Source organism: Vanessa tameamea, chromosome 10 (assembly GCF_037043105.1).
Source record: "Vanessa tameamea isolate UH-Manoa-2023 chromosome 10, ilVanTame1 primary haplotype, whole genome shotgun sequence".
In the NCBI taxonomy this organism is placed as follows: Eukaryota; Metazoa; Arthropoda; class Insecta; order Lepidoptera; family Nymphalidae; genus Vanessa; species Vanessa tameamea.
Window position 1 is genome coordinate 6,956,737 of NC_087318.1, and position 144,179 is coordinate 7,100,915.

The 144,179-nt window shown below is 31.2% G+C and overlaps 6 protein-coding genes across 19 annotated transcripts; 3 read left to right on the forward strand and 3 right to left on the reverse strand.

Annotated features, from left to right (window-relative positions):
* Positions 1-31,109: 31,109 nt before the first annotated feature.
* LOC113395048 (large ribosomal subunit protein mL46) lies at positions 31,110-33,144 on the reverse strand. The gene is made up of 6 exons (XM_026632629.2): positions 32,969-33,144; positions 32,727-32,889; positions 32,516-32,649; positions 32,000-32,142; positions 31,761-31,886; positions 31,110-31,297 (listed from the first exon to the last, which is right to left on the reverse strand). Exons 1-6 carry the CDS (start codon positions 33,027-33,029, stop codon positions 31,151-31,153), a joined length of 774 nt encoding a protein of 257 aa, XP_026488414.2. The 5' UTR covers positions 33,030-33,144; the 3' UTR covers positions 31,110-31,150.
* Positions 33,145-34,235: 1,091 nt separating this feature from the next.
* On the forward strand, positions 34,236-35,469 carry LOC113404166 (large ribosomal subunit protein uL6). Its single transcript, XM_026644984.2, has 3 exons — positions 34,236-34,302; positions 34,506-34,754; positions 35,111-35,469. Exons 2-3 carry the CDS (start codon positions 34,514-34,516, stop codon positions 35,440-35,442), a joined length of 573 nt encoding a protein of 190 aa, XP_026500769.1. The 5' UTR covers positions 34,236-34,302; positions 34,506-34,513; the 3' UTR covers positions 35,443-35,469.
* Positions 35,470-37,560: 2,091 nt separating this feature from the next.
* On the reverse strand, positions 37,561-68,245 carry LOC113401984 (disks large 1 tumor suppressor protein). Of its 14 annotated transcripts, none has more exons than XM_026642350.2 (22): positions 67,979-68,244; positions 65,149-65,280; positions 56,638-56,753; positions 55,119-55,223; positions 54,000-54,053; positions 52,119-52,148; positions 50,902-51,126; positions 50,573-50,653; positions 50,250-50,501; positions 50,029-50,170; positions 49,390-49,688; positions 47,793-47,926; positions 47,256-47,375; positions 46,870-46,993; positions 46,384-46,492; positions 44,432-44,473; positions 42,664-42,732; positions 40,982-41,131; positions 40,277-40,449; positions 40,083-40,192; positions 39,911-40,002; positions 37,561-39,631 (listed from the first exon to the last, which is right to left on the reverse strand). In XM_026642350.2, exons 1-22 carry the CDS (start codon positions 67,995-67,997, stop codon positions 39,525-39,527), a joined length of 2,685 nt encoding a protein of 894 aa, XP_026498135.2. In that variant the 5' UTR covers positions 67,998-68,244; the 3' UTR covers positions 37,561-39,524. The 14 variants fall into 14 exon arrangements, with proteins under 14 accessions (XP_026498135.2, XP_026497977.2, XP_026498047.2 ...); XM_026642192.2 differs by having other exon boundaries at positions 49,390-49,700; XM_026642262.2 differs by having other exon boundaries at positions 50,902-51,132.
* A 4,228-nt stretch (positions 68,246-72,473) lies between these two features.
* LOC113403104 (calcium/calmodulin-dependent protein kinase type 1-like) lies at positions 72,474-78,331 on the forward strand. The gene is made up of 2 exons (XM_026643581.2): positions 72,474-73,470; positions 73,785-78,331. Exons 1-2 carry the CDS (start codon positions 72,599-72,601, stop codon positions 73,999-74,001), a joined length of 1,089 nt encoding a protein of 362 aa, XP_026499366.1. The 5' UTR covers positions 72,474-72,598; the 3' UTR covers positions 74,002-78,331.
* A 65-nt stretch (positions 78,332-78,396) lies between these two features.
* Positions 78,397-83,565, reverse strand: Slh (SLY-1 homologous). Its single transcript, XM_026643351.2, has 11 exons — positions 83,375-83,565; positions 82,943-83,102; positions 82,407-82,708; positions 82,231-82,320; positions 81,250-81,499; positions 81,006-81,164; positions 80,582-80,757; positions 79,886-80,156; positions 79,626-79,761; positions 79,159-79,368; positions 78,397-78,565 (listed from the first exon to the last, which is right to left on the reverse strand). Exons 1-11 carry the CDS (start codon positions 83,400-83,402, stop codon positions 78,455-78,457), a joined length of 1,893 nt encoding a protein of 630 aa, XP_026499136.1. The 5' UTR covers positions 83,403-83,565; the 3' UTR covers positions 78,397-78,454.
* A 4,933-nt stretch (positions 83,566-88,498) lies between these two features.
* On the forward strand, positions 88,499-107,855 carry LOC113403018 (chitin deacetylase 1). Its single transcript, XM_026643469.2, has 12 exons — positions 88,499-88,659; positions 93,079-93,182; positions 96,309-96,420; positions 97,535-97,662; positions 98,135-98,277; positions 101,147-101,189; positions 101,691-101,867; positions 102,082-102,220; positions 103,799-103,902; positions 104,916-105,058; positions 106,547-106,768; positions 106,892-107,855. Exons 1-12 carry the CDS (start codon positions 88,611-88,613, stop codon positions 106,971-106,973), a joined length of 1,446 nt encoding a protein of 481 aa, XP_026499254.1. The 5' UTR covers positions 88,499-88,610; the 3' UTR covers positions 106,974-107,855.
* Positions 107,856-144,179: the final 36,324 nt, after the last annotated feature.

A 144,179-nucleotide genomic window follows, 5' to 3' on the forward strand; every position in this document is an offset into this window, starting at 1 on the left:
ATACGTGAGACGTTTAATTACCATACTCCATCGTATATACAGTTCTTATAACCGGAACATTGTTAGTTTTGTATTTATAAAGAACAATATATAAAAATAAAAGATAATGCTGCAAAACTTCGAATTGTGCGTTAAAAGCGCTGCTTGATGTTAGCTAGGAAATATTAATTTGTATTATCAAGTATAGCACGACGCGCGAGCACTAATTTTATATGATAATATCAAATAGTGCTTTGACCCGTCGCAGTTGACTTTCACTATAATAGTTTACGTCAATATTACGCATTACTGCATAAATACAACGCCATAAAATAAACAAATTACCTAGTCAATAATAAAATACCATCTGTTAGTGATTAAAAACACTTAAATTGTAAATCGTACGGACGATCATCGAATAGAAACGAGAGGTTGTTTTGCATTAATTATGTACATAGTGAATATTCGATTAGTTAGTCTGTCCAGGTGCTCGTTGTCCTCGGCGACGGTGTGTCTCTCGACTCGAGTTACCGTACACGCACCCACCTGCGAGCCGCGCACCACCAACACTTGCGTCATTTACAAGTTACAACTTTAAAATAATAAAACTGGTTTTGATTGTGATCTATAAGAAGGTGGATCGACGATTAATGTTCCCAGCACACCTGGCAGACCCCGTGCTGGTATGACATTCGATACCTTTACGATCAATATTGCTGTTCAAAATCCATATTCTACTAATAATTACGACTATAACAATTATGAATATATTTGCAAAACGATATAAATTTCAAATTTACAAATTAATCGCTTTTAGCATTTGCTAACACGAAATAAAAATATTATTTTAATTATATTAAGACCTGATCCTCGACGTATCGAATTTCCTAAAGACGTTTTACTATGAGAACAATATTCTTTACACATAAGTATTATATTTCAACTAGTTCATGATATCCGATCGAGATATAATCATTCTATCACATATTCTCTGTTAACGATACTATTTATTATATATGTATGTTTAAATTTCTACGTATAATTACTGACTTTTAATTTTTCTTTGTTTCGTATTTAAGTTTTGTAAAGCTAACCAAAGATTTCAATACCTCGCATTCTTTTAATACAAATTAGGTCTTTTAACTCATTATTAAACCTTAGTTGGCTTTCCATGCACGTAAAAAGAGACATGTATTTTTTTCAACAAAGAGCGCGGAGCAACGACCTGCCCTTATTTGGAGGAGTCAGCGCTAACTGCGAAGGCAACGTATTATGATGAAGCTGCGCAGGCTGAGCAGTCCACTGTGTATGAGCAATGCAGGTACAGTGCCAATTTTAAACGCATCATATGAATATATTCCAAAACATACTCCGTGGATAGCACACTTTAATTAAAAGTAATATAAAAATAAACTGTTTCGTTTATTTATCACGCAACTCTACTTTTTTAAAAACTACGCATTTTTATCGGCTGATTTATAATAATAGTCGATTCTAGAAAAACATAAAAATCTAATTTGAATGGTCTATTAGCAGAGTTGACGTGAGCTTCACAGGTGTAGCGGCAACCTGTTCGATCTCGAGATCATGTTACACTAGGTTTCACATTAGGAAATTTATACGATGTCTCGTATGACTACCGATGCTGTTAATTATTATTTTATTGACGAGATAAATTATTATAATTATTAATTGATTCCGAGAATGAAGTGCAAAACAAAGTGATTCATCCACGTTTATTCTACTGCGGCCCGCCCAGATGTGCGCCCGCGCTACGGGGAGTGTTGATTATATTAAGTGACATTTCATTTTAATTCATCGACATAAATCTTAGACATTACGAGGAGCATTATCGTAAGTTGCAGGTGCTGCCGCACCCCGCTATAAGCTAAAGGTCTTCGCATATCGGCTAACGCGAAACGACATCGTGTCTGCCTCAGACCTCGGTAATGTTTCGATTATAATCGTAAATTATTATTATCTCATGACCGACTGACACGCTTGTTTATAACGTTCATAATAATTATATATCGATCTATTATATTCAAACGAATACCCCGCTCGATATTTCATTCCTTTAAACAACGTAGCAAGTTAGCTGATATTCGCATGATTATACTTTCCCCGTTTCTTATCAGTAAAGGTTATGGACATTAAATTTAATATATTACATTATAAAGTACAGTCTATACGAGTGAAGTGAATTCAATCGTATTGTATTGTGTGAACGAATAATCTAACTTATTACTAAATTTCTTACAAGTCGCAGCCGGTTGGTGTAGCGTTGCACTGGACGCTGTCACTTTTAAGCATCTACTTCATACATTACCATGTATATTTGTATGTCAATATAGTTAATTTGCATAAACGAAGCGAAGGAAATATTACTTATGCACCAAGTACGACATACCTGAGCTCGCGGTGCGTTTCCATTTTGCAATAAAATCAACACTATGATATGCTAGTACCGACACAAGTTATTAACATAAATATTTACGACTCTGTAGCGAATCATGACATTTATACATTGGAGATTAGAACCAGGTACTCCTGGAATTCTGTAATCTAAACAATAATATACCTTGTTGAAATTTTCTTTATAAACAAGAGTAGGTAGCGGAAGCATTGGTAACAAGTCTAGTTTGATCAATTGTTTTAGGAGAAAATACACCGAAATACAGTGAACCGTCGTTCTCTAGGACTAGGACTTTTCAAGTATATGAACTAGAGTTAATGTCAATTCACAGCTGCATATTTTGATTCCTATTTAAATATGTAAAACGATTTAAATTTCAGCTTTGTAAAAGTAAATTAGCTTGTTTGACACTAGTTCTGTATATATTATTTCCTCGTCGATTGAAGTCTGTGACATAACCGCAACGCTTCGTCATAATTATAATATTTATATACTTAATAATATTAAAGTTTCACTTTGTTGACAACCAAGAAGGAAAAAATCACAAATAATTAAAAAAATATATATATTATTTAAAATACTGTGAATATAAATTCATAATTATGTTTCGATATCACTTAAGATATTTTTTTTTATATTTAAATTGTTAAAATATTATCATAGCAATGCTAATAATAAATTAAATTATAAAATCTAAAACTATCTTAACATCAATAGACAAAACAGTAAGAATTATTAATATATAAATATAGCGTAGTAATGCAAGCTCATATTAATGGTTTGTTAATATTGTATAAAAATCTAAGTTACGACTTTCTAATAATAATAATATGTTTTAAATCACCGGTAGTGCTGTGTACGAGCCTGTATGTGTAGATACCATCCACTTTTCATATATTCTACCACCACACATTAATTATTAGAATTGCTGGATTCCGGTTTGAAGGACAAGTCAACCATTGTGACTACAGACACAAGGGACATAATATTTCCCAAGGTTGGTGGCGCATTGATGCCAATGTCTTTTGGTAGTGGTGACAACTTACCAACAAGTGGCCCATTTGGCAGTATGCCATCTTATTTTTAAATGAAAAAAATAAAAACTAGCCTTAAAAACTAGAATGTGATAAAATTTTAAGAAGTATTATCTAACGATAAAATATCATTGATTTCGATTAAGTTCATGAATAAAGAATTTGATTTTTTGAATTAATTAGCTACTACCAGCGTCGGTATCACATTATACGGTTATTTGGTTTCGTTTAACCATGGTGGTGTTAGCCCTAATACTGGCACAAGCACGCGCAGTGCAGTAGCGACCTTGTGGCGACGGCGCGGACGTGGTGTCGAGTTGCAGACTTGCGGCCACATTTCTGCCGTTCGCCGCCTCCACCTCGCCGCGCGTGCGGTTCGTTTGCGAAGGAATGCCCCCATCATTTGATAGCCTGACTTAACATTTGATACACTCTCGGCCACATAGTTGAAACGCCGCGAATGCAGTCAACGTAACTAACTGTTCAAGAATCCATGAAAGGTTATATATAGCCTTACCTAACCATATAAGGTTAAGCGACCATCGACCATCAAATCTTCACACGGTTTTAATTTTGGTCAATCGTCGTACATAATTGAGGTATCCATTAACACTTTTTTTAAAATAGGTAAATCTTTTGGAATTTCGATACTCTTGAATGTGGAATATATTTACAGTTGATATTAATGCACGGAACTCCGGGTATTGGATTACGTTTACACTCTTCGGATTTTATTTGGAAACATTCGGTAAGAAAAAGGAATTTTATCTATCTTTGTATAAAAATATAATAAGGCATATTTAAATTATTCTAATTTATTGTTAAGTAATTGCAAAATAAGGGCTAATTGTAATGAGAGATGATACACTATTCCTACAATTGGCAGCCAATGTTCTAAGTTTCTACCAAACTTTATAACATTATACATATTTGCAAGTGCGAATGACACCAATCTGTATCAAACAAGTGCAACTATTACAGTATATAAGAAGAACGTCTATTAATAAAACTGATAGTGCGTATAATGCCAAGCTTTGATTTATATATAAACGCAATATTTCATATTCTCTAAATGATCCTTCTAATTACAACTTATGGCAATAAAATTAAATCATTTTTACATTCCATTGCTATTTTAAATCAACATGCAAATATTTAGTAATAATCGCCATTACTTGCGCAAATTGTAAATACATTAAACCACTTAAACACCTGAAGCCGTGCTCAAAATATTTAATATTTGTTTCTGTGTGTACATAATACAAATATAAATATGGCGATTGAATCTCATAATAAATCAAATAATTAAGTTTGTATAGGTAAGTATGTTACGCACGCGTTTCTTCCAAATAAAATATACTTAATACGAAAAACGGCACGTTAAATATTAATTCACTGTCATATAAGATAACATCCGTTAAATACCTAATTAAACCAAAGGTTCGTTATAACACATAATGAAGTAGTTTACAATAATAACCGTAATATGAGCTTGTCTATTTTTAGCCGCGATCGTTGCACTGGTTAGTAACCGCAAGTGATAAATAATACAAAATGAGCTTTTCGTGGTGCTATTACTCGGTGTTGGACACATCAGCTATTTTACGACTCTGCCTTAAATCTACAGACTAAGTATAGCGTTTAACCAAACAAACGCATTACGTTTAACTCTTATACTTTGTTTTTTTTTTTCTGTAATGATCCTTAATATCACAGTGAAGTTACTATTACAGTACATTATAACAAATATTAGAATTAGATCTCACAAATAATTTTAGATCTCACAAAATTGAAGGTTTCTGTTAAGAGACAGTGGACGCAAAATCGGATGTTATTTTTTTTTAAATTATACATATCCATACTCAATTATAATATCTATACATATATTTAAAAACAGTAATAATATATATAACTGGTATATCACCAAGTATGACATTTAATACTAAATTCGACCAACGAGAGCAGCAAATTAAAAGTTTTAAATTAGTTTATTTATATTGTGTATATTGATTTAATGTAAAACAAAATATAAAAACAACGATTATGATGATATACATAAATATATTATTTCTTTCTGCTTTACTGAAATGATCTTAGGTATACATAGCTGTGAAAAGATAAGATTCAACTTTAAATAACATAATGATTCACTCTTCCACTTTGTAGCAGGTCTGGCCAGTCAAAGTATGAATCGAGATAACTTTAAAGGGTTCCAAACGGAGGTCTGCCGATCGATCATTAGAATTTATTTGTTTTTGACGGTGACAAGACGCAGAGCGGGTAGTGGTGGACAAGTTTCGGCTTTTATCTTTAGGTTGTATCACACCATTCGTCATACTGTCACTAAGACAGGGCACAACGAAACAATCAAAGCACCCGCTTGATAAAAACGATGGCTCATCACGGTCTATCGGTTCTAGTGGTTAATGCGAATAAAATATTCGTTTGTTCGATTGCTTGATGTATTCTAATATCCGTTTTGATGTAAATTTATTATATTTAGTAGTAAGTGTATATTACCGATACGTTATAATCGGTAATCGTTAGAAGCTATAAAAATAAATAAACTTATTAAATACATATTATTCGTTAGATATCGTCATTTTTAGTATTATTACTTCGAAAACAACTCTATAAGATTTAAATATTTTATCAATATTTACAAAAACAAAAAAATATATATGAATAACAACTCAACTACATAGTTCTCGAATATTTTTTGGCGTAGTATTACGTACGACTTTTGGAATTATTTGTTGACCAAACCGCTTTACATTCTTTAGCAATATGCGACAAGATACTTAAAACTACATTTTGATTGCTTTGCTCCCATACATTTGGCATCTGGCTTGGCGCTGCTTGTAAACGACGTGGAAAGGCTTCGAATAACTTTAACGGTGACCTACCTCCTTAATCCTCCGTAAGAATACATTAGCCGGCAAAACACCTGCAAGCCAACTCTAGTGGTAGTCACTTCCAAGCCATTCAGTGAGCCTTTTACTTGGGCAGTCGCAAGATGACATCTAGACGTACTAACAAGTAAGAAAGTTATTATAAGTGAAATTACGCGTATCTAACTTTTCCTTTTTCATAAAATACATTTTTTTTAATTAATAGTAATAATGTACGTATTATATTTGAATTCGTATGTATCTCATTTAAAACAAGAAACGAAATTTTACTGTCAATTCATATAATGTTATGATATAAAAAATAGACCATCTGATGGTATGTGGTGCACACACACTATCCTTAGTCATTTTCGCTGTATGCGATATAAATCATTCTAGACATCGTCAATACGCCGCCAACCTTGGAAACTGAGATGTTATGTCACTTCCACTTGTGCTTATAATTAGGCTGGCTCACACAAACCGATATACAACAATTTTAAGTATTGCTGCTAGGCGGTAGATTATGTGATAAATGGATAACCTACCCAGACGAGCATGCATGGGCGGAGTCTTTTAGACCGAAAGCAATTGTTTTGTTCCTGACCTCGAACCCACAGTGCCCCAGTCGGCAACCCAACTTTCGGGATGTGTGCTATGTAACCCTACAAACTTCTTAACTCGGGATATATCTTGACCGAATAACCCAACACTTTCTCAGCCGTACAAGCTATCCACTGGACCAGCCAAGTAATTCGTAAAAAATAATAAATATATATCGTATAATTGTTTAATTTTGAGAGCAGAGCAAGATGGGATATTTAACGTGTGAAGGTCAATATAAAAAAATATTTTTGTGTCTATATTATCTTTTTTATTATAAAAATCACTTTTGGTAATCAGTCTTCAAGGATTAAGTATAATAAGGAGCATATGGTTACTTTACGTTACTAAATTATTAGAACAATATTAATTAAATATGTTACTTTTAAAAATATTTTATGGTAAAGGCATTACGGTTTGGAATGAATCTTATCTTGTTTCGTGTCCAGCAAAGTGGAACAGGTATTTGCACGTCAGATTTTATCGAAGGCAAGTTTTGCATACCGCAGGCCATGTCTATAAAATACAATACATTACGAGCAATCAATGGCTCCCGTGTTACGTGTATATACAGTTTTAATAATATTCGATTAATAAAAGGCTCAAAACCAGCACTGAGAAAAAAAGTAATAACTCTGGATTTAAAAAAAAAATTAATAAACTTAAGCCTTATTTATGATTATTTTATTGTTGGTCGATTACATTGCCTTCAAAATTCGAGAATTGTATGCGAAAACAAAATTAAAAAAGTAGTAAATGTTGTATAAAATTTGATTTATATTTTATTAAGTAATCAAAGCATGATTCCATGGAATTAATAAATTTTTTTCGTTGAATTCAAATATTTATTAAAAATGAGTTCATTATAATTTTTATATTACACCTATAAGAATCGTAGTGGTACGATGAATAGTAAGAGAAACGGCTTTTGAACATAACGGTACAGTTTGTTGGCTATGATTATATAAACAATTTTGTTTATATTTTGGATAATATTTCCTTAAATTAGGGGTTTACAAAATATCTGTCAAGTTACTTCCATCAACTAAAAGGCGTTAGGATTCCGTCCGTGAAAGAGACTAAGTACCTACATGTATTTTCTGAGAAGATTTTCAATGTTATGTAAATCAAAATATATTTTTAACTAGGCTCCTAGAAGCGCTTTGGAATTGTTATGTAATATTAAATGTACAGATAGTTTTGATGACATTTTTTTTCGAGCCCAAAGGATACTTAAAACCCAATATACGTAACCCATATTCCCAGCAAACAAATTGAGTCAAGGGACCAGCTGCTCGTGTAAAAAATAAATAGTTACTCAGGAATTTTATAAGTTTACTAATTGTAGGTGATAGTGATTAGAAATTTGTAGCATACTTACCCAACTCATTAATTGCCGCCTTTCCAAATAACATGGAATCGAATCCAAAAACATCGTTATCTCTATTCCCACTCAAATCACGGAACAATAAAATTTCAAAGGTCTAAGAAAAACGGAGCATCACGATAACCATAAATTTGAGCCGAAACGGATGGGACAAATTTTTATAATGGGCCTCCCCCATTTGGTCTCAGCGCCGCGTTAATGACAGCCTAACAGTTTGTTTTAACGTCATTATAGAAGTGTATCGGGCATTCCATCACAGGTACCTGCGTTGAGCGTAGATATAGATACACATGTCGGAACATCGCGATGTTTTGATACGACATTCGATGCTCCTGGTTTCATTGATTTAGACCTATGGATATCAGATTATACTTATTCTGTTACAAGTTTAATCCAGCTATTTTCAACACAACTAAAAAATATTATGTAATTTAATGATTGTCAATTTTATTTTATTTCATATTTTTTTAGAAAAAATGAAAAAAAGATTCAGTCATTTTGGTTTGTCAGAGAACAGATATAAGAAATATGTCAGAATAAAAAAATGAATAATTATCTGTGTAGGCCAGTTGGTAGTAGAAGGGTCAGCGAGGCGGCCGCGCCCGCATCGGCTTCCCAGCAATATATCCGAGAGACAGCTACACGTATTTACAATTACCTTATCTCGCTTTAACTCGGCTCCTGACATCACGGGACAAATATTCGTGATCGTCAGCCAAACTTATTGGGATATGCAAAACATTTATGATTTTTTGCCCAGTACCACTATTGGTAACAAGTAATCGCTATATACGTCAACCCGTCCGCAGGCTTAATAGCTATATACACATATATATTCTATTCACATAAATTTAAAATTCTTAGTATTACGATATGTATGTGTGTACATAAATTATGTTTTTTATTGGACGTATTAACAAACCGCCTAATTATTGAAGTGCCCCCCATTTCACGCAATATTGGATCTTTTCTTTAAATATATAAAGAATACATTTTATAACATTACCAGTATCTACTTTAACAGACCCCTACACTACACCCGAAGGCCACATCTAGTCTTCCTAGATTGCTAGTATTAATACTCTACAGCCTGCTAACAACTATATGGTTTTTGTGTTTTTTCTTTTTTTGTCTGCGTTTTTTCAACATATTTGTAGTACACTACTGAGCTGAGTGTAGAGTGTACCAGTACTAAGTAAAATACTTATAGTAAACTCACTATCTGTACAATCCAAATTCGCGCAGATAAAATTAAAGTCTATTTAAAATAAGGAGATATATCAAACATTATAATACATTCATGGCCGAGTCAGGCGATACGTGACTGTGGTAATACATCTTACCGCACACTCCGCTGTTGCTTGTTCTTTTCTTAAGATAAGAATTAATGCCGTGTGACAAAAAAGTAAACTAAAGTAATTTTTTTCTTTTTTTAAAACTTAAAAAATAGTTACCGTGACGTATCTACAAAAAATTGTTTTCGCGGACTTCATTTCTGACTTTTGGAATTTTACAAATTGCAAATACAAAGTTTTCTTTTACATCGTTGTCATTTGTAGAGCGTGTGCATAAGATTTTCCTACGGAAGTTCAATATAAATCGGATTATAAGTTTTTTGTGTGAATCCGGATATAACAAACGAACAAAACTTATCACCTTATCATTTTAACAATATTATATCCGAATTTAATAAATAATACTAATTATTTTAAGGTGATGGACATGATGGAGAAGTTGTGTTAACGTACAAGTAACATTAACTAACACTAAGGAAAGTTTTTTAAATGATGTAACACTGACAAAATAATAATTATTTTGTTTGTTTTTAATGTGCACGAAGAAATGTGCTGAAATAAATCTCATCAAGGGTACCTATACCAAAAGGTATACTTATCAGTATTAATATTAAAATTCTCAGTTCTCGAGTCTACGTCTTTTTTGTTTTCTGGCACGTACGATAAAGTGATTATTAAAATAAGTAAATAAAGGATACAAATATGTTTTTCGTAAATATTAATACGCTTAAAACTTTTTCACTGTCATGATCAACCTCACGCAAACATAATGCTGCATATACAATTTATAAATTAAATAAAAACAAAAGAATCTCGCTTATTTTTAACCGACAATATAAAACCTCAATGTAAAATGAAATACAAAATTCCATTCCTACCGTAACTCATTATGACCCTAAAATAAAAGAACTAAATATAAGGCAAAACCGCATGCCCACCGCGACCAGATCAAAGGTGACTTTTAATTGATTTTAGGCGAACGGGCTCTCTGGAGATGGTAAAGAAATTGACATTTCAATGGCAAAAAAGGAAAGGAGTTGCAACGGCGAGAGTGGTCGTACGGCAATGATTTAGCACGTCTTCGGCGCAGAGCCAAGCCCGGGTTCCCATGGGAAAACGTCCGCAAATATTGACACTACAGCAACATGTTTATATGCACTTAATGCATCGCTCACATTTTTTTACATTTTATTTGTTTTATGCGAGCGAGGCAGACGGAACGTCGGCTTCTTGTTTGAGTTCTTTTTTGTCGTAATTCTATTTAGCAGGTAATATCTTACGTCCGTTATTAAATGATAAAACTAAAATTGCGCCTCGTTTCAAAGTTTAGTTTTCCAATTACAGAATGTTACGTTTTACCAAGCTTTATTTAAATTATAGTATTTACATAACTCATAACTTTTAATGTTTCCTCCAATCATTGATCTATAATATCTATTATGGGATTGAACATGTTTTAATACTAAATCTAATTATTATAGGGTATGAAAGTTGGAATCCGTATCACAAAAATCAATCCCAGCCGCAAATATATTAAAAATTTAACCATAGATAAAACGTGCCAACGAACCGTATATCTTAATATAAGAAATATGAAAATCTTAAGCAAGGATCACGGGTTCAAGTCCGGAAAAAAAATTACTTTTCATGTATTTAAATTCTATATATTATTATCTCGCGCTAAATCGCGAAGGAAAACATCGTGAGGAAACCTGATTACGTCATCTACGTCTGCCACGTGTATATTCAACAACCAGCATTAGAATACCGTATAGGAAATAGTTCTTAATATTATCTTTAAGCGGATAGAAGGCCCATGCCCAACCGTGGGGTATTTACGCACCGTTAATTTTATAGTTACTTTAAGCGCCTACATTCGTACTTGCCCTGCTACATATGGAAACGTTCCACGTTTAACCACTAATCTAATATGTCTACTAGTGTCTACTCAGTGATTGTCAAATAAAAAAAATCTATCATTATGTTATTTAGTTAAGATACCATTAACTTTTTCTTATTGCAAGTCATAAAATAAAATAACTTCTAATATAGTACCAAAAAAAAAAAAATTATTTACAATTCGTGTATTGATTTAATTAAATGTGTAATTTGCCACTACATTTTGGATATGTTGACTTATTTATTTATTCCCATAGGTATGCAGAAATCATACTTTTCAGCGCTCAAATTAATAATTCACAATACTAATTGTTTTAAATTTGTTTTATTAATGACCCGATAAAACCAAAAAAATAGTTCAAATTAATTCTATATTTATATAAACAACAAGCTAAAATAACTTGCCATATTAAATTGTACTCTTACTCGTTATCTTATTAATTTTACATAACATTTATGTTAAAATAAATTCTATTCTTTTATTAAACTCTAAGACTCGGTTGGTATTTTACTTAGATATAATTTAACTAGTATCAATATTTTATTAGTGTGATAAAAAAATATATTCCAAGATGGAAAAATCGGCTGAGAGAAAATTTGTAGAGAAATCATTGGGACCCAATTTCAACAAAGGCTACAATAGATTTGTTCGTTTAAAATTAAATTAAAATTAAAGTAAAATTATTACCACAAAAACATTAATTGTTTTTTAACCTAAATAAACTCCTAAATTAATCAAAATGCTGATTAGACTTATTATTATTTGCACACAATAATTAATTTAAATAAAAATATTTCACGAATTTCACTTGTTCGTGGCCGTATCTGTTACAAATTTATTATATGTTAAGGCACCCATCACGGTGTGAGGGACAGCAATTTGCGGTTAAAATAATGGGTCAAAATTATTATGAGTTGTCCTTGGCGTGTCCATATGGGAATGTGCAACTTATTGCGTCACGTCCCCTCTAATTATTAATGTCGATGTGGATGCACAAATTATAGCTTTTCGATGCCGACTTCGAAGTTAAAACGAATAAAACTTTTATACCTTTTGGCCCAATTAGGTACTTTGTATATTTTATTTTGTTCTAATTCGCTTCAAGCTAATCTTTATATCGATGTTTTTTTTCTATTTGATATTTGGGTTAAGTACCTTTTGAAAAGCTTTATTTTTAATAACAATGAAAAATATCTTCAACGAAACAAAGGATTGGGCCATTCAAAGACATATCTACATATTAGTCGTAAGATGAACATAATTAGGTAGAATCGATTTAAAAATAAAAACAAAAAGAGATTGAAAGAGTTCTTGAATCAATTTGAATATAAAACATTTTAACGTAAATAAACAACAATACACATATCTCTATTCTAAATCTATATTTACCTATCAAATCGTGTCGAACTTAAGACATCAAAATCAATTATTATTCTCGAATTGGATTTATCTCTTGAGTTATTTATCATTATAATCTCGATCATAAAATGAAAAAGACAGAATAACTTATTTAAAATGCTTCAAAGGAGTGTGGACTCTGTAAAAGGGGAATAAAAGATACTTATTCTCTGCTAAAGGTCGATATGATGCTTGGAGCGATTTCGATTTGGGATACATGAATGCGTGCAAAGGATTTGGACTGTTTACGACTTCGTGGGTGGTTGTGGGCGTGTCGATCTCTGGTCTGCTCACACTCAGGGTCACTGCATATGTCCATTTCGTTTCACGGCCGCTCCCACAGGACCTTCTTGTTAAGATATTTTTTGTTCCTCTCATCTTGCCTTAAGAAATGGTCAGACGGGCAAATATTTACTCACGATTTTGAAAATCTTATTATCATACTACCAGCTTGGAGAATGATTCGTTATAGAGATTATCGTGTTGTATCATTCTTGCAATAATGTGGAAATTTGATGCACAAAGGTCGTATATAATATTATATTTAGACAGATAGTTATTATATTATTTTGATTAACCTATTATAAATAATACAATAGTAGCCGGCCCCTTACACTTTATTTAGGAGCTGATTGAAGCCTTAGGTATATGTAAAAAGTTTTTATATTTTGAAAAAAATCATGAATATCTATGATTATATTTAGTGTTTTCTTAAAATAACACTCAACAGGTAAGTAATATTGTAGTTGAAGGTGATTTTTATTTACCTAGGTATACGTATCAATTAAGTTTTTAAATAATAATAGTTTTGAACTTAGTAATTTAAACAATTTTATATCTTTCCATATCAAAATTTACAAATACAACGGTTTAAAATTATTAAAGTTTAAGTAGAAATACCAACTATTAATGTAGTTTTATAAATAAATTATATTTGACACTATTGTCTACTACATACTAAAGTCTTAAGCTATCAATTGTTGCATTTTTATCGAAGATAGTTAGTTACCACTCAGAGTTAGTTTATTTTATATATAGAGATAAATCATTTTTTTCTGACTGACTGTACTGATCAATGCCCAGGTAAAACCAGCGAGTCTGAAAAGTTGAACTTTAGAATCATTTGGATATCGTAAGCATAATACGCTAAGAAATTATTTTTTGGATTGTTTTGGAAATTTTAGCTTTAAATAGAGAAAATGCATAACTTTTTATAAATTGTACCCGCACGTAGTCGGGCCAGGATATAATATATATCAATACTATTGATACAAAACTTATTACATTATTTAAGACTAAGTGTTTGAAATATATGTTATAGATATCCATTGATATTCTTCGTTAGTAATAGACGTATGTATATTAATTAATTTGTAAATATTGTTATACCGGTCAATAAAATGTACGAGTAGTTAGACTTTTTAAAATAATTATGCAAGGTTATTTCAAATTCAAAAAAGTTTTTATTGAAATGACAAATATATTAATTTATAATAGAGAACGTATGATTTAGTTGAAGTTCAACGATTTCTTTGGGGTTTTAGCGGCCGAATCCAAAGACGAAGATGAGGCGGACCGCACGCAGGCTTGGCGATAAAGAAATTATCTTCTTCCCAACTAACGAGCCACGCACGTATCTAATTGGTACCCTGCCGAAGCTCTGATTCATTTATACGTTCCACTCTAAAATGCGTCGAAAATTAATGATGATCTCATACAGTATCAATAAAATCGTGTAAGTTTCGTCCTTCGATATCTGAAATTTGTTTTTTAAAATAATATATATTCCATAGTCATAATATTTAGTATTTGTACTTATTTTTATTAAACATTAATTATTAATATAATGGAGTTTATAATGGTTCATAGAACGCTTGGTTGGTAGACTTTTCATAGTTTTTGGAATAGGATCTTATTTCTCCCTATTTTATAATATAACTATTATATTTTTATTGGAATTTAGAAAAAAAAATTCGATATCTACAATTAAGCGTAACTCGAGATATTAAAACAACATTTAAAGCCTAAAACTACGACGCATGATAGAATAACTATTGAATAATTTATTCATCGTCGCTTAATACCGTTTTATATAAAATATCCTAATTTGAAATTATTCGCAATCTCCATACCCAGCCTTAATATAAAATGTACAATCCGAATTGATCGGTTGCTATGAAAGCATCAATGAATAGAATTGTCTTTTTACCAGTTCAAACATGTACATACATTTACCGTAAGTACATTATAGTTAAGCTGAAAGGTAACTATCCTTTCTAAAATATATCTTACAAGGAATCTGCCCAAGGGTTTATGATAATAAAAAACAAATGAGTCATTTAAAACTGAGAGCATGAATCACAATACTTAACCGCTACCTTCTAACGTTTCACTGATAATTTGTTGATAACATTAAACGTCAAACAATAGTGCGTCGCAGAAGAGGGCGCTCCAGCGGTGCTACTTTTATGAGAAATACAAAAAACATATCGTGAGGATTTAGATATTCAGCACGACATGAAATACTTAAAACAATTCTTTGTAAATAAATACACAATGGCTAATGGTTCTGAGTACAGGAGCTCTCTGAGAGCGCCGCTGGCGCTTACAGGACAATGGCGATTATCTAATTTTCAGACAAAACACAAACACGGGGCTTCTCGACATTAATCTATAGTGAAAAAATGACACTGACACTCGGAGAAAGTTAAGGAACGCACAGAGATGTAAGATTTTAAGATAACGCGGGCACACTTTTTTCAAATTATTCAATACACGGTATCTTTGTTTAATAATCATAGATGTGCATGAGATGTGCGTCATGCTCGGAATTTCAAAGACTTAATTAGTCTGACAAATTTGAAGTATATTACATGAAAATTATACTGAAATGAAAAAAAAATGTGATATACCTACTTACTTACATTTATAAGACTAAGACGAAGGTATTATTTCTTATCATGACGACAATTATATAAAAATAGACAAATCGGTTTACATAAAAAATGGTCTGTATATACATTTGCGATAATTGTTACGGAGCATCAAAAATAAAATAGCAATGCAAAACAGCTACAGCATACCGATGTGCTGACGCACGGCAGGTAGGTACAGACGCGCGGTCAGTTAGCGCCACCGCGCAGGGTCGCACCATAGAGTGTAAAGGATGGTGGTGCTGACACGGTATTTCGTCTCTTATAGTACAATCTCTGTGTTCAAAATAAGCGCCACCATAAAAAAGTCCCGACGGAAGTAAGCTCACAAAGCAAATACCAACGAGCAAAAAGTTGACGAAAAAAACTGAATAATGCGGTCGAGAGGCAGTGTGGGCTTCGGCCGCTCTTGTAAAATTTATAACAGCTCTGTTTAGTTTACCTGCTTGACTTCGCTTTTATATTGTCTTGTAATTGAAGGCATTTGACGATGACTTATTAATTTATTGAACGTTTATTGACAGTTTCTTTTAAATTTTTATTGAAGTGCTAAAACGTTCGTCATGCTCAGCCTTTGTCTTTTTTAGGATGCTTGCGCAACAAATTTAATGATAATTTTAATTTACTTTAGAATAGTTTATGCAAGTTTGTTTGTAAATATTTGATTATCAAAATGTACAATATAAATCTCTTATCTACATTATGATTACCGCTATTTTATTGTTGTTGTCGTTAGTACTCTACTATTATGGAATATGTAAATAAACGGGAAATCCTATCTATTTGCACATCAAAAAGTATCTTACATATAATATATCACACATTATATGATGACGTAACAAATAAACCATTTTACTATTATCTTTTAATTAAACCTACTAACAAAACTTGTACAAGTACATACAATAAACGAATAAAAAAAAAACAAACAAAATCAGAAAACGAACAAAAATATTGTTTCGCATCAAAAATAACGACTTCATACGATAAATACTAATTTCACATCAAATCAACTGTGTGGTTAGGTAACTTCTGTTTTCAGGATAATCCTAATAAAAGTTAAGTTTATGACTGGTAATTAAGACTGTTTTTTGAAAATGTTGACATTCATAACATTTTAGTAATAAGATCAAGACATCTTATTATTTTAATTATTTTTTTTTACACTGAGGCAAACAATAAAATTAATCTGTTCAAATTTGCAATTCATGTTTTCAACTGCCTTAACAGTATAGTGGTATATTATTATTAGACCACATATCGCGATATCCTGGGTTGAAATTTCTGGGCCAAAAATTGGGCCTTTCTATAACGAAATCCTCGGTAGCATCCCGGATTCTGAAAGTTGGCAACCTTTACACTATCGTACATTGAGAAGCACGTAAAGCCGTTGGTTCTGCATCTAAACTCTCTAGCCGCGTCGAATTTGCTGTCGAATTGGATTATGAAAATTAGGGAATACACAAACTACATATGTTTCCGCGCATATTTATGAAATACAATGTCCTGCGCGATTGCTTAATCGCACTTGAAAATAGTCTTTGTTATTACATTTCGCCTAAAATATATATAATATAAAAATACCATCGACACATTAGTATATTGCTTAGTAAATAACAGGGATATTCGAGTATGTTATGAAATTACGATATTTTCTGGGCCTTTTGGTTATTCTCAACGGACTCAAGCCATTTGCCGCAAGCGTAGGGGATATTTTAATAGACAAGCATTTGCCTAAACAGAGTCTCGCTCTTCATTTCCTCAATCTTCGTGCGTTCAATGCGATGGAATTACAGTCTGACTTCAGTAAGTTTAGGCGTAGGACCAACATCTTTATGTGGTTTCGGCGAGAAAGTGTAAACACGGGTAATTGGAAAAATCCATGCCGCTACTAAAAAAGTTCAGGCTGAATATGAAAGGCTATAAATTATTTAAATAGTATCAGTAGCTAATTAAAAATATATATCTTGATGAAAATATATTATTGTATACGCACTAAGCTAGAGAGAGACGCTAATGCTTAATTTACGAACGATGAAATACTTAAAATAATTATTATTATATAATTGTATAATACATTTGATTCGCTTCGTATAATACATTTTAAAGTTCCTATTATAAATACTGTTTAGACACTTCTTCGACAATTTTTCACGTGATCGTGATGTTAAAGAATAAAAAATTATACTAATTTCTTTCAAAACAAGAGTTTATTATATACATATATGAATTTTCCAAGCCAAATGAAAATAAACAACACAAAAGTCACCTAATAAATATTATTATTAGCTTTTTATAAGCTGTGTTTAACCAAAGATCAAAACAGTGTATATGTTAGCCAGTATTCAAGCAATACTACGTATGTTCTTTTTTCAAACTCACTTATTGTATGACATTCGTTAAAAGTACGGAAAATCACTATACATGGAATTTTTTATGATGAAAACCTTGATTAAATGCCTATAGAATCATGTTGTGACGACGTATATATAAATTACAAACAGCAATGACAAGGTTCATTAATTCGCTTAGACACGCGCAAAGGGAAATAATATAGTAATTAATTATAATGTAAATTATTATAGATAAATTATATTGCTAATATGATAAGTAATACCCCGCAAACACGTTAACAATTGATTTGCATTGAGCGAAACACGTTCAGTCTTTATTAAAGTCATTCTAAATGTATGGAAAATGTTTAATTTTAGTAATATGTTTAAAGATTGTCACAACTTTATGTAACTTAATGCTGATAACAAGTGCTTTCTTACAAATTAGTTATTAAGCATTTGCTATATGAAAAAATATTAATTATTATCACAGATAATAAATAATTGACACAAACCAATCATGATCAAGTCGTCTCTAGTATAGGGTTTTTTAAATATTTTTTAAGAATACTCTTTTTCGAACGTACGTTAACAGTCGTTTACATCGACGTGTTTAAAAGTCGAATAGGTGTCAAGTGTTAAGGTAAATGTAATAAAATACAATAACGCGTCCGCAACATTTCTTCGGTACGTCGCCCGCGTGTCTCGTAAGCTGTTAAAACACCGAAAACCATTACTATTGCTTAATATGTTTTCGAGCGGTTCTAATTGATATTGTTTGCTCAAAATTTTTACTCCAGAAACGATAGTGTAGGACATGAAAAAATATTTTCAAAAAGTAGTATATTGGTGAGCGTTCGAGTTCTCAGTGGCACCTGCAGACGAATGTGCCATTTACATTGTAATGCACGTACAACCTCCAACCAGTTCGATTAGGAGGGGAATGCTGTCTACATACTTTCTGGGCTCTGTAAATGATTAAGTTTTGTCAATACGTGATGCGTAAATGAAATAGTATGGTATTATTAACTGTTCGTATTCATTTGTTTTTTGAATCTCATAGATTAAGAATTATTTCTTATGTTAAATACATATGTTATTTTATTTTGTTTATAACATAATAATTATTTAATTTGAATTATCCGATGTTGGTTAATTCTAATTTATGTGCAACGATGTGCAAATTGATTTAATTTTGACTTGTTTTATTTTTGACACTATAAAATATGTATAATTAAATGTCTCAACAAGATTAACGGTCTGATATGAAAGTTTTAAGTAAAGAAAAACTTAACGGGACGAAAAAATAAAAAAATAAAGGTTAGCTACTTAAGGGTCTTTTAAAACATCTTCACGAAACGTTTACACGAATGACAATAACGAAACATGTGTACACAAATACGTGATTGATTCCGGTGCGGGGTGAGGGGTAGGGAGGGCGAGGTGGCTTGAGACAGCGGCAGTGACCGCTGCAGCCAGGTGCGTGCGGCCATCGACACCATAAAATTAATAACCCGTCGAGCCTCCTAACCAATGCACTCTTGAGTCCCATGTGCACTTCACACATGCCGAGGAAAACGGTCGTTTACCGCTTAATATTGTAACTGTTTACGTGACCTATATTTCATCTGAGTTATCAAATTGTTGACTGAGGCATACGAGGATGTAAACATTATTAAAAAAACCCATCTATCAAATGTCAATTCTTTATAAATATAATTCTTATATATTTTTGTATTAAATAAAACGTTTTTTTTACAAACAGTATAAAGCTTGATTTTATATGAATCCTAACCTTACCTTATATAAAATCACAGGTGATGACATAATTAAAATTTAAGGAAGGAAAAACAATTTATTAGTATGAAAAGGCTTTTAAGTCTTATCGAATTGCTTAAGTTACTGCGTTCTCGGAGTTATGTCTCTTTATAATAAAGAATGTAATTGAATTTTTTCTACATTTTTTTAAAGTTAATTCTGCTCAATGCATCCGGTGCTTCCATCTCCTATACCTAATATCAAGATTGCGCAATGTTTATATATAAATATGACTTTAGCTCAAATATTTAATCGCATTTACTAAAAGTAATTTACACTGATGAAGAGTTAATAGTAAACAACCATTCCGTTAGTTTCTACAAATGGAATTATCATTAAATGTATCCTTTCAACGCGTTATGCTTCATTCAGGCTGTTGTGTTTTAAATTTGAATTTAATAGCGGCTCAAAGCACAGACTGATTTGATCCGACAGCAGCACGGTAGAGGCACGGCTGCGGCGCGGGAGGGGATCGGTCGGAGGAGAGGACTACGCCGAGACGGTTAGTCTGCCTGATAAAGAAGGATTTTATCCGCTCGATTTAGCATGAAATTGGAACACAAAGTGAATAAAGCCACAAGATTGTAAACATTATAAGGTTCCTCTTTTTATTGCGAGCTTCGGCTTATTTACAGTTTTTTCTTTTTATTGGTCGCTAGTGCCCACATCAAAACCCCCTATTTATTACCTTGTTAACTGTTGTTAACGAACTCGTCTCTCGGTGCCAATTCGGCGTTTGCGATGCGGTTAATTGAAAATTTATCGCTTTTTCCCTACGAAGCTAAATTGATTTGAGAGTTAAACGATCAGTAAAATGTAATTCGTAAATGAACATTCAGACAACTACAAGGAATGTAAAAAAGGAAAAGTCTTAAGAATCTATTTTATACAGAATTTTAAAAGCTCGTAAATGGAGGCGAGTGTAAATCACGAGTGCCGCTCGTTCCCACGCGGCGTTGCGTCGCTTCTACCAGAATGAATGACTCACTGAACTCGAAGCTCCATTTCCACAAGTCATAGTGCAATTAATAATATACGGCATCCTGTCGAATTATCTCTCGTCGTGGCAGGGGTCCGGGCGGCTTTAATTTACCACAATGGAAGATGGTTCTGAGAAGCGTTGGCTGGCGAGGCGGGCCGATTCTTCGACGAAAACAAACAGAAAATAATTATCATAAAGATGAAGAGCGGCCGCTCGAGCCTCGCCGCTGCTAATGGGAGCCCACCTGGCAGCGTGCGCCCCGCGCCCCTTCTACATACTACACGCTCACACATTCCATGTCGTACCACATGCTACATAGCCATCCAGTCAACTCATCTCCGCCAAGGAATAAAGGCGTGATTGATTTTTGATACGAGACTTCTTTTGTTTGTAGTAATTTACAATCATATTTAATGTATTCTTGTAAATTGTATTACAATTTTTTAAATCTTAATATATTATAAAAAATATTAGTTGATAATGTTTCACTAATTGCAATTGCAGTCTGCTCTTCATATTCGTTATTAAATTGTCCTGAATGCAACAATATATTATTTTTTAATTAGATCTACACGTTATTCGTGTAGGACATGGCGATTAGCTTAAACGCCATTTAATATTAATTCATTATCTGACTTGGAAAAAAGGAGTTCCAAATTCGACGCATCTACTTATTTAAGTATGTAGATGTTTACACCGATTAGGCAAAAACGACTACAATGATCTGGATGATTTAAACTTTATTTGAATTATTGGGGCCTCTGAGGACGTATATATCTTTCTTTGACGTATCTATGTACTACTGAATACAATTTTAAAATGACAGACTGACATACAACGCTCGGCGCAGCACAGCCCAAGCCCTTGGTCTAACGGGTTAAAAATATTCACAATAAATCCTTATACGTAGTTAAGCTCTTAGAAAGAATTTTTCAAAATTTATCTCCTTAAGGGTTTAACTGGGGGTGAAAGTTTGTATGGAAATTTATTATTTCTGATGAAATTCATATTTCTTATATGAAAATAATTCAAGAACTTAGGTTGAAAGTATGTTTGTAATGTTTGCAAGTTAGAATTATGTTTCGTCTTCATACGGGTATAATGAGGGTATATATACAACTTTATTATTTTCAAAGATTAAAGAATAAACATAAAAAGAAAAATTCTTGTTAATTTCCGGCCAGGAAAGTTGAAAATCTCGCCTTTTTCTACTATAATATGCATTTACAGATAAACCTTCCTCTTGAATCACTCTGTTTATTGATGAAACCGCATTAAAATCCGTTGCGTAGTTTATAATATCTAAGCATATACGGCGGGATGCGACTTTGCTTTATACTATGTAAGATAGTCGGTATAGAGTTTTTGACAATTCACCTCTTAAGATGATGAAATTGGAGACGAAATTTTGTACATAAGAACGACATTATTTAAGTTAATAAAAGGAAATAAATGTTTAAGTTCTCGTCTATGATCAAAACACAGCTGTTACAGCATTTTTGAACATTAAAGATGGTATAATTGGAGATGAAAGTTCGTATATAAATTCGCTATTTTCTGTATTTGAAAAATGATAATCATTGTTTTGTCTTTCATTTACGAGTATAAGGTAGTCAGTATGTGTGTAATGTTATTGAAAATTTACTCTTACAGGCGTCATTCATTTGAGCTACATTGATTCTTTTTTTTCTCGGTAAATGTTACCGTATTGTTTAATAAAAATGTTTATATATTTGAGGTGCGGGCAAAAACTAGTCATTTATATTTCATGTATTATTTATTAATACAGTGTTAAAAAGAGCTTTCAATTTATTTATTAATAAATATAAAATTGTCTTCGGGATTTTCTAATAGAATCGAATATCTTGTTGTACGAGTATAATGTTTTAATTAGGTGATATACCCTAGTTTAAGCTGTGTTTACAACACAAGTAGATATGTATGTTTATCTTTAATAGTTATTAAGTAGAATGATCATGAGATACAAGGTAACGTACTTATTTTTAATTTCCACATCTAGGCAAAAATAGTAGGTAGGTAAATATGAATGATTGATTTTCTACTTAAGAAAAAATAACAAATTAATTGCCGCCCTTCAACACACGTCGATAATACTACCAGTAGTCATCTGAATAAGTAAATGAAAGAATTTAATTGAAATATTATATAAGATAATCATAATAAAACAACCTTTAGGGTCGTGTGTAAATAGGATAAGTTATTGAGTTGATTAAGCAAGTTTTAAAATTAAAACTGACAATTAAAAATTGAAATTAGAAATAGGTACAACCTATTTCTAATTTCAGGCGGAAAGAACACAAACAATGAATCTACATAACGACAAAAAAATAGGAATTTAAAGAGTTAATGAGTAAATTGACTGAAAATACGATGGAGATGTACGTCTAGTTTCAATTCCCATGTATTATATTATTGAACAATATTACATTTTTGATCAAAAATACCTACTTAAGATGATCAATGTAAAACTAATGATGAACAATATCTATACCACGCAAGGTAATTATAACTTCTGTATATGACATGCTATTATAGTACTTATTATAGTACTCCATTTAATTATTAGATAACAGAGCCGAGATGGCTTGGTGAATCTTAACTAAACAAAAACATTTCGATTTTTCCAAAGTCGCGGGCTCAAGTCGGGCAAGTAACACTAAGTTATTATCTTCTTAATTTATGTTTATAATATCTATACATCTCGTGAAGTCACGTCAGTGCAGTCAAATATCATAAATATGAAATCTGCTTATTAAATAAAACTCTTTCACATGTGTACATCTTAAACTGTGTTTGGGCAGCATCGTGAAATAAAATCCAATTCAGAGCTTTCAGAGCATTCCAAAATAAACAGAGATTAATTTGACTAGTATTAATAATAGTAATATACGCACTTACCTTCAATTAAATTATTATTATTAATAAGCATTAGACGCAGATACTAGAGCTTATTTCGACCTACCTCATAGAAAATTTTCCGAACATGCAGGAGAGCCTCCGCTAAGCAATGAGTGGAGCAGAGCACCAAAAGGGCTTCTGAAAGTCACAGAGTGAAAAAGGCCAGTGACATTAGTTCTTTCCGACTACTTAGCGGAGTAAAATTAATGTAAAAATAAAATAATAAGTACCTTATTTATGCATATTTTAATCGCTGATTTCTGAACTATTATAAACCGTGCGTCATAAATCAGTTCCTTCCCGAACAACCAATATTTTTTTAGATAAAGTTTATAATGACATAAAGAGGTAAGTCTTCAAAAATATATATTAACTATAACTAATATAAATTAATATAAACATTGTTTGTGTGAGTTTAAATGATTGTGTAAGTAACTGTTTAATGTTTTTGGATGAGCGTGTATATGTCCGTTTATTTCATTTATCGACAGTTAAGAGTTCCTCTACTTTTTCATAATTAAGCTGATTTAACCCAAGAATTAGTTTTGACTATTAATTGAAAGATGGTCACCTCCATAGTTATAAAAATATGGTTTATCATAGTATATTATGTAGTTGCAAGAATATTGTTACCGTGCAATGTTTGTAACTTTATGATTGGACGAAGGGAAGCCATTTCTGTTCATTAGGTACTAATTTCAAATCAACAGATATGATATATTATCTAAAAGCCGTTTCCAGGAACAACAAGTTATATTGTAATGCATTTAAAACATAAATTTTATTACTACTAAATGAGCTAGAAGTTTATAATAATAATTATTATTATTGTTTATAATAATAATTAGTATTAACTTATATTAATACTTATTCATTACTGATCACTGTCGTATACACAACCGTATGCAACATCCGAGATTTTAATAAAAAAATGCTTATGCTTATGGCTTTAAATTGGGATTAATAGTCTTAACTAAATCAAAACAACATATAAGCAAATTATCGAAAACAGTTCTCAAGTAAAACTTACTTAGCTACTTATTATTTACTGAGAAAGAATAAACAACAATGAATGGCAAAAAATATATATTTCTTCAAGTTTAAGTTATCGAAGGTGGCCGCTACTTTATCTTAAGAATGTTCAACCAGGGATAATTTTTACGGTACTTTTTTAAACAAAACAATGTTCATTGTATTTGCATTAAAATAAGAGGCGTGGGACTGTGATATTTTTTTGATTTTTAAATAGCGCCAATGATAACATTTAACAGCAATATTGCTATTTTTCAGTATAAGGTATATTTACCTAAATTTTGTTCTTCAATCACGAAAGAAAATTATTAATGAATTTAAACTTAGTTTTGTATATTTTCGTAATTAATACTAAATTACACAAAAAATACGTAATTATATTATTTTTTTAGATATATACTATGTACATAGTTTTAGTATTTTAGTTACAATAAAAATACCAAGGACTATTTGCTTATAATCAACAATATGTTGAAGATAAGGTTAAAGCTGAGTTACAGTGTTAAAATTATCTATTAGAATATTTGTATTAATTATGAATTTTGATAAAAAATATCTTGCTGATTTTAAAGCATTAGAAAAGTTCGATAGGAACTTGAATTTAAAAATAACTCTTGTTGTTTTATTAACAACTGATAAGTGGTTTTAAATAAAATAAAAGCAAACAAATATTTTAAGAATAGTTACATGAATACGAAACTATTCTAATTATCATCACATTAAAAAAGGGCTCGCTTAAATGATAAGTCTATATTGTCAACAGTTTGACACTGCGACCGCCATCGACCTGTGAAAGGCAGAGATAAAATACTTTACGGAATTCCTTGAGGGACTAGTTGGTATACTGTTTTTCTTATTATTTTTTCGGCATCAACGTTTCAGAGTTGTTTTTGCAGAAATTCCACTTCATATCGGTCGGGTGGTCCATTAAAACTGGAACAATGGCCCACTCAGTTTCTATTACCAATTTTATCTGTATTTAACGCAGCTTATGTGAGTTCTGTCGGTGTTTTTTTATGTTGAGCTAACGATGTGTAGCCATTAGCAAGATAATGTTTTCTCGTAGGTAATTGTAATTCTAGATTGTATTGTTTCCTAATCCTAACGGCTTCAATGACTATTCCATAATCTTTCTTTAAATATAATCGTCTTTGACACGATCATAATTAAATTACAAGAATGTAATTAAATGAAACGAAGATATCTTATGGAATGCCCGATACCTTATCAATTGATACATTCAAAAGAAAATATTGGTCCAAATAATCCATAATTTTATTCATTACGTTGATTACAATCCCATTCCAAACAAACAAATCTTAATAATTTACATAACCATTGAAACAAAAATAGTAATTTTTAATATTACTTATTGTTGAGTTATTGTTGAACTGTATATGGAATTTTTTTCATTACAAGTAAATCATATCCAAACTATCATGAGGTTTTTTTTTAATCGTAGTTCTACGATTTATGTTCAAATTAATAAATAAAGGTTTTTTGTATGATATGCATGATTCTATTAACAATTATGATTGCCACGGTTAACATATCACCGGAAACTGAATGATGAACATTTAGATTATAAAGATATTCTTATCTTAAAACAAAGGAATGCGTAAAAGAAATAATTATTGCTTTATTGTAAGAATTTTATCAATTATGTTAGTCCAAAGCCACGGGAGGCAGCCACAGCAGGTTGTCTGCCCGACTAACGTGGAAATAGCTCCTCTTTGTAGGTCGAATGAGATACATTTACTTAAGTTCGTTAACGAGTGAGATGTTTTATGAAGGAATAATAAAATTATGTAAATACTTCATTTCAATTACACATGATTCAATGCATGATTCAATGAAATGTTAGTCAACAAAGCTTTAACTATGAATTAGTATGCAGGTGAATATTACTCGAAATAGACAATTTTAGTCTAAAAGGAGGACTTAACATTACTAAATGATGACAGGAAGAGAAAAATAATAAAGAGAAGAAATATAAACAAATTATTGTTATTTATCAAACATATGATGCAGACATGAACAAACAGTAGTACGTACTCATTACAGATATATTTTAATAGCACAGCGGCTGTTTTTTATAACTGTTTATATTCTACATCTTGAAACTAAAACATTCCTTCTGATGTTTACTTCCATCACATCTCCCACTCTCAAAACGTCTTAAAACAATGCAGTGACCAATTGATGCAATGTCGAATAAACTTGTAAATGTTTATTTAGTTTTCATTGAGAATTATTTAATCTTACATCGTGCAAAACGAAAAACAGCACGCCGCGATGTTTGTAAACGAATACGAAAAGACGGCCAAGAGCCTTGAGAAGTGCAGCCAACATGTTCCATCCTAACCCATTTACACAAGGTAAATTAAACTTTCATCACAACGCGATAGAATTAAACTTCAAAAGTAAATTTTATTTTATTTCTTCCTAAATATAGTATATAAATGACCTTTATAGCGTCACTAGTAAGGTTCAATTTAGAATCATATATCAATATAGACCTGGAAACTTCGGTATTGGGCATCCAATTTGTTTACCGATAAATCACGCTCATTGTTTGAATAAATTTCTATTTCGAAGCATTACCGTGAAACATTTGCCACGGGATTCGCGTTAAACACTGTTTCATCGTAAACGTGGGAAGTGCCAGCTTAATGCGCACTTAAGAACATTTTGTGTAATAACAATTTCCATCATAATATAATATTGTTAGAATTGTTTCTTAATCTAAACATAAAGGAAGTCAAACAACTAAATATCTCTATTTTAGTTACTGTACACACGTAAGAGTTTAATTCAATATTTTTAAAATATTATAAGTAATATAATAATTCTATAGGGTACTACATTATTTTATTAAGCTTATTGTTATTTATTAATCTTTATGGAAATTTTTCTATTACTGTACATATATTTAAAAAAAAACTTTCTTCAAAAAACAAAATAATATATCTTTTTTTTCATACCTCATTTTGATGTGGATATTCTGCTGATATATAATCTAATTAGCTATTATAAAATAGAAAAGGGAAGTGTTTATTTCGAATTTGCTATGTAATTTAAAATATTATAAATAAAAGAATCAAACACACATAATTATGACACATAAATATTATATTAACAAATAATATGTGATGTAAAAATAATAAGCGTATAATTCATTAAATACCATTATTTCAATTTGAAAATTAATTTCAATTATTATATTGGATTTTGTTTCATGGATGTTACCAATATTAATTAATTACTTACATGTAAGTTGTTTAATAATTACATGTAGTTTATGAATGAGTGGATATGATCCAGTGGTTACAATACGCGAATCCCACAACTGTTCTCATAATAAAGATACCCACATGTGTTTAATGAAAATCTGCCACCACTAACGTGTATTTACAAATCCGTATTAAAGCACCGTGGTGGAAAAGCTCAAGTCTATCATCCATAAAGGAGGCCTTTGTCCAACAAACGATCATTTGTAGACTGTTACTTTTCTTATATGTAAATTCTTAATAATTAATATTTATATAGTTATGTTGATATGTTACTGGGCCTTAAATTAATATAATAACGGTTAATGTATTTTTATATACTCTAGGTTAATAACAATGAATGAGGGCCTAAATGGAATTCGCCCACACCCACTACATCGGCTTCCAGATATTAAGAACTAATTGAATAAATCTTTATTTCATTAAGTAATCTATACATACATATAATCAAATTGTAGCGTCTGTTTGTAATATTAAAATAACCGTTTTTTACTAAATGCATATGCATACACGGTACATATACCAAAATAACATTTTTTCAATTTTTGTCTGACTGTCTGTATGTTTGTTCCGGCTAATCTCTGGAACGGCTGGACCGATTTTGAAGGGACTTTCACTAGCAGATCGTTGATGTAATAAAATCGCGGGCACAGCTAGTCAATAATAATTTAATTGAAATTAAATATTTTTAAATACGGTATTTGTTGTTTGAATTTCCATATTTACAAAAAGGACTACTAAACAGATTGATAAAAAAACAATTAAAATTGTCCTGTAAAATATAGTAGTTTTCAGGACGGATATTTCCACAACAGCATATTTATTTATTTTAGATAAGTAGCAGGAACCATTTTTATTTTTATTACATATTGGTTCAGCCGGTTCGATCGTTGGTCCGTGAGAGTCGGTATCGGCGACCGGCGTTAACACGTTACGTACGTTACGGCGTTAAGTACGAGCGATGACACTTGATATAAAAGTCTCATATTAAAATTTCAGGTCAAACATAAGCTTAATATCTATTTAATCGTCCATTCGTTAACAACTTTCAATTTTGGTTTTAATTGTAAATGATGTCACACGCACCACCTAGATGTCCGAAAATCCACAACAGCGGGATTTTTAAGACACTTTCTGCCTCGCACAACCACAACGTTTTCTGAACCGATACGACTTGGGAACCTTCAAGAAAAGAGCGTACTCCTTCCTGAAAGGCCGGCAACGCACCTGTAAGCCCCCCGGTGTTGCAGATGTCCATGGGCGGTGTTAGTCACTTTCCATCAGGTGAGCCTCCTGCTCGTTTTACCGTATACCTTGTTTGTTTCATGTTGTATATTTTTCAAGAAACACGTGGCCGTATGGTTTTGGGAGTACAAACAGTCGTATTTTTTTTTGCTAAGAATTCTTTTGACTTTGTGGCAGTAAAGAGTCTAGTCTACAATAGTAATAAATAGGGAAATATTATGGAATCTTTAAATTAATTACTTCTAATATTATTATTAAAATATGAAATTAATTTGGCTAATAAACTTCCATTCTATCAAATATTTATGCACAACTTGCCTATCGTTAGAGATTTATTTCTAATGTTCAACTCATGTTTGTTTCATGTTCACTCTGTTAATACTCGTTTTTACTCATGCTGCCGAGGTCTAAGACACAATTATCGTATTTATAACATCGAAATACCTTTTTACATATAGTTGTATGGGATGAATTTACAAAAATGCTGTAATGATGGTCTTTTACTCATAAACAACAAGCCAAACATTGAATTCTTCATCTTAAGTTTCTTACGAATAGTTAGAAAGAAGGTGACACTCTACCACAAGTGTGCCGCTTGGGGTCACACGTTTTCCTGCGTATTTAATACTTCTATTTCAGATTGCAGCCTATGTGAAAGCGGAGTCAACGATCAGGGTAAATGACATGGTGTCAGCACCTTTCAAACTACAAAAAGAATCGTATTCCCTCTTATTTTTAAAATCTACGGCGAATACATCATGTGCAAAGCCCTAGAGGAATGGAATAGAGGCTTTTTCTTTGGCAGCAACTTAATCAGCAACCTCCAATTCACCTCACTGTTTGATTCCTCATAGCAGGAAATGGCTGAACTGTTTGGAAGAGTCGAGCGCGGAAGTGAAATGGTTGGTCTTTCCGTAAATAATATAAGGAATTAAGTCATGATAGTAATTCGAGCTGAATCTCTTACACGAACAGAACCTTGATTTTGTAAATGAGTGTTGTACCCAGGATCACATAATATAAGCAATTAGCCTGTGATGGAGAAATAAGAACTGGAGACGTACGCCAAAACAGCAATGAATGAGTTAATAAGAATCTGGCAAAACAGGAAAGTTTTGAATACCACCAAGACCAGACTTGTGCAGGCTTTGGTATTCTCGATATTTCTGTACGTTTTCGAATCATGGTCTATCCGTACAGCTAATCGAAGCTTTCGTAATTTGGTGTTATAGAAGAATATTGTGCATACTGTAAACAGCAAAAAGAAACAAAAAATCCTTTCTCAACCAAAGATTACTCAGATTATCCACTATATGCTATCAACAAGTCGTTAGTTACTTTGGTCATATAGCCCGGAGACAACCAGACAATCTGGATTAACTGGTTGTTGTATCCTAGATCGAGGGTAAAAGATCTCGCGGTCTTCAACCTGCTGGTCTGGCCAGATTCAAAATATAATGGGACTTAATAGTCCGATTGCCCTGAGATAAGCTGAGGATAAAGTGGTATGGGGAAACTAGTTGACCTGCTTAGGTTTACTGTAAGTTTACTGTAGGTCTTCACATCAGCGAAGTGAACTAATAAAGCGTATGAAGAAGAATATGTAAATACTATCAGACTTATAAATACTTTTCCTTGGATAAAAAGACATATGTATTTGTTGACTAATATTTATTTCTAATAATTCGAATTAATCTAATATGTTTCCTCGATCAGGAAACTTTGGACAGACTTATTGTACTTTTCTGGTAATACTTCAGCTAACTCATTCCTTGTTAGCCAATTGGGTTTTGACTTCTTATCAGTTTCACCAGATTCAAAATTTGCATAGTAGAAGAATACCTGGAAATACAGTTTAAATTAATACATATCAAAATTATACGAACTTTCCATTGCACAGGACAAACTCCCAAAGGAAATACTTTAGAGGGCACTCATTGGCCAAATTAATTCTTAGAATTTTCTTACATGCCGGATTAGTTTCCCAGCGCGGTAACTCTAGTCATGCGCATAGATCAATGAGGAACGAATAATTTGTTCCTTAGGAGTCTGTATCATTGAATGGTGGAAAAGTAGTAAAATTTTATGTCTACCAGTCTGTGTCTACCTTTGTTTAGTTACTATCTATGTGAGAATAGTGACTAGGCAGAATATAATTACTTTTATGTATAGTGAATGGTTAAGCAAGTCTTATATAAACTAATAGTGATAATAACAAAATAATAGTATTTCGAATACTATGTCAATAATGTATATCAAACTAGAAGGGTTTACCTTACATACACATATAAAAAAACTATCATACCTTAGCACCAATTTTGCCATTAACTTCTGAAGGATATTTATATTTATAGAAACCACTTGGAGCATTTGATAGAAATTTTACTTTAATATTGGAACCACAGTGCTCTAAAAGGGTACGTTCCGCTGTCTGAAATAAAAAAGAGGTACATGAATGTTTAAGAATCTAGCTGCACGCCATATTTTTCCAATCAATTTAAAATTAATAAAAAGTAATTATTAATGTATTTTAAATAATATTACCTGTCTTAAAGTCTCTCCTTCTGTCCATACTCCGTGAGGTAGAATAGTTTTAATATCATTCCCTAATTTGACTTGAGTTACAAGCACCAGATGCCTTTGAAGAGATCTATCATGAGTACTTTTATCGCCTTTTTCATCTGCTTCTGCAAGAGTAATTAAAAAGGTACATGAAATTCCTGCTTAATACATCAATTGTCTTAATTTAAAGCACATACAACAACAAAGCACACCTTATTTCATTATTTTATATCATATAACTTTCTTAAAAATGTAGCATGCATCTTCTGGGACAAGTTTTATGTATCATTTATTAACATTTAAATATTTATTTTACCAAGAAACAACAATACTAAAAAAGAAGGAAATTCAATAGGGAAATGACATGATAAATTATTCAGATTGTAACCAATTATATGCCACATGAAACTAAACTACTACTACTACTACCACTAATAAACAAACTATAGATCAAAAAAATAACTTAACTTAAATATGTAGACAAGATTTTCTAAATACCTGTTTCAATATTGGCAAACTTAAAACTATCAAATTCTTCCTTAGATGCATCTTCAAAATCCTGAGCTGTTATTTTACTGACAATATCCAAATCAACATCTGCCGAGTCATTTTTAAGGAGTTCTGCTTGTACTCTAAAATAGATTTTTTATTGTAAATTTTAAGCCAATCATATTTATGATCACTTATATTAATTTTGTTTTTAACTTACTTGTCATTCTCTTTTCTAATTTCGTGGTTTGATTTAAGACTTTTTTCGATTTCAATTGTCCCCAGCATGTTTTTGAACTTTTTTTGAATATCGTTGAGTGGTGGGGTAACTACCGGTAGCCTTTCGACACATACTCCCGCTACTATATCCCAAGACGATTTATCTGCGAACAACATTCAGATATATTTTAACATTACTTTTGTCGCTTAATTACACAGAAAATATAACAATATTAACATTACCTCGAACCAATATTCTATGACTTAAACAGATTTCCGAAAGAAATAGTTTTCTTAAAAACATCTTAATTAATACGGAAATTGCTTAATTTCGTATTGCTATCTTAACCTATATATTTAATATTTATATGAAAAAATTAGAAAAAAAAAACTATATAATTATAATAATAATGACATTGACATCTGACAAAATTGACATAAGATTCAAGAATTGCTAGAATTGAAAATATTACACATATATCGTAGAATAATATATTAATTCAGTCTTATCATTTAATCCATATTTTATAATTATTTTAAATTTACTCTAGACTTATTTAATTCGACAATAATACAATTATAAAGGAGACGATTAAACTCCATTGTAAAAACTAACAATTACACAAAACAGACATCACATTGGCTTACATCTCTCACACAACACATATACTCACACATAATATTATTTTATATTGTGATTTTTTTAAGTCAATAGGATTTTACATATTATGAAAATTCAACTAACTTGACGAATTTAAGATACACTGATTCGTTTTCCCTCAAACTGGAATAAAACAATACTAAATATTGCTGCTCGACGGTACAATATGAGTGAGTGGTACCTATATAGACGGACTTGTATAAAGCCATAAGACTCTACCACCAAAAAATAATTAGTCATATTGTAAATAATGTTATTCATATTAAACATCGAGTTACGTCGGAATCGTTACTACTATTCGAATGAGTTTGTATTCAATTAATAGTATACAATGAAGTTGGTTTTTATAAAATTAACTCTATTGTATATGTAAATAAAAGTAATTATTTCATACGTCGTCTATGGATAATGTACAAATTTTTGCGGCCAGACAGAAAAGGAGACTATTTAAAGTAGCAGTACTGATAACTTTTTGCTTGATGTGAAAGCTAACTAATATATTATTCGTGAGTTTCTACAATTCTCAGTTTAACTCAGTTCATATAATTTGTATGTGAAGTCGGACTCAGCTTGTAGGTGATTTTCAATTCATATATACATATATGTGATTACTTTGTCTTGTACTAGCGTCTTTTGATTATTCCAAGCTTACTCGATTAAGATCCAAAGGCTTTACTACGTAAATTTATTTTATAAGAAACATTATTTATGAAAAATTCTTAACTCTGAAAAAAAAAATTTCCTTTTATAATTTATAAAACTTTAATGAATTAATTTTTTTTTTATATAAAACACTTAATATTGTTCGAAATTAATCGATTAAATTTCGATTTGTTTAAAATAATCGATTTATTTTTAGAACACTGTCAATCTGGCAACATCTTACGATCTTTTCCGGCTCTCTGTGTCACTGAAAGTAAGCTATTTCTATAATCTGAAAGAAAAAATCGAAAAGAATCCTTTAAAAGTTATATTAAATTTTGTGTTGTGATGCAGATTTCAATTAAACTATATACCGCACATAAGTTTTGGGGAATATTTCAATGTTTTGTAATAAAAACAATATTCTCCAATGACAAAATCGGATAGGTTATGTTGATCTATGTTTTATATTTTTAGGCCTCAGCATGAAGCAAATCGTTGCTAATCAAAAAGTGAAAATCCCTGAGGGGTTGACTGTTCATGTGAAATCAAGACTAGTGACAGTGAAAGGCCCCCGAGGAGTGCTGAAAAGAAACTTTAAACATTTAGCTGTGGACATTCGCATGGTAAACTCTCGGTTATTGAAAGTGGAAAAATGGTTCGGATCCAAGAAGGAACTTGCTGCAGTAAGAACAGTATGTTCCCACGTTGAGAACATGATTAAAGGTACGTAGTGTAGAATTTGTTTTTAATTTAGCCTCAAATTTTAAAGTTCCCTTAATTTAAATTTAATCTAACATATTTCTATATGTTACAATGTGTTGTTATAATCAGCTTGACTGTTTTTAATATTTTGTTCTGTATTCCTTCAGTGATATGATCTGAAGATGAATTAGAATTAGGTTATAAAGTGTATATTAAGTTATTTCCAAGTCACAAATAAGAATATTATAGTTGTTTAAAAGCAATCACTGCTATGAAGTTTCACTTAATTATTACAATAGTGTTTACTGTATGTACACAATCATTTGAAAGTGATCAAAGTTATTGCAACTCCTAACCACATCTATTTCTCTTTGCAGGTGTCACTAAGGGATTCCAGTACAAAATGCGTGCTGTATATGCCCATTTCCCCATTAACTGTGTCACCACTGAAAATAATTCAGTTATCGAAATCCGTAACTTCCTTGGAGAGAAGTACATCAGGAGGGTAAAGATGGCTCCAGGTGTTACTGTTGTCAACTCCCCGAAACAGAAAGATGAACTTATCATTGAAGGTAACTCACTCGAAGATGTTTCTAGCTCAGCAGCACTCATTCAACAATCCACAACTGTCAAAAATAAGGACATCAGAAAGTTCTTGGACGGTCTATACGTGTCCGAGAAGACTACTGTTGTAATGGATGAGATATAAGATCATTAAAGTTTTAAGCTGAACAAATTGTTTTATTTACAAATTATATTTTGATTCCAATAATAGATTTCTACTTAATGTTATAAGTTAATTCAATAATGAGTTTATAATTGAAATATTTACTATATTATTAGTGTTTCATGTGGAAAGAATGTTTTAATTCAATATATCCTATTCAAAGAAGGAGTAATGATAGCCAAACTTTTGAATGGTGCATGTGGCAGACTAACATCTATGTTTTGTTTTAACTGTTAACACTGTTGTGTCTCTGAAGCAAGTATTGCTGTGTCAGTTGCTTGTCCTGCACTTACAAGTCTTCTGTCATGTAGGGTTGCTGTTGTTATTGCAATATGAGGTGAGGGAGAGTAGTGTACAAAAGACTTAGCATACATTGTGTGCTAATCTATTTAAAATTATATTATTTGTTTTATTTAATGTGCTTGTCCAAATAAATAAAATATTTTTCTATAATAATTCTTAAGAAATAATCCAATTATCAACTTCTGAAATAGTCAAAAAATGAAGTAACAGTTTTGAGTAATACTTATAAAACTTATAAAAAAAATGCATCCTCAAATAAGTTTAATGCTAATTACCAATCTTTTATGTTTTTATGAAGCTTTCAGGACTCGTAAACATATTTTGTAATGATATATTTTTTTAATAAGCTAAATAATATACACTTCAAATAAATTATTATTTGATTTAAAACTTTTATTCATTTGTTTAGTTTAAATCATGACAAACAATTTTTTTTTATGACGAATTACGACAGTAAACATTCCGTGCCTTGAATTTCATGTAAAGCAGTTGGGCTTGCGCTCCTTCCAGTTGTATCGCATTTGTCGTCCTACCATGTAACGATCTTGCTATTAGGACTTACGGATCCCGGGCCAAATAAAATTAAAAAGTAAATGAGTTTTTGACTATCTGGCAAAACTGAGCAATAATAATAATTAGCAGTTACGTTATGTACTCTATATTTCGCTACAGCCCTAGTTTTAAAGAATCCGTCAGTAGTTAAAATAAATATTATCCAACTAGGACCTTAGATTGTATTCGAAAATGGCCTTTTTAGTAGTAATGAAATAATACCTAAAAAGTACTTTGTCAGATTTTGTTTTTATATCCCAGATTTTTCCCTATATAGGTGTGCTCGTGACGGAAGGGACCGCGAATGCGTTTAATCGACACGATCCTGCCATCTAGGACTAGGTTTAGGACGGCCATTAGTGGTTTTAGTGGGTAGGATTCCACATAACCTGGTCTCCCCCCGCTGTGTCAATAACATTTCCTGCGAAAATGGCTAGTTTCCCTTGATAATAACTTCCGTGGCCGAATTAGGTCAGGAGCACATCGGAATGTTTTAACAAGTGCTTTCTTATGTCTATCCCCACTCTTCACTAATATCGGTGAGTTTGAGTTGAGTTTCGTTGTCCATCTGTTTGCCCGACATGGCCCTTTTTCTCAGGAACTCCAACTATACCTCTACATGTAGTTGAAATTTAAATACTGTGTCTGCGGTCCCTTGGCGCTGTGAACAAATCTAACCTTTGAATCTACGCAATCAAAACATGACCATTTAAGTCGTCGCATTTCCCATATATGTATTTGCAAAGGGAATCGACACATTTAGGGTACATCCCTTTGACCTAGAATCATAAAATTTGCCAAGAAGTAAATATATTTTAGCACAAGTAGAGAAAAAAATTAAAAACCATTAATTTTGTTGAAACATCAGTGTTTGTTTGTCTGAGGAACGGAAAGCTCAGTGCGTGCTTGCTCTGCAAAAACCATCAAATGCTTTCAATAATTAAGTAAACTTAATTGATTTCTCTATTTAGGCCGAAGTCAAAAACAAGAAATAAAATTTCTTAAATACCTAGTTCATAATATGTACTAGCTATTTAATTAGCAAGAATGAGCATTTTTACTTATGTATCATGCCATTTTCAGATAGGAAACCCATCAAAATAAGTATAATATGGTACTGGAAAGGAGCAAAAAGATAATATTTGATGTGTAGTACTATCAATACAGTAATTTTTTTTTATTTTGTACATCATATCGTTAAGTATATAAGGTTAAAGAGTACATTAGGACATAAAAAAACATTGATTGAATTTTCAACGTAAATAATTTTATTCAAACTAGTCTATTGAACATCACTAACTGATAAACATTGTACATCTGCAAATATGGATTTTGATAATGTTTCAGTTAGATAGGTGTTAAAACATTATTAATACTTACAATTTATTAATATACACAAATTTAACACATTCCATTAATTTAATAGAATACCTACTTAGCACAATAAAATAAATAACTATTAAAACATACTCATTTGTTAATAAATCAGTGTAAAAACTTAATTATAACTTGACAGGTATACACATTGATTAAGAATTTATATTCAAAATAATATATTCAATAAATTGACTTTCATAACTTATTGTTGTATGTTTTACATACAGTGATTAAAATGTTTATTTATTTACAAAGATCTTGAAGTAAACTATAACGACGAAGACACATTCATACATTTGTTAAGTAGTTATTTGTCAATTTTCCATGCAACAAATTGCTGAATATCTTTGGTAGTATGAAAGTACGCACAAAACAATGATTGTCATATAGGTAAAACGGAAGTTTGTCGCGATTTCATTAATTAAAAATCAATGAATATTTGTCATGCAAATTAATATTTTCTAAATCGCGTTAACATGGCATTATTATAAAGTAAAAATAATATTATACTATTATTTTAATAATTTAAGTACAAGCGATAATAATCAATTGTAATATTTTTAAAAATACTTATTGCACTTATCAATAAACGAGTTTGGTGTTCAAAGATTATCTTAAGTAGAAAGTGCTCGCGTATTTTGCCATATTTGCAGATGGGCATACTATTGTTAAATAAAATTCTCAGTAAATTAATGTCAAACACGATTGGTGAGACATTTCACGCCGTATAACACAATTTCTTACTATAAAAATGATCAACAAACAACTTCGCACCTCGTCTAAGTAAGTGTTAAAAGGACTTCGGTATGCACAATGTCATGAGATTCAATGGCTACATTATAGATTGCTGCTTGAGCAAATAATTCTGGTTATATACTTCTTAGCCTAGCCATGCAGGACGCGTGAGGTGGGTTCGACTATAGTATCATAATAATCTTTATAACTAATATATATTATGTCATATTTTACTGTATCATCCAGTGCACATTTTTTTTATTCGATAATTATATTTTATTATCTGTGTACATAATAAAGATATTAATATATTATTTGATAATGCTGGCGAAAATTCACAATTTACTCTAGCAATCTGATTTAACAAATTAACATGAACAATATCATTTTTAATTTCTACAATATACAATTCATTTACATTAAATTGAAGCATATAATTTGTTTTGTCAATAAATATTTTTATTACACCATGCAAACATACTATTTGATGAAATATAAACGCTAGATTAATGATTAGCACAATAAACACAAGCATAATATTCTACAGTGAAAGCTTTGTATTATAAAACTGTTATCACGTTAAATTGCTGGAACCGTTTCTGGAGATGTAATTTATTCTACGATTATTGATAGAATCCAGCGATTTTTATAATTTTTTTCGTTATATTAACAGATTTTAAAAATACGTGACTATCTATAGCGCTTCGATCCTAAGAAACGATATATTGCTTAGATGAGACGAATATCGACCTCGGCTTTTATATTGCTTCACTCGTTCCACGGCTAATACCCGATCACGAAGTTCAGGAGATTCTAAATTCATTGAACGTATTGCTTTTAACTAATCGATAATCTACGTACCAAAGCGGACGAACGAGTCGGTATCAGAACTTCGTCAATTTCTGTCATAACTAATTAATATATAAATTTATTAAAATCTCTTTTATCATCGTACGCCTCAGGGAAAAGTCAAGTTTGAAGGAAATAAATAAGGGATAATCTAAAGTTTCACATTACGGTCTTCGGCCTAGTTTCTGTGCAATACCCTAAACGGTAAAGGAATTAGAGTCAAACAGTGCGTGTATGGCACGTGCGGCTCACAGCGGGTCGCGGCGCGGCACCCACACGGCGGGCCCGCTCTCCGCTGTGATCACCGCCTTCACCTTCGCGTATATCTCCTCCGGCGTGTCGCCCGTCACCACAGCTGAAACAGGCCATACGTTAGTAAGTACTAACCTCAATCCCCAATGCCAAGAGTAGTAATGTCATTGACAGTATGAACTATTAATTATTAATATGCATTTGTAACAGATAATTATTTTGTATAAATTTTATCTTCCTGTATTCCTTTTCCATATAAACTTTAACTATGGCAAATCTCACAATCCTCCGTTCACGCAATGTCCTTTGAAGAGGTTAATTAATACTTTATTGCATTCCAAGCCCTAGCATCAAGTAAGATGTATAAAAATTCATGCTTTACCAGTAAAATATTCGGCGAATTCTTGCTCCATCTTTAGAGCGCGTTCGTACGTTTTCTTCGCTTGATCTTCGGTCATTCGCTTCGTCATTTCCCTACATAGACAAAAAAATATAATTGTATAATTATTTTAAATATGTTTTTGATTGATAACTGTTATGAAGGTTCTACTTACATAATAGACTCTACACTCTTTGGTTTAATAAATATGGCAATGGGATAGAGTTGCGCAACTTGTAACCTCTTAATAGCGTTTCCGCTTACATCCAAAATGCAATGTTTGCCCTGAAAATGAAGCAAGTATTTTAATTATTTTTTGTAACAAATAACTTGTGTTGTTGTTGTTATGGGAGATTTAACGTGACGTACTTTCTCGGCCACTTCCCGTACGGAGGCCACGGATGTGCCGTACAGGTTTTCGTTGTACTGGCCCGCTTCTATGAACAGGTGGTTCTGTATGTCGCGCTCCATCTGTTCGCGGCTGCCCACGAAGTGGTAGTCGCGGCCGTCTACTTCGTAGTCTCGCCGCGGCCGGGTCGTATCTGTTGGTGGTAGTCAATGCAATCGTCAAAAATTATATCTTTGTATATTATATTTTAATCTTACTATACACATACATTTTTGTATGATCATGGAAACATAATAAAACAACATACACTTGTACACAATATTGCGTCTACATATTTAGCACCTACTAAGGAATTGGTGCCCAAATCCGCACCAACACTGCAACGGATTTGTAGTCTGAACACTTGATTTAAAAAATATTAAAAAGAAAGAAAAAAATAGCTCCACATTAAGAGGACGATTTGATACCAATTGAGGTGTTTTGTGTATTTAAATCACATTTCTTTAAGTGCTAAATATGGTAAAGCAATGAGATACGTGTTGTCCGTATCGCTGGTTGTATTATGCTGGATACACAAATAACGATTAAAAAAGTACTCCTATGACATTGTTACCTGATATTAATACTTTAAAGTAAAATCTTTTCGACCCATAACGCAATATATAATTTGAAACCGTAGATATATTAACTTAATTTTATTCAATGAATACAGTTACGTTACTCACGAGGTACGCAGCTTCCAAACTTGTCAGGGAATTCTGATATAAGATCATCATTGATCCTGTCTTTGAGCGGACCCAATATTATAACTGGTCTCGTGTAACTAATAGTTAACTGTTGAACTGTTTCGTATGACAAAACGGCTTCGTCCTGACCTGAAAACATAAAATAAATAATATAAAACCTCTTTCTTTACATTATTTCTCTGCAAACTAATGAAATATTTACTGAATGTATTATTAACTATATTATTAACAATTTACCTTTGGATTGTATGGTTAAGGATTACAATTTTAATTTGAGCATATTTTTAAAGCGACTAACCTATTCGAATAAGAACTCTAGCAAATTTTCTTTACATTTAAAATATACAATATTTTCAATGATAATTTGATTTTATACATCTTTGGATTAATCGTGCGAACGTGCTCTATGATTAATTGCTATACAACGTTACTAACAATATTATGTGCAGTATTTATTATAAACTAAATCAGATAATTTTCATAACTAATTTCAGTGCTAGTACAAAAAAGCAAAATAAAGTTGCGATTTAATCATTATTCGTACTGTCAAGGAAAACACTTACAAATAATGATTAAACTGCATGCCTTTTTTCTTAGCATTATTCTATACAGTCTAAGTAATATTACTTTACTATATTACAATATAAAATAGAATACAACTAACTACGGATAATCTCCATATCAGTATAAAGTACCAAAGTTATTACAAATCATATTTTGTATATTGTCTCCGGTTTTTCGCGTTCCTTACCTTATCTGAGGTAATATGGTTTTGTTTTAATGTACAAAAAATGTTTGACATTGAAATAATGTAATCATAACATAAGACGAATCAGCGAATAAAAGACATGCTTTACAAAATGATGGCAACTATATAAACCATTTTCGTATCGGCCAGAATTAAAAAGAAATATTAAGTATTATTATGATATGGGGTGATACAGTACAGTTTACTCTTAATAAATATGAAATACGTAATATTATTAATTCTGGCTCGAGCTTCCTGCTTAACTATAAGCATGTTTCACACCACTGAAATACAACCTGAAACTAATAGGCTAAAAAATATATTTATAGCGTATCTAAACATCAGAAGCGACACAAAATCTAAGTTCTGAAATAAACCAACACAATAAATCTGAAGATTCATTCTTAAGCCCGAATGGTGTTTGTCGGTAGGTCGATACATTATTGTGGTCATGCTCGTGACGTATGTATGTCTAAGGCAAAGCGCGTATAGTCGTGCGAACATGCGCGGCGCCTCAAGCATCAAGTAGTGTGATAGAGGCGGCTCTAGTGTCCTCGTGTGCTTCCAGTGGCCCACTCCCCCTTCACAAGTTAATAATGACATATTTAAAGTTTACGCCGGCGACCCGTCGTTAAGACTAGAGAGCGCGACGTCACATCTATTTGTGAGTGAAAAAAACTTTCGTGGGTTCGATGGATATATTCGTGTGCGAAGAGGCTATTAGATTCGTCGCGTTGTATGAATTAGAAAAAAAAACTAAACATAAAAATATGACAAATAATATAAAAAGTCGAGTGTTATTGAAATGAAAACTACATTTCTAATTGATGATCATAACCAGAATGCGGCAGAATGCGGGAGGTAAGGTATCGACTACGGCACTCGCAAGCTACGCCTCACTCCCAAAACTTACTCTCGTCCTCGAGATATATGAGCGTTATCTCCTCCATCATGGGAAGTTCCACTCGGTACAAGATTTCCCCTACACGTAGAAAAATTCACGTTACATACATATTGGAAAATATTCTGTACTTCAAATGGTCCGTGTCATGGAGAAGATAATTGTTTATTGACTTGTTTCATATAACGATCTTTCGGATTTGTAAATTTTGAAATTAATAATCAAAGCTCCCGATAGTACTCGTGAGGTTTTAGCGTAAGTACATACGTCGGTCTACTTGATGAGCAGCTCACGTAACACAAAGGGTAAACAAAAAATAATGTAGGTATATAAGATACGATGGTGGGTGCGACACGTTCGCTCCGGTCAGGCAACTAGAAGCACAGGACGGCGGCCGAACGCCGAACGGTGTCAAACCAAACCGTGTGCTCGCTGCACTACACACCTAGCGACATGGAACCGACATGTCCAGACATCACACAACCGTACCATAAATTTGGTAAACGTTCTAATTGGCAATTTTTTGACAAGTCATATTAAGAAAGAATTACAACTTTGATAAAAACAAAATAATTACTACGAGTGTAATGTTGACATATGATTTATTACAATCAAAAGCAATTGGATTTTAATTAGGTTTATTGAACGGTTATGTGACTTAAGACATTTTCAGATTTGTAACAATCAATAATTCTAACCACAAAATAGTGTGTATTATAATTTTCTCGCGTCCGGTACGCCATTTAGTGAAGCAACAATCATATTACGCATTTACCTACTCCAAATTATATTACTAAAATTACTATAATTAATTATGAAGCATTATCATGCTTTCCATGGACACTAAAAGCGTTAATTTACTCACACCGATTCAATTTAAATAACATTAAAGTAGTAGAAAATCAATTCACTAAATACATCCTAAATATCGATCGATATATTTGATTCCATAAATTCGTACGTCTACAAAAAATCATTGAATATATTTTGTCTGTTGAATCTTTGTCGATTCGACGATCGATATAAAAATAATTTTATCAGCAGTGTCAATACAACATAATAATTACCCTACAAACGAAACAATCCGAGCACGATCTTGCCTTTTACCAAAGTTGGAAGGACATTTTAAAATATGTACGTAATATAATTAGAAGAAATTCATGTATAGACAATGCGTCATTTTTAACGGTTAGAAAAAGCACACAGCTCCAATTAAAACATTTTTATAGTGATAACATTAGCAGCCGAATGAAAAGTTGCGTACACTATCGTCGAAATCTTATCGATCTGGTGCCCTTTAGTCGGGATATCGTGAGTTTACATTTATAAAAGTCAATAAGCAAGCTGTCATCGTAGAAAAAAGTACTCAGTTAAAGGCTTATTCATAATTTTAGGTACACACTTTTTTCTCTTCTTAATAATAAAGATTTTGCGATAAACTTGTGTTGGATGATCATAACGCGGACGCTCTTTGTATTAAGCGTCGTAACCGTTTGAAAATATATTTTATTATTTATTTATCGGTTTTTCTTTTTCATAATTTTAATACTTGATAATTACACATTATTTCACAACATTAAATAAATATTTAGGGTACAAGTAACATTTCTGTAAAATTATGAGAATGGATGTCTGATTATTAAAAATAATAACGATAATAGTATGTGCCTGTAACCATTTCGAGATCGATAAGACAACGTACGGGCATAATGACCTAAATACGAACAGCGGAATAGCGAAAATAATATTGATATTAATGAAGGATATATTGTGCACTCACCGTCTGCGTTAGTGTCCTCTTGTGTGTAACAAAGCATGAAAGCTGTAACAAAATTGTATATTACAACGTTTATATGACTCCGCACACCATGAAGGTGAAGCTTAGAAAGTTTTCGATCCTTTAGTAGAGACACATGTATTCCAGCAATGTTATTATCTCTATCAGATAGAGAATAGACTGAGCAGTACTCTCACAAATATACAATATCTTTAGAAAGAGACAAAGCACAAAAACAAGACAGTACGACCAATCAGTCAGTCTTCTTGGTACAAGTCTGTTATGTCAAAAGGGCAGTTACTGAGAGAATAGTAAAGTATTTAAATCACAGACGAGAACCGCTTAGTCCATTTTCTATCTTTAATAGCAATAAAACAGTTTCGGTGTGACTTATGGTTGTGTAACTGTTATATTCCAATGACATTTTACCACTTGGCACGATAAATTAGTCAGTTTATGTTTGGTGCATTTATTTTTACACATAATTATAAACATTTATTTTTTAAAATTTTATATATATAAGACGAATAAATATTCGGTCGTGGAATAAAGTATTCCAAAAATATACAACTAGCATGGATCCCATATGATGTGAGTGAATAGGGTATACGCGTTTTGTGTAAGGGTGAAAGAGAACACACAGAGAGAGAGATAGAACTATATATTGTATTATTCTTACCATTCGTAAGACATACTAAGATTCACGAAGATGGAACAACTGAACAAAGTTATCATAGACGAAAAAAATCAAATCTGTATCATCTTAAGAATAACAAAAAAAGTTACTAAACTAGTTTAGACATGAAATGTCATTGTAGTATAATTATTATTATTAATGTGTTAAATTTATTTTTATAATGACAAGCCTTTGTAACATGATACTATTATATAACAAATATTTGTATTTTGTTATTATGGTCAATCCATGAGTAGTACATTGATTATATTGTTTTCATAAAACCTGTGAGTGATATAATTAATCTCTCTCTCTCTTAGTGCAAGACTATGGTTGTAGTTTGGAATATTTTAATTATTTCTTATTGTATAACGCGCAATGTAAGTTGACCGCATTGAAGTTAGTCACCAATGGGTGTGCAGAAACAGTTTTTAGGAAGAGATATGCTCGGAGTGCTCTAATACTGAGACTAGAGACTATCTTTCGTGATTATTGTTTATTATAAATCGCAGTGTTTGATTAAAAAAAAGTTAAATACTAAAATTATTACTAAATACTAATAACACAATTTAAGTAAATTATTATAATTACATAGTAATTTTAAAATCATAAATAGATATTCCATCATGAATCAATAAAGTTTAATATAAATATAAGTAAGAGAAACATATTAATTCTTGAGCTTGAAATTGATTTCGGTCATATATTATTATACACTAAGCATATGCGATTATATATATATATTTTTTAAACTATGTAAATTATACGCACTATCTATGGAGATACTCCGTATAGTTTACGTAGGTCTCCTTAGATGAGCTTTGGGGTTAATCTTAGGTGCCGATAAAAAAAAACTCTATTCTCGATACCCTTCTTTGACTGTATATGCATGAACTTCTCGGAGTCAATTTCAGTTCGGCCAACTTAACTCACAAACTTAATTCGATTATTGGAAGCTTAAAATTTTTATAGATTCCATTCAAACGTTAACGATTAAAAAAAAAGTATTGGTTCTTTTTTTAAAAATCGTGAACATTTCTTAAACCGGTATTTTCTCATTGAGATATTTTCTTATATAGAGTTATTTTTTCATTGAGAACATAATATGTTGAGGTTTTATTTTCTGTTATTCTGTTAAATGGTAGTGTGTAGACAGAATTGCTTCTAGACCAATTTTCTGCAATTATATTGCGTTTTGAGGCGATTTATTTTTAGTAGACTTATACAAATAATTAACTTATATATCACAAAGCGAATATTACAGCGAATAAATACTTACGCTCTTGGTCCGAGCCATCTTCAGATTTGCCATCCTCTCGGCTCTTCATGAATGGGAATTTCCTGCTAAATGATAATGTTTTCTTTTTCCTCTCTAACGTTGACTGACTCTAAAATTAATAATTTAATATTATTACATTTACATAGATAAAATTAATATTAATTGTTTGCATCATGGATCCAAAATCTGTGCTTAGAAAAATAAACATTTCCAGAGGAAGACTCAAGAAATACAACTGCATGTTCGTGAATCGTTTTTGATGATAGACCTTAGATTTTTTTGTGACACCTCAGTATGTATTCAGTATTTGTGTGATACAACTCAGTATTAGGATGACATTAAAGAATTACGTTTCATACAATTTAAAGTACAGATTAAAAAACCAAAAATATCACATACACAGATGAGACCATTTGGTGAGTTACCAGTTCTTCGGGTCCGAGGTTTGAGTCTTAGATGTAAGCAAGGGAAATGTGTAGTGGTTACCGTGCTGACGGGCGTGCCCTGCCCCTGGAACTTGACCTGGCGGTCCCGCGCGCGCTGCTTGCGCTCCCAGCGCCGCTTGGACGGGATGATGCCGATCGCCTCCGGGTCCGTGCTGTCTAGTCGCCTGCGGACGGCCCGCTATGGTCATTACTCTACCTCGGCAGAGTAGCATACTGCCACTCACTAATAGCCCGACCCACGAGGGTCTCTAAGAGTCGACTAGGCGTAATATTTTTGCTAAGCGTATTTGAGAAAGCCAAGATTTTTTAGCTCCCGCATCAACCCACTAATGAAATGGATTCCCGAGGAAGTTTGGTATTTGACGTGTCATAAATGTTTGTCGATTTAATTGTTCATCCATTAATTCTATAAGAAAAGTTACTCACCTCGCTTGCCACCACTCATCGTCAGAGGCATTAGTGACATGTAGTATATCACCGTAGCGGAAGGGAAGGCCTCTGGAAGGCAACCCATCATCTCTAATGGGATCATAGTCGAAAAGTGCTCTGAAATTAAAAGAATTATTCAATTTCAGATTTTCTAAGTTATGTACATAAAGCTATCCTCAAAAGTTAATATACCTTATTTTTCCATTCAACACTTCCCAAAAGGCCATTTAAGCCATCTAAACGGCCCACCGATCTTAGATAATTTTAATGTAAGCAATAATAATAACATGTAATAATAAATCTACGTTACTATTACATAAATATAATAATTAAAATTAATTTTACTTTGCTTACAACTTTGCGTTTTTGCCAATTTATGTGGTTAGATGTATTGTGCTTGTATATTTTTAATGTCTCTGTACTGCAAGAATACTTTCATTATTCTGTATTGGAATTCTTGGAAGTCAAAATGACAATGTTAGTTTGATAATTTCTTTAAAATTATTACCAATTGTATGTTCTTATTTCCTTTACCTTACATATAGTGATCGTTTTTGAGATGTCCTTAGCAGTGTGTGATGTTGTTTCAATTCATTGATTCGAGCTTCAAATTTGTTATATTCCTGTGGCCTGTACACTACAGTCAATTTTACATTCTGCCCTGTACTCTGTAAAAAATAAAATAATTTCACATTATTATAATTACATTGGCAGTTTAAAACTTTAAGTAAAATAAATAAATTAATATATTGGTCAGGAAATTTGATTTAGGATTAAGTATATGTGTATAAATGTAAGTAGTTATTTGGAATAGTGTTGTATTAAATATTTATTAATCAAAATCTGTTCCCATGGAATGTGTACATGTAATTTTTGTTTATACAATACTGCTCCCTTTTCAATTAGAATAGGCTATATTTGAACCTTCGAAACACATCGAGCATTAATCGAAGAACGTAAGTGTAACCGGATTAGCGAATAAGGTGATCTATCCCTATTAATAATAAATGCGAATGTAACTCTGTCTGCCACCTCTTCAAGGTTAAATTGATGTACCGATTTTGATTAAATTTGTTACGAAGATAGTTTGAGTCCCGGGGACGAACAGGGTGTGGAATTTTCGTATGGGAAATCATTAATTTCTTCAGTAATTGAAATAAAACTTTTCGCTGATTTATATGATGTAAAAATTTGTGCATTTTTGAATAAACAGGTTAGTTAGAAGATGATTAATTTTTTTTAGGGAACTTTGTATATCATATCCGCCTACCTATCTAGTCTATCTGTACTTACCACTAAGGGATTAGTTTGTAGTAGATAAACTACTAATAACACTACATGGATGTTGTGTGCTATAAATTTTCGCGAGTAAAACCGTGTGTTCCACTAGTATTTCATAAATTGAATAATCACAAAAATAATAATAATTAGATTTTAGTATTAGCAACATATTCAGATTACAAAATTATTATAACGTAATGATATAATTATTATATTATATAATAATTACGTTATATCCTAACACATAAAAAAAAAATCAAATATAATACTTACGATATAAAATATAGTATCATAATAATAATAATGGTATTGTTATTATCAATATTCTCTACATGGGCATCCTTATGAGCTTAGCCAAATTTTAATTAAAAGTAGTACATATATAGAGACATTTAATAATATACAGTGACTAATGGGGTTTTTTAATCGACCTGTTACGCAATTCAATAGTTTTATCTCGTCCGTTTGTCAATCACGTATGTATTCATAGCTAGATTTAATCACATCGTTCATGGGCATGAAGAGCCTAATTGTTATAAAACGTTGCGTATGTTTCAGACTGGACTAGACAACAATGTAATTAAATTTTTAGATTATATAATTTATGATATCGTATTGTGTTACTTAATTTTTGTAATTTTAGTGCATACATTTTAATTTTGTTTCATTTAATCATCATCTTATATAAAAAAAATTATGTGTTTTGATTATAATTAATGCCTCGTAGGTGCAATAGTTATTTTGTACACCGGAAATAATGGGGTCCGGATTCGTATCGCGCGGCGGGTAAATATGTTTTGGATGATTTTTGGAAGACTTTCTTTGCAAGTTTACCAATCGCAATACGCACCTTGAGCGCCTTGGCCGCCTGCTCGTGCGTGGCGTGCGTGATGTCCACGTCGTTGACGGCCAGCAGGCGGTCGCCGCGCCGCAGCCGCGCCGAGCGCTCGGCCGGCCCGCCCGCCAGCAGGAACGACACGTAGATGCCGTGCCCGTCCTCCCCGCCCACGATGTTGAAGCCGAGCCCTTGCGGGCCCTTCTCCAGCTCCACGACGCGGGGCTCCTCTGCGTCTGGCGCGTCCGGCCCGTCCGGTCCGTCCGGTCCGTCCTGCGCGTCCTCGCGCCGCAACGAGTTGGCCGTGCTCGAAGCTGCGAGGATGGCTACGTCACTGTTACTCTCTTTCGTTCTACTGTCTACGTACGGTCATACGAGGTCGACTCAGATGGTAATGTGCGTGATATTCGTACGATATTTTTAAGTAACACTCTATATAGTCAGTGTATTTTATGTATGCATTGTTAGGTTGAATATCATATTTCCTATTTTTACTAATTTGCATAATGATGGATGGTCACCTCCATCCATAAAAATCGACGAAGATGCTATGTCTCACATACTGCATGTATGTGTAATCTATCGTTACTAGTAACCACTTGTAATAATGCCTAATGTAACGTACGTGTCAAACTGTAAACAGGTAGTACTCACGGGTGTTGGCCCTGGAGGTGCGCGGCGAGGGCTGCCCGTGGCGCGGGCCGGGCACGAGCACGAGCAGCACGCGCTCGCCCGACGCCTTCAGAGCGCTCACCGCGTCCTCGTGCGTCACATTGTCCAAGTTCACGTCACCTTTCTGCAGACGAGTTATTAAAATGATATCTTGCTACATTTAAGGATCAAGTTCACGTATCACGTGTTTCTTTTCAACTTACTGATGTATTTTTCACCATTAGCAGCTTGTCGCCGACCCTTAAACGTCCGTCCCGATGCGCGGCCCCGCCGGCCATGATCTTGGTGACGTATATGCCGTTGTCACCCGGTATGTGCTGATTGCCCAGGCCGCCTGCTATGCTGAAGCCTAACCCGGAGCCGCCTTTAACCAACTCTATCTCTACAGCCTCCTCCTTGTTTGATATTTGAGAAACATTTAATGTGTTTTCTCCCGTTTGCCGACGTCTTATTTTCTGCAACGACAACATATGCGTCAGAAATATGAATATTTTTGACTATATGATATATTATGTATGATGCTTACCAGTCTTACTGTGCTTCCTGCCTTTTTTAACGCGTCGACTGCCTCAGCATGTGATACATTCTCGACGGATGTGTCGTTAACCTGAATGAAATAGGTCTCATTTTAAAGTTCTTTAATCAAAATATACTAACATAAAATGTTGTATTGTGATTACTAACAGTTAAATGAACACATGCCTAATAATATATATCAATATATATACACATAAGTACATTTACAAGTATAGTGTATTTTGTATTCCTAATGGAAAATGCCATGGTACATGTTAATATAATTTTAATCATTTAGCAATATTAATATGATAATTGTAGTTTTATGAATAAAACTACCTGTAGTATTGCATCATTTATTTGCAACTGACTGGCCGCCGCCGCCCCACCGGGTATAAGTTTTGTGACGTAGATGAGGGGGTCGTCAGCGACGTGAGGATTGTCCGAGCCGCCGGCGATACTGAACCCGAGCCCAGCGCCGCCCGCGCGAGATAAAACCACAGTTAAGTACAAAAAGCCGTCATCGCCGACAGTGCGCTCCGAACCACCTTCTATTCCATTTATCTGCAACTTTCAACAGCATTCATTTTTAATTTGATTTACTTTTATAATAGTACAAAAATATTGATGTCATTAAATTGGCAGAAACTAATTAAGAGAGAATTACGGTTTCAAGTATATTTTTATTAATAATGTGTGAACTAAAATAAGTTTTAGAGATATGTAGATACATTTGTATTGTTTTCGTCCAATTTCTTGTAAGACAACATTTTTAGGTTTAGTTTTAATATTATATTTTATTCTGTCACTGTTGAGAAAATATTTTATAACATGTATTTTGTTATCATTGAAATATCTCAGTAATTCTGTAAAATTTAAAACCACAAGTGATAAAATTACTTATCTATTATGTAATTGTGAAGTTGAGATAGTCCAATAAGTAGGATATGGAGACCTTAGTCAAGGATTTTAAGTTCAAATCTAAGCATTTATACAAATATATGTATACAGTAGAATATTAAATGAATCGAAAAATTACTTAATTTATCCAAAGCAACTTTTCCTTCTTAAATGTATTATATATAATGCATTTAAGATATAATTGTTAAATATATTTGTTAGTTAAATAAATATTGACATATATATATGCATCTGTGTACTTATTCATGTAAAAAGGTTTTATTTAAGATCTTGTCCCAAAAATCCACATATTGATTATACAAACTAGTCTCGGTCCAAATTGGTTTACACAATTGGAGTTCTACTGTATAAAAAAACATGGAATTTTATTTTTTAATAATAATTTTACACACAAAAGGTCAATATATTAATTTAGGAAAAAAAATTTTGGTTTCCTCCTTTAATTAAAATGTTATCAACAAGGAACAAATTTTATAATAAATAATATTTTCCTACTCAATAATATAAACTATATAAACCGTAATAAGACATGTATAGAAAACAAGGAAATACTAAATAATTTAAAATAAGTTGAATTAGTATAGTGAGATGTATAATGGCAACTTATACCATAGGAATGTCATTAAAATATTTACCTGCTTCATTTCAGGTGATGAGACGTGAACCTGGAATAAAAAATGAATTACTTTGCTTAATAGCTTAGACTTCTCACAAATACTATTGTAATGATTTACACACTTAGTATATTAGTTCAACAGGTAAAAAAATAATTGGATTAGCAAGACACTTTATGTATAATTTTAATTTCTAACATATATTTTTACAAAACCTTAATATACTTAACGAATAATCTATATGGATAAAAAATGTGTTATATGGCTGCTGCATGTAATTTCTAAGAAACAAAAGGTATCTTTATAAAATTCTATATGTTATTTTCAAAATGCTAATGCTTTTAAAAGAAAATTCAACAGTCAGAATTATCATAGCTCTGTACTGCTTTTGTTACAAATATTTAAAAAAAATCTACATTGTTTTTGTAACACATACATTATTGCTCACTTGAGAACAATCTATCTTTTATGAAGTAGCACTCACCTACTCACCGTATCAAGGTTAAATAAGGAGGAGACTTTCCGAAGGAATCCATTATGAGTTTTTTTCTTCCGTCTTTCAGTCATTTTGTTAACCAAGTGTGCATAGCCCTCTGGTACTTGTTTTCGGTTCTATACTATGTACAGAGCATGCATGTTAGTTACACACTTGTGCCTGCTGTCAGCACCTTACTGGCTGCGCTCCTGCATGCACCATTCTCTACCTAGAACCCACTTCTAGCTTGCACCATAAACATTTTTATGTGTATCGCCACTTTTAACAAAACGCAACCTAGATTTACGATTGCATGTAGTCCCACAATATAAGCCGATTATCATGTTAGCTTAATTTAAAATGAAACCAGTCCTTATCTAAAGAATTATTTTCGAACCGAGCCCTTTTCAGATAGCGGATTTTATTAGAATGTATGCGTATGTAGTTAATTGGGTGTTACCAACTTGTGTTCAATGATAGGATGGTATGAATGTCAAAGCGATGAACTTTAATTAGAATGTCCGTGTTACGTTATTTAACGTGCAATATAGACGTTTGGTTTTATTTAGTAGATAGATAAATCGTTTAGCGAGTAACGTAGCGAATTGTTACAAGCAAAACTATTTCAGAAGTTTCATTAGTCTCACCAAAAGTTTGAAAACGTTCCCAAATAGTAAATTACTAAACGTTTAAAAATAGATTAGTGTATATTATATGGCCTTACTTGCGACGAATACGAAATAACAGCAGTGTGAATGTCAAAATTTTATGTGCAATATCATTTCACTTGATAATCATTTATATGAAGTTTTCTTTTAGTCGATGTATCGTTCGTAAGTCATTGGCACAATTGTGAAGTTTAACAGCACAAATCCACACAACCATGAAACGTTAGCGTACATATCGCTGAAAACTTGTACTATATTTTAGGTTATAAATAGTACTACGAAACGCGAAACACCAACTATCCGCCATTACCGACCACTTGTTGTATAGCGTTCGGGTACCTACCTTCGGAGACGTCACGTCATCAAAAAAGAAGAAAAAAAAACAAAACGGTATCGGTAAACACCTCGAGTTTCAGAGGTTTTCCGAAAGATGGCGTTACGTATTTGTTGTTTGAACGAAAACAAATAGAAATAATTTTAACAACATATCTTCAGAGTTTATTCTTACAGCCTTCACCTGACTTTTCGACTTATTAAACTAAAAGAATAATCATTATTCATAATAATTATTAATATAAAATATTTTCTTAATTATTATAAGCAGAAATAGGTATGTAGTTACATTCATAGGTAGTTGTTTTATATTTTTACTAATGGATTAATTATTATTGTTAGTTAAGTTTCATACAGTAACAGCAGCAGCCAAATAACTTCGCTTTTAAAAATAAGAAAAAAGTACAGAAATGTTTTACGATTTACCTTTTTTTCTTCTACGTCTCCTCTTGGTGATATTATGGAGGGAATCGCTCCGACCTGAAAAAATATTTTTTTCAGATATTTTAGGAACAGGGTTTTGATCGCCTTATTGATATATAATAATTATAACATTTGCAAAATTAAGTACATAAATTAAAGCCTAAACGGTGAAGATGACCTTACATTACATATATTTAATCAACATCTCTGTCATGAGCAGAGATTAATGTTGCTTGTTATTGTAACAATCATATTGCATTAATCTTTACTCATTGTAAATACCTATGTACATTATTATTTTTGTGTATTAGGATTAAATTATTATTAGCGACTCTTACATTATTCTAAAATAATTTATAAAATATAGTAATAATATATAATTTGTATAATGTTCTGCTGATCGATTTCGGCTACGGTGGCCATTATCAAGAGAAAAACTGGACATATTATAGTGCTTATGAGTTATATGGTGCGCTCTCAATTCCTTCCCTCTCATAATCCGATGGCAAGGCAAATCGAATACATATCACAATCCATGCAAGCCGTAAGAGTTCAATGGTAATACCAACGGCTTTTGGTGCTTTCCGAGGCTCATAATCAATTATATAAAATTATCGTAGTCCTTTTTTTACAAAATATTTAACTCCGGTATTAAAATAGGATTGATATAACCATTTAAGTTCCATGACGACCATATAACGCTTTCCATTCTGCTTGATCAATCTTGGTTTTGGGAGTGAAATATGTTTTTATCTAATGCAATACCCTAATAATAATTCTCAGTAGCTATGTCAGTGTTTCAAGCACCTTACACAGGGCTGGATTTAGGTCACCCAGAGATTTCTAAATCAAAACACTTTACAATACTGATATAGTATATACGTTTCTTACAAGAATTTAATCCATCTTTTTTACATTATATTTTGGTACATACGACTGCAAAAAAGTGATCAATTCACATGCAAAATACCTAATTGATAGGCTTCACCCTTTTGTTGCATCAGGGCCATCATACCTACTTCAAAATTTGGCTCTCACGTAAATGTTCTAAGCATTACCATAAATTATGAATAGTGACATATATTATTGTATTATATTAATATATTGGAATTAATGTTTTACCCTTGCTGAATCTGGTGTGTCGACATTGCGATTGTCCGATTTTCTATTGTTATCCTGTAGAAAAGCATTCGAAACTGATCTGTAATCATTATCCCCTGATAGTGCCTGAAAAAATATTTTGCATATAAAAATGTTCCAAAACATCTATGTTATTCTAATATCATACCATACGGTATATAAAAATCTCTCTAATCGAAAAGCTCATTCTTCTTTGAAGTTGGTTAAAAAGGTTTAAAGTGTTAGTAAGACTTTTTAATTAAAGTATATTTAGATTTTGATTATATCAATTCGCTTCGTCCGTCATATGTAAAAATCTTATCTTATCTTAACTAATCTATAAAAAAATAAGGCTATGTATACTTATTTTCGTAATAAAAAAATACTAAACATTGATGGACATGAAGTAGAATTTAAATACAGCTTATAGGTAAAAAATGTATACAAACTTCAAAATGCCTTACTTCGCAAAGTGTTTTTTTTTTATTCATTGAAAAGTAAAATGGAATATTTCTGTCGAATGTCGACCAATCAATTCCAGTCCAATAAATTTACTATTCATTAAATCGCTTTGCTTCAGCACGGCCAAGAATTTCGATACATCAGCATTATATCCACCATCTGTTACACCGATCAACTTAACTAATTGCTTAAGAACAGCAAAATATTTTAAAAATAAACCTTGTTAACCTATAATGTATGAGTACCTAATATATATAACACATAACTTTTTTGTTTTGTATAATTGTTTGATGAATATCGTGTAATCATATATGTAACTGTAATAAAAAAAAACACATTTGGTACAAATTTCATGACGTAGCTTGTGATTTCTATTATCTACGTACACATAATAATTGTGACAAGAAGATTTCTTACATCTGAGTAGAAACACTAGGCGGGAGACAATAATTGTAATTTATTGTATTGATGATTTGCAGTTTTACATATCAATACTCCAAAATCTACTGAATTAAATAGACATTCTAATTTCAAATATTGACTGTGGATTGTGGAACCTTACTGGTTAACATAGTATTTTAATTAAAAAAAATGGGATGTCAATTCCTTCAATCCTTGGATTTTTTTATCCATTTCGATAATGTTTTAAAGTTATCATAATATAATACTATTCAAATAACATAACTTCTACAAAGACAATTACGAAGCAATTTGGGTATTAAGGCAAAAATTAAGGCATAATTTAGTGGATGTAATACATACTACCACGAATTTTTTAGACTGTTTACTCAAACTTTAGTTATTCTATGAGTACTCTTGAAGGTACAGAGTACTCATAAAATAAATAAAGTTATAGTAACAAGTTTTTATTGAATTTCTCGAATATTGTGCTTGCGAGCGGCAATTGCAGCAAAGTTTGAATAATATATACCTATTAATAAAATATGTATCGATTACATATATATTTGGTCTAAATATAATTTTAATTGAAAATAATAAAATGTTACTAGTCAGTCGTATATACCTTTTATATTAAGGAATTGTCATAAAAAATACTTACTTCACCCCGGACACCATCAGATTCCCACTTGTTTGCTATACGAATTGTTTCAACAGTCTTCTGTTGAATAGATTTCGTATCATCGAGAAGGGTTAATTCGTAAAATTCTTGAATATCTGTAGGTAATAAAAAGTAAGTTAGTGAAAAAGTTACAAGCGAAACATTCGAAATCGAACTTTCAAACAAATCGAACTCAAACATTATCTTCTTTTATATAAATAAATCTAGATAAACTTTATAATTTAAGGTAAGCGGGATACATTAAACTAAAAAAGAAATATTTTCCAGCCTTTAACAATTTTACATTTCTACCAGAATATAGTTAACAGGAAAAATTGCATTGCAGCGTCCCAAATGTGGTATATTTTTACCGAGAATTTTAAATTCACTGGAAAACATTGCACGTGTGTACCTACCTACTGTTGTTGTAGTACATTTTTTAATATACATCCAAAAACAGGTGTGTACATATTATATCTATAAGGGCATAACGTTAAAACATATAGGTACTCTCTAGGAGAGGTTATGTGAATTGCTTTACGGTTCACAATTTTGTTTTGTTGTTAGTGTATGTAATGATTCTGTATGATATTGAAACTTATGTAGTATTCTCAAAAGCTTAAATTTATTTTAAATTTAACTATGGCTGTGTAACAATTCTATTTTATATCAAAGCAATTAACACGTGAAAATACTTCGTAGAAATTTCTTTGTCAACAAGTCGCTAGATTTATTGTGTGATCTCGCTTTCTATGACAACCTATATCGCGTGTTCTAAGTAACCGATCGATGTCAAACACAACTATAGGGGGTTTATTAATATACTTATATTAGCTTCACCAGTAACGTTGTGAGAATTTTATTTTCTTTACACTATAAGCAATTCCATACAGTAATAAAAAATGAATAAAATACATTAATATTAGGAATATAACAATCGGTGAAAATATGTCTTTAATTGTCCTTGTACCTAGAGTCTATGCCGGGGGAGGAAAATTGGTACTCTTTTAATATGCGTAATCGTAAGTGTATAAGGAAACTGAGTAAACGTCTTAGACCGTGAGTTCATATGAACACTAAAGAATCGACGAATCGATGCCGAACGTCCTAAGCCTATAAATTGTTTATTACACAATGCGCATTATTATAAGCACATCATATAGTACATATAATATAGTATATTCTTATTTTAATCGTAATCTTAATAAATAATCGAAGACTTATATTATAAATATGTAAAACATTATTTTCAAATATATAGAAATAGTTTATATGTAGGTTATGTCCTAGAAGTAGGTTAGTATATGTAAAAATGCAGAAGTAGACATTTTACGCTCAGCGAAGCGGACCGATGTTATTATACAGGGTTATTGGTAATTCGACGTATTCCCGTTAGGAGGTGATAGGGGCGATTATTTGCGATAATATAAACCCCCATATGTAAAAGTGAACCATTTTTGAGTTATCACGTTTTTTAGATTTTTTCAAAATAAGTCAAAAATGCAACTTATAATATTTATTAAAAAAAAAGTATCAATTAAAATCTACTTTTTCTTCTGATTTATAAAAATGAATAAACACTGGTAATTTGTAAATATGAAACCAATAATTATCGGTCCAAATTTAAAAATGCGAGACGGAAAAATATTTTATTTCAACTTTTTTTTTTTTTTTTTTTTCACAAAAATGCCTTAAAAACAAAAAAAAATCGTTATGAAACTTATCCTGCAGATTATTGTAAAAACATAACCGTTTCCTTAGCTCTCCAAAAATGTATAACAACTAGGATCTTATTTCAAAACAACCGAAATAAAATGACCACAAAGGACGGTGGTGGAAATTCGTATTCGAACAAAACTTAAATTCGCTCTTTGAATGTCTCGCAAATAAGTTTAATATATACCTAATCAATGCAAGATTATTCGCATTATGCATATGGGGGTTAAAATTATCGCAAATAATCGCCCCTATCACCTCCTAATGGGAATACGTCGAATTACCAATAACCCTGTATAATGTCCGAAATTTCTGTTACGGGATTGCTGTTTATATTACTATTAAACTACAAAATTATTATAAATTGAGTACCGATATTTTCACTATTTGATAAATTTTTAGGTCGATCGTGTTCTGACTGCGTTAAAATGTATGATTTCAATGATAATTATTATTGTCAACAAAAACACATATTTCTAGATCACTTTTTTTTTTTGTGGAATTAATGTTGAATTTTCTATATATATATTTCACATCCGAAAACAAGAATAATTTACCAGAAGTGACAATATCTAGATATCCTCTTTAAATAGATTTAAAACTTAATAATAGCAATGAAACACTTCTCCTTTTATTTTATTTTCATTTAGGTTAGAGCAAGCCAGGGATATAATACGGTGAATTAGGATCTTTTTAAATATAATAAACCGAAATCGTACCATGTTTCATTTATTATGTTTAGTCGATAAACATAGTCGACGCTGCGTGCCGACATAATTGTTTAGCTTATCGAATCCTATCGAATACCCTATCGTCTATGTATCAAAATTAATACGTATATTGAAGTAGCTATGTCTTAATAAAAATAAATATGGTAAAAATACGTACACCCGTTAATATGAAAGTTTTATATACTTCCAAAAAGACCAATCGCTACAAACAAGCACGAACATAAAGCGTTGGATCGATCGTGAGGCATGTTGTTTGGACTCATTCTCCTCAGCAAATAGTTAAACAAAGTTATACACAATATTTTTCATACTGCCTTAATTGAACAGTTAATATACAAATTTTAATTCATACACTCTCAAACAAATATCTAGGGATGCTCCCAACAAAGATAGCATTAAGCAACATTTTTAGGTTAACCATAAATATAATGATGTCTTTACTAATATTAGAAATTAAAAAGTAAATGCCTGTTTGTTACCTCTTGCCGAATAAACCACTGAACCAATCTTAATGAAATTTGAAATTGAGGTCACCTGGCGCCTGTATAAGGACATAGCCATAATGACGTTATATAAAGAAATATTTTTATTAGGAACTAGAGAATATAGAATATCTCGAAATTCTTTCTAGTCAATGGGGTCATAGTTGATAATTCTGCATCATCATGGACAGAGCTTTCGGTATGTGCAATGTATCTTTGGGCATATTGTACGTATGTACGTAAGTATAGAGTATAGAGGGAAGTTGTATTGATAGTTGACAGCTACCTCTTAAAGCATATTATATTAAATCTATTTTAAGAATTTAAAAATATGTAAAATCGAAGGACATATAAAACCGCATATTAGACGGATAGTGACTTTCTATTGCTTAGACTTATAGGACGGAGTGTGGGTTCGAGGAGAATGCTAGTGGTGTATGCACTATGTACCATAGATCTATCATTGCTTGTAGTTATAGAGTCAGATATGGTCTTCTTTGCTCCGTGACTTTCCCAAATGTCGCTATAAATATCTACTATAAATAGTATCTCCCTTTCAAGGTTCATCGAATAATTGAACCCTACAAAAGATGGCGGGTTAGATACCTATCCCTTTTTATATATTTTAACTAAATGGTTAAAATGCGTTAGGCTTTATATGGGTCATGAGGCTAGTATCATTCTCTTTCCTCAAAAGTATTGATTATAAAATTTTTGATTTCATTTATCTTTACTCAAATATACTATAATATACAATAGTATATATAATATAATAATAATAAATATAATAGTAATAATACTAGACATAAGTAAAAAAATACTAATTTTAAACCCTATTCTAATCTAAGAATGAATATGGAACTATCATATTTTAATATTTTATAGTATTTAGTCGAAAAAACAATTTGTCGAAATGACAAAAAAACTGAAGTAAATGTATACTATAAAATAAAGGTAATTTGTATATAAATAAACATATATGTGTATTTATATATACTTATGTTAAAAAATAGAATAAAGTTATAACAATATTATGTTTTTGATTAAATAATTATCAGAAATTTAAAACTTTTAAACATTTTCTGTATACATTGGCGGATGCCATTTTATTAGCCAGCAGTATCGACGTTTAATTTTACACTCAAAGACAATACTGATCTCTCAACGCAGTTATTTTATAATCAAAAACATTCCTGTCTGTGAATCAAACAAATGACACAGAATGAATAACCACGAAAACCAGTGGTACACCATTATTCAAGGCCGTAATAGGGTAATAATATCCACTCTCTAATCAAAATCCAAAAAATATTTCTTATTCTCCAAAAATACTTCATAGATAATAACTATTTGGTGGTTTGGAGTTGGCAGTGAGCCTGTAAATTTACAGGTAGGTACCTACAAATTATGTCACTTAAAACGAATGATCAACGAATTTATTGTATAAGTATATTTCTTAAATTACAATCGGTGGTAGATAATATAAATTAATATTGGTAATGTAGGGTTAGTATCACTTTTAAATGGTACTTATTTAAAGTTAAGAGCCCAGATTTTTATTAACATCCGATGTTTATTAACTTGCATTTATAGAATAAAATAACAAAAATAAATTATTAGTATGTAGATCAATAAATAGACAAGTAATTTTTGGTAAAAATGTAAATGTGTAATGATGACGTCCGACAGAGAAGTATGGGAGAAGAAGACATGCTGCGCCGACCCCAAGTAAAATTGGGATAAGGGCAGGAGGATGATGTAATATTAGCAATTTAATAAAAATATTGTTGGTCATTTGTAAATTCAGAAAATGTTGTATGATTATCCCGGAGTTTCGCTACAACAAAGTACACAGTTACATAGTTAACGTTCCATTTATCGCCTGAATGGTTACGTTATTTAAAATTTCAATTAAAATCGTTTCAACAGGTCTAGCTGCACAGCTTCGTCAGCACGCTGATAGTGAAGTAGTGTTGGAGATAGGCTACGAGTTTGAGTTATGACCTATATCTTTATAAGTAGGTCAAACTGAGTATATTAACGATTACACGGTTTGCGAACATGAATTTTAAGTTTTTGTTAAACAGTTTAAGGATTTTTTACAAAATGTATTGTTCTTTCAATTTTAGTTATTAAAAGTCTAGCTATGCTAGTCTTACTTAACAATTTAAAAAAAACAAGAAAAGAAAGATCAAAGGCATAATCTATTTAGTCGAAAATTAAATAAATAAATTCAAACTCTAATAAAGATCGAGATTCCCATTCATGTAAGTACAGAGTGTTCATTTGTTTAATTTATTTTTTAATTCATATCGTACACGACGTTTTAGGAAGATATCAAGGTCTACAAGTATTGTAGCAATCAGGTGGAATAACTTAATAACTTCAAATCAATTAGGTGATCACCTAATTCATATAGAAATATTAAACACACCTCAGGGAGAAATTAAGAAAGTCAGAATAAAGAAAGGCAAAGAAAGTGTACGTAATTCCTTCGTGTCATTTTATAAACGTATTTGTAAAGTTTTATATAAATCTGAACTAAGCTTTTCACATAGACCCTTAAGATACAGTTGCCAGCAATTATATTTTAGTTAAATATATTTAAAGCTTGGTTCTTTTAATTAACATTTCATAAAATATTTAATAGTTTAGCTATTTGGTAAACTGCTAGTTTTCACTGTAGTGTGCATATTTCTTATATAATATAGTCATGCGTATGGGTTACCTGATGATAAGTGATATTAAGCATTCCTTTAATCGCCTTATGTCCCTTGTGGTTGTATTATACATAATATATTATATTATATACTGGCTTATTTACCCTTCAAATCAGATCATAACAAAACTATCTGATTAATACCTACTTATTATATACCTTGTACCTACCCAAACAGGCTTGCATAAAACCCTACCAAGTAATATTTATAATTCTTCAGAAAGATACAATCAATAACAATGCAATTTACTAATGTTTGTTTACAAATTAATGTAATTATGGATACTTTTATAATAAAACCCGCGTTGAGAACGCGAGCTTTGCCAATTTTCTTTTTGTAAAGATTTTACATAAGTACTATCAACTAACACTAACAGACCTATTTACGGCAGATAACAACCTGCCTACGAAGTTGCTAGACGAAAAATGATGACGTTTGACGGGGTGTTTGTGAACATAAATGTGTGAGAATTAGTAGTAAAAATCTATATACAAAATTGTAGTTGCCGTATTTGAACTTGCGACTGTCGTTTAGGTTCTATTGGTTTTATCCATTGAGCCATTACGGCTCTTATTGCATAGTAGTGGAAAATGTGTATTAACGATGGTAGCATCGATTATCATAATATTATTGTTTCTATGAGCTAATTCATTTAACTTAACAAAAACACTAGTAGAAGGTCGTGACTATAGAAGAACAATTAATTCATGTTGATAATGTTCATGTGACCTAGAAGCTAAAACACTAGCTAGATATGAAATTTAGTAAATTACAATAAGACAAGAGTATATATAATGTAATTTAGATATAAAAAATGAATGATTGCAACTAAGTGTAAGTCTTGTTGCGCACAAGCAACTTAACAAGGTTAATCCAATATAAGTACCAACCTTATTGTACTACACTTATATTATTATCTCAATGCGTATGGCATATCTTATAATTTAGTGAATATTTAACGATAATTTAAATTTAAAAAATATCCTGTTATGTGATATATTTTTTTAATTCAGCAACTTCAAGAGTTTATTAACGAAGGACCACTCCAAATTAATATTAGGTATATTGTCTGCCGCTCGCGATTACGCTACGTGTGATGTCGATTCTGAGAAGCCAACGTACATATAAACTAACTTGTGCATTAAGAATATTGATTGTAGCTTAAGTAAATGTTAAGATAGCTTAACAGAGTTTTATCCTTATTTGAAATGAAATTATGGTCTTCAAACTTTTTCATAATTATGCTCAAGGATCCAAACGAATTAAAACAATATTAAAATTAGTGAAAGAATAACAAAATCCAACCTGTCTCTCGATGGTTTTTCTAAGGTGAGCACCTTTACCGTAATGATAGCAGTTTTATATTTAATTCCAACAAATATTGAAAATAGTTTTAATATGACACAATAATATTAACATCGATTTCAACATTCAACATCGTTACAAATGTTAAATAGCATTTCAAATTAATTATAATATTAATAAAAAAAACTTTTGTGACATGTGGTCATTCCGTGATATGGAGAATGTGGAACCGAATTCATTATGCATCAGAATATGTCGACAGGTGCAGAATTCCTTACATTGTTTATCTTCGAGTACGAGATGAGATATATGCACTATCAGCACTTAAAAAATGAATAGTTCGTAAGTATTAGGATTAGTAACCGTTAATTTTAGTATAAATTACAACTTCAGTACCATTAGCTCAATTTATTTTTTTATTATCGTCGAATTTATACTAACAGCTCTATAATATCTACTTATCTACAACTATTATTTTACGTAATAACATAACAGAATCTTACATAGATAAAATATATTTCTGGCGATTTTATTTTTAAATAAAAGTAATCGATTCAACAGCCATTTTTAGATGCAGGTAAAGGCCAATTTTGGGGATCGAATACGACCATTTCTATCATGTGTACTCTCACTCAACCTGTATGGTAGCGGAATCCACTACCAAAGAGCTTTCCCAAGGCGTCTGGCAGACAATTTTCCAGACGGCAGAATTTGTCTGCCAAATGTTTTTATTCCTGCAGTTTACATAATTATTGCGTCAACACCAAACGAATGAGATATGCGCGATGGTGATGTAGTAACGCACTTGACACTAATGATTGGGTATTTAAATAGAAAAAAAATGAGAACATAACAAAATATTGACTAATTAAAAACATTAAACAATAATCATTTAATGGTGGATACTATAATTAACGTTCGTGGTGCTCATTACAACTGTCTAAATATACTACGGAAAACAATGGCAGTGTCGTGGTCGGTCTCAAGACCGATATTGACGTGAGTTGCGGTCACGCGCCTGCTAATATATATTTATAGCGGCCTAGTAACACGACAATACTATTTAGTTCAAGATTATAACACTATTTCGGTTTATTAATATTGTTGCTTGATATCGTGCCATTAGGAGCGTGATTCGGTTATTTAACGTTTGATTGTATTGATATCAAAAGACAGACACTTTGGAAACATAAGGGTATATATATTTTTTCTTGACTTATATTCATAAATAATATAAATTAATTGTTTAAAAAATTTAAATTTCCCTAGTGCAATCCGCTGCTAAAACAGCTGCCAAATTAACGATACTTGATATTTTATTTAAGGATTATATTTGTAACAATAACACCTAGTACTCCCAACGTTGGAACTTAATTTATTCAAAGTAAGTAATTTATACCAGATAATAATTTGCATTTTACAAACAACGACCAAGAGATATGCCTAAAGTAACTTTATATTTTATTTACGTTAAGTTACAACAATAAAAAATATATATTTTGTGAAAACTCAAATTACAAAATGGACTATTAAATTTTAATATACCTATTCACTTACCTAGAAGAGCTTGAAAAAGGCGTGATTTAAAAATTCTGATAACTCTTTCGATCGCGAGACGAAGCTGGCGGTCCTGCGGCTTAATTAATTTGCTGTGATAGTCTTCCAGCAGTTCTAATGCTCGGTGGGCCTCTGGAATAAATATACAAATGTGTTATTCGGTCTGAGTAAGATTATATCATAATGTTATTTAATACGGGTATTATATGTATATATAATATTTTATATACTTGTGTATCATAAAACAAAAACAAAAAAAATAAAAATCTTCTTGTATTGTTATTTTCTTCAAGGACAAAAAACAAAATGTTTATGTAACAATGTTTATGAGCTTTAAAACTATAAACGAAGGTTATAAATATATCGATGAATGTCTGAGTATTATTGATTGAAACGAATATGTTCCTTCTACCTTCTACCTAAAGTTTACAAAAATATTCGATAGTACTGGTACAGATAACAAGAGATTTTTAATAAATAAAATATATGTTATTTATTAAAAATCTCTTGTTATCTGTAATATAAATTAGTGCAATCAGACTTATAGATTAAAGTTATTTTTACTTTTATTTAAGCTATCATTAATCAATAACATACATTTAACTATTTGTATGCAAACTACGTAGTTAATTTATTTGAATATTATAATGATAAATGTTGGTAAATCTAAGTACGGGCTTACCTTAAGGGCTAAGGTTAATAAAGACTATAATATTACTGTGTATTTTTCAAAAATAGCTAATTCGGGTTAATAATTAAACTTCGATTGGCGTAGCCAATGAGGCCAGTGTACGCACATGGTTTTTTTAAGTTGTTTATATTAATAGTTTTAAAATAATCGTTAATGTAGACGTGACGTAAGACGTGGTTATTTTTTCGAGTAATGTTGTCGTAGGTAAATATGCTGACTACGCCAAACTTGACTCAAAACTTGACTAGAGATATAAATCTTTGGAGCAGTCAGGTCAACTATTCAGGTTATAACGAAATTGTTAAATATTACTCTATACAGTTATTCCAATACCATTGTTTTATAATTTAATATTTTTTATTTCATTTAAATATACCTAGACAAGGCATATTTAATCAGTCAGTTAATATAATCAAGTAGTTATGTAGTTACAAGTTAAAGTTTAAGTTAAATATTATATTTCAAAAAAATGGTACAAGTCTATATAACATACATAAGTAGAACTATTTTTTATAATAATAATAAACAAATAATTATTGGTAAATACTGGAGTGAACACCAAAAGCTTAGTGCCTACGGCGCAATTCAATAGGGTTATAGGACCGATTATTTATTTGAAATTATTTAATAATATATTTTTTGTTACACATACCAGAAATATATAAAAAATATCGCTTTTAACTTTTTTATCGATGAGATACAATTATGTATGTATGTTGACTAAGTAAGAGAGACAAATATACTTTTACTATACTATTTATAATTAAGAGGATTACAAAACTATAAGACAATAAAGGGTAAAACTCCACTGAGTTTTTATAGAATATATATACCCTTTATGTTAATGCAGTGGCATTGAATATTTCACAAATATCGCGCTGGTTGTTATGATATTACCGATACGCAATAATCACAGTCAATATTTAATTTATGAATTATTGACACTACGGACATAAATAAGTCTACACAAATGTAAATTAAACAAGGTTACTGTACAAATAATGATCGCGTGGAACGGTGACAGCAGTATTTTCCTATTGGAATCGCTTTTCCGATTCTCTGGCTAAAAATTTCCACATTTGACGGTGTGTTTTGCCTTTAAATATATTAAAAAAATGTTTTTGCACTACTACAAATTACAAATATGTAATTTGTAATTAGAATATTTGCGCAGTTTGTACAGTTCAGTTTTTTTACTGCATCTTTGACCCTTAACATTGTTTTCTTGACAAGAGACAGGACCTGTGTCATCGCATGAAGCGTCCCATTATATAATTGTAGTGCCTGTATACTTATTGAACCATTGATTCACCCAACTGTCGCCAAATATCACAGTATGCGGTGAAATATGTATATGACTGTATTTAAACCCGTGATTGTAAAAGGCATACGAAAATGTTATGACTATTAGCTTACCTGAAATTCCTATATCACTGTTCTTATTCAATATAATAAACATAAACGATTTAAATTATTAATATCTTTTTTTATTTACTGGTTTATTAGAAAAAAAAAAACATTTATATCTTAAATTCTATCGTAGGTAATAGCCTGGATATTTTCATTTGCGACATATAGTGGTGGAATTTTTGGCCGGTGATTTGGAGGCAGCTAAATAATGAATACGTTTTATATTCATTTTATATCCCATGCTGGGCAAAGACCAACCGTTTTTCTTAAGGAAATATTAGATAATTCTTAACCTTAATAAGTATCTTGAGTACACTATTAATGGCATCACTATTAACTAGTCGCAATGGTATATTCATGAGCTGGTAAACTTGCTGGTCAGTTAAATTGACTAATTTATATTTTGTTAATGAGATATTTTCCATGCGGTTAAATTTATTAAGATAGTTGTGAATGTGTATGAATATAGTATATACCTCTCAACAGAGGTTCTTAAGCACAGGACGTAGCCAGTATTTCACTGTTCTTAAAATTTAATAATATATAAGATTTAATTTGAAATATATATAATTAATAGAAGCTCAAAACATTATAATATGGCAACACCGTTGATGCAAAACAACATAGGGGTGTTATAGCACAAATCCATTACGTTCCAGCCCCTTGCATAATCTTTTGTCAAAAATAACGTAGTACATCTAACTAAAACTTTACGTTGGTAATATTCACCTTGCTTACGAACTGGCATCACGGTACCGCCCCCTAACGTAATTTGTAACACTTATTATTTTCTAAAGAAATAAAACAATAAACTGTTTCACGAACATTGAGTAACAAAAAATAATCATTTCACAATATTAATCACATTTAAATACATTTTTACACGGCACGTATAGAAACACAATAATAACATTAAGATTATAAAGACAATGTTATAAAATGATACGCGGTGGTGATTCCGCTTATAAGGGCCGTCGACTACTGTGCTTATAGGATTGGTCGATTTCAGCTGTGACGTCAGAGGGTGGAATCATAGACAATGTAAATTCGCGAGGGTGAAAAATGTTAGGGGTTGCAAACATTCGTAAGTAAATTTCTTTTATGTCTTTAAAGTGAACGCAGACACAATATAATTATTAGTATTTTATTAAAAACTAATACCTAAATGTTATATGATGATAATGTTTAAGATGAAATAAATATGAAAAGCATAGAAATAGGTAATGTTAGTTTTATGTTCTAGAAATAAAAAAAAACATACGTAACAAAACCACATAACATTTAACATAGTTATAAATTTGATGTTACCAAGAATATTACTTTTGAACAATATTATATAGGTACTTGATTTATGTAGTAGTAATCAAAATGGTTTACAAATTAAATCCATCGCAATGATTGTTTTTATGTTTCCTAATTTAAATCGTTTAGTTTTTCTAACATACATACTGCATCAGCTATAGATACTGTTAGGTATACTATGGTATACGTAGACGTGTATACAGTTTTTTTTTGAGTAATCTTTTAATATAGTGCTAACGTTTATACAGCAATGTTTGTCCTTTGCTTGTATCTAACTCGTAGCTTTCGCGTCAAGGTTAATGCAATATAAGATACAAAGGATAAATCCTATGTATCTTATATTGCATTATCTAATCTACGCCATTTCTTTACCGTAGAGCCTCTACGAAAAGTCACCTAATCAGGGTTTACAATCGCATTTCTTGTTATATATAATTTGATAGGGTTGATTATTTACGATAATTTTAAGCCCCTATGCATCATGCAAAAGTAAACCATTTTTGAGTTATCACGTTTTTTAGATTTTTACAAAATTTATTTAAAAAAAGTATCAATTAAAATGTATTTTTTTCTGCTGATTTATAAAAACGAATAAACACCGGTTATTTGTCAATATTAAAACAATAATTATCGGTTCAAATTTAAAAATGTATAACAACTAGGAACTTATTTCAAAACAAACGAAATAAAATAACCACAAAGGGCGCTGGTGGAAATTCGTAATTGAACATGAACGAATTCGGACTAAAGTTCGCTCCTTAAAATTCACACATAATTAATAATTAAAAAATACCCAATGTAATTAAAACTAAAATATAAATTTAAAATAAAATTTAGAAATAGAAACAGTTCAATAGCTAAGTTATAAGTAAGACATTTTGGAATTCAGCCTAATTAAAGTTCTTGCTCGAAGTGACTTCCCCTATTACGCCCGCATTATTTTCCTAAGTTGTGACTCAACTACAGATTTAGTCAAATTATTCCGCTTCATATTTGATGCGCTATTTAATTCTTATTTTGGGGTCTTCCGCAGATGGTACAGGCCAGACGTCGTACACTAGGGATTTCATGTGACCCCGGACATAGAACTCAACCGGCGTTTAGTCCGAACTTCTACCAAGCCACGGAATGGGTACTCTACTCGAATTAGAAAAATATGCTGTACATCTGTCTTTCTGGTGTATAATATTTTTTCTCGTAATCTTCTTTCTGTAAATAATTCTTCGAGAAGGATAGGATTTTTGTGCACTTTCTCACTCCTATCATGTTCATTGTGGTAATTAGTAATCCCATCTTGATCGATTTTGAATTCAAATTTTCAAACAAGACGCGACTCCTAAATTAAAGCTTAATACGGTAGGCACGAATCTACAAAAAATTACTCTCCTTTCAGGGTCCTCTTCGTGAATAATTTGCGCAGGAGTATAATGGTAACAATGGAATCCTGCATTGTGCACTGTAGACCATGCTGTGTGTGCTGTGCACTGTTATAGAGAGTCGTGGGACGAAAGTATTTATCTAGGATAATTTGACTAATTATTCCCTCAATTTCAATATCTATCTACCTCATCTCATTATGAGATGAGGTAGATAGATATTGGGTGTACATATGAATTATAAATCCTTAAATAATTACAAATATGAATTAAAAATAGTTCTTGTATAAATCTTGACCGCGTGGAATGATAGCAAGAATGCTAGCAGCATTTCCTTGTTGAATCGCACTCCAAGTGTATGACAACAAATTGGACAAAAAAAATTGACATAAGACACGAATATTTGGACCGTTAGTGACATTATTATTATTGATAGATATTGGGTGTTAGGAATATATCAAATTAGTAAAAAGTAGTAAAATTGTCCATGTCTAAATCTAATTGTCTTTGTTTAGTTTGAGGAGTAATAGCCTATTCCAATGGAAGCAGGAAAAAAGATAAACAAACCACAGATTCACGTATTTCATGCGATAAGGTAATAACTCAGCTAAATTATGCACTACTTGGAGTTAATGATTAAAATATCTTTATTTATAATACAACACAATTAATTACACTTAACTACTTATTTTCACTTTAATTTTATTTCCAAAATTCAGATAACAGTTTCGTCGACGTTCAAAACGCCATTTTATCGCAAATCTTTAGTGAATATCACATACATAGTTTACAACCAAGTGATTCTGTGATCACCATAGACCCGACCAATCAGAAGTTTTGTGTCACGTAACAAACGTTTAAAAAATTCACTTTTATTTACGGATTTTTAAATAAATAAATAATTATTTTCAATACGTTAATAAATAATAATATACGTTAATAAATAAGCATTTTTAAACTCGTAATATATACAGGTAACAGTAATTGACACTATTTTTCGCATTGTTATTATTACTTTAACTTCAATAACATCGGAATTTCATACAAACTACCATCCCCTGTTTTAACCCCAAAAAGGGATTGATTTCTAAAAATACATTATTAATACACCTTCACACCAGCTATAGAGCATACGTTTTGAATTTAAAGTTTCTTCCTCCAAAACATGGAACTTTCATACAAACATCCAACCCCCGTTTTACCCCTTAGGAGTGGAATTTCGTAAAATTCGTTCTTAGCGGACGTCTACATTCTATAAGGAACCTACCTACCAAATTTTAAGTTTCTATCTCTTATAGTTTTTGAGATTTCGTGATTAATCAGTGAGTGGTATTTCGGTTTTATATACAGGTTTATTGGTAATTCGACGTATTCCTGTTCGTATATCTCAAAAATGGTTCACTTTTGCATAATGCATATGGGGGTTAAAATTTTCGCAAATAGTCACCCCTACCACCTCCTAACGGGAATACGTCGAATTACCAATAATCCTGTATATAGAAGAAGATTTACTATGCTTTTATATTTTAACGCTATGAGTATGGAGGACTCTGTAATAATAATTAGTATATATTGTAACTTTCTAGCTTAGATAATATATTCAATTGTACGATTATTTCAAGTTAATCTTGAGATTTTTATTTTTTAAATAATATAAATAACTTCATAGTATAAAAACTGGTTTTCATGTTTTTCCGACCTACGATGACGTCACGCAAGCTATTTAGTGGTATAACTACACATAACACGAAATTAATACATAAATTCAAAACTTATTTAAATTGATTGCCATTCAAGAAAAAAGGAATGAAGATGGAGCGCGCGAAATCAACATTGTGGGTCTAGAAATTTGAAAGTGTGCATAACAGTGCTGCAGAAATACACAACATGCGCTTTATTGCGCTAGAATGCGGGTAGAGTTGCCAGGGTAATGAAAAAATCTAAAGTTTTTTTTAAATTGAACCGACTGTTTTTTTTTTAAATAGAAACTAATTACTTCATAAATTAAAATTAGTTTGATACAAACATTTCATAATTTGGCCACAAACTCTACATGAACGGGTATTATAACCGTTCGCGTTTGTTTTGTTCACAGTGCGAATGTGGATTACGCCCAAGGTTTTTTAAGGTAGTTTATAGTGCTTGGCTATCACAATAATTATATATTTAAATATATATATCAACTTTTAATTTTAGTGCTCATACTGATTTATCCTAAATAATTGACAACAAAGACTGTAGAGAGTTAATAAAGTATTGTTATCGCCGTAATTAATTTGGTGGATATGTTTAGTTTGATAAAGGGAAATCCTATTTAAAATTATACGTTATAGAACTCTTAGTATCAATTACTCTATAAATCTACTTCGATATTTTTATGTTTTTTATTTATCATGTATGCAAACTTACAAAATTTTACGCATTTTATATTTAACAGATGGTAAATATAAGTTCGTATTTTATATATACTTCAATATTTCCACGAATAGTTGTGCTAATGTGTAGCGTTGGCTTTATAATCACCGTAGTGTGCGTTTGTGACTTTGTGTTATGTCTAACATTTAAATTTATATGCTTATCGATATAGATTAAAGCCTTTAGCTACGTAGTCGTAGATATTTTTTAGAGTAGAGCAAGTCGAATCTCTAGTGAATAAGTGAAGGCCTACAGAATGCCTCTTTTTGGCAAAAAAGATTTTGGTAGAAAGTCAAAAAAAGACAGTAAAGAAGCTGAGAAGCAGCCATCCATCGAGGATAAATATGTTGTAAAGGATCTGCTCGGAACGGGAGCGTTTTCAGAAGTACGTCTCATTGAGAGCAAAGAAAATGGACATTTGTTCGCTTGCAAAATTATTGATAAAAAAGCCCTCAAAGGTAAAGAAGATTCATTGGAAAATGAAATTAGGGTCTTAAAAAGATTTAGCGAAAACGCAAAAGCCGAGGGTGGCGAGAAAGAAATGTTTTCTCACCCTAATATCGTCCAGCTGCTAGAGACATACGAAGATAAGAACAAGGTATATCTTGTAATGGAATTAGTAACTGGAGGTGAGTTATTTGATCGAATTGTTGAGAAAGGATCGTATACAGAAAAAGACGCGTCTAATCTTATTAGACAAGTATTAGAGGCTGTGGATTACATGCATTGTCAGGGAGTGGTACATAGAGATTTAAAGCCAGAAAATCTTCTTTATTATAGTGCAGATGAGGAAAGTAAAATTATGATAAGTGATTTTGGTCTCTCTAAGATTGAAGATTCAGGAATAATGGCAACAGCTTGTGGTACACCAGGATATGTTGCTCCTGAAGTACTAGCTCAAAAACCTTATGGTAAAGCTGTTGATGTGTGGAGCATAGGAGTTATCTCTTATATTTTGCTATGTGGATATCCTCCATTTTATGATGAAAATGATGCAAATCTTTTTGCCCAAATTCTCAAAGGTGATTTTGAGTTTGATTCTCCTTATTGGGATGACATTAGTGAGTCAGCTAAAGATTTTATCCGGCATTTGATGTGTGTAGATGTGGACAAGAGATATACATGCAAGTGAGTATGCAAATACATGCTTTATATATTTGTTTAGGTCTTAGTATAATTAATAATTAATTCTCTAATATAGTGAAATGTTTGAATCAGATTATCATATTGACCTTTGATTTTTTCTTAATTATCATCATTATTGAGTTCATGTGTACTTATTTAATCATGCAATATATATTACATAATTTTATCTATAATTGCTTTAGTGTTTTTGCATGTATTTGTTTTGTCACTTTTATAAAAACACTTTATTTTTTCATTTTACAAAATCGCATTGGGAAAGGGAAAAGAAATTTCAATGATATGATAATGTTTTACAGACAAGCTTTAGCACATCCATGGATTTCTGGTAATGCAGCTAGCAACAAGAATATACATGGTACTGTATCTGAGCAACTTAAGAAAAACTTTGCCAAATCTCGCTGGAAACAAGCATATCATGCGACTACAGTTATCCGTCAGATGCAAAAAATGATTCTCAGCAGCAGCAGCAGTTCAAGTCGTAATACCAACGCCCAGCCCAAGCCCCAACAATAGTTACACCTCTGAATTAGCGACTTGTTATGTGATTAAGGTACTTAATAATACATATTTCTATGTGATTTGGATCACCCAGCAAATTTATATAATCAACTCATTGGTTGGTACAACAATATTACTTTGGTAGACAACAGTAATTGATATTTATTGTTGAGGCAATTGCCGGCAATATGTGTCCTTGCTAAATTTATTATATTACTTTGTCAATGTTTTGATTTCAATGGGTGAATACATTAACTTAGAAGTTAATTATTAAAACAATCAACGAAACTTAATAGAATATTGGACTAGTCACAGTAATTATGAGGTTTTAAATCTAGATGTCAAATCATTTTATAATCATTATTGGCTTTACATACAAATGCGGTGAATGTGAAGGGCGTGATTAGTTAAAAGTACCATGTCTTCTTCTTTTGAACATCAAATTAATGATGAGAGAAAGAGAAAATAGAGTTTCACTAAACACCCGCTGAACATTGTTCATGAGCAAGGCCATATCTCAATAATATTTTTCATAAGTGATATTTTTAATTTCTGAACTTAATTAGATTTATTTTTTCAAAGTAGGCTTCATGCTTTGTTACTCTTCTTGGAATCTCATACTTCAATCCATGTCATTGATAATCTCTATTTAACCTTTTACATGACACTGTATAACATAATATGTGTAATATCAAAATCCTTGTATGAATCTTTATTTATCTTTTGAATAATTAAAAAGAGTAGTTAGGGTTAACATTCTCTTCTAAACATTCTGTGCTAATATTAACTTATAGATAAAGTGATAATCCCATAATGCTAGGATTTGTTGGAATTTTAATATAAAATATAAATTAATCATTACATGAATGCCATTAGATATTTGGGGCTTCATGGGCTGATAATATGACAAATTTATATTGTCACATAAATGTGCATATTGACTGTTACTGTTTTATGAAAAGGAGCTGTCCATAAAGTGTATTTAAATTATTCGGATTTTCAGCTAATATTACTAGGATTTGAAAGTTTGTTATTAAAATTTGATAGTTATAATATTGCTAGAAATGTGATTAGCTGCTGTTTCCATTTATTGTATGCAATAGTTGTATTTGTTAGGTTATGGTTAACATCTGTGGGGTCTACTTGGATTGACTTTGTTTATACAAATATTGTTTACAATTGAATATAATGGAAAGCTGCTGAGCTATAATACTTAATGTGTGTGTGTGTGTGTGTGTGGGTGTGTATGTGGCATATTTCCTATTTAACCATATTATAATAAAATAGTTGTTTTAAAAATTATATGCTATAATATGTAAGATTATATTCTAAATTTGACTCCTTCCTATCTTTTAGTAGTTTTACAAATATGACAACAGGATGTCATAATCAATATTCATTTCTGAACTACTGCTGAAAATAATTAACAATGTTCTGTAATTGCTGTTAGAATAGAAAACTAACATTTAAGTGGGCCTAATACAAAATTCACAAAATAGCTTGTTTACATTTATTTAATGTAGAAAAATAATAGAAAAAACACATTAGAGCACGATTTTTAATGCAACATCTCGAGATATGCTATATTTTAATTACAAAAAAAATGTTTAAATTTGAAGGAGATAGGTAAGAAAAGAATGTGTGAAAATCTAATTGTTTAGAAAAAATGGAAGAATTTTCTTTTATGAATTTGTTTTAAAAAAAGGTCAACAATGTTACCACAGTGCAATCTATGTCGTATATTATAGGTTTTAGTTCAGAGATTTTATAACTACCTATTCTTAAAATGTTATTATAAGATAGTCATATCATGCTAAGCATAACAAAAGTAACCATTTTATTAACCTAATAACTCTTAGACTGTTTTATTATTCTTTTAGCAATTTGATTACTTATCATACTTTCCAACACCATTTTAAATATGTAGCTATCTGACAAAAATTACATTCCGTTAAGGAATTCTAATGTTATATCTTTTAATAAAGACATTCCATTTTTCAGTATTGCACTTTTACTATTGCATTATGTTTAAAATATTTTATTATATAAAATATTTATATTTTTACTATACTTGTAAAATTGAAATTACATATATTTTTAAATAAATATATAATTTAGGTTGATTATAATCTCAAAAAAATGTTGTTATGATTTATATACAAAATATTTTGAAACAAAAATAAATTCAAGTAATTGTGTCTTCCGTCCACATCTTTCACGACCAACACCTTGTCAAATTTTGATTTAATCCATTTTATTAAACAGTAACACATGCATACTACAATCTAATATCAACCATTTCTGATTGTAATATTTGATAAATGATTCTATTTTATTTGAAATTCTAATTTATTTTTTCATAAACCTGAAGTTCACCTAATAAAACAATATTTACAATTCTTATCAGACATATAAATGTAAAAAAAATGTAATTTGTGTTCATGAAGGCTGTGACGGGAGAACTGATTTATAGATTTTAAAAATATGTAATTGAAAATATTGAGGTGAAATTAGAATGATATCTTAATGTATTAATTTTAAAATGTAATCGAAAATTCCCTTATGCTTTTTTTCTGACATGGGTAGGAAGACTGTACACTGTTATCCATGCCAGGGTAATCGTTATGCACTCTACTTTACAATATCACTTATTTTAATGATATCTTAAGTATTTTATTTAGAAAAGTAAGTTTTAATTGATTTTCATATGAATTAATGTTTTTGTAACCTTTGACATTGATAATATTCAACTCTGTTAATTATTCTTGTGACAAAGTTTTTCCTGTTTATTAATGACATACTAGTCCTTTCTAATCTCATTTTGATGAACATGGTTTATTTAAATAAATCATTAGATTAATATGACAAGTAAACTTAAGACGACATTTAATGTGCATTATATTTTTTTCTAAAATAATTTCCATTATGTTTATCAGAATTTTATTTTAATGCAATAGAAACATTTTAACCACGTTGTGTTCTGTAATATATTCTATTTTTTACGATAAATCGGCTATTGTTTACTTTTTTAAATTTGGTGGTGGAAATTACTAGTTTTTAATATTAGTTTACAATAACATGCAATGTACATTAAAATGATGAAATTAGCGTACTTATTATTTGTTATAATAATATACGTATAGAAGATATCGGTTGAAGCGCCTTCGAAATACGATGTTTTTATAATGTAGGACTTGTCACTGATTTTAGAAGTAAGGAGTTAATGAGTTATGGATAATATTTATGTCTATTTATCTATTATGTTTGTGCCATTATAATTGTTTACTAGCCTTTTTAAAAAGTGATAAATTTTATATAAATTAACATAAGGCTTACTCTTTTATTACTATATAATATTTGAAATTGTTGTGTGTGATATTAGAATTTGCATATTATATTTTGCTTTCATAGCTGTCAATGTATTATATTTTAAACGAAATTAATGGATATATTAACATCTATTGGCATTCTATCTAGAGCTAAAGTAATTGTGCGTTATATCTAAATTAAAAAAAAAGCGTATAAAAATGAATTAATATACGCACAATATATTTCAGTTATATTGTTCACGATAAACTTTATTTCTATCGATTGTTTGATTCAATTTTAAATAATTATGATATATATTAAATATTTTCAAATTCTTTCAATCAAGACTTGTAGATTATAAATTTTAAAATAAACACAGATGCCTTGTGTTCTTTGACCATAATAAACCTTGCCATACTCTAATGCATGTTCCTGCAATTAAGTTACTTTCAAGCTTGCTCTCTGATAGACGCATATCACTTGTTATTAATTTTTCACTGTGCCAAACCATATCTTGATCCGTGTTAGCATATTATAGAAAACAAATATGGACATGGAATATGTTTCTTACTCGACAGTGGTTTATGCAGTGCTAATTGTAATGAATTCAAGTTCCTTGTCGAATAAAAAAATGTATTTCTTTATTTTGTATATTAATTGTAAGTACATACCTAACACATCACTATTTTTCGAATGTTATTACTTTAAATTTTTTAATGTAACACACTTTTATTTTTAATTAGCACAATAGTTTTAAGGGTTGGGATAAAAAATATATCGACAAGTTTCTTTTTATGTACTAATTTATTTAGTATTGGCCACATTATTTAGTTTCGGTTGTGAAATCGTTTGCCCCATCAAGAAGAATGTCATGACAAGGCATAATACATGTTTAAAGATCTGATGCTATACTGAATTCGTAATCTTGTGATTTTAGATTTTATACTTCTTGTTCTAAACAATAAAAAGTTTTAGTAGATATTAGATGTTAGCTCTATTTTCAATGTCATTGTAAATAAAATGCCAACTTGTTGAACTAGTCTTTTATTTACATCAATATTAAAGGTGACCCCCATTAGGTGTAATTAAAACAATTTATAATATTTTGGTATAATATAATATTTTACAACTTTACATAAATATCTTATAAATGGAAATGTTACTGAAGTTCCTCACCCAATAAAGACAGTTGCTTAAGAAATTGAAATGCGTTTGGCAAAGTTGTAGCTCCATAGATGATTTTTCTTGTTATTCCATTCGCCGCTTGTTGCTACACAGAAAAAATATAAAATTATACCAAGTAAAGATGAATACGAAATATTACAATTGCCTTGCAGTCTCCGTATAATTTTTAATATTAACTAGTGATTTTTATTTAATACAAGGTTTTGTAACAACCTTTTTTTTTTTTATTATACCTACCTACTTCACTATGATAAAAACAGTGAAATGGTAAGTTGATTTTAAACATAAATAATAAAAGTAAGTATCAATAGATGTCTAGTAGATCGCGGTTACAAACCTAAAAATTTATTACAAAATGAAAATTGTCACAAAATAATGTCATTTCGACACCAACAATTTATACTACGCTAACTCGAAAGTGCGCGCACACTCCGCTAATAATTGTTAGCGTAATATAAACCGATTGATTTAAAAGATTGCCTTTAGTTAGCGTTGTATAAATTTGTAACTTCGTTAATTTTGTATATTTGTTCACGATTTTATTAATTCATATAAAATAACATATTTTAAGCAACTTGGCACAAAAAAACGATTTTCACTAAAATTCAAGTTAGCGTAGTATAAATTGTAGGTGTCGATTTATTGGTAATTTTCTAATGACATATATGTATGTTGTACCTTTGCAAAATCGATGAGGTTATGGTATTCTATATAGCTGCCGCCCCCTACGAGGAACACAACGGCATCGGTAGGAGGGGGGTGTCGCGGCGCACGAGCGCGAGCGGCCCCGTCCGTGCGAGCGGCGCGAGGGTCCAGCCACGCCAGCTCGTTATCACCCGCCCCACTACTCCCCAGCGCCGCTTCCACGGTTCGGCTCACGGGCAATTTCTTTATATGATTATAGATTTGTCATTAATTTTGAAAAAAAAAACATAGCATGTACCTACATATGTGCTACATAAGCACGGACGACGCTTAAATAATTTAAAATAGTAAAATATAAAAAACTAATTAGAAAACAAATTACATCACATTGTGAGAAACAAAATACATATTTTTAAAGTTCTGTTTATAAATCATGGACAACTTACTAGTCTAACTTCTTCTTTATTTTTCTATTTTCCATAAAATTAAAAATTACTTACATGTTTCTTTACAACTAAGTTTTTTACACCTTCCATTACAAAAGATGATCCTTGTGATACTAATTTTGAAAACATAGATACAGTTTTGGTTCCTCCACCTTCATATTGACCTTGACTAGACATTTTAGTAAATCCTCTGAAAGTAAATGATGTATCCTGATTTATTGATAACAATTTCGGAATTATCTTCCTCCGTTGGAAAAGGCTTGTTTATCATAATTAGATTATTAGCATATTAATAATTATACTAATCTACTCACTTCCAACGTTTCATATAAGTCATTGGTTTAATGTCACAATTTGCAGCTATTAATGCAGATTTAAATTTTTCATAGTCATCATCCAGTACTTGCGTTGTACACAGATAATATATAATAAACAAACGCATTTTGTCTTCCACTGTCCCTGCACTAGGATCGGTGATCAAATCCATAACAGCTTTGCTTTCCACACCACTGCTTTTACTCATTATTTTTTCTTCCAATTCAAAAAATGAATCGAGTCTTCTTGATTTGATTGCATTGAGGATTGCTACAAAAAATATTTACTAAAGCTTAAACAATTATTTAAAATTAAGATATTATATTTATTTCCTTTTTGGAAGACTTCAACTACAATAATACTGTGTGGAGTATAAATGAAATATATTTTTGACAAAAAAACAAACAATCTGGTAGGTTTATACTAAAAACTTTTCAGTAGAAAGTATCAAACAAAAGGAGATCTGGAATATGCAGAACATTATTATTGGGAATAGATAAAATGTTCGCGCATTTTGAATTATTTGTTAAATGTAAAAAAAAATAAAAATTATATAGTCCTTAGTTCCCCTCCTTCCCTTAATTGTCCATTACCTTGAAATAATACGTATCTGCCTATTTTTGTAATAAATTGAATTTTTATTTAATAAACAAAGGACTGTGAAGCATATAGGATTTGTCACACACAAAGCATACCTGTAGCTATAGTAGTGTGCATATCAATGAGACGCTTCTTCTCCATCAGTTGGGGCAAAGAGTTTACTGCACTGGTTAGTCGTTGCGTGTTATCACTGACTAAGCTGAGTGCAAGATCACTATCAGCATCCAATCCCATAGAACTTTTCAGTTTCTTTACTTCTGCTTCTGAGCTCCTGTAATAATAATTGTCGAATATCAATTTATAGCAAAATATTCTGAGATAAACTGGTGATGATCTTAACCAAAGGTTGTGGGTCCAATGCAATTTCCATATAATTTGTGATTTCTGCATGAGTTGGATGAAAATCTGTCACCAATCAATGGTGAAATGAGCTGCAGGCTGATACTTTAAGTAACATAATCGGAAATTGAATTTCTTAATTACTGTGAATTAAAAACAATTTAAAAAATATATTTCTACCTGTATTTATCCAAATCTTCTTGAATAGCCTCTGCTACTGTGGGGAAAGGGCTTCCTTTATGTTCAGACCACAATGGGTCTTTTGAGTCTAAGTCACAAATTCTAGTTTTGGCTTTTTGTCCTGGTACTATTGGTCCTGAACCTTCTGGTACCACTGCTCTACAAAATGTAATTTACAGTGGTTTAGATTATTTACAATCATTTTATATCATTTGTAGCTATTTTATGCTGTTTTAATAAAAACCTGTTTAAAGATAAGTCCAGTACATCATGAGCTAGAGCTTGGTATGTCCATGTGTGATGTAAAGGTGTTGCCATATCCAAATTTCTGTCAAGTAATATGAGCATAGGGCGAGTAAAGCTGAAAGTACCAGCTTGTCCGTGGAATAAATTATTTCTTGCATCCCAGAGATTTTCACGTAGCTTCTTGTCTAACTTCTTTGCTACCATTTCTGCAGCATTGCCTTTAGTACACCTTATTATAGGAACATTACCTGTAAAAAATATAAACATTTTTATTTAAATTTAATTAGTATACAATTTTTGTTTTTACTTTTGGTTATTTTAAGATGACTTTAAAGGAACAACTGTACATGTAGTTGCTGTTATATAAAATATATACAAGAATTTTAGTTCTATTAATTTATTGGGATATTAATTAATATTTAAATAAGTTACATATACATTTTGAGCATATTTTTTCTACTTAGATCAGCACTTTTACAATTATTGTAACATATTTGACATTTTAAAATATAAATGGCTAATTTATAAAAGCAAACTTTCAGCTTCATGAATTTAGTACATCATTCCTGAGATAGGGTAATCCACATACCATTTTATATTTGGTTCTAGTTAAATTTAAAAGTAATGTTATTTATTTTTAATAAATTAGGGTCATTATACTATATATATAGGTTTATAGAAATTATAGAAATGCTTGGAGTAAGTACTCCTTACCATTCTTACATAACACGTCCATAAAAATAATTAATGTATGATTATTAGACATTCACTTAGAATACTTTGATAAAAATAGTAACTACTGAGACTCTCTAATTCTTCTGCTAAGAATTTACATTCCAGATTGGTGGTAGTTAGCTTTCAATCAAAAATAACATTTAAAAATGATGTTTTAAGAGAGCTTGTAAGAGATTGACTTTATTTCAATAAAATATACCTAACACTATTTAGTAACCACACATATTTCTAATGAAATGCTTACCAAGTGTAACAAACACTGAGAACAGGCTCTCAACAATTTCATCCATAATGGCTTCCATTTCTGTATCCTTAGTATCTCCTTTATTTATTGCTGAAAATTGAACAAAGAAATATTCTACATATCATCAAGCAAATTATTAAAATGTTTATTCATAATCAATTTTCTTTCCTATTTACCATAATAAGACAATGAATCTGATTGTTGATGTTTCATTATAAACAAATCATCTTCTAAGCATATGAAGTTTAAATATTGATCAAACACTTTGTGAATGCTCATTACAGAGTTAGACTGGATGGCAGAAGCAGCTAGGTCTTCTAATTTTTGTCTAGTTATTGGTGATATAAAGTTCAAGTGATACTGGTCATATATTCCATTGTCAAGGTCTTGACATATTCTCCCAAGATTTTCTTCTGTTGGGGAACAGAAGTATACTGCGGGTACTTCTGGGATAGAATCTCGGTCTGAATGTAGTTGTCTATAAAAAGGATTATTTGATGTTAGAAATGATATGTCATTAGAAAATATGAAATTGGTCATATTATCAATATCTAATGTATTTAAACATATTCTGAGCTATTATTTAGTTCCTCTACATTATCTCATCAGAGAATATACTTGTTTATTTGCAATTTTTCTTGTAATATGTAATTTTTCCTCTACTATTAGAGTGTAAGACAAAGATGATTTGAGTTATTATAGATATACTCACACATGTATAGTAACACCCAACTCCCTTAGTTCTTTAATAGATATTAGTGGTGAAATGATATCTTGTCCTACTCTATCATAAATGAGCACTTTCCATGTTGGTTCAGTAGCCACTGCTTTTGTCAATGGTTGATTCAAATTTAGCATCTGTTTTAAGGCATCTGTAATAATCATTATAAAATTTTAAAGTTAAATTTTAGAAGATAATAATAATATTTGAATAGCAAGAAAGAAAAAGAGTAAGTAAACTGTATAGACATAAAAAATCGAAGCATAAGTTTTCAGGAGAACATAAAATAATATTAGTGTGGTGTTAAGTAAAGATGAAATGTTGTTAAGATTTTTTAAATTACAGACATATTTTTATATAGAACTATTGAACTTATATACTTAAAAATGATTACTAAATATAAAACCAACTATAATAACTTACTAAGTTGGCGCTCTCGTAAGGTTGTCATTGTATCGTAAGAATTAAACTGCCATTAAATATTAAAACAATACAATTAACTCAGGCAAAACTTATTGTTTTTATTATCATTTAAAAAATGACAAAAATATGTACTGCAATAATTATAAATTTCATGTCCTTACGTTTGTCAAATTGACATTTATTTGCTGTCGACACGTCGGCTCTGACAAATGACACTCGTGGAAAACTTTGCTTGGAATCTTGGTGATTGAGTCGACAGTAATAATTTCATTTGGAACGACCATGGTTTATAATTGCACGCGACCATATAATCACTAGTGAAATAAAAAAAAACATTGAATGTACGGTACGATCGGATCTTGTTTGGTCAACGCTAATAATTGTTTCAAAGTTTCTATTCTATTACTATCCTATATACACATAAAAAATCGAAACACAGAAACTGAAGACTATGTAGAGACTATAAACTTTAATTGAACCAAACACCTGGGGTCTGTAGTAAGATGTATTAGCATTTTCTTGGTTCAGTTTGTTTGGTTTTCTTTATTGGGTTTAGTACTTCAATGTTTCTGAACACATTCAAAGAGTAATTAGTTGTCAACGTAACGCTGCATTGGTGGCAGACCTAATGTTTCATATTGCGTGTTTCTGAATATGTGCCACATGAAATTCGTCAACCAATTGTATTGGTGCATATTATCTGAATTGTTAGTTTAAAATATACAGTTTGATTGTATTTAGATCGGTAAATGATAAATTCATATAATAACGGCAGTTGCTCATATTAAGTTATACAAGCTCGTTCGAGATAAGCACAAATAAATTGCTAAGAACAGTCCAAAAAATGTAAGTACTAAGTGGTACTCTTTGCATATTACAAAACAATATTTTTTAGTATTGTTGTGTTTCGGTTTGAAGGTAGAGTGACCCAGTATATAAAGGGTTATTGGTAATTCGACGTATTCCCGTTAGGAGGTGATAGGGGTGATTATTTGCGATAATTTTAACCCAAAGCAAAAGTGAACCATTTTTGAGTTATCACGTTTTTTAGATTTTTTCAAAATAAGCCTTAAATGCAACTTGAAAAATTTATTTAAAAACAAATTTCAATTAAAATCTATTTTTTTCTTCTGATTTATAAAAACGAATAAACACTGGTTATTTGTCAATATAAAAACAATAATTATCGGTCCAAATTTAAAAATGCGAGACAGAAAAAGCGTTTATTTCAAATTTTTTTTAATGTTTTACACAAAAATACCTTAAAAAAAAAATCGTTATGAAACTTGTCCTGCAGATTATTTTAAAAACATAATCAGCTCTCCAAAAATGTATAACAACTAGGAACTTATTTCATAACAACCGAAATAAAATGACCACAAAGGACGGTGGTGGAAATTCGTATTCGAACATGAACGAATTCGGACTAAAGTTCACCTTTTAAAATCTTACAAAATTAATTAAAAACAATACCTAATGTAAATAAAACTAAAATACAAATTTAAAATATAATTTAGAACTCAACTACCGAATTAGTCAAATTATTCCGCATCATATTTGATGCGCTTTTTATATTAATCATAAACTCTTAGTAGTACACAATAGAGCTGAATTATTAGCACATCGCATGAAATACATATATCTATGGTTTGTTTATGTTATTTCCTACTTCTATTGGAATAGGCTATACTTATACTTCATACATACTTACACTATAGTACTCGTGTACCTACTAGTAAACACTAGTAGACACGTGTGTGCTTAATCACAAGTATACTCTTATAATCCAATGGGAAGGTCAATCCCACACAGAATACAACCGAAAACAGTTCAGATGTGAGACGATTTAACGTGCTCTTCGAGGCACGGCAGCGTCAGTTATCCGAAGCTTGGCTTTTCATGAGAATTTCCGTTACAAACCCAATAACTTTTCAATAGTCTCTTTCAATACTCAGTATATGAACCCAAGACCTCAATATATGTTATCAACAAGACCAAAATGTCAGACAAAGAGTATGTTATAATTAAGGTAGATGGAATTAAATATTTTAATCATGGCCATATGAGGCAACGAACTTTTCAATTCACTCTCGTATGTAATCTGCATAAAATCATTCGAAGTCATTAAACTTCATTCAAGTATGCTCTTACGAGTACTTTTGTTCGTCATTATAGAAGGTTAAATTAAATTGAAAACTTCAACTATTTATTTTGGCATTTTCACTATTAATTTTAGTAGATGTAATAAATAAAATATTTATCTTTTTTAAACAATACGCTATAACAAGATAGTTGTAATGATTTTTAACGCAGTTAAGTGAATGTGTGAGTCGTAATTATGTTAGTTTCGCAAACAACTACTAGGAAAATCACCTTACCACTTATAGCTGATTATGGTGTGAATTGGAAAATTACGGCATTGCTTATAAATTATACTTATAGGGTGATTAATTATGTAATGCTGTCCAATGAATGATAAAAGGAAGAGATAAATCTATTTAACTAAACACCCTCCTAAATGACACTCGATTTAAATTTTACTTTATAGGTGGCTAAATTATATTTCGATGTTCCGTAAATATGTCATTAAACTTGTAGTAAAAGCCCGTAAAGCGTTTACTAAGACTCAAGTTAAAATATGTACCAATTAAAAGTACAATTAATTTATTCCTACTTAAAAATAAAGCAAGTTTCTAATACGAAGTTGATTCGGTATTATTATGAAGATAGCTTTCTCTTAATAAGTTGTCAGGAACGTCTCATGACCTAAAAAGTAACAGCCCATAAAAAAAGGCCAACTTGGCATAGTCCAGTGTTCTCCTCTTCTCCTTTATTCCAGCGCCCTGCTCCAATGCAGTTTCGTTGATTGAATTGGAAGAACAGCGCCTACCATCGTTTTTATCAATATAAAAATTGCAAAATGTGTATAAAAATGCTGTAATACTTTCCAAAATGTTGTCATAACATTCGTTTACTTTCAATAGTCGTACAAATTAGTGTGGAATAAATGATTTGGTAGAATGAATACATATAAATATGTACATGCGTTACGTATACATATGCACCTGCAAGCCCCTAGTGTTGCAGATGTCCATGGGCGGTGGTAGTCACTTTCCATCAGGTGAGCCTCCTGCTCGTTTGCCACCAATAACATAAAAAAAACATGCTTAGTTTGTATAAAATTGTATATATTTATATATATTTGTTTAGACATTATGGTTTTAGAAGGTTCACAAATGATTACTGGATTAAAGCGTAATGAGACAACAGATGGGATCAACATTGGCTACATCAAAAATTAGATAAGTTTTTGGTACAATAAAGTTATTTTTTATATTTAAAAAAGTCACAGTAATCTCCGGAATTAAAGAAAAACAACTTTAGAATATATTAAAATAATATCTGAGCTTTGAAGCCTTTACATTACACATGTGTCTACTGACGAGTGCATATATTCTCTCGATGTTTTCCTTTACCGCCGGGCATAGGATGGGTCTAAACATCCATTGTATTAAGAACATGAAAATTCAGTTGTACTGAACTGGGTTTGAACTCGCTATCATCGGTTAAGATACACGTATTTTAACCAATTGGCCATCTCGGCTCTTTTTATTTAAATGATATCTTAGGAAATTAAATAAATGGATTGGCCTTATGTTTGTAAAATCGCTTTATGTAAAACATTCATAATGTAATCTTCTATCGGTGAATCTGTCAAAGCTCAAATAAGGTTGCATTACACATATTGAATCTTATAAAACAATATTTTTTTTACATTTTATTATTAATTAATGTATATTTCTAAAATTGATAATCACTTTTTTTAAACAATGATTGAATAACAAACATCCAAGAAACATTGTATCTACATAATAATTATTAGCTGATAAGGTAAGAATGATGACGTCACTACGCAGACTTCTCTACTAGTAGACCGGCGAAGCGAAGAGATAGTTTCGCCAGAAAAAAATTACAAATCACGCAACTTTTTATTCCTTGATATTTCACCTACGAGTTAAAATAGTATTTAAGGTAGTATTCTTTTGTAGTTATCTTATCTGTAAGTATCTGTGCTCGATATAAATTAAAAAATACAAGATTAGAAAAAAATATTTTTGCTTTATAGGTCACCTGGGTAGTTTAAATTAAATGTTGTTATTTTTAGCACGCCATGGACACGGAATAAGTAGTGTTCAGACAGGTTATACGGCGTTAAATGACCTTACCAATTGTATTTAACATTTTTAATACAATGAATCGAATCGAATCGAATCTTATCATGAATGATTTGTTTATATTAAGGTAAAGTGTAATTTCAGATGTTTACTACCGAGTCTCTAATATTTTTGTAGTTAACTGTAGAGATTGTAGTTTGGATTTCTGTTGTATTTACAAGGATTATTTGTTGGTTGTGATCGATTATAATTCAGATTGAATGACATGACACAGTGTAGCGCACAACCCAAAAACTACTACCATAAATAGACATGCATCGATTTGTTGACGTGACTATGTATTATATATACATACATCATATATGTTGGTACATACTTACATGCTTTATATAATATTAGGCTAAATAATAAGGGTCAAGTGTTATACAATTAACATACTGTGTGTTAAAGATAAAGAGACAGAGAGAAAGAGATATTAAACATATTAGATGAATATGGTTCCTGCAAAGTTAAGTAGAGTATAAAAAAGATTTATTATATGGTTTTATTGATTGACACAAAATGTTCTCGCAAACCATTACCATACTTATTACTGTACTATTACCTACAATACATGCGGTCGACGCCGTGGGCATAAGTTGTGAATAAATGACTGTGATTGAATATGTGTGATAAAATAGGCCAGTGATACTTATGTCAAAACATTTCTATCTCCAAGGCTATTTGGTACTTATAATAAACCCTAGATTTTGATACTGAAAGAGCAGCATTATTAATATTGGTATTATTAAGTAGTATTATTACTATTGACTTTTATAATAACATTCCCAAAGTCATTCTTGATGAATATTAAATAGGCACTTTGAATAATGTAAAATATTACCAATATAGCCAGAACCTTAGACCAGATGGTTTAGAAGGAGAAAGCCGTGCAGACGAGTAGTAGACGGTAGTTTGGGTGGTGGTAGAGCGAAGTACCTCTGTCTTGTAAAACTGGCAGTGTGCGCGCGGTGGTGAAAGGTGCTTTAACGAATTATTGAGTTTGCCGAAGTGCGGCCATCATGACCGCCTACACGCGAGTATTTATTTTTTGTGCCATATTTGTGAATGGTTAGTTGAAAGCATTTTGTGTTTTAATTTTAAGCTTATTTATGCAAAAATGCTTTTGTGATAATATTACATAAAATTTAAAATTGCGGGCGTATTTTTTATGCAAGTGATTGAATATATTTATTACTTTATAGTTTCAAAAAATTATCAATTTATACGAATATCAATAAACGTACATTAAAATTAATGTAAAAGAAGTTAAAAATATTTCTATTAAACGTGTAAACGTGCGTACGTTATTTCGTTACCTATTATACCAGTAAGATATGGTGACAAAATATGACAGCTACTATTACGAAATGATATTATTGGCTGTTCATATTATTAAAAAATTAGAAAGTGTCTTATAATGATTAGTTACTAAGTGTACTGACTAATAATTATGCGGTTGATACGTCCTTTCCTTCACTTGACATTGGGACGTGACCGGTTGTAATATATTAGAGGATGACGGTACTTCTCCACGTTCGAAAGTGGAAAATTATATAATAACCAGCCCGAGATTCGTCGAGTGGCAAGATCAATTGGTTCATTAAAATGAATCTTAATTATATTTTATATTGAAAACGTTGGAAATCTTGAGAATTATAATAATTAATACTGTTTAATAGCAAAATTATATAATTTATATTTTCATTCGCACATATACATATATAAAAAAAGAATATATACGCATATGTTCAACACTATTTGCCTTGATGTAAATGTTATAGTGGGCTTGTATCCTGACAGGTTTATTAAGTATCTGTGTAGTGTAGTTGCTTGCATACATCACATTTTTTTTATTTCGTTACGAGCGCTTGGCATCTATGCGTCGATTGCAGGGATACATTGTAACTTTTTAGGTACATAGCTCTTATAATTTAAAACGTATATAACAAAAGTCGGAAAATAAATTACTTACAAATAATTTTGGATACAATAATTTAAGGAAATTTTAATATGCTTTGGTAGATAATTACTTTTAAGATATCAGAATTCCCAGTAAAAGATAATCGTATTAACGGAAAAATAAACAAGAAAAATGCTTTTAGTCTGTAAAATATTGATTGTGTCCTATCAGACATCGCAGTCGGTAAGTAACCTTCCCACAAAAAATAATTTTACATTCCATCGATAAACTATAGGCGCATACCAAACCGCGTTACGGAGAATGAATAAGAATCAACAAGGAAATTGTAATGGTTACTATATAATACTAGGAAATAACTTTGAAGTAAAATAAGCAAATTAACGAACACGTATACTTAAATAAAAAAAAAAATGTGTAAATGAAAACAGGTTTACTTGCTTTGAAAATATATTTATTAAATTCTTCAGGAATATATTCTATACCTTATTATTATACCTTTTCCATTATTATGTAGTTACTAAATGTTACGGATATGCAAAAATTATATAATGCTAAAAGGTATTATGTACTAATATTAAACATATTACGTATTCGTATTGTAAAAGTTTTGACCCTGTTTAAAATAAGAAGTTGTTAAAAATATAATTATGTCGAAATATCGCAAAAGTTCGTATATTTTAACTAAAGCCGTATATATATTGTACACTTTAACCTTTCGCGGTGTATATTTTTTTGTAATATAACGGGTTTTAATCGCGATCATTCTTTTTTGTTTTTCTCGATCTTGACGACTGACTGAGTTTCAACTCATGACCACGATAGGTGCAATTCTGTCGAAACGTCAACTAAATAAAAGACTGTATGATTGCTGCTACAGTTCGAATATATTATATGTATATATATATATATATATATATATATGTATAAAATATTAATGTCATCCACAATAGAAAGTTGTTACAGCAGGCAATAAAGTTAGATATTATTGACATACGTATTCACACCATTTTGCTTGCGGCATGCCAAGGTTGTTCAATATAAATTTCAGAGAACTTGTAGTTTAAAAAAAACAAACAGCAGTTCTCGATGGATATAAATATATTTGATTATTAAGATTCACCTTAACTTAAGTTAATAAATACATTGAATAATCTTATTACTAATGGTCGTTCATATTAATTTAATTATAAATTAAAATTCAAGGCATACCCAATGATTTTACATGTAACAATTGACAAAAATATTAAACATTTATTTATTACATGTTTTTAGCCAAAAATTACGCTTTAGCATATTATCTTATCGATGGATATTTAATATATAATTAAATTATAATTAAAAATATATACATAATAATATACACAATACCTATAAATAAATATAGTAGGAGTTGATTTCGGTAAAGATGTCTACAATAAAAACATAAACAATTTAACAACTTAACTTGGAATTATTTTATAATCATTAGCTCTAATTTTTTCGATTACCATCACACATAAGAAACAATCATGTTTTGCTGTGTTGATTTATTATTTTAATATATCTATATTATGAAAAAAAATTAAGGAAAAAAAATCAAACTGGCATGCAATTAAAAAAAAAAAAACTGGATACGTATCACATTTTTTAAATATAACCTATACGATTATTCGCCGTAAGTACTTCCTTGCCGTAAATGTCAGTCTGTTAATTAAAATTTATATTCTATTCTTTAATGCTATTTTATATATCAGTATTAAATAAAACCTACAATTATAATTCAAATGAGAAAGATAAAAGTAATAAATCTGTTTCATCGCTTTTATTAATATGTTTTGATTACAATATCAATGATGTACCTAACAAATTATCATAAAAAAAATCATATTAACAAATTATAGCTAATCTTCGTCATATGAGTTTCGAATGTTATTACAGATATTTTTTCCTCTTAAATAAAATTAAATAATAAAATACTCTGTTAAGTTCTATAGCCAGTGTATTTTTTTGTCATACAATCTTTCCCTTTTTATGTTCGTTTATCTATTTCCGTAACACTGATACTATCTTTGTTAAGTTTTACTATCAATAAATATCAAGTCAAAGTACTTGAACTATTAGCAGAGGCTAAAATAGGAATTTTTGACCAATCTCAATTACAAGATACAGGCTGTTAAGTCTATTTTAATCAAATTAATCGACGATGCTCTGCTTCATGGCAAGTAATCATTGATAAATCAAACGCTAAATCCAGTTCTCCTTGGGGTCTTGGTGTTCTAACTCGTTTGCTCAGAGAGAATAAAATACGCGGCCGGCATTCGTAATTCTGTATAATTACTCACAACTCGTAAGTTTGGAAACCAGTCAACAATACGTAACTCGCTTACACAAAGATGTACCGATCGTGCACTTCAAATCACGTGATTATAAGCGTGCATTATGACGGATAGCGTAGTAAATATTTCATGTTGAAGAGAAATGGCTAGCTTAAATGTACTTCCGCTTCTGAAGTTAATAATCTGTAAAGATTGTAGTTTTTACCTTCTTATATAATACTTTTATTACTGTATGATTGATTTTAATCATACTTTCGTATTTTACACGCATTTTTTTGTAATATTATGTAATATTGCTATAATCTAACCGTTGTTGTTGATTATAGGATTTTTTATAAAGATATATGTTTCTTGTAGTAGAAAATACCACATAATTTCAGGGGAAATAGTAGTTTATCTATGTTGTGGATAGCAACAGCTGTTATTTCGTTATATGTTATGTGTACCTCCTATTATTAGGAAGGTAGTTCTTGCGAGTATTTCGGCTCAGTAAGAAAAAAACGGATTTTATTGCTGAACAGCAATTAATGTCCAAAAAAAAAAAATTTTAAAAGACGATACTGAAATAGATTTTAACATAAATAGTTGATTAATAATTATATATGATTCAACAATAAATGTTTGTATGGATATGGCTATAATTATTTAAGATTACATTATATCAGATTTATATACCTATTCGTTTAAATAAAACAGTGATGCATTTTAAATTTTGGCGTTTGATGTATTTTATAAGATGACACAAAATTCAATAGAATGAAATTCAGTTATCAATTAAATTACATATAAAAACGAAATTACAATAAGGAGGTATAAAATTTAGTGTCACCGCCAAAACGGTATGCTTGATTTTTTCAAATCGGAAGGCTCTTCTATCTATCTTAGTATTAGAGCATTAGAATTTATAATTCTACATATATTATTTATATAGGAAGATTATATTGTAAATATTTAATTAACACTTTAATTTTTTCGTTTATTATGTTAATAGAATACTAAAATTACCATAAAATAATATGTTATCCGTAAATTTGACCTTAACCTTCTTTATGTTAAAATCATAATACATTTGTCAAACTCGTTAAAAAAAATGTTATATTAAAAAATATATATATTATAACATTAGTACGACATCATTTATTTTTAAGATTTAAAAACAATAGCGGCGAATTGAAAAAAATATGTAAAATTGTATTTTTTTTGTTGTTTCTTTTATAGAGATTAATGGGAGAATTAATGTTTCATTTACAGTAAATAGCCAGAAAGAAAAAGAAGCGGTTGAATTCGTCTGTCCCGAAGGTACTACAGGCAACGGTAATTTTGCTGATCCCGCCACTTGTCGCCGGTTCTACCAAGTTAGTAGTTCGTTATATTCAATCGAAGTTCAATAAAAGCTTTTAATTAAAAAAAACAATGTTTAATATTGACTTGAGTAAGATATTATATATTAATTTATAATGTATGTACGGTAAGTAATGGAAATTATTATTTTCATCGTCATCGCTCAGTATTTTAAGACAAATAGCTTTCCCCGTGGCTTCGCTCGTTTTTGAGGATATAAGCTACATAGGCTACCTAACGAGTGATAGGTTACGTATGTAGTGTATGAGTTATTTATATTACAATTTCCATCAAAATCCGCTGACCCTTTTTTATGAGAATTCTATTCCTAGTAAATAAAGAAAGGGTAGGAGTGGCTTAGTTCGCCTACATTATCAAATTCTAATTTGACTCTTGGTTATAAAAAAAGATCATTAAATTAAAACTAATGAAACTTATCAGGCTTCATTATGCAATAAAGCGTTGAAAAACATGCTTTAGAGTTGATATTATCATTTGTCTACACGACACGCGAGCCGAAAGCCACATTCACCAGCGTAAATACGTACATTATGCCGTCCTGACCGAATTTCATTTACGGCGGCCATTTTCAACAGATACTACTATTCAATAGAGCCAGCTATACAGGAGGTATTGTAATGCATAAATATCTGAGTATAACCAGGTGCACTCTCTAGAACTTCAGTCATATAGTCCGATGGTGTTAATCCGACTCGCCCAGAGGCGAAGATATTAGGCGAAGGATTAAATGATTCATTTAACATTGCTATCTTCCTTAGTTCAGACTACTACAAATCATAAGATTTTCTGTGTTTTTTTTTAATAACTTGAAACATTCAAGCAAGCAACTACACCAAGAAAACTGTTACAATTCAAAAAGACATTAAATTAAATATCGGTTGCCGAAATATCGGTAAAAGTTTTTAAAATTCATTGGTATCAAAAGACTTCCCAATGGGATTTCAATTATATCTTATTTTATAAATTTCCATATTCAAATCATTTACTATCGTGCTTAGATACTTAGTTTGCATTTTATGTGCCTTAAAATTGTAAATGAAATAATTATATGTACCTTTGAGACTGAGTGTAACCGGTTTTGAAGCGCTAAGGAACTGGATTTCTATTGACAATTTAATTTGTAAACGGCGCGAACTGACCAATAGAAGTCTAATAAAACGATTATATGTTTATGTGAATTTGAAATGAGGAATAAAATGTGTAAAGAGCTGTTTTATTTTTTTTTGTGTCTCTAATGGTGATTGCATGCAACTAAATATTTGAAATTGTAACATTAAATTGAATTATGACATGGTTAGGGGCTGGTGTCAATAAGGGTTCATGTTTGAATCGATGTAATTTGGGTTGTTCTTGCTAAAAAGATTCTACTTCATAACGTGATTGCCATACGATGCTTTATTTTTTATAAGTGTCAGGTAATATCCTTTGAAAGCTCAAAATTATCTCGAAATAGTCTACGAGTCAGTCTTCCAGGGCTGTGTTCCATTATCACGAGATGAATAAAAATCTCTGCTTTGTAATTTGCTCAAGGTTCTAGTTGCGTCCATTAATTCATTATGACAAACTGGATATTAAAAAAAAATGCCAGACATTTTATTCACTGATTTTTTTGATTGCTTATCGATCGATGTTATTGAATATGTGACATGATATAATATTACTCGTGTCGTTTCTCGCAGAGACGTTTGCACAACGTTGTTAGAGCTCTCCGATGTTCTCAGCCTTTTAACGTAAGCCGCTTGAAAGTAAGCCCCCGTAGAGGTGCACTTTCGCCATGATGAATAAAGACGTGGGAGGGGTTTGTTTTATTTGCATATGTTCATAATTGTTCGTTACTCTTTCCCAATACTGAAGGTATTTGGCTATTTGAACGAGATTGTCTAATATAAGAATCGAATTGCTAATCGGAGTTGACGTCGTTACTAAATATACCGTATACATCGTACTGTTCATAAATTCACCGAGTTTTTTGTAAATTACCCATTGCTGGGCTGGCTCCTCTCCCTTTGAGGAGAAGGTTATGAGCATATTCCACCACGCTGCTACAATGCGGGTTGGTGGATACACATGTGGCAGAATTTCGTTGAGTTTAGACATGCAGGTTTCTTTAAGACGTTTTCCTCCACCGTCGAGCATGAGATGATTATAAACACAAATAGCATAAAATCAATAAGCTCATGAAAATTCAGTGGTGCTTGACTGGGTTTGAATCTGCAATCATCGGTTAAGATGCACGCATTCTAATCATTGGCCATCTCGGTTCTCAACAAATGTCTAATAAACAGAAACTTAAATATCGATTTCCAAATTTTTAAAACTATAAATGACGAATTTCAAAGTCAGCTTACATTTAACTTGAGTTGAGTTGAATTTTGAGAAATTATTTCTTTATTCATCCTCACCTTCATTCCATAATTAGTTCTTTTGCAAAATTTCATACTGCTAGAACAGTGCTTAAGACATTTCAACATTTTACGTGGATATCACCCTTTTTATTAATTACAAAGTAATGTTAATTGATAACAGAGCGCTACCTAGTATTGCGTCAAACGTGATCAATTATCGAAATTAATATTAATTATGGTTATTAATATTATCAATTTTGCTCTGCAGAACTCTAAAAAAAGGAAATATATACTAATATTATAAATGCGAAAGTAATTCTGTATGTCGTGTCTGTCTGTTTGTCTGTATTTTACGGCCAAAATACTGAACCGAAATTGATGAATTTGCTATCAAGCAAGCTCGAACTCTAAGAAGGAACAAAGGCTATATTTAATGCCTAGCTGACAACCAACTTCTGAATCGCGGGCGACAAATATGATGTTATAAAACGGCGTATTCCTGAAACTTTACTACCTACCTTACCTACCTACTACCTAAAAGCATTCCGAAATTTAAATCTAAACATAATAAATTCTTGATGTTTTAATCAAATATAATATTATTAAAATTAATACTAGGAGAGGTATGGGATCGATCGAAATCTTTTGTTGGGGACAAATAATACTGTTCATTTTTAGTTTGTAAATATTTGTAAACCAAGTGAGTCATAGTTATGTATTACATAATTGTATTTACAAAAATCTTTCAATCTAATAAAATTTATTTTATTCCAGTGTGTAGATGGATATCCTTACTTGAACAGATGTCCATCTGGCTTATACTTTGACGACATCAGTAAATACTGTACGTTTAAAGTGGAAGCAAGATGTGGTCCAATACCAACAAGTACGTATACCTTTTGCTGCTAATCACATAAATTACTAAAAACACCCAAACACTATCTTTACAAATAACGACGACAAATAACAGAATTATTAGGTTTGTTTCCGTCTAAGCAAATAATTTACGTATTGCTCCTTCCACGTTCAGTATAATTTAACTAATCAATTAAACACACCCCAACAAAGTCATTATTGCCACACGAACTTAAAATTCAATTAGTAGTCGTGCAACATACGTATTACTGTACACTTTGGTAGCTTTATCCCGTTACAAACACAAATGTACTAGAGCATACCCACCGTGTCACGAAACAAGAGGCGAGACAAGCGAGATGGCACGGATGCCAAACATACAACTGCAAATGCCTGCTCGCACAGTATGTCTGTTTACCGATGGGAAATGCACTCCACCTGTGTACATAGCCTTCGCTGTGATCTTGAAGCGATTGTTTGAATAGCTTCGTGATCACTGGCTTAATAAATATTGAAATAGAAATCACTTCTTGTTATAGAGTTAGTGTGTCGAAATTATTTTCGAGGATCCAATGCTTTGTCCACTTTCAACGAAAGCAGAGGCATATACCGCTTAGATTAGTCACACGCATTTAAATATAAGATCTGCTTCGTTCAATTACAATAGAATCATTTTTGTTTCTCCTATTTGGTAAACTCCTCAGTGAATTCAATTAAGACACAGTATCGTAATTTTAATATTTTTGTTTAAACTTCAGTCACGCTATCTTGTGCCATCCCCCTTCTACTATGTTTTTTTTTCACGAAAATAAGGTGAACTAGCTAACGTTTCATAATATGTACACTACATTATATACTAGTTGTGAATATAAGCACATTACACATGCACAAATTATAATCGTATTTTTAATTGAGGTGGATAATCCCCCGGACGATTTTAATGTTTTGCAGGGTATTCTTAATAAGTAATTTTTTGATAAACCTATGATTAATTATAAAAGTAGAATAAAAAATATGTTAACTGGAAAACAGATTAATTGAAAACATCAATTATTATTTAAATTTAAGTTTCATTTATCTCATTTAAATTATAATATAAAAATAATCATACTTATTGTTAACAACGTTTTCTTAATTTTGTATAGCACCAGCTCCCATAACAGAGACTCCAACAGACTTAGCGCTGAAGTGCGATCCAGCGGAATGTCAGCTTCCATATTGTTTTTGTTCGAAGGACGGCACTCTCATACCGGGCGGTCTGGATCCAGAGGACGTAAGTCTGAGAACAAATAACATTGTAGTCGCGCGGAGCACGTTAATTGAATTGCAGCAATTCTAAAGCACTTGGATTTGTATAAATTTAAGCGAATTTTCGGATTATATAAGTACATACATACAACTCTTTGTTTTTTTTTTAATAATAATATGTCAAATGTGTCATTAAATGTGGTTTAACATTGTTCTGAGAAACCACAACCTACTTTTAAATATCGCGTCATGTGTGTATGACCTTATGTTTAAAATGTTGAAAATAATATTTAAAAAATCCAACCTATTTGTATATTGTTATTTATTTAAAAGTAACTACTTTTAAGGCGAATGATATATTTAATAATTTTGAGAGAACGCGCTCCGTATGTTGCTGTTAATATATTGTGTGACCAGAATCTGGCCAATTAGTGTGATGCGTTATTATAACTTTAATAAACATTAATTAAGTTTTACGTTTCAATGTTTAATTTCAGACGCCGCAAATGATAATGCTCACATTTGATGGCGCCGTTAATTTGAACAACTACGACTTATACAAGAAAGTTTTTAATGGGAAATTACGTAATCCAAACGACTGCCCAATTCGGGGCACTTTCTTCTTATCTCACGAGTACAGGTTAGTATTGGGGAACAGCCCGTATCTCAAACACTTTCTAGCGTATTTTGCTAAAATATTAATAATGAAGATTAACCGTGAACGGCGCGGTTAACCGCCTTTATATAGAGAATGTTCGTAATAATGAAAGTAATATCCGTCTTACGGTTATCACATTATATTTCAATTGAAACTAAATTTGCAATAAGCTGCCGGTATATAATGTTCGTTGTAATTTCATTATGTTTTATTTCGTGTACAAAGAATTGTAGTTCTTACTATATGGTATTAAAGATTAAATTGACGCAAACGAACTTAATTTACGATTCTTTTAAAATATAATTCAATGAAAGGTTAATATTAAATTTACGTAGATATTAGGAAGTTTTATTAGTGTTTTATCTTTAAAAAAAAATACTTAAAGATTTTACATAATCAGCTATGCTAAAAATATATTATACATTTATGTATGTACATACCATGTCAGCAACTCGCAAGCTATCATTGTAGTTATTTCGTAATATAATACTTAAATATACATTATGCAATGCCATCTTTAATAAATGAAGTTGCATATCATATTGCTAAAATAATTACTTGGTGGTAGTTCTTGGCGCAATCTCGTTCGGGTGGGTTATCGCATTGCAAATTCTACCGCCAATACTTTAGTATTAAATAAGTCAGTGTCAATATATTGGACATAGTATCTTGGTTCCCAAGGTTGGCGGCGTATTGGCGAACGAATATCTATAGACCATGGTGACCACTTATCATCAGGTAGCACGATTGCCGGTGTAATTAAATAAAAAAACTTCGTTATTCACTATAAGAGTAAGACCCAACTTCAGAAAGTTTTGTAGTATAACATTTTCGGTTTTTTTTTAGAGTCATAATGTAAAATAAAGAAGAAATTTATTTTCCTTCGAAAAGAGGTTGTTTTTGGATTATTAAACTGTCATTTGTTATTTTCCTCTTAATGATATTTTGAAAAACGTATGAACATGAACTCTTTGTGGACGATACGTACAAAAATGGAACGAGAAATTACTGTAAATTGAATTACTTACAGCTGAAAGCGATTAATGCCCGAAGTTAATTCATGAAACGATTCGTTTTGATTACGGAATACGGAAAGTAGAATTGTCTAATTCATAATCTTTTTCTGCTAATTATGGATCAGAAGGTTACGAATAACGGATAGTAGGGAAAATGTGTGAAAATTACAGAAACTAATATTAATAATAATAATAAATAATGTAAATTGATTATCAGACAATAATTCTACGATGAGAAAGTACGAATCGTTTTTTAAATACATATACTAGGTAGCCCGACTTAAGTCTTTTTAATTAAAAAGTCTTAACACGGGGGCTGTTTATTATGAATTTCAATTAGATGGGATAACCATGAATGTCTAATTGGGGTGTGGTAAATCTATCTGCATATTACTTAGATCGAATTCTGTTTATTTAATTACCTGACTTCATGACATGACTAAATACATATTAGGGCTATACCTACATTATAGATTTTAGGCTAATTAAAAAAGATAACGAAAAGACCATGTACAAATTTTATTAAATTTCCGAAAACACCGAAATCAACATAACGTAAATATACAAAATAAACATTATTATAAGTTCTACGTAAATGTATATAAGTACGTGAATCTTTGTATTTGATCTAGGTAAGTAATTGTCTCTGAAATGTAATAATATTGGTTGTGAAATATTATTAACATTCACGTTGGCGTGCTCTCTTCTTTTTATAGCAGCTCGTGCCTCTCGATCCCGGGCGGGACAAATGTAATTCGGTTTTTCTCTTAAGAATTTCTCCGTAGCAATCCAGGGTATGGAGGTCGGTGTTGCAATACACAGACAACTGGATTAAAACCAAATATACCCGTATGGAATCAGGGCGGATATCTCGTGTCATAAAAGAAATGAAAAAGTTTTGCTTAAATTAAAAGACGAAGATATTTCGTCGTTGTATTCTAGAGCTTGCGTTATTTTTACTTTGTCGCTGTTAATAGCATTTACTGCGAACAAAGACGCCTGAGTTCAAGTACACTATCGTTTCTTTAGTACAATATCAAATGTAATTTACAGTTTTCGATTTTGTTTCGCTAGTAACTTTACTAAGTATACCTGACCTATATTTGTTGAAAGTCATTTTTTATTTGAACGTTACATAATAATATATAAAAATGTCTGTAATTATTGTATATTGGAAGTGGTGTAGGTTTAATTGCATTTTAAATTGTCTTTGTTACACGTTTTTTTAATATAGACAAACGGGTTATTTGATATTGATTATAAGCACACATCTCTGCCTACCTATAAGCTAGCCCATACGACTCGAAGTGCAACTGACTATGGGATTCTACATTTTACGTCTCTTGTTATAGATCGAGTGCAGGAACATTAATTCATTGAAGGAAAACACTAACGAATTATCTTTAACAATATTTTTTGTAATACATTTGAATAGTTTATTCCATTCGAAAAATGAATAAAGATAAACAAATCATAGATTAACGTATTTCATGCGATTTGCTAAAAGCTCAACTATAGTGCACACTACTAACAGTTCATGATTGATACGTCTTTATTTATAATACCGTTTATATATTTATATTCACTATAATTTTTACTTTCAAAGTTTCGATAACAGCTTCGTCGACATGAAAACGCCATTTTTTCGAATATCCATAATGAATAACATTGAATATTCAAGCTCTCGACTAATGACATCGCATCAATTTTATATCCAATGTTGTTTATTTGACATTCGTCTTATTATGGTTGGAATAGACTATAGGTATGCATATGTAATCAACATAAAACGATCCCTTTTATGAGATAAAATATAATGTTGATTTTATTTACAGTAATTACGCCATGGTGCAGGCGCTCGCACACGATGGTCACGAAGTAAGTATTTTTACTGTTTACATTACAATTAGATCAGATAGTTTCACTTTTTTTTTTTTAATTTTCGTCTTAGGTAGATTACATATAGTTTAAACTGGACTCAGTAAATTTTAATACGAATTTGTATTAAATACGCAGGAGGTTTTTAATTCAGATAATATAATATTAGATTAGGTTAAGATTATATTTCAATTGTAGGTGTAGTAAGGTGGTATATCTTCATGCAATTTTATGAGTGGCCACCGAACAATCGTCACTCAGTTTACCGCTAAGAAGCAATACTTTTTAATAGCGTATGTAGCGGAGTGTGTGTTGTGACTAGAGACATTAGAGGCATAACACTTAGAACACAGTGCAGGTAGCGTATTGATGGTGTCTTTGGATATTGGCAACGATACCATTACTCGTTTTTTAATAATAAAATCGTTTGTTGTACATTAACATAAACTATGAAGTTCAAGTAACGATTAAAATGTAATTAAAATATCTTGTAACTACTAGATAGCAACAGGCACGATATCCCAACAACAAGGTCTCCAAGACAAAGGCTACGAAGAGTGGGCCGGCGAGATGATCGGTATGCGCGAGATCCTACGAAAGTTCGCGAACGTTTCACGCTCTGAAATCGTCGGGGCTCGCGCACCATTCCTCAAGCCTGGACGTAATACTCAATTCAAGGTATATATCACATCGCAAATTTTTGACCGTATAATTATATCTGTTATCCATAAACATATTAATTTAAGTCGAATGTCTCGCTTAAATTTTCATAATACGTTAACTTAGACATAAGATGCACTTTTATAATATATAGTGTCAGTTACAAAAATCTTAGCTCTTATAATATTGTAAATAGTCAAAAGTATATTTTACATATTAACCTGGTATATAGGTATTAGAAGATTTTGGCTACATCTACGACAGCTCGGTGGGCGTGCCACCGCTGCCGATTCCCGTGTGGCCATACACGCTCGATTACAAGATCGCGCACGAGTGCAAATCTGGCACCTGCCCTACCAAATCGTTTCCAGGTATTTAAACCCTTTGACATCTTGCCCATTAAACTTTTAATAATATATTCTTATAACCACTAAATCTTAAAAAAATATAATAACTGTAAGTATCGTAGTGATTGATAATATTCAAAGTCACCGTAAAATCAGGAAAATCCAAAATGGCTGCCCGTAGTTTTGAATGAAAACAAGGCTTAATTGTAAAACTATAGAAAAAAAACTGTTCTCAGTAATTTGCTAATGGTTGTTGCGTGCCTTTGTTTCGTATTAGTGTATGAGTCAAGCATTTGTTTCACGGCCATCCTCAGACACACTAATTAAAATAATTCAGTTTTATAATTATACAAAATATTTATGCTGGAATAAGGGACAAATAAAATTTGTGCAAAATGACAAAAATGAATAATTTTATCCAATAATGTTTTTTTTTTTATATATATATGTTTAAATAAATAGACTTTCATTATGTAGTTATCACGTCGTGCTCACCAATGATAAGCAAGTAAGTCGGAGCAAGAGCGAAATAAAATGTTCATGACTATTCTGTATTGACTTGTTTAGTTCATATCTCATATACTTATCTAGTATTGTGTGTAATTACCAAATTAGGGTGTACGAATGTGCACACGGTACAATTTCGAAACCACAATAGGATAATATTCAATATAAAATAATATGGTAAATATTCTTTGAAATAATCAGCATATCGCGGCGTCTGTCTCCTGTAAAGTAAGCAATACATAATATAACTGAGTGGAAACTTGATGTTAACAAAATATGAGTCTTTAATATTATAATTATATTCGATATTGTGTATTTACTTTTTTATTAAACTTCATATGGTTCTTAAAACTACTTTACCGTTACATTTTGTCTTGTAATAATATATTAATAATTGTATAATATATTATTAAAATACTTAATAGACATTACATAAAAAATACAACTGCATATATCAATTAATATTATTATAACAATTTTATATTCAGAATAGAATACCATGTACATTGGAATACGGTATCAATACCAGTAGTAGACAAGTGAATATGAAAGTGTTGAGATAGCCGCTTATCGTTCCCTACACGTTTAGTACAAGATACTGCATGAGTGTAAGTAACTGCACACACATTCTCGTCGTGAGCAACGGTAGTGTGCGAGGCCAAGTTCGAGAGAATCGATTGCAAAAGCGCTCAGACTATAGGAGGGTATAGAAATAAACATATTAATGTATTTCGTCAACAAAGAAAATAGGTAGTTGAAATTTTTAAAAATCATATAAAAAATTTATTAAAAAAAAATATATTAAATATTTACATTTGTAAAAAATCATATAAAAAAATAAAAAAAAGTGTAGCCATTTGTAGAATTTATTTTTTAAGCAAAATTATTACATTATACAGTCGCAAAACATACGTTGTTCGTGTTACAGTGAGTGGTATTAGATCAGACTTAAGAGCTCTCGTATGTGGTCCATGTAAGCGTGATTGAAGGGGTATAGAGATATATTTATTTAAATAATGTTAGAAACATTTGGTAATTTGTGGATTTAGTTGGTATCGTGTCAGTATGCATTTATTCGTAATTTTCTTTTGACAGGTCTGTGGGAAGTTCCTTTCAACGCTCATTATGTAGAGACTTATGAAGGTGGACATTGTCCTTACTTGGATCAGTGCGTTCTGCACAATCACGATGCCAATGAGGTAAGTCCTTGAAGTCTTATTATTTTCGTATTTTAAAAAAAAAATATTCAAGTAAATTCAACTTAACACTACTTATAGTGTATTTTGATTAAAGGTATGTAAAGTTGAATATAAAATTGTAAATTTTTATTACATAAACTAGTTGCAAAGACTAGAGAGTCAATTTTATGATGTAAATTTCACGTGAAAATATGATTTGTAAGTTTTCTACAATCACGGTTTGTTATAAGGTGGCGACAAACTTCATTAATTAAACACGAGCGTGTAACGAGAATGTTTTGAAAGTTGTTTCGAACGTTTTATCTCAAGTTTTTTCTGCTCTTAAACGGTTTAATTTCCGTTCCGATAGAGAACAAATTAAACGCGCAAGGAAATAAAACCCAGGCGTGTTTTGACCGCACTATGTGTAATTGATTTTTCCTCACGGCTACAGAATAATTGTAAATGTTTGCATGTTGGGTATGTTGGCGATTTATTCAATTGCGAGTCACGCCTGCGACATTGTTCGAATAGAATTTACACGGAGCAATAATTTTTGACTATCTACTAAATAGTATTTCGTAGTTTTAAAATTCAATGTTGAAATTTATTTTTGCCGATTCGAAAATAAAAATAATAAAAAATAAATAATAATAATAATAAATTTCACAGTGTCGAACAGCGCAATATCAAAACTATTATTAAATAAACAGAATCAAACTAACGACATATTTATTGCAAACCTCCCACTGTTGGGCAATGGCCTCATCAGGAGAAGTTTAGGAGCTTATTTCGCCAAGCTGCTCTAATTCTGTGATGCTTATTCGGGCTTGAATCGGCAATCTTCGGTTAAAATTAATTTAGTCTCATCTCAGGGAAATCTCGGTGCTTAGCATTGATTGAATCAATTTATAATTTTACTAATAACACATACAATAATAACAGTAGTAGTAAAGTTAGTTTGCATTTATGCGGATGCTAGTTTATTGATATTTATTTGTTAATCAGTCATATTTGTTATATTTAAAATTCAGGTTTTCGAATGGCTTCAAGAGGATTTCACCAGGTACTACGACCAAAACCGAGCGCCATATATGATGCCTTTCCACACCAACTGGTTCCAAATCAAGGAGCTCGAGCGAGGCTTACATAAATTCCTGCAGTGGGCGTCTAACTTGTAAGTTTATGTGCCCTACACATGTATTCGGCTAGTTATATTATTCTTGGCAAAATTATTAGGAGTCTTGATAGTTATATTGTGTTTTTGTATATCTAGTATACTAAAATATTATTCAATATAGTATCTCAATATATGTTTGTAACAGTTTTTTATGAATATTGCTGAAGCGAATTCGGTATGATAACTATAATTGTCATTTATGTAGGATTAGGTTACATCATAATTGTTGTAGGTACCTTTTATTCATTTTGGAAGAATTTTAATATCTTTAATAGTATTCAACGAATCGTTATTGTCAGTTACTGATCATTTCGGACATAAGAGTAACCGTAAAAGTTGACTCGTTAATAAGACTTCGAAACTTACGAAGTGTTTTTATACGGACTCTTTCGAAATTTTGCTTTGTGGAAGACTGTCTGGGTAGGTACCACCCAGTCATCAGATATTTCTCCGCAAAACAACAGTACTCAGTATAGTTGTGTTCCGGTTTAAAGGCTGAGTGAGCTAGTGTAACTACAGGCACAAGGGACATTATATCTCAGTTCCCAAGGTTGGTGGCGCATTGGCAATGTAAGGAATGGTTAGTATTTCTTACAGCACCTTTGTCTATGAGCGGTGGTGACCTCTTACTGTCAGATGGCCCATATACTCGCCCGCCAATCTAAAAAATAATTAATTTTTGGCTAGTGGAATCGTACTCACAGAATCAATTGACTTATTTGGCAAACTCTAATAATATAAAAGTATAAATAGAACATTGCCATTTGGCTTTTTATATTTACCATTAGCATAAATAAAAAGAACTATTGATTTCAAAACCATTTCAAGAAGCGGTAATAAGACTTCTATTCATTGCAAATTAATTAATTATTTGCAGTGAATAGGAGTCTGTGCAATTCAATGGAGCGCACATTTTCCCCTTATTGCAATTGTACTAGCGATGTATTTATTTGGTCTTCTATCGAATTGCTATCAAAAGATTTTTTAAATTTTTTTCCTGTATTTCTTTAAAATTATCGCATTTAGAATCGTAATAACTCTATATTTGCTATTCAATAAGGATCATTTATATAATATTCTGTTTATTTGAAAACAAGTTCATTTAATTACAAAACATTGGCTCTAGGATTGAAACTATAGGATAGTAGAGATAGATAGAAAATATTGTGTTTGAGAAAATATAAACAGTTTCAAAAATGGAGTTCAATATTGGAGAAGGGGTATCATTTTGATAAATATTAATTTCTATGTCTTTATTAATTTTATTTTTGTATAATCCTATTATATATAATTTGGCGTTTGAAAAACAATAAATATCAATTAAGTTTTACAAGAAAGTATGTTCGTGGTATGTTCACGTACTTCAACATAGTTTTCGAAAACAAATTATATTATTGGAAAGTTATTAAAATAATTGTAAAGTATGCTTGTAGCTTATAATTGTATTTAAATATTAGGTGCAATAAAAATGTAATTCATTTCCAGGGATGACGTTTGGTTTGTGACTGTAACACAAGCCCTAACTTGGATAACTGACCCGCGGTCGCTAAAGGCACTCAACAACTACGAGGCGTGGCGATGTGACAAGAAGGATCTACCACCAGCACCTTGTAACCTCTCCAATAAGTGCGCGCTATCTTTCAAACATCCAGACACAAACTTTACTGATACCCGTTATATGGAGACTTGCACTGAATGCCCGAATCAGTAAGTATTATTTATTATTAAATAGTAAAAGTTTACTTCGAAATTATGGAATATTATTTTTGAAATATTTTTTTACTAATTTACAGTTAGGTAATATCAATTAATTGTTTTGATATTTTTCAGGTATCCTTGGTTAGGTGACTCTGGTGGAACAGGCATTCCCGGAAAAGACAACTATATTCCTGACAATTTAAAGAGAAAGTAATAGTTTGTAATATCGATAAAATTTTAATTCGTATTGATGACAGGCAGATAGTGAAACAAATGATTATTTTTTTATGTATTATAGTATACAAACGACTTAAAGATAGTCTCGGACTAATTAAAATTTAATTTTATATTCTAAAACGCCTTCGTTAAAAATATAACAAATATATATTTGGCGGGTTCATGGAAAGATTATCATACAGATGATCATTTAATACAGCCGTCAATTATATTCTATGCACCGATCCAAATTAATTTAGAACGTTGTCTAAAATAATAACGTTATTTTATTAACTAACAATTAATTTGATAATAACTTAACGTCATTATACAAAGAAAAATAAAACATATTTTGGTGATCTATTGAAATACGTTAAGTAATTTACTAGTGAATCTGATTAAAGAGAGCGGTCTTAATAATAATTATTACAATCGACTTGCCTGTCATCATACAAATAATCTATTCATAATATTAATGTATATACATTACGTAATAATTTATAATTTAAGGTTTCAATGTCGAAAACGTCAAAGATTTTTTTTTGTAAATTTTTATATAAGAAATTTCAAATCTTACGAAAATTAGTTTCATAATATTGTTCTGAATAGATTGTTACATTGTACCTATATAGGTACGTATATTTTATTGTGCAGCAATGACTAGACTGGATTGTTTGGTTGTATAAAAGCATTTTAAATATGCTCGAATCTTGTATATGTTATTTATTAATAAAATAATATTACAAGAATTTATTATCATATTCGTTGTGTACAAATAACACGATGCAGATTAGACGAGATAGTCATTTATTAGATTGTAATAATTGTATTGTAAGGATAAAGGTATTTTGATAAATTTATTAAATTACAATACAGGTAATGTGTCTTTAATTCATTTTAATACCGTGAATGTCCCACTGTTAGGCGAAGGTCTGCTCTTAAGAAATAGGTTTTTCCATCGCGCTCCGTTTCGCTGATTCTCATGAGGCATGTGAAAGTTCTCACGTCTTCCAGCCGGCTACAAGATGCATTAAACACGAATGAAACACAACAAAATCTAAATATACTCTATTAAAATAGGCTTTTAGAAGCGATTTTGAACCTTTCTTTTTCAAGATGTATTAAATACACTTAAATTTTAATTATATTAATTTTAAATTATATACCCACATACGCACACTCAAACCTATACAAATATACACGGACGGTTACACACACTTACATATACTTTAAAGTTGTGCATATTTTTTACGTAATATAATTGTTGTATATTTAATATATATCTCTGTTAAATAATATTATTTATATTGCATCATTATTGTAATCGTGTGGTCACATAAGCTGAGTTAAATAAAGAAACTCTACAATAAATATCCGTAACGCTGTTGATTATAAATAAAATATAAATCACAAAAAAATTCATGTATCACGTATCGTATCGTAGTGAAAACTTTATGAAAATCCGTTCGGACAGACAAGGCGGAGGGACTTTGTTTTTAAATATGCAATGATATAAGTAACGGCAGAATTTATTAGACAATCGAATATCTTCCGCAAGGGTAGATGTATAGAATGATGATTTCCCGGAGTCAAATTCATGTTTACTCAATGGTGCTTGCTCAGAGTAGGACGTGATCTTCTGTTAATATCCAAACGGATCTTTTGTTTATCCATCGAGGTAGAACAGGTCTTCATATTATATTCCTTTTCGCTATTAATCCAATTAGATAAACGTACTATAAATATAATAAATGACGTATGTAGAGAAACGATTTACACAATTATTGTACAGAACGAGCGGCAGTTCGCGTCTGATATTCGTCGCAGATTTAATTTGAGATTGCGCTACCAGTGTCTGTGTGAGTGAGTAAGAGTGTGTGTGTAAGCTTTACGCATACGTACGTACCTGAATTCGATTTAAACTTTATCTGCTCATATTTGGATTTTGTTTCCTTTGCCATTTATTTCGAATATTGTAACAATTATATTTTAAAGAAGTATGATATAAACAATTTACATATGAGATTTAAAGGTCGTCTAAAATGTCTCTATAATAATATACCTATATTTTAGAAATAATCCACAGTAAACATTTCTAAGGTTTAAAAAAACAATGACAAATATTGCCTTTTAGATTTTGAGATTTGAACCGGTAGTTTTATAAATAATTATCGAGATACTAGATATGCGAGTCATTTTTTTACGCGGGACGTGTCGTTTCTTTAGCGTAATACATGAAACTTTGCCGATTCAAAAATTCAAATAATTTGTAAAAAATATATTATTCAAAAAAGTATATTGTTCAATACAAGATTATATAGACGATAAAATAGCGTGGGGCTGATACTCGTTGACTTCCAGATACGATATATTATATAACTTTGTATTTTAAATGTTAGAAAAGCGTAACTACTGAGTTTCTTACCGGTCCTTCTCGGTAGAATCTACATTCGGCAACTGTGGTAGCTTCACTTCACAATATAGCTATTTTACAAATAAAATGACGATTTAGCCTACTTCAATAAATTATTTTTTGATTTCGTTTGATTTGATTTTGATTTTGAAGATCGTTTCGCGAATGTTATGTATTATTGGATAAAAAATGCTTCAAACTAAAATCCTCACTTTATCCGCACGATGTCTGGAACGGCCGCAAGTAAATATATAAAAACATATGCTTGTCGATTATTTATCGCCGGTAGAGATAGACAAGTAGGTGGAGTTTATCATAAATAACAATCCGGGAATTAAACGAATGACCTTTTATATGATATTACATAATAGGAGCGATTTGAGTATGTATTTATGTTTGAGATGTACCTATGTAGGTGCAATATCGTCGGTGCACTTGAATTTTAATACATCTAGTCATCACAATGTCCAGCTTATTGCCAATTGCTGGTTATCCTTCAGTAAAAAAACCTTAGTATTAAGTTAAAAACCCTTTATATATTTTTAAGTAGTTACGTAATCAAGCCAGAGTGATTACGGAAAATAGCATAACATAATGAAGTAACACCCAGCTGGAGAGAGGATGAGTTGGAGAGACCGACCTAGACTGATATGAACAAAGCTCTACCACCATTAAACTACCTGTATACTAAATATATAATAAATGTGGAGTTCATAAAATGATTTTAAATTACAGCTTTTCAAATAGCTTTTGAAAACTTTTCTGTTATCCGTTAGGTTGAATTTCATCTGCTAATTATTGTACGGTCGTATTCACCTTCATCAAAAGCCGAATGTGATACTGAGAAGTTACAATAAAAAAGTAAATATTTCCTTGCTTTCATTAGAGGCCTGTAGCCTAATTCTTCGAAATAAATATTAATTAATATTAGAGGGTTCAGGCTGATAATACAAAGACAGACCGAGATAGGAATATTTTTTTATAACTTATTTTTTATTTTAGCCTAAAGCATATTCAGATCGCAGATTGTTATTCACATATAAAATTTATATGTTCCCATGTCAAACATGATTGTTTGATAAAAAACGAATGACAGAAAACTGCAAATATATCGTTTTATATAAGATAATTTTCATTTGACGAACACACAATTGATAAATGTTTGAAGTTTTTTATGTCACACGCGAATCCATCCAATGAATCGATTAAATTATTAGTAATCATTTGTCAATCCATTTGTAGAAACAGTAGTTTGTGTAATAATTAAAATGTCTATGATCTCAAAATATAACTGTTGGATGACAATTATGGTAAGTTATTGTAGAAGTTGTCAAGTAGGAGCGCTTCAAAGTGTTAGAAACGAATTATTTATTTTTGCAATAGTTTCGTTTGGAATTTCCAACATTTATGTGTGTGTGTAAATAGTAACACAAGTATTTATTAATCTGTCTCGTCTACATTTAAAATATAATTTAACATAAAATTTGTAATGATCAAATGATAAAAAGAAAAAGGTGAGTTCGTTTTTAATATTTAGCCTTTTTACCTTTATGAGTCGCATGTATTGGTTGCATTTTAAGTACTATTTTCATATTCCACGTAGTTAGTTTAAAATAAAAAAAATTTTAATGGTATTTGGCATGTAGTTATTACTATTCATAAATATATCACTGTATTTGTCAAATAGATATTTGGCAGCAATTTCATTCTCTTCAGATATTAATAATGACTTGGTATGTGTATTCATATTTGTGAAAATATGTGAGTGTAGACCAGTGGAAATTTTTTACTTCATTTATAATAGGTAGGTGGGCTAGCAAATAGGTCACCTGATGGTTAATGATTCCTTCCTCCGATAGATACTGGAGCGGACTATATAAATAGTACTGTTTTGGTAATAGAACAGTGACTACTGTGGTACCTACTTAAACGTCTTTACACAGCACAACCACCATGTACAATGTGTGAAGGGGTGGAAAATTTTAATGATACAGTATAGGTATCATTATCGATTTACCAAAAAATTGGTAACAGTTAATAAGATGGATCCAAAGTCAGTAAAAACTACGTTTAGTCAGTTCATGTCTGTCAAAGTACATATATTGTAGAACGGCTAGAAGAAACTCAGCGAATGTGTTGGTTTTGCTACATATTTTGTTTAAAATGATATTTACTTATTTGAAAAAGCCTGGAGGGGCTTGTTTCGTTTCCAAAGTGTGTTGTCACAAAAGTCATTCATTTTTTACTAACCTCGTACAAACATACGTCATCAAAATTTGTTACTTTATGAGCTTGTATCACAGGTATATATGTATATATCTGTTATATTATATAGCTGCGAAGTTTATATAAAAGGTAGTCTAGTGACTAGTTTTAGGATATAAAAATTACTTATTGCCTTAGTTATGGGCATGACAGAGCATTAATTGAGAAAGGTAAAAGGCTATGTTCAATAATGCTACGTATCAAGGGGTGCTACCGTAATTTTTAAAATGGGTAAAACTGCACGCTCCACCTGGTCTATACTAATATTATAAAGCAAATGAGCTGTAAAAAGATTAATTTCCAGTTGGTTTGAAATGTTTTTATTGACTCGACTCATTACTTTTAGTATTAAGGATATATTTTCTTATAAAAAATATTTAACAATATAATTTCTACAAAAATATTTTATATATTTTAATTTACGTAATTTCATTTTGAGAAAACCTATTCGAGGAATAGCATAAAATAATATTACTTTCCTTATAGAACAAATAGCCACAATAAACAATGTACCTAAGTAAATATTAGCCCAGGTATGCGGGTAGTGGTACGTTGTTAATAAGGTCTTGTGTATTTTCAGGCACATTACGGCCCCCTGAAGCATGAACGTCGAGGGTTTCATAAAATATAATAAGTCTAGCATAATGAGAATAAGTCAACATTATAAAACTTTTGTATAACGGCTATACTGGAGTATAAAGCTTTTCAATAGAGCAGTTTTTTTTTCAATTACAGATAAAGTTAAAATTTATAAATGGAATGTAATTATTTTGTATTTTCATAATGTGGATATACAGAGTATTTTGCTGATACACAATCCAAATCTTATTACTAATATTTGAATTCGTTTATTAATTAACTAACTAACGTGAAAAACAAATTCAAGAAAGAAATTGAGACCATAACCACATCGTATAAAAATAGTTTCATTTGTTATTCGGGTGAAATGTGTAGCAATATATTTATCTTATCGCATGTTTTTACGTATTCATTATTAACTTGTTACAATAACAAGTTAATCTCCATCGATCCGTATAAGTCGGCTCATTATTTTCCCTTATCACAGTTACATATGGAGATAAAAGCTGGGGGTTATTCTTATAGATGACATTTTATGTTTCCAGAATAGGGAAATAACGAACTCATAAATGGAAGTCCGACGATAAACAAACCGTAGCTTCGAGATAAAGTCTGCTTTGTAATAGGACTGAGAGTATTATATCTTGCTCATACATCTACGAAATTAACATGTGGTCAATAACTGTCTTCGTATACTTAATGGAAATAAAAAAAACAAGATAGTATTAACATATTAAGCAGTTTTTACGAATGATGACGTACAAACTAAATTCGATTGAATCACCATAAATCACAAATCTTATGCTATTCACATACTTCTGAGAATGTATGTAGCAAATCAGTAACGGCTTAATTTCTATATTATTTAGTATATGTAAGTACAACCAGGCTCAGTTAAACATGTTAAATTACCGGTATTACATAATTAATTCAGGTTATAAACGCGGTCATAACTTTTTTTCAGTCAGTGCGTAACCATGGAAGATGAAACTCTGTCGAAACGCCGGGAAAAATAAAAAATATATGAGTAAGGTTAAGGGCCGAATAATATTTATAATACTAGCGATATGCCGCGGCTTTACACGTGTGAAACAATGTATTAAGTATATATTACTTTATTATAAAACGTATATTTATTTATTCGTTTATATTGTAAAAAATGAGAAATAGGGATACTATTAATATAGGTACGAGTCGTAATTTTATTGTCCAACAGATGAGATCATTTTTTTCACAGCTTATAGATTAAAAAGGAAATACCGGTCCATACATAGTTGGCCTGCCCTGGACATTCAAAAAACAATTCGTATATTATTAAGGTATTAGCGTTCCTTTCTTTTGTAAATATTTTGTCGCGCTTAAAGTACGAGATTCAGAAATACAAAACACTGAAAGTGTATGATTCTGTCATTGAATTATAGCATACAGGGACTTTGGTATGTTATTTTTATACAAATTTAATGAAAACTTATACCATTTAAATTCTATTTAAGCATTTTATTACAAAGAATATTAATTATTTTCATTAGGTATTTATAATTAAGGCTAAATTGGTGGTCGATGATGTGAAAAGCTAGGTAAAATCATATTGCGTACATCACCGGGTAGGTAAACAACAGATTTGAGAAAATACATCCAAGTACGTTATAAAAAACCCCAAGACAAATATTCGCAATAAACGTCACAATGTCACATGAGTGGATGATATGATTATGACAAGACAGATGTAAAAGTCCTGACATTTGTTTGATGAAATGATTACCTATTATATGAAATATTTACCTATTCTATATTGGCTTATACAAATTAATATCCTTATGTCAATCAGTGATTATTATTTTAAGACAGAAACAGTAAGTATTTTTATTTTTTTATTTGTACTTATGTAATGAATGAATGAATGAATTAAGGCATTAATTAATAATTCGCACGTATTTTTTAAAATCTTAATTGTGATATATACATAACATAACATATTTTAAATACAAATAAATTATATTCTAAATGTTAAACCCGTAAAATCATATATCGTTTTTAAGAATTACTAGAGGAACTAATTATTGTCCTATTTCCGGAAACATTAACGTTTTCCCGAATTGAGCATAAATCCAATGATAAACCTTTTATTTTTAAATATTTATTCCTATAATGTACAAACACAGACGACTGGTTTTTTAAAAATATTATACGGTTATTTTTTAAACTTTACTTACATTTTATATATTTACACTTATCCTTTAAGTCATTTTAATTGCCAATGTCAAAATGTTATCCAACCATTCATTACGCAGTAAACAATATTTTTGGTTTTTGAAATAATCTGTGCCCTCTCGGCACAAATAAAAAAGCAAATTAAAAAAAAAATTTGGTTGTATGAAATTTGGAATCGGCGATTTCTCCTAAAGTAGGTACTAGTTCGAATGATACAGTATAAAAACTATTTTAATCTATATTATACCCAATTAACATATTTTTTTGAAAAAGGCTTGTTAATTAATTAGATAAAATGGAATTAATTAGAGAATATTTTATAAGAACGATACATTTCTATCTGTTTATACGTAGTCTAAGTATACGATGTATATCTTAAGATTTATCCAGCGTTAGCCATGAAAGCGCCCGAAAACAGTTATATTCATAAAACACCGCCATAGTTCAGCTCTATTGTACAAAATATTAATACAAAATTTAAAAGAGACTAATAAAAAATAAACGTTAAATTGTTGGAAATTAATAATATAAAATTGCCATTAAAAATTATGGAAAATCGAGATGGCGTTAGAATACTTGAAAAGCGATGGCTGCTTGCGTAAGTTTATACCAATGTACAAAACTACTAAAGCGCCTTTGAATTGTCATGTGTTTATTTTTTAAATTGTATTTATAATTGATGTGCCAAAATATCATAGCAGCAGTTGTGAGCAAATCAAACATCTTTACGTATTCAGAAGCGGTTGACTGAACAGGCAGTAAAGTTTGCTTCAACCAAGTTAACCTGTGTGCAGGTTTCATGTAGAATTTTAATATGCTCGGCAGCAAACAGTATACTGAATTGCAGGAATGTAAACTATTATACTCGCTAGATTTAGGGAGCCTTTGACTTTGCATCTCAAAGTCATGAGTAATCATGTGAGGGAATGTATCGAATGCCAGCGTAAATGAAAAATGTAATGAAATTAATAAGCAAACCCAAGTCTCATCTATATAATATTTAATTTTTTTGAATAGACGCGTATTCGTCAACAAATTGGACTCAAGTTTGACGGGATGTTTAATGTAAACATATGAATAGAAATGTTATAATAATATAACTTATAAAAAAGGCGCGTGAGAAGTTCTACTTCTTCGCCGTAGTTAAGAATAATTTTATTTTTATATATATACATACAGGGTTATTGGTAATTCGACGTATTCCCGCTAGGAGGTGATAGGGGTAATTATTTGCGATAATTTTAACCCTCATGCATAATGCAAAAGTCAAAATAAGTCAAAAATGCAACTTCAAAAATTTAATTAAAAAAAGTATTAATTAAAATCTATTTTTTTTTCTGATTTATAAAAACGAATAAACACTGGTTATTTGTCAATATTAAAACAATAATTATCGGTCCGAATTTAAAAATGCTAGACGGAAAAAGATATTATTTCAATTTTTTTTTCCACAAAAATGCCTTAAAAACAAAAAAAAATCGTTATGAAACTTGGCCTGCAGATTAATTTAAAAACGTAACCGTTTTATCAGTTCTCCAAAAATGTATAACAACTAGGATCTTATTTCAAAACAATCGAAATAAAATGACCACAAAGGACGGTGGTGGAAATTCGTATTCGAACAAAACTTAAATTCGCTCTTTGAATGTCTCGCAAATAAGTTTAATACATACTTAACCAATGCAAGATTATTCGCGTCGGTTTCCTCGTCACCAGCTACCCGATGTATCAGTTTATAATAAGCGAATCCGGGAAACTGGTAGTGTTCAGAGACGATAAATTAATGTCGAAAGACTCCCAGTCCATGTTGAGTTGAGTTGAGTGTTTAACAAAGGAGTAATAAAAATCTATCAAATGTTTATTTTTAAATTTTAAGTGAACTATATGAACTAATAATATACTACATACGATTGTATGAAAGGTATGTTTCTTGAGAATCACATTTAGGTACACATCGCTATAGAGCCTATTCTAATTGAGGAAGTATTAAGGTCATAATGGCTGTCAACGTCCCTTATCACCTATAAATAGATCCTCTATCTCATGATATGTAAACGACCCGGCTTTACTAAGTCCTTCACCTTGTTTCATCCTTACTAATTTGATGTCGAAGTTATATTTCCAATTAAAATTTTCGAGACTGTTCTCTACCAAGTAGGACTTGCCTCTTAAAGCTTCATAATATTCAATGTTCTACTTAACAAGTGTATCAACTCTTGCTCCTGTCGCCGTTATAACTTATGCTGTTTCTTTAGCGATACTTCAATTGTCTCATAGTTACAATGCTAACCACGCACCTCCGAGACCACCACGTGTAATGGTAAATAGATACGTTAGGAAGATAGGTTTTATAGGAAAAAAACGTATCTGCATATGCTCGAATATCATCGGTTCACCTAAGACATATTTTTCCAATCCTAAAGTACAATTTTGTTAACCCTACGTACGTTAAATACCTAGAAAACAACTCTATTATTAATGAATTGTAAAGACTTTTACCTTAGCAGAAGTGTTCTTTGCCAAACAAAGTCTGGCTAGTTAACTGACTCGAAAAAAGTCGATAAAGGCGACAGTCTCAAGTCTCTACAAAACTGTAAGGCCGTTCAAAAAGACTTGAGTAAAAATTTTGAGTGTCTTTTGAGTGGATATCACCTATTTATCAATTAATCTATCGGCAAACATAATTCTGTGTTCCGCAGTGTAATAACAGGTACAAAGTACATACATTTAAGATGCCATTGTTCGCGCCGCATTCACCGTGTAAGGTATTATATGTGGCTCACTTGCTCGTTTGCCTCTAACTAAGAAAAAATCCTTACTAATATCATAAAGAAGAAAGTTTGTATGTATGGATGTTTGTTACTTTTTCACGCAAAAAGTACTGAATGGATTTTAATGAAAATTAACATTTATATAGCTAATACATCAGACTAGCACATAATAATAGCTATAATTTATATATATTCACCTTAAAAGGTAATGCATTTAGCAATAAGAACTTTGTAACTTAGCATAATTATTACTTTAACAGTGTAATTACCACTGGTGAATCTTAATAAATAAATAAAAATAAAATAAATAAAAATAAATATATTGTGTGAATAACAACCGACCCCTAAAATGTGAGGGAAGTTACGGACGAAAACTAGGGTTTTATATAGTTGCTATATATTTATGATGTTGGTGATAATATAAGTTATGTATTATAAAATTATATAACAATAATACGAATTAAAATGCATGTTTTAAGCCATAATCTAAAATACATGAATTGAGTAATATCCCATTAAAGCAACTTTACCGATTCTGTTTAAGAGAGGAAGTTATCCGAGCGTATTAATAGTTAATAGTATTATATTATATTTATATGACAGCAGTTTTACAATAATTATATAATACGTATATATGGCTCTATGAGGGTAGTTCAATTTTGGTAGCATGTCTCTATCTTTAAAACAGTTCGTGATGCCAATTTGCCGTCTGGGAAGGTACCACGCATTCAACACCTAATATACCATCAAACAGCAAGTAGCTTAATACTTGCTGTTTGGCGAATACAATAGTAAACACAACAGCTATTCTAGTTTAAAGAGAAAGTGTGCTCGTGAAACTACAGACCCAAGGAACATAACATTTTGGTTTCCAAGGCTGGTAATGCATTGACAATGTAGGGATACCACTTATCATCAGGTGGCGCAGTCCGTCTGTCTACTGTAAATAAAAGAAAATGTAGTCATATTTAATTTCATCTAATTGTAAGTTTAATGTATGTTACGTATTATTTTGAAATAAAATTTTTGGTCTATATATAATTGTAAATAAATGTTATTGCTTTAAAAAAATATTGATATAGAGTTTGTAGATTGTGACATTGTTGCTAGCATAGATCACTGTGCATTTATTAACAAATAGTACAACTGAATATTACACGTTCCATCGACGAACAATTTCAATCAATCGATTCCTCGTTGATAGATCAAATTCCGGACGTCATAGTCTAAGTTGGTGTTGCTAAAATGGTTTCATTGAACTTCATACCCTGCATTCGGGACATTGATGTAAATTTTAAAATAAAGGCGTAGAGAGCTTTTGTTTTAAGTAGTCTCTTTTCATTAATGTGTAAGTTAAGTGAATTATTATTTAGACAAAAGATGCGAACGTAGAATGGCTGTGTCTTAATCTGTCCGTAGTATTCGATCATAATTTAGCTAGATTTGTTTCTCACAACTAGATTTATAGCATATGGTACATTTGTAATTTAATAATTAGTGAGAATTATCAATTTAGTAGAGTTTATCTTCAAATAAATCAGTAAGATATTTTTACGATAACAGCTTAATTGCAATGACTAGCGTAGAAAGGATCTCTGATATTAACTTGTTCAAAAGGCGTCCAAACACGTTCTTAGCAACTACATATGACAACCAACAAGGTGTGGTACCTTTGACGAGGCTTCTCAGCTTTTAGGGTTTTAGGGATACACAGAGGATGGACCTCGCAGGGGGCATTAAGTGGGCCTCTAATTTCTGGCCCCTTCCAAAATGTACCGCCCAAAGGCTAACAAGAATACACATTCAAACGAGAAAAAACTTTTTATCTGTTGCATAACACATTTTGAAAGTAAATCGGAAATTCGTTTTGCATCAGTTAAGAATATTTTAGAACATTTTATTTCCCCTAACTTTTTACATGTTTACAGTACTTCGCTTCGGAAACTTCTTAGGAAATGTTCGTAAAAGTTTATTTTGGTTTTATTTTAGCGAACCAATTTTTTTCTTTAAAAATAAATGTTTAAGTTAACGTATAAAAAAAAAAAATAAAAAAATAAATAACTCAGTGTTTCTGGCCTGGATTCAAATTTGAGATATTCGGGTAACCTTCACGTTTTATACTCATGGCAACTCATTTATGCAAACTGTCAATCGAATGTTTAAAAAAACAAACAACAACATCGTATATAAATAATAGTTTTTGTGTGTATTCCATACGTTTTTGAAAAAATGTGTCATCAACATATAAAAAATAAAAAGGATTTGACAAGCATGCGGGCAAATAACTAGTATTAAACTTTTTGTTTATATACCCTATTACTATATAAACTAGCCACTGGACAAATTCAATTTTAATTAAAATTATTTAAAATTAAAATAAATAATTATTGTATTAGAAAACTTAATATATAGGAATTATTGTATATTGTATAATGTTTTCGAAGCGTTATTCTATTCTATACTATAAGTACATATGTATATCGTTTCTACTACTATAAGATTTAAATTAAATACTCTATCAAGAATACATATTTTAATATATATGTCCTTATGTACCATTAGTTTTTTCTTTCATTAAACATACGTTGGCCCAATTCTACTTATTTGTATTCCTGAATAGTTCTCAACGAGCAATTTGGTCATAGCAATTTAGCCGACTTTCGTATTTTCCACAAGACAAATAACAATGTTCCATCGATAAGGCCGTCGTCAACTTGTCTATCCTGAGGATAAATCGTTTTGCAGACAATTCGCATTTTCTTTTTTAGTTGCAGCTGTTTTATATGGAATTCGTGAAACGAGCCTACAGCGCTTTAATGTAATCGGTTTTTGTTGTTATGATAAAATGAAATAAAAAAGCCTTTTATTTCTTTACTTAAATACAATTTTAGTTACTATTTACATTTTTAAGTTACTTAATTTAATTTTATTTATCACAGTAGTTTCCCTATTCTAGTTGATTTAATTTACTTTACTTATCTATTTATAGCTAGTTAACCTAATAAATTTTAATTTACCTATTAATGTTAAAATAAATTTAAGCAAGAACCCCTGTTAGGGTAAAGACCTCCTCCAAAGATTGCCATTGTTCCCTGTTGAGTGCTATTTGGCCCCAGTTTGGGCCAGTAATTCTTCTGATATCGTCTTCCCATCGTGTTAGCGGTCTTCCTCTACCCCGATTTCCTAGCGGGCCTTCCCAGAAGGTTGCCTTCACGGTCCATCTTTGATCTCTAAGGCTCGCTACGTGGCCTGCCCATTTCCATATTAGTTTTCGAGCGTAGGTCAGGGCATCAGTAGCTTTAGTAATGGATCTTATTTTTTTATGACGTATCTTATCAAGTTTTTTTACCTTGAGCATGCTTCTCTCCATTCCTCGCTGATAGGTGGTGATTTTGTGTTCCACGTCTGGCATGCGTATGTCAAGCACGGTAGGAGGCTAGAGTTCATGATCTTAGTTTTCAAACTCGTCTGCATGTTGCTTTTGAAAATTTCTTTTAGACTCCAAAATTTATTCCATGTTTGTTGAACTCTTCTTTCTATTTCTTTGTCGTTGTTTTCTTTATGAAAGCTTATTGTTTTTCCTAGGTATATATATGTGTCTGTATATTTCAGTGGATTACCATTAACTTGTATTGGTTTTTTATTGCTATTTGTCATTGTCATGGTCTTAGTGAGATTGATTGCTAAGCCTACATTTAAGCTTACTGCCTGTAAAGATTCAACCTTGTACTGCAGTTGTGAGCTTGTCTCAGACAGTAGCACTATGGCATCAGCGAATCTGAGGAGACTTAAAAACGCCCCTTGTATGTATATTCTCTGTTTATTCCATTCCAACTTGCTGATGATGGCTTCTAATATGGCAATAAATATTTTTGGAGATAGGGGATCACCTTGTCTCACACCTCTCTTTATGGGGAAGCTTGGGCCTAGGGATTCTAACTTTATTTTGCCGACGTTGTTGATGTATATATTCCTGATGACATTTATATATACTTGGTTAACTCCATGCTCTTTCATACTTTCCCATACACTGTCATGTGTTACCGTGTCGAAAGCTTTTCGGTAATCAATAAATGCGAGATATAGAGGTCTCTGTTGTTCCCGGTATTTCTCTACAATTAGCTCTAAGGTGTGTATATGGTCCACAGTAGAGAATCCCTTTCTGAAACCTGCCTGTTCTACCGGTTGTCTGGCATCGATCACAGGACTTATTCTTGAGTTTATGATGGCAGCGAAGAGTTTGTACATACTCGGTAATAGGCTTATCTAGTTACCAATGTCTTTAGGGTCACCCTTTTTGTAAATTAAAATTATATTAGATTCGGACCATTGTGTGGGTGTTTCAGATGTTTGTAATGTTAAATTGAATAGCTGAGCCAGTGGTGAGGCCAATATTTCATGTGCTGCCTTTAATGCTTCGTTCGTGATGTTATCTGATCCGGGGGATTTTTCTCTATAATTTCGGATTCAGTAATTGCTTCAATGCTTTCTTCGCTATCATGTCTAGTGGTGCAGAATAGTAAACTCGTAGCTGTGTTAGTGCTGTTGTAAAGTGGATTTTTGGTTAGAGTGCTACCACTGTATACGTTTTTATAAAAGTCGGTTGCTATAGTGATAATATCATTACGGTTGCTTACTTCTTTGTCAGTCTTATTTAGCCCTTCTATCCAAGTTTTATGCATTTTGAGGTCATAATAAGCCTTTTTTGTGCTACTGGTGAGATTTATATGTCTTTCTATGATGTCTTTTTTGTGTTTCCCGTAGTCGTATTTTATATATTTGTTTACTAATTTATAGAGTGCCGCTAGTTCATTTTTCATCGAACGAGATTTGTTTTTGATTTGCTGCAATACTTTTCTTCTTTGTAATAGTTTCAATGTTCGTGCCGACAATATTTTATTGCGATTATGTTCATTTCCTGTTATTTGGGCTGATTTTAGACTACACTTGATGTCGTTAGTGATATTGTCATAAAGGGTTTGTACTTTAGTGCTTTTCTGGCGATAAGATGTTTTTGATAGCATTGTTGACAAAGTTTCCTTGTAATTTGAGATTTCTAGTTCGCCTTAAAAATAATTAATCTCTTTAGTGATATAGATCGCTCGTAATTATCTTTATAATTGTGAATTGCGTTTTAGTGCATCCACAGTTCTTCAGATGACGTTAATCGTAAATGTCGTACAGGTGCTGCACTCTATTGGTACGCCTCGGCACTTATTAGGTGCTATTGATTTACTCGATCCTTTGGTGACGTTATTGAGGTACGAGTTGGTATAGTGTAACCTTGTTCTAGTAGGTGTCGCTGCGTATGCAATGATGTTAAATATATGGTAGCAATATGCAAGTCATCACTTTAGGCTATGTTTTTGTAGCACTTTATTGGATGTTTATTTACTTATTAACACAAGAAATAGTCCGACTTGAAATGGAATTTCTTGAAAAAACACAGTAATGTCCATATTGTAGTAAAAAAGTATTGATGTACACTTTGTTTTCTTCCAGTATTTGCTTGCTTCTAAAGTTTTAAACGTCTGTCTTTTATTTATCACCAGATCACTAATCACTTTGACTTTACATACAATTAGTATTTGCCATTCAAATGTCACTTTTTAGGTCTTTTCTTTAATAAGTTTTGCGGAGCCGATGTTTACCGTGGCACAATAACGCCCTCTTTTGTTGTTATAACGTAAGGTAATTTAATTTTCAAATGTTTGTTTCTTTTTGAATTATTTCTATTGCAATTGATATATAATAATAGTGTGTACAATTAAATATAAACTTAAATTAAAATCGTACGCACCAGAGAAGCATTTTTACATACATTACATTAGCAGCCTGTAAATTTTCCTACTGCTGGGCTAAGGTCTCCTCTCCCTTTGAGGGGAAGGTTTGGAGTATATTCCACCATGCTGCTTCAATGCGGGTTGATGGAATACACATGTGGTAGAATTACGTTGAAATTAGACACATGCAGGTTTCCTCACGATGTTTTCCTTCGAGCACGAGATGAATTATTAACACGAAATAAGCACATGAAAATTCAGTGGTGAATTTGATGCACGCGTTCTAACCACCGGGCCATCTTGGTTCTTTAAATATAAACTTAAATTAAAATCGTACGCACCAGAGATGCATAGCTACATAAAAATTGCTCGACCATAATCATTGAGAGTATGTTAAAAACGTCTGTATACAATATCTTCATTTCAATATTGTAATTAAAAAGCGTTGTTCTAGCTAGGTTACGCGTAAAACAACATTGAAACGATCCAACATTATTGTACATTAAATTATTTTTGTTAAAAGTAAAAGGATTCAATTAAAACATATTCTATTTCTATAAAAAACATAGCGAGGACAAACAGAACATCGTTTTTCTTCCAATGGAGCATTAAGTATTTAACATAAGCTGCACTGCTATGTGAGTATATAATATGAGTTTAATATATATTTTAGGTCACTATCATAAGGTTTGTTTACGTCAGATACATAACATTTAATTTAAATAGAACAGAGGCCGAGAGGATAGATGATATTGACTAACGCGCATCAAAAACATTTTGATAAACAAACAAGTTATGAGGCCGTAGGCTAGCTAGCTTTGAATAAATTTAATCAGTTCCTATTGAATGTAAAATCTTTATAAAAATATGAAGTTAATTAGAATAAACATTTAAAAATACTATATTCACTATTTTATTCATTATATTTCACTATTAATTAATGTATTCATTTACGTCTTCATGACGTTTATGAAAAATAAAATAATAATAATAAATATAATAATTGTACGATAAAAGGTATGGCGGTTAAAAGTTGACTATGACTGTAAATAATGCTACTAATATAATTGTATAAATGTTAATAAAATTACGCTTGTGAGTTTGTTTTTTAACCACTTAAAACTGTTGAAAGGATTTGGAGGAAATTTTAATATATAACTTATACCCTAATTACTTAACACCCACGCAGCAGCTTGTATTTGGTATAACTATAAAACACATCGGTAAATAATTAAATAAATATAAATATTTTATTTTTTTTATATTATAGGGGGCAAACGAGCTGGAGGCTCACCTGATGGAAAGTGATTACCACCGCCCATGGACATCTGCTACACCAGGGGGGTTGCAGGTGCATTGCCGGCCTTTAAGGAATAAGTACGCTCTTTTCTTGAAGGTTCCCAAGTCGTATCGGTTCGGAAAAACCGCCAGCGAAAGTTGGTTCCACAGAGTGGTTGTGCGAGGCAGAAAATGCCTTAAAAATCGCGCTGTTGTGGATTTTCGGACATCTAGGTGGTGAGGGTGAAGAATTTTGACGAGATGTCCGAAGGTGAAATACAGCTGCCGGGATTAATCCAAACAATTCCTCGGAACATTCCCCGTGGAAAATTCGGTAGAAGATGCAGAGTGATCCAACATCTCTACGCAGAGCCAAAGTATCTAGCAGATCAGAAAGGGCTCGATAGTCGATAATTCGAGCTGCTCTACGTTGGATACGGTCAAATGGAAGGAGCTGGTACTGGGGAGCACCCACCCAGAGGTGAGAGCAGTACTCCATGTGAGGCCGAATTTGCGCCTTGTATAGTCTTAGGCGATGGGCCGACGAGAAATACTATCTTGCCTTGCTGAGCACACCGAGCTTTTTTGATGCCAATTTGGCTTTGCCTCCCAATTGACCGCCGAACTGCTTATAAAATCATATTGATTTAATATTTACAATACTAAATTATTTATTCTTGGAAACGCTTACAGCCAAAACAAAGTAATTTATTTGGATAAAATAATAGTATAAATAAAACTTTACAAAAAGCGTTAATTGATTATTACCTGAACCAAATTGTACAAAACAGAGTTGAAATACAGTGTACATTTTATGGTTAGGTTTGTTACTTGAACTGAGAGCAATTTTGCAACGATTGGGAGAGTAGTTAGGCATTGTTTCATGTCTAGACAGCATGATTTTTTTTTTGACAAATAGTCAACGCCAGCTTCCTATTATTTTTGCTATTTATTTTATTGGATTTTTTGTTTAATACTCTCGAAATAATTTACTTATTATTATATATTTATTTATAACATTATGTCGGATTCCTGTATATGTATTACATATATCAAAAATGTTAATTATTTATTTCATATTATTTATCCGAACTCTTAAGATAAAAAAAAATCACGCGAAATTTGAACGTATAAAAGAAATCGTGAAAGTCCTTTATATAAATATATTTAGATCTTGAGCAATGTCTGCGAGAAACGTAATTCGGTTGATGTTCTTAACTTCAGTTATAAACTCGGTTCGTTCTCAATGTTGCGGCAGATGAACTACAAAACAACTGTACATATAACATAAGTTTTCCAATTTAACTTGCAACTATATAAAGAATTGCTTGTTAGTTGTTTATACACATATGCACGAGTATTCGGTCTACAACTTGTGTACATAGAGTACTATAATTTTAATATACAATATTACATAGAGTAATGTAAACTGGATGTTTAATACATTTTATAAATTTTCCTTTTCTAATTATATATTTTTTGTTTTCAAACGCGATGTAATATCGTTTTTTATTTTTTACGGAAACGGTTAAATTGGTCCCCTGGTGGTAAAGTGCACACGCAAGTAATATAAACTTCTCCCTTAACAACGTAAATTCCGGCTAACTATGGGATATACAAGTAATTTGGTACATCTCTTGTTTGTAATCACACTGGCTTATTCACATTTGAAAGTGGGATAAAGCAATATACATTACTTTAAAATATATGTTTTCCAACCATATAATTTGTATAAAATTAGATTTTTCTTAACCCAGTGTTTTGAACACGTGAATCTTAACCAAAGGCTGCGGTTTGAAATCCGAGCAAGCTACACTGAATTACATATGCTTAATTGGTGTTTAAAATTCTTCTCGCAGAAAAGAAGACATCGGGAAATAACCGCATTGAGGTTTAAAATCTGCAACATACATCCACCATCCCGTAGTCACAACGTACGGTACAATGAGTAACTGGCCTTCTCAAGATTAATTTCTTTGTTTTCTACATAGTACATAAAATATATATAAAAAAATTACTCTACATTACAGTTCACATTGTATATCTGCAAGTAACGGCCTTCTGTAAGAAAGAGAGAACATTTACGAGGGAACCTTTTTTGAATTGCACCATTTTAGCAGCAATCGTATACCCAACAATAAGGTTTAATATAAAAATATTATTATAATTTTAACAAAACGAAATGTCTTCAAAATTGAAACCAGATTATTACGTCTGATTTACATTTCGTTAATTATTTTTAATAATAAAGAAAAGACACAGTGGCACTACTTTTAAAATTGCGTACCTGCTTAGGTAAACTGCAGACTGCAATGTCAGTAGTTTTTTTTTGAAGGTGTAAGTAATCCGTTTCACTAGTTTGTGGTAATAGATTCGTAGAATATTACCGGACGAAGATTTTTTTAGCAATACATAATAAATTCATACGACATACACGTACAATATTAATTATATAACGCTCCTATTTATCTTAAGAGAGGTATGTTTAAAATCCAATTTAAAAGTAATAAATAATTACAAGTGTTAATAAAATAATAATGTAGCGTTGAATTGTATTTATAGCGGTTACGTGAAAACCTATAATAAATATATACGACGTCGGTCGCCGAATATAATATCACGCAGGTTCACCCAATTTTTGGTACGAATGAATTACTCTGAGAACTTAAAGAAATACTTCTGAGGTCAGTAGGGTTTGTATAAATGAGCGATTTGCCGGAAAATTTACAACTTTTTCTTCGTCGGTCTCAGATGGAGGCCGTAAAGTCGGAAGCAATCTCGTCGCACCAGCCACAGAGTTATTTCGCAGAATATTGCGGTGCGCGTGACTAATAAAATGACAAATAGAGGTCCTCGCCCCTTTCAGTGACACGTCGAAGTTCCGTGCAGTGAATTTCATCAAAAACCGCAATGTACTGTGAAATACGTATGTCTACGGTCAATTAGTAACCAGCAGTGTTATTCGGTAAGAATTCACTTCGTATCTCATTTGTGGAATATTGAAAACCGCATTACGCGTGATACGATATTTTGATACGATTCTTTCTAATGTTATAATGTGTGATATTTTTGACTTTTCACATTCGTTTGCTGCATTCAATTTGGAATTTCTCTAGCGATTACTTTTCTTGATTGAATAATATATCAAATTATAAAAAAGGCTTCGTACTATTGTTGAGATAATGTTGAAACTACATACGTATACGTAGGTACAAAACAATTAACTTTAACATAACTAACATAGTAAATATATTTTTATACGTCTTATAAAATAATTTCGAAACTATTATACCTCCTCTGGCTAAACGAGAGAACCCTCGTAATTATGAATGGAGTATTTGTGTTTTGCGATGTGAAAGTTAATGTGAGTTGCAGCATTCGTTCGCTGAAATACGTTGGCAGAAACCACTTCACTAAGTTAATGTTGATTATATTAGCACTCTTGCAAATTATACCTATTTTTTTTAATAAAAGTTATTTTAAAAGCAGAAATATTTTGTAGTTTTTTAATTCATTCTACGATAAATTTCAAAAAGATAATATTCTCTTTGATTGGAGTAATGCATAGGGTATTTATTAAATCAAATGTTATACATTGTATCTTCCAAGCGTGTCTCCTTGGGTTTTTACATTTTAATTTTGACAAGTTATTCGACGGAACGAATTTGTATTTAAAATATATACTTGCTTACTTAATTTATCATCGTTAATTAATTAATAAATTTTATTTTTAAGAGCATATTCAAACACTATTATTAATATGATCAAAAGCAAAATGTTATGTTTATATGTTGTTTCGTGCACGATATTGTTGTATAAATAAGTATAATTAAATTTGAAAAGAGTAATTACTGCAATTTTTATCGCTTCATCGAGCTTGAATCTGCATTCCGGACCGGTTATTGGTTTACGTCCTAAATAATAATGCAAAATGACAACACAAGAGTTTTTGTCTTATACAAGTGATCTATTGATAGTATTGATGGTATGTTAACTTTCTGATATTAACTAAATAATTTATACTAATTTCATAAATGCGAAAGTAATTCTGTATGTTACCTCTTCAAGCTTAAGCCGCTGAACCGATTTTCAAATTTGATATGAAGATAGTTTGAGTCCCGCAGAGAGAAATAGGCTACTATTTTAATTCAACCCTCGAGAGAGTAATGGCGGGTGCCAGTGCACGTGCTATAGGTAAAATTTTATAAATAAGCTAGCTCAGCTAGTAGTATATATAAACACTCTGGGAAGAGAAATTTTTGTTCCCTATATATTTGGATATCTAAATAGATTAATATTTATTTTACAGCGACATCGACCAGCGATGACAACCACTTATCACCAGGTAGCCCATTAGCGGCCTATATATATATATATACAACATATTATATAGACGCTGATGAATATTAGGATAGCTCAATTAATACAAAGTGTATGAGTGCTACATGAAGCCGTACCACGTGTAACGTATTAGTAGTATTTATACGATTTAATATGGTAATTGTTGAGAGTATAACTAGTACGAAGCTATATTATCATACTATTAGTAAGTAGATTATCTTATAGGTATTAAAATGTGAGGTAAAGTTAATTAAATATCGTGGTATAGTCTAAATATCCATACAGGACAAGGACAAGGACATTCCTTGTGAATTTTGTGATTAATTTGTCAAAATGGAATTCAGTAACATATAAAATTTTAAAATATATAATATCTCGAAGAAGTATAGTATACAGGTAGCTTTATTAATAAAAGCGAAGACAAAAATAGTGATATGTAGGTACAAGTAGACATAGAAAAGTCGTTCAAGCGACGTCGGAGGTCGCGGCACAACGGTAAATCCAACTACGTCAGAACGTCGGGTATAAAAGAGGATCGCGGTTAAAACCTGGAAAAAATATAAAAATGAACAATTTACTGCCTGAAAATATATATAAGCTCTCGACAATTCAAAGGATTCTTTATATCCGTCCACAGATGAAGCAGATAACTCCAAGTTTTAAGTTTGTACCGGTGTTCTTTTCATGTCAAAGGGGTTTGAATGTAGTAAATGAAAATTTTCATTAAGGTGCCTGAAGAAAAAAAAAAGGTGTTTTCAAGCTTTGTAAGTCGTAGTAAATAAACGGTAAATTGTTTTGAGTATCGGTGAATATGACACCTATTCAGATTGCAGAATTATGGGTTGTCTACCCATATATATTTGTCTTGAATATATGTCAAGATATTATTAAATAACAAATTTTATTAACCCCTTTCAAACTAAGAGTTAATATAGTAAAACACATTGTTACTTAAACCACTTTTTCTTCTTTCATACTTAATAAATTTTAAGGCTAGCGTATTTCTAGAGGGATTATGAATAATACTATTATACGCTTGTTATAAATTGATTATCAAAATAATACATAAAATGTTTACTCTGTATTACAAGTGAATAGCTGCAAAAAGATAGCAGGCGAAAACATAAATAACAAAACTACAGAATCGTATTACTTTTTTATATTTTCATTGCAACGTTGTAGAGCTCATAGAACCTGCATAAAGTTTAAATTGTGTTCGACATTTAGTTCCGTGGAGAGGTATCTAGCGAAATTATTTTCAGTAATTCAATGTGGAACTTACTCGATAAAATTGAGGTAAAAAATTGTATCATAGTTCATTCGAAATTTAAGTAAATTTAAGTAAATGTTTTCAATAATTTTACCCTAATAATATAATTAATTTAACAAACATTATGATTGTAGATCTTTTAATTGTACGTTTAAATATAAAGTGTAAAAGATGATTTTTTAATTATTTATTTATTTTAAATACTTTATTGCACAACACAGGAATACATAATATAAACACAAAACATTAAATAAATAGTGCGCAAAGGCGGTCTCATCGCTTATAGCGATCTCTCACAGACAACCTTTGGTGATAGAAGCTTAGAACGAAAACAGTAAGTGCAGAAATAGATAAAGAGAGGAGATAAAAAACTATAATATAAAATTTTTATACTAATGTATAATAATAAACTACACATAGCTACATCCCAATAATACACACATAATAATATAGTATATATTATATAATTATAGACTATCAATATATATATACATAATTATAAAATACATATTATTACATACATACTTGCATACTTTATTTAGATATGGAGAGATAATAGTTTTTCAAACGATGCTTAAAGATGGCCAAGGATTTATACTGCCGTATATCAGTGGGTAGTGCATTCCAAAGTTTGACGGTTTTCATAGTGAAAGAGTTGCTGTAGGTTTGTGTCCGGCTGCAGGGTGTTAGTGTGTAGTTTGTTATCCTCACTAGAACGCAGGTTGTGTATGCTGTCAGACCCAAGAAATTTAAAGAGTTCTTTAAGGTAAGGTGGTGTACGTTCGACATATAGTATCGAGTAGAGAAGAGATAAGACGTGCAAGTTCCTTCGAAGCCTGATTGGCAGCCACTTTAACTGAGACCGATACTGCGAAACATGATCAAACTTACGCAGACCAAAGATAAATCTAATGGCCAAATTTTGCAGCCGTTCTAATTTATTTAGAAGGTCTTCAGTTAAGTCAATGTAGCAGGCGTCAGCATAATCCAATATTGGAAAAAGGAAAGCATTGACTAAGCTGACCTTAGCCTTGATGGGCAGTAGATTTTTCCATCGCCTTAAAAAATCAATGATGGCGTACATCTTACGGCTCATTTCTGCAACTTGAAATACCCAGGAAAAGGAAGTATCCAGAAGTAGTCCAAGATTTTTAACATTATCTTGTAGCAGTAATATGTGGCCCTCAAACATGACTGGAGATAGATTTTTGTTTTTAACCCTCGACAGAAGTTTAGGACTGCCAAAAACAGCTACTTGCGACTTCCTCGGATTCACTTGGAGACTGTAAGATTTACACCATTCACTGATCTTAGCCAAATCATTATTCAAAGTTGCAACAGCCTCGTCAATATCGTCCAAGGGATTGGTAACATAAATTTGAAGATCATCAGCATATAGATGATAGGACGAAGAGATAAGTGTGGAGAGAGTATTAATAAAAATAGAAAAAAGGAGGGGAGAGAGTACACCACTTTGCGGAACACCAGAAGGAATATCTAAATAAGGTGAAAAATTACTATTTGCCTTTATGAATTCCTGTCGATTAAGTAGGTAAGAGCGAAACCAATTAATAGGAGTAGAACCTATATTTAGAGATTTTAGGATTGCCAAGCATATGTCGTAGTCGATGGTATTTTTTTGACGACTTTTCTTATTGGATTTTAATATTATTTGAAAGCATAAATAAGTATAGTATTTATGACACAAATGTTTCATAAACTAATAACTATTTATTATCTATATAGACTTACTAGTTAAATATGAAGCAGATATTTAGAGAGCTAAGTTTTACTTATAAGGCAGTTTTGATGGAAAGTTAAAAAAAAAATCGTCTAGATCTCGAATAGATTTTGAAAAACATCGCAATTGTAACATAATATGTTGTCACGATGTTGTTTACTTATAAAATGACGCAGACGTTAAAACTGCTCGTAGTGTGAAGTTTGACTCAAAAAAGATTCCTGAATGTTAAATTCAAATTTTAAACATAGACAAGGTTTGGTTAGGACTTTGGTTGACTCAAAATAATTAATTAATAATTTAAGTTTATTTAAAATGTGATTTATATTTTGACTTTATTTACTTTAAACGGTGGTGATTTCCTCCTAACCGATTTCGAGCACGAGGCCCATTCTTAAAACAAATTAGCCAAATTATAATGCACGAGTGTGTGCGCAAACACCCTTGCGCTCTTCTCCATTCTCATAATCTGATGGGAGGCAAGATCTGGGGTAAGAACCCAGGACCTCGGGATTGGCGGAGCTATTTTATAAGCTAACCAACAAAAAAAAAACTTAAAATGTTATGTAAGGAATATATAATCTTTAACGTTTATTTAAAAATGTCGGATACCACAATAACATATGAGTTAGAAATGTATACGGATCAAATACACAGGTTGATCAAGCTTTAAGGAAGTAAGCATCTGCAACCTAATCTTGTTTTCCCCAGCGATTGTCAAGCTTGTGCATTAATACGAGTGTGAAGATGGTGATCCCGCAGATTTCGATGTTGCTTTCATAATTAAATTATACCTATATTTAGATTTTACATAACTTTACTGGCTGCCAGCAGCAACCGGAACTGTCATTGTTGTTTTTTGATATAAAATTTGTGAAGAAATTTAATAAAAATATATTATACTATAATATCATTCATTACTTTGATCTTACTAATGCTACGCATAATTTAAGTAAATATCAACTTCTGATAGAGTAGCGGAGTAACAAAATCGAAAATACTAAGTTAGTTTAGATCATGTCGGCGAAAAGGGCCGGTACAGTCCGGTCTATAACCGTATATACAAACGTATCTTATTAATAGATACAGAAAATATTAATTTTGATAATAAATATTAATTTTGAAGAGCCGAGATGGCAAATAGTTAGAAACGCGTGCATCTTAACCGATGATTGCGGGTTCAAACTCAGGCACAAGCACTACTAAATTTTCATGTGCTTAATTTGTCTTTATAATTTATCTCGTGCTCGGCTGTGAAGGAAAACATTGTGAGGAAACCAGTATGTAATTTTGTTAAAATCTAATTTTAACAAAATTCTGCCACATGTGATTTATGTCTACCCGAGTTTGTAGACATAGATCACATTAGAGAATCACTTTTTAGAACTTTTACAGAATCACAAAAACTATGAGTTCAATTGATATGTAACTTTTATATTACTATTATTTCATATGGTTTCTAGTTTCAGACCAATAAATTACCATTAAAAATAGCTTATTATTTCAACGAAATCGGGAAAGGGAAAATAGACTGCTTGAGCGCCTTTCAAACGATCGCTGCCAAAACTTTAACAGGTACAGGAAAACTTTGCGTGAAAGATTTGTAGTTCCCTTCAATATCTACATAAACGTCTGCAACAGTATATATATTTCTATCTTTGAGAGGTAAGATACAATTATACAATATAGTAAAATATATTTTTAAGAACAAAAAAGTGTATAATATAATTCGAGTCACATTTATTTGTCAGTCTATCAATCCTTATATAAGAAAATATAATATATTATTTTTAGGGTTATATTAAAAATATAACCTAATATAATACTTTCCCATTTTAAAACTATTCTCTGCCTATATTGATTTAAATATAAATAAATGGTAATATATTTAAATCAACATCGGTCTGGCTCTAGTTATTCGTAGTTAAGGTCCGTGAAATTGTAAATTTTTAGAGCGTCAAGGATTATAGGTTCAATCGACTATTGAGAAGTTGAATAAAACCAACGTTTATCTCTTAAATACGTTTTTAACATATGTACATATAGAATTACGCGTGTATTTCTTATTATTATTCTAAATGTAAAAAAAATAATGGATGCTTTCAGAAACTATAATGTGTTGATGATACCCAGTTTCGTTTATAAAACCTCTTTCGAGTACCTAAAGAATGCCACTTCTATCTTTATATATAAATTTGAAATTTAAAAAATTGGAAATAAGTTTATGTGGCTTCGCACCACACCAACTATAAAGGAGACTTTTAGAGCAATTTTTAAATTAATTAAATTTTTTAATTTATATATAACTAAAATTGCTGTATTTAAATAGACTAAAGTCTTATCAATAAATCAATATAACTCGACCGTAGTCCAGTGGGTTAATCAGCCATAGCTGCGGTGTATATTTCTTAGTAGTCATAGCTGTAGTCATAGCCACATAGGTAAACTAAATAAAGATTAAAGTTCAAAATTTAATTAGACAACTGTAGAAAAGCTTAAGTCCATATTTTTTTGTTTCTGTTATGGCTGATGCAGTAAATATTAATTGGCTTTTACTGCGTCACCAGCTGTGGGGGCATGTACTAGACTTCGTTTTCAAATCTAAGCAATATCAGGCTCCGAGTGACTGCTATTCTGAGGATCCTGTCTATTATGAGATCGCACCTCGGCTCAAGACGTTGTTAGTGGGTGGGGAGCGGTTATGCTTGTAGCACCACGAGTTATCGGCACCGTTTGCGTGTCATCACTATTCGGGGACCTCGTTAAGCCAGTGTAAACGGTGAATGTAGTAACGTTGTGGTATTTTTTTCATTGACCATTTGCGTTAGAGATCCTAACTTCACGTGGGTGGCTGTTGAAATCGTAAGTTATAATAATATCGTTAATTTGAACTCAGTCGAAGCGCAAAAGTACCTAATGCAAGCAAAACGGTTTCCGTTCTTATAACTACTGACGTGAAGTATCGTTATAATATATTATGAATCCAATCGTGCGTGAACAATATTCAATCAAATAAATATTCCGTCAAACGCATAGCCATAGACCACTTAGGTGGTTTTATTCTCTACCGTAGTAGACTTATTTGTTTATTGTAATATTGTTTATTGAAGTACATAGTATTGAAGTATGTAACATAAATTTGTAATCGGCGCAGAACTTCATTTAAACTTCAGCTATAAAAAAGGTTTCCTTATTATGTTTATGTACTTATTATACGCTATGTGCTATACGTTCTACTTAACTACCTGGCTACGGGAACGTCGCAAACGGCGATGCGATGAAAGAAGCGGCAATTCGCGCAGCGCGTTTTTTAAGCCACGTTCAGTTGCGTCTCCGCCGCGTATTAGAGACAGAGAGCGAAATATTTTCTATTAACATTGTCTCGACATGGCTTGAGAGTATTAATATTCTTGATCAAATTATTCAATTTTAAAGAAATGGTGTACACTACATAATCTAGAAATTGCATTTTTATTTGTTCCCACTATGCACCCATTCCTGTTTATTAAATATGAATGTTTTTTTTTTAAATGTTTCTGGTAGTAATTTTCCAAATATCTCACCTTGCTAGTCTCTCAGCAACGAAATCGCATGAACTGAAAAATTATGCTTTTAAAGATCAATAAATGAAAATTAAGATTTTAATTTTAAAAATACATATAAAATTATTGATGGTTGGTGTTTTAATATATTTTTTTTAAATATTAATAACGCATGAATTAAATACCCACTAAAAAAATGTAGAATAAGTCATAAAAAGAAAACCATATTTTTTACATTAACTTAAATACACCTATAAAAAATATCTGCGGCTATTTCGGTTCCTAAAATGTTTTTATTGTCCGTAACAAAATCGTCTAAGAGGTTTTATTCGCAAAGTATGAGTCGCTGTCAGACGCCGCTTAGTATGAGTCGTGGTATCTCACTTCATTCTCCTTACATATTCGTTTCGTTCGCCGTAAGTTTTCGTTAGTTTCAGCGGCGCCGGCCCTGTAGCGAAGCGTTCTGCTAAAATCACTTGTGTAGCCACAAATTGCGACGTCTCATGGTGTGCCTTGTAACATTATTGAACAGTTGTTCTTACCGCTTGCCACACCGCTCTAAGCGTTCGCTGATAGGTCGTGGCTTGGCACTTACGCTAGCTCATGCAAAGGAACATACCCTTTGGCCGATTAATCTAAGCAAGCACAAAAACTAGATCATTATTTGCACGCGGTAAACCGCATAAAAAGAGGTATATATGCAGACTACACTTTCTATGGCTGGCAAGTCGTGTAATGAGTAACGTATCTATGAACAATTATTTGACTACTGTGCCTTGCTATAATATAATTTGTGCTAACATCCTTCCATTTTTTTACGTTTTATTCACAATGCAATACTTAAAAATTAAAACATAAGGCCCCTTCTCTGCACATTCAGCTGAACTCTTTCAATAGGAAACGGTCATCTCAATATTCGTTTACCTGGTTGCTATCGTTGAGGGTAGAAATTAATTCTATTGTAATTTAACTCTATTGAATTAGCAAAATAAATTTAAAAAATCTGATATGCTTATCCTCAATCTTTATTTTAATTTTTAAACAAAATAAAAATATATTATTTAAGATACGTAGAACTGATGTAATACCTACTTCATTAGCTTTAATTTATATTGCTAATTATGTCATCCGATACTATGTTAGGTTTCAAGTATTTAAAAGATGTACTGTAATTAATATAAGCTAGATATTTGTTGAAGCATTGTCGTAGATGAGTAAAATACATGAGATAAAAAGGGGTGGAGCTTTCGGTAATATATATGGATGATTCAGTTCATGTTGATGCGCCACACTCTTTGTTCTAATCGCTACAATGCAAGTGAGCGATGTAAGCTGCTAGAGTGTGAGTTCTATTGCTACGTACAGAGTAGCTATGTGGACATGCACACTAATTTAAATCACCAATAGGATCATAGTATACTGGAAATGCTCTACTACATGTTTCCGACATTAAATGACGTAACCTCGTTATTTATACAATGAGTAATATTATTTTTAATAATATATTTATTTTGAAATACAAGTAGATATATTTACTTTCAGTTCAAACCTCTCAAGTTGGCACTGCATCTAAGAAAATAATATAAATTTATTATGATTATAAGGCAACATACATACATCTATCATACATCTTTGAATATTAAAAATATCGGATTATAATATGAAACCTAATAACGATAGTAAAAAAAGCATTAAAAAAATCGCTTAATTCATAAATATTTGATTTAAGAGCTCAATGGATAATATACATTTTAGTCGAAATTAAATCAAAATGAAAGTAATTCAATTACTCGTCCTCATTTTTTTTATCACGCCAACATGTCATTGCCCTTTATTTAATTTTACTTGATCAAAGGGTATATAACATACTATTTATTGAAGTAATATATTCAGGCAAGAGGGACAAGCGCAAAAAAGTGAAATCATGATAATTTAATGAGTCTGAAATTGTTTTTGTTTTTAAAATTGAATTATATAGTTTTATTTTTTAACTCGCTTAATATTACCAAACGCCTCATTCTGCATTTCTTATTTCCTGCAGTAAATTAAATTAAATTAAATTAAATTATAGTGATTGTGGTTCGACACACTTCTCCAGCGTACACTGGTAATTTTTTCTATTTAATTATTATTTGCTTTTTTTTTTCATTAAATCGTACAATTAAATAATTATTTTGATTGCTCTTACATACATAATAAAATTTTCAAGTATAATAATTCTTAGCTTGTAAAAGTAATAACGTTATTTTTTCTCGGCTATTTGAAAATATTCTTTGTAAAAAATCAAAATATTTATATATCAACAAAAATATTAAGTGAAGCAACTTTCCCGATGACACGTGGTCCGCGACAACGTAAACTAAACTAGCCGTCTACACCAAGCCGTAATCGACAATTGCTTGAGAATTATGCTCGGGCTGAAAATCCGGACACCACGCTCTTCCTTCACAAAAAATAGTGGGGCGCGTCTTCTTGGATTGAGCTTGCCACATTCGCACTGGGTGTTGAGAGAAAGAGATTGGTAATTGAGGAGACTGATGATATAAAAATATGTTCTAATTACCTTGTGCGAACCCAGGTCGGATGGTTACACTAATAATTATTATAAAATATAAATGTGGTTTTATATGATGCGTATTCAACTACACACAAATGGAAACTTATAGATGTGCGAGTTATTACAAATATTCAGTTATATTCAAGTATAAAAGCAATGAATACAGAACGGAGTCATTCGGGTATTACGAATTTAATCTCGCAGAAATGTTGTATCGCTGAAATTGCAGTCTGTTTACGAGAGTCATCTCTGTGCATGTTGTATTCAGAATTTTTTAAAGAAAGATTATCAACATTATGTTCAAAAATGGGAGAACGTTGGTAAAGCCCATGCTTGTAGTTAAAACCTCGGTTGCTTTCATTACATAAATTTTTAGTTCTCATTTACGTTAATGGAAAAATTTGACGTCGCAAAAAATATACAAAAGTAGTACCAAAGAGATATGCACTGAGATATTATACGATTTTTTTTTATTAAAAACACTATAAATTCCAAGTTGTGCTATATTAATAACATACATTGATGACCTATATATATATATATACCTATATATATACATAATTTGCCGTCAATGTAATAACAGGAAATGTTACAACCCGTGCGTAATAAAATAAAAATATTAAAGGATTCTTGTAAACCAATTTCTTAGATGTTATAAATAACTATATTCATCTCAGATAATTTAATTATAGATATTTCTTTTTGCAATTTTAATCACTTTGTTATATCACAGCTAAACATCTAATAATATAAAAGGATAAACAACTGAGCTGCTGAATTACAGAGAGCTCTTTATAATTAACCTTTTACTAACAGTGCACACTGAACCTGAGATCTGACTATGCGCATATTATGTTATACGGATATTATTGTGCGTGTATTATAAGCCTAATAATTAATATTGGAATGGGGCAGACTACTTGCAAATATTTGGAAAATATTTTTTACGAAATATTATATCGTAGACTGCGTACTCAATTAGCTTTATTTTTTAATAATTATTTTCCCTATTGTCGCAGTTTTATTACTAAATTTTTATATTTTATAGGACTTTAACGAAAACAAACATTAAGTTTACATTTAAATATTGAAAACTAATGTTTTGTAGATTATCAGATGTACACTAAATTATTAAATAGGTATTCATTTGTTTGATTCAAACAATAAAATTTATTAGGAACATGACAAATATATTGAGAAACAACGTTGACAAGGAAACTAAAGTCGCTTTAGTGTACATTTCTGTACAATTTGTAGCATTTGACGAACTTCAAAGACGACTGCTGCACGGTAAGTTTTCTAATCTAAGTTTATTCTACATAAAGCACCAGTAGCTATGCACCTAGTCTTATACACCTATTACAATTTATACTGTTTAAATTAAATTAATTATTTCGTATTAAAAGTCATAAAAATATTATGTGACATTAAATTATTAAAATGTAATAAATATATAAAATGTTATGATTTAAATAAGATAATTTTTAAACTTCTTCTACAATTATATTATAAGAGTATATAAAACTGTTAATTGTTTAAATTTATTTGCTTTGAAATTAATCGATGCGTCTCTGATACAAGTAGGGGGAATTGTGATTCGATGTAAAGTTATGTGAAAACGTGACTAGTCCATTTAATTATGGAGCTCTTTGTTAATCCCAAAGAGGAATGCGAAGCAAGTCATGTCGGAATGCGTGTCCATTTAGTACACACATGAGCACTGTTTTGCTCGGGGAGGAAATAAAAGGAACGTTGTTTTCTTTTTCCACGTTAGCATCGAGGCTAGCTGCGTAATCGTCGCGGACCGCCCACACCGCAATATGAATTTGTTCTCTTTTGTTCACAGGTTTTAATTTTTCCGGCAAAATGTATTGTTCGTGGAACAAAAGTCTGTGGTGTCATTGTTGTTGAGCAAAGTTCATTTAAATTCCTTGCCCGTGAGAGAGAACAGTAGCAAATATGAATTCCTTTAGTCCTATTGTCATAATGGTCTGCTCGAAATAGAATAATGCTTTTTGGAGGTACATTGTGAGCTCCGGTACGTTAGCACTATAAAGTTTTCAATTCCGATTTTACATAAGAATATATTGTCTGTTAATGAAGTTTTGAAATGGTTTTATTGTATAACGAAAAAGAGAAATAAAGTGGTTGCTTCAGAAGTTTTCTGTTATATGTATAAATAAAGTTGGAGTGTAGACAAAGCCTTATTTATCTTGTAGGATATTATAGTTGTCCTATTAAAGCTTTCTATGAGAACATTTTTATTGTGTAATAATATTGTTCTTTAAAATCGTTTTATTTTGTAGAAACGGCAACACGAGGGCTGTGTTATTAAAATATGAGGAATTTTGCGGTAAATTGATGAAATTATGCGGCCAGAATTCTTATATTATTTCTAAAAATATTTTTAAATATACTTTAACATTTAAGCAATTACATTAAGTGTTATATTAGGTTTTAGTTAAGTGTCAACAAAATTATTTTAGTATATTATATAATTTTGTCTATCAACATATAGATATTCAGACTAAATACTATGTGATATAGTTTTTCCAACGCATATGACTCGTCGTAATGCCTGTAAAGCGTGATGAAATCGGAATTTTTGGCCTCGTGCCACTTGACGCCTATATTTTTTTATTTTTGAGAATAAAATAACTGATAAAATGCGATTTATCCGACCGAAACCGATAAAATACATTTAAATTATACAAAGATAAAATAATACTTTTATTGTTTTTGATTAAACGTTATTTACATTTAACGAGTTCTAATTTAAATATTTCTCTGTTAAGGATTCCTTTATTTTATAACAGACAGTTATATAAACAATACAATTTACAAATGAAATTAAAAATGTGAATTTACATCAAACACTGATCCTCCAGCGGCCGCAACAAACATACCCCAGACTGAATGCCACTGAGTTTTTTATTCAAAACTTTATATTAAAGGAATGAGTTAAAATTTTTACATAACAATATTGAAATTAATCGCTCTGTAAAAACTCGTTTTGTGAATTTGAATAAAAAGTATGTACAAAATATAATAAGATTTAGTATTCTTTAAAGTAAAAAGTAACAGTCTGTAAATGATCCTCAGCTGGACTAAAGCCTGGTTTATACAGGGTCAGTAATAAGGCCGTACATTAAGCCAGTCCAGCGCTGACTTACTACTGGACTCGTGTAGACACTTAGTTTCAAGCCAGTTGAGAGCGCTGACTTCGCGCTCACAAGTCAGTTCAGTGACTAGACACCCGTTCTATTTTCGGGGCCACTAAGTCAGTCCAATGCGACTGGCGTTGTATGTACGCAGGTCGGACCGTCGCTGCCAGTTTGTTGTAGAGTGTCCACGTACCTTTTTGTATCTTATTGACTGCCTTACAACTGACTTACTGTCCGATCCTGTCAACATTTAGCCATTTACTGGTTCCGAAATACCGAGTCATTGGGTCCAGTCAACCAGCCCCGTGTAAACCATGGCATGCATTTTGAGCGCTGGGTGATGTCTTGGTGACTTTTTATTAACCCGAACCGGGATTGGAGTTCAGGGTCTCGGGATCTGCAGCCTTATATATTGGCTACTAAGCTAACGTGGCAGTTGCTTAAGCTAATATAACTCACACAATTGTCCATTATCGTCATAGCCATCATGATAGCCGGGAGACGTTCACTGCTGGACAAACGACCAGTGTTGTGCTCTCCCGCGACCCTCACAATATCGTTAGTTGTTTTAAAAAGTTTATTCATATAAAATATCTATACTAAAAAACCTGTACTATCCATTAGAAAGATTGTTTAAATGTAAATTTAATGATTTCATTCTGGAAAAGTCGCATCGATTTCATTAAGTTACTAATTTTCGCCCGCGGTTTCGTCTGCGTGTGAGGGCGTCATGTATTAGGTATCTTGTGTCATTTTCTGTATTCCTTTCCAAAATTTTATGAGGATATACCTATCGAGTAGTTAAGCCGTAAAAGCCTTAGAAAAACAAACTTACCATCGGATTTATAATGTCAATTATAAGATTTGAAATGTATTTAGAAGTAAATAAAACGAAGTAAAAAACCAACTTTTCTATTTATATTTATAAGTTGAAATGTTTTGATAGCCATGTTAAATTAGGGTTTAATTTAAATATTTCAAAAGCAATAGTACTGAGCGTAATAACTTTTAATTTCATTAAATTTTCCTCGTTCCTAGTTAGATGTCGTAAATTAGGTTCAAGTTTCCGTATAAAAGTTTAATTTACTCGAATGTTATATTCGCCGGCGGTTTTTCCGAGCCGATACGACTTGGGAACCTTCAAGAAAAGAGCGTACTTATTCCTTAAAGGCCGGCAACGCACCTGCAACTCCCCTGGTGTTGCAGATGACCATGGGCGGTGGTAATCACTTTCCATCAGGTGAGCCGCCTGCTCGTTTGCCCCCTATAACATAAAAAAAAAAAATTTAAAAGATTGTTCGCCTTCCATTAGCGATAGATCTATTATATCGATTTCGGTGTTTATTTATAATAAAAAAACTTAAGATATATCACTTTCGTTGGTTGAAATAAGAACTCGTATAAAGCGAACTTGATTCACATAATTATTATTGCGCCCCATTTTCATCATTTCTTCCATAATGGCGGGTTGCGAGGGCAAAGCAATTTTGTCAGGGCCTACAGAAATTTGAAAAAGGAAAATTACACAATTTGCTAATAGCCACGGTACGGATAATTTTCTTGCCGCAGTTTTTATGTCAGACCTTTTTATAGAAACTAACTAGTTTTATATAAAAATTAATTCTACGAATGCAACATTTCAAATAATATTTATTATTTATAAAGTTTTATACTTTGTACATGTCTCGTTATAACGTTGTCTATTTGGTATCTGCCACCTAAATCTTTCGACAGTTTACAATGACGTGAGATAGATTATAATAAACTAACGTTACTTATATTTGTTTTCTAAGATAATTATTAGGAGCCGGTTTTTTTGTTAAAATTTTATAAATAACGTTGTAGAACCATTTACGTAAAATACACAGACCGAGAGAAAGGTAAAAATGAAATTTGGTGAAAATTGCGGTCGAAATTCCATCAATAACTGACTACAAGTATTGTTTAATTATTCATATATAGGTTGTATAAAATAAATAAACTTAAAATACTAATTAGGTTTCCAAAATATTGTTTTAAAATTGTGCTGACGTTTGTTTCATTTCAGACCGTATACTCACGATATCAATTATGAGTTCACAAATTGCACGAGCGAACATAAATTCCTCTAACAATTAGGGAGGAAGAAAGTCTAGGCATATAATTATTATACATTACTTAGTTTATATACTCTGTTCGCGTATAGATTTAATTTTATTATGTTCGTATTTCTTAACGATCTGCTATCTAAAAACGTATACTTCATTTAATATTAATGCTATTTACTCATGAAAAACAAATACGAGAAACAAAAATGAGTTACAAACAAAACAAGAAATGTTTGGTTATGACCTTCTTCGTCCTGTGTGATTGTTTGTGTATATAATTATGTATGTCAATTACTCATTGCTTATGTAAATAAGATCTTATCTACAATTAGCCTAACTATAACATATTATATCGTATCATAATATGTTACAGTAGACATATTTAGATAAGATAAGCTAAGAAGAAAAGATAAAAACAACTAAATCGATTTCAATTTGAAACTTATTTAAAGTAATGGTTTAACTCGTAAATATTCTTCGTAATTTGATCTAGAATGTCATAATGTAGGTACTGCTATTATAAATAATTATAATCTTGCCTTCCATGTTAAATACAAGCCCTGAGTTGGCGTTGGTTGTAGTATACATTCATACGTATAATTAATTTTTTCCAAAGATTTATACTTTTTCAAATAAAGTTTTTTTTTGAGAACAGGGAGTGATTGTGCATTCTCCTGTGTTGGATAATATATTTATTTGATGATAAATTTACATAATAGCACTCACTTATTACTACGTATTTTAATTATATTATTCTACTGGTTACATTTATTTGATATATTATTTTAATAAATGAGCACTCAACTATAACCCAGAACTTATTCAAGGAAATTACGCACTTAAATGTAAGGGTTAAGTGAATATTATTAAAGCTGAATTCGTACGAAGTTATTACCTTGAAAGACTTTCATAGTTGAATAGAAACAGCAAGCTTTTGTAAAGGTGAATACGAAACTATCCCAAGCAAGAGAGATTAAAGACGTTATTCAGCATGTCACGCCAACGAACGAAATGTTCCGTATAAATAATCCTGAATAAAGCCTTCACACAAAATGGGCGACGCAAGTGGGGGGAAGAGAGATTTATCCTCTTGAATCTAATCTTGCGGATGGCGAAAAGAGCATTTTCTACAAAAATTTTTGTCTCAATTCTCGCGTCCCGTGCGCGACACTATATACTCGTATGTCGGGACAATTCCCCCT

Coding starts and splice junctions, on each gene's coding strand:
- LOC113395048 (XM_026632629.2), bottom strand. CDS start 33,029: ATGTTTTTAAGAAAACTATTTCTTTCGGAAATCTGTTTAAGTCATAGA. Junction 32,890..32,968: donor TCATAGAATATTGGTTCGAG/GTAATGTTAATA, acceptor TGTTGTTCGCAG/ATAAATCGTCTTGGGATATA. Junction 31,298..31,760: donor ATGGCAAAATTGGTGCTAAG/GTATGATAGTTT, acceptor CTGTATTTCCAG/GTATTCTTCTACTATGCAAA.
- LOC113404166 (XM_026644984.2), top strand. CDS start 34,514: ATGAAGCAAATCGTTGCTAATCAAAAAGTGAAAATCCCTGAGGGGTTG. Junction 34,755..35,110: donor CGTTGAGAACATGATTAAAG/GTACGTAGTGTA, acceptor TTCTCTTTGCAG/GTGTCACTAAGGGATTCCAG.
- LOC113401984 (XM_026642112.2), bottom strand. Junction 56,754..65,148: donor CCTTTTTCAAGCTCTTCTAG/GTAAGTGAATAG, acceptor TATTACCTACAG/ATATTCAAGAATTTTACGAA. Junction 55,224..56,637: donor CTGATGGTGTCCGGGGTGAA/GTAAGTATTTTT, acceptor ATATTTTTTCAG/GCACTATCAGGGGATAATGA.
- LOC113403104 (XM_026643581.2), top strand. CDS start 72,599: ATGCCTCTTTTTGGCAAAAAAGATTTTGGTAGAAAGTCAAAAAAAGAC. Junction 73,471..73,784: donor GACAAGAGATATACATGCAA/GTGAGTATGCAA, acceptor AATGTTTTACAG/ACAAGCTTTAGCACATCCAT.
- Slh (XM_026643351.2), bottom strand. CDS start 83,402: ATGACAACCTTACGAGAGCGCCAACTTA. Junction 81,500..82,230: donor CTCAGTGTTTGTTACACTTG/GTAAGCATTTCA, acceptor TATTTTTTACAG/GTAATGTTCCTATAATAAGG. Junction 79,369..79,625: donor ACTTAGTTGTAAAGAAACAT/GTAAGTAATTTT, acceptor AATCATATAAAG/AAATTGCCCGTGAGCCGAAC.
- LOC113403018 (XM_026643469.2), top strand. CDS start 88,611: ATGACCGCCTACACGCGAGTATTTATTTTTTGTGCCATATTTGTGAAT. Junction 101,868..102,081: donor GACGTAATACTCAATTCAAG/GTATATATCACA, acceptor CCTGGTATATAG/GTATTAGAAGATTTTGGCTA. Junction 105,059..106,546: donor CTGCAGTGGGCGTCTAACTT/GTAAGTTTATGT, acceptor ATTCATTTCCAG/GGATGACGTTTGGTTTGTGA.